The following is a 109,980-nucleotide window of genomic DNA, read 5'->3' as shown; positions in this document are numbered from 1 at the left end:
AATGTCATTGCTTGCTTTACATTTCATAAATAATATGCCTGTTGTCCATCTTAATAGGCAAAGTAATTATACATCATTAGCTTAATAGAATAGTTAGTTGAGTTATATTTAATCATTTTGTGAAACGAGGAATAAACACATTATTATGATTATTTTAGCAAGTACAAGTGGTAGTTTTATTAGATTTGGTAACAGCAAGTAAAACTTGACTTTGGCAATTATGCTGTTACGCTAACGACTTTCTATATTTTATTATAGATAAATAATATGCAATGAAGAAACATTTTAACAAGCCAGCATGTAATTCAAATGCCAAAGGAATAACTACCAGTATGTTATTATAAGGAGGCTTGGTTCTTTTTCAGCTCTTGTCTTTAATTGAGATTAAGTGTCGTGGGTTTTATTATGTGCGCAGGCCCTTGACACTCGTGACACAGGCCAGATGCAGACCACTGTGTTTAATAACACAGAAAAATAGCAAATAGCAAGAGGTAAGGGGAAAATAAAATGTGCTTGTCGAGGTGAAGGCAAAGCAGCTGTTTCAACACTGCTCAATATCTAGACTTTGCCAAGTAAAATTAATCTATCCAAGTAAAAACAACAAACCTCCATCCTCTTGTTACATGTAGTGTGTTATTAACACGAAGCACATTGTCAAACACTTAAACGTTCTGGGCCATAACCTTGAGAATGGTATTCACTAATCAAATATCGTGGCAATCAACTGGAGTTAATTTCCTTTATAAAAGGCCAACAGAATGTCAGTAAGTCGCCTTCTCTAGAATAAAAACTCCCGATAACCATGCATCTTCATTCTCTGCCTTGTTTGCAGTACATGGCGTGTCTGCACTGTTAGCGCGTTTTGGGACAGTCACAGTGGAACAATTCTGAGCTGCGCTGTCTGTGAGGTCAACATCAGTAGGACAAATTCGTAAAGCTTTGAAAATACAACAGCCAAGCTCTTACTGGATAGGATTGTCTCCATGTAATGCACTTTAACACCTTTCTTTTCAAATGTAAGAGAGAGCCTTGACTCTGATCTAATTGAAACAATAAAACTCAAGGATGAACGTAATACATTGTAAGTATTTTTAACTATATTTAAATTGTACATATTCTGGAAAAATTGACTGCGTTTATATAAATAGTCGGGTGTCTGGAATGCCCATACATCCATCAACAGAGAAATAACGCAACCAAGTAAATGTTTTGTCAGCTGCTTTATTTCCAAGTGCGTCAGATTGCCTCCCCCACAAAGTTTTTCCACCCATGACAAGATCCATTATTTTCAAACTGCCACACTGCATAGAAGCACGTGAAAGCCAAAAGATAAGCAGAATTGCAGTGCTATCATGGATTAGCATCAGTAATCTGCGTAATTGGGTGTGTTGGCAATGAAGTGCTGCTTCCACACGAGGGGAGAATGGAATCCATCCTTGAATCTTCACTAGCTCTGCTCATTGGTGGGTTTTAATTTACACGCCAGCCAAATGTCTAGATGCATCTATACTAGCTGGTGTTAACGTAGCATTTACTAAACTTCAAATGTTCGACACCCATCGTGTGTTACAGTAATTTAAAGTAATAAATTGGTGAGGCCTCGTCTTCCGGTTTGGGGAAGTGTGTGGCAATTCCGCTGAAATGGATAAAGCAGACATTAACATTTTACGCAAACTCTTGAATGCTTTTCATATGATCTCATTTACATGTTACATTTTGGAAAATCTCCATATTGTTTGTCAAGCAGCTGACAAATGGCGCTCATTAGACAGACAGGGATCAGCTGCGCTACTCATCAGTCCAAAAAAAGCCGCAGAGCAGCTCATCACTCCAAATGCGTGCACCTGCTTCAACCAAAACCTGTTAAATAACATGTTAATGAACCTGCGTGTTTTACAGGTGGAAATGTATGGAGAAGTACATAATAATTGCCGTGTTCTCTACGAGATGCCGTTGGCATTTTTGCTTTCTTCCTGTACAACCAGCAGAAGTATTTTCTGTTGACACTAAAAATATTCGAGTAATAAAAAGTTTTAGCCTGAAGTGACGCAACTCACTTTTACATTCCTTGTCAATAAAATTCCGTTTTATTGCTCAGTTCCTCGGCCTCCACAGAGACTCAGTCATCGACCTGTGACCAATCAATTCTCATACCTCGCACATCCCTTCTGTTAGAGCAGCTGTTGTATTTAGCACCTGCTCAGTGCAGGTTGGCCACAATGTTTTGTCAAACAGCAAAAGCTCTGACCCAGGTGGAGAGGCAACACATGGCAATGTGAGGCACTCATTTATTTCATGTATTATTGTGTGGTTCTTTCCCTTCTTTGGGAGTTTTGTGGGTGTAAAGGAGCAGAGTCCATGACTGGAGTCAACATTCAGTTATAGCATGAAAACAAACTGATAAGACTGCAGGGAGCAGCTTACTCGAGGCCTTTCTTTGCTTGACACCCAATTGTAAAGAGCCAACTTTTTGTTGTAAAATGCCACAGGCTTGAAGATGTGTCTGCTCCTTGGTGTGCATTTTTAAGGCTTGCAAAAGTTTTTTTTGGTCTTGATCCTGAACAAAAAAAAAAGTTAAGTGAAGTCAAAAGTCATATATATTTGGTAGGGTAACAGTAATCAAAATGCAGTGGCAGAGAATTAACTTTTGTTTACCAGCAGGAAGGTGTTTTTTTTTGTTGTTGTTGCTTTACTATGTTTGAGGACTAAACAAAAATGTGTGCACAACACAAAGGAAATTAAAACCCATTCGTAATAAAGCTATTACGACTAAAAGATTTTTTTTCCCCTTACTTTTTGAGTGCAAATTACAGTCCTCTGTTGTATTTAAAATAGGTGCAATATGAAGAAGAGCGCTCGCTATTTCCAAATGCCAAGAGGATTAATGGCACTTTTGAGTGGGGTTGGTATATTAAACTAAGTCCTCAGAGTTCCCATTTGTATTCCAGCCATCAATTCGTGGATTGTGGATTTTAAAGCTGAGGTAAAAAAAAAAAAAAAGCGAGACAATGTGGGTGAAAAGAGGCAGATAAGGGAGTGAAGTGGAGATTTGCCTTCCACAGTATCAAGGCAGTGTCAAGAGTCAGATAAATGCCCTAGCAGCGCTGTCTTACTGTCTTTGGATTCCAGTGAAGTATAAAGTAGATTATATGTTAAATAGTACAATATGAACAAAGAAAGATGCTACTTTTTATTTACTGCTGCAGGCACATGACTGCAGGCCATATGACATAATATTCCCGAAGATGTGAAGAGCTCATAACGTAACACAGTGCCAATGCAAAAGCATGAGATTTTATTTTGAAGTTGGCACAGTCGTCATCATTCAAACCTTTGAAAATTTTGCCTCTCAGATGAAGGGTAGGCCTACATGGAATGATGTCGCCATCTAGTGTTCAAGCAAGCTCACAAAGACAAACAACCAGACTCATACCTAGGAGTAATTCAGGGTGTCCAATCAACCTGCTATGCATGTTTTTGGAATGTGGGAGGAAACCGGAGTACCCGGAGAAAACCCACATAGGCACGGGGAGAACATGCAAACCCTACACAGGAAGGCCTGGAGCCGGAATTGAACCCACGACCTCAGCACTGTGAGGCTATCGTGACGCCCAATTGATATATATTTTTTTTAATTATTCACAAACAATTCATCATGGATGTACAATTATAAAACATTTATAAAAAGAGAAACTATTCAATAGTAAAAAAGAGAAGCAAGTACCAGGTTACTTTGATGATGTCCTCGTCAGGCTCCACATGCGAGACGCTGGTGGAGGGCAAGGATGTCTCGGCCAATTCCATCGGCGCCTCGAAGTGGGTGGAGACCAGGTCCCACTCGACTTCTCCATACGGTTCGTATATGCACGGAATGTGGGCCTGCAAGAGGGCCTGGTCATTGCTCACAAAAAACATTACACACATTGTCCTATATTCTACTCGATCCTAAGTGACTACGGGACTCACATGGTTATCCCTGCAGGAGCAGTTGGGATACATGCTGGCGCGAATTTGATTGAGCCGCTCAGATTCCTAAAAATAATTCTCCCGCTCTTCCAGTGTCAATGACTTCCACTGTGGATGTAATCAAAAGTTTCAGCACACACATGCATGACACCATACGTGCTACAAGGATGTGTGTGTCTCAACACTCACCATCTTCCCCGGGATCTGATTTATTGTCGCGCTGTCTTTACGCAATGCACTTTCCTTCATGATTTGGGCCTGGAGAAAAGGCCGCTGCGCTTTCAAAAATAGCATAAATGTATTTGGTGGCTTTTTAATATATGATCTGTCCGACTTAGGGGCCCTGTAGTCTCCTTGCTTCTGTTGGGAAAACATTAGCAAATGTGTGTCACCTGTGTGTGGCCGTTCAAGAAAATACATTTTGCAGAGCAAACGTACCTTGATTTTTGTGGTGGAGGTAGAAGAGGGAGAACTTACGTGCTGGGCGGCAATTTATAGGAAATATGTCCGAGCCTGCACGTCAAGACACTCACACGTTATAGCAAAAGGAAACGTAAAGATGCACATATGATGAATACATTTTTGTCTTACTCACAGAAATGTATGTAGTGGCACAGCTTTTTGATGAGTTGGCACCAGACTCCTATTTTCTTCCTCCTCCGTCTCCTCTACGGCCGCCGCCGCCTCCTCCAAAAGTGACAACCTCCGCTTCACCGTAAGGAAACTCTGCAAAATCTTCTGCCGGTGGCGGCATTTGTTTGCGTCAGTTTATGTTTTCCCAACAGGAGAAAGAGGAATACAGTGCCTCAGGATTCCACCTGGCCTTGTATTAAGAAGCCTCCAAATGCCGTCATGCTCTTCATGAAGGAGCAGCGGCCTTTGGTCAAGACGCAATTCAATAATAAAGACAGCGCCAATAAGATTCTGTGGCAGATGGTGAGAGCGTTTGTGACACTCGCGTCATTACACGTGCGTGCGGAATCTGAGCAGCTCAACCTGATCCACGCCAGCACCACTACGTGAGGCCTCGGTTATTCATTTTCACAAAATGTAACACATTTGTCGAATGTTGTTTTGTGCGTGATGCAAAATGGTTTATTTGTGTGTTGATCCAGGGCAAAAAGAAAAAGAGAGCGTGGGGCAGTGCAGCCAGCAGGTTAAAAAATCCGACAGGTAAGTATGTCTTCTCAAATATTTTGTGTTCGACTCATAGCCCACCCACTTCATTAGCTACACCTTTAGCTCCAAAATTTCTGCTTTTGGGTTAATTTCAGTACATTAGTTCCGCTATTTCATTTCAGTAGTTCAATTCAAATATTGTTTTGAATGAATCAAAGAATATCTTGCCTGGATTACTTTCTGTCTTAGAAATGAACAGCACTTTGGAACCACATTTTCTCCACTTGCTCCTTTCCCATCTCAAAGAACTTATGTAAAATTGGAATGCCTTTCTTGGATGAAATCATCAGATACTCTTCATTTTCAGGTTGCAAAGTCACCGAAAAACGAGCCATCACTAATGACTGGCACAGGCGTGACAGGACCAACCGGAAGAGGCAGTCTCTCTCTGCCGCGTTGAGGGGAAAAACACTTTCCCAGCCGGCGAGGATAAGTCCACCCACTTCAATGGGGTTGGGGTGTTCCAGCATCATGTACGTGATGGTGATGGCGAGCTCATAGACGTAGCAACCAAAGTTCATATCCCCAAAGTCAATGATACCAGAAATCGCGTAGCCATTGCTTTCATTAGCTTTCACCAGCACATTGAGATCATTGAAGTCTCCGTGAATGAGGCCTGAGGAAAGACAAAATCACACGGGAACCGTAGAACCATAAAAACAACGATTCATCTATCTATACAAGACTACATGCAGCTTTTGCTAAGAGTTGTCAAACAAATACACCAGACAGAACAACACTTACACTTGCGAAAACTGGAGGATTTGGGGGCAACAGCGGTTTTGTACTGATGGACGACCGACTTGACAACCTCCAGAAGAGGATCACCCTCCAGCACGTTCATGTATTTCTCCAGAAGGGGAATATTTGACAGACTCCATATGAACCCGTCCCTCTGGAGCACGCTAAGTTGAGGATGTTCCATCTGGTGGGGGAGAGCAACAAAAATAGGATGTTTGGAAATACAAAATGGGCTGAGGCTGTATTCCAAAAGATTTATTCCAAAGAGCTCCTAACTTCGCTTTGAAACTCACACTCCTGTTCAGTTATATATGAAGCACGACTATTTTATTAACTGTTAATTTATACTTAGATGGTACAGCTTCTCTCAACGACACTGATGACTGGCACGCTAGCGGGAGATATGCATTAAATTTGAAAACATCTGAAGTACTCCAAGTACATTTAAAGGCCGTTTTCGTGTCCAGCTCAAGTCTAGTGCAAAGTGCACTAACTGTGCACATGGGTAGAGTTTTCTTTCTTTTGATAATCTTTGGTGACGACCAATAATTGTGCCTTTGCTGACTGATCGGAAGAGCGGTACAATTCTCAAATTATGTCCGATTGTCAAGTTTGCGTTTATTCCACTTCAAAAGTCCACACTCTGCGTTCGGAACAAATTCCATAATTATGGGTTAAAATCCCCTCATCACGAAGCGAAAATCTAGAAAACCAATCAAAGGCTACCAAATGCTTTACTTTAGAATTGCGTTCACCTCATTGAGGGCGTTGTCCATTCTGGCTGCTGTCCGGCCGACTTCATAAAGCAGCTGTGGCGAGAAAGGGACCTCGGAAATAGGGATTCCTGGCAAATAAGTCAGCAGGCGCACCAGGTACTTCTGTATGCCATTGCCACAATCTGCCAAATATAACAACCCAACATTAGTTTTAAAGCTTTTAGCAGCTGGTTCTGTTAATAATGTGTGGGGTACCTTAAAAAGGCGCTTGATTGACATTGACATTGGCGCTTATATAAGAGGTTTGCAGGTAAAAAAGACATCATTACTCAAATGTCCCCAAAAGATTGATTTATGGCCTTTTTTTTTGTGATGAGATTCACGACACATTTGCTCGCTCAGGTGGAATATTTGTACAAACATTACAAGCATAATTACAACTGAAGTTACCACTTACCAACATTTTAATCTTTTTTTAATGTTTACATTGAATTTATTGCCCTCCTCCCTCCTTAATGCTGCTCTTTGCTTTTGTTTTTAGTTTGCTGGTTGCACTAAAGCAGGGGTGGGCAAACTTTTTGATTGGTGGGCCATAATGGGTTCTAAAATTTGACAGAGGGGCCGGACCAGTAGCAGATGGAGGGAGTGTTTTGGTAACCGCACCTCATTGGAGAAAATAAATACATTTAATTTTCAATGAAAGTGAACAAAAGCATCACAGCAACACATGTCTTTGAAAAACCACAGTATTTAGAAAATAAAACATTAACAAGGTTTATTCATTTGATTTTTTTCAAGCTCGGCGGGCCGATTAAAACGTTTAACGGGCCGCATGTGGCCCCGGGCCGTAGTTTGCCCACGCCTGCACTAAAGGTTGGATAACTTAATTGAAGTGTTTAGAGGCAAATAATACTGCTGCATTAATTGAATTTCCCTATCTGTGTATCTAGCTACCAATCTATGCGAAAAAAACTTGCAAAGTGGCTTATACTCTAATAACAAATGCCTCTGAAACTCTGTTATGCAGGTGTAGTGTGATGCAATACATGCAACCAGAACGTGAGGGCTGACTATCAGCAAGGCGGGTAGACCATTAACTGGACAGCAGAGATTTTATAGCATTGCAGTATACACTTCATCACAGCAAAACATAAATGTAATCATAATAATATCTATCAATCAGTCAATAGTGGGTCATACCAATGCCTTCGAGAAACATGACCTCTCCCATGGTTGTTTTGAAGGCTGTTTGGGTAGGAAGTCCATTTTCGTGCAGGAAGTTCATTGCATGAGTTTGCAGTTCTATCAGCGTGGGGTCCTTCGTGTGAACTGAGTTCATAATCTTCAGCATATACTCGCCACCTTCGACAGTCGTGACACAGAAGTTCTGGTCATCATAGCTGGGCAAAGCGCGGAGTTGAGAGGGAGTCAGCTTGTAGTGTTTCTTCACAATGTCTGCAGCCTGAGATTGGCTCAGGTTGGGCTTGGCGTGGTTCGCTGACATCTTCCTGCGCACAACACAAACTTGTTTCAGTTATCTACAATACAACAGTGCCATGGTGTATTCATGCATTTCCAAAACTGGTCGTGCTTATCGGGGTCACGAGTTAATGGAGCTATACCCGAGCTAACTTTGGGCGAGGGGCAAGGCTGAACTGAGCTCGGACTTCTTTCTTTGCACTTGTGCATAATACAGCCTCCGATTTGCCTGTATCCTTTATTATCAGACTAAATTATATGAATGAATAAAGATTCAAAACATATCAATAAAGTGTAACTGCTATTGAAATCAGCTTAAAAACTAACTTCTGTACCCATGCTTATGATTCAGTGCTTTCATTGTATTTTTAAAATCACGTTTTTGATCATCTTGTTTCGGCACTGTACGCACTTTGAGTCATTTGAGTCAGCTATTTTATTTTGCCTTTGCTTTACTTTGCTTTTCAATCTCTTCGACGCTGTACCTGCATTTAATTGTACTTTTAATTGTAGTATGCAAAGCATATTGAGTTACGCTGTGTATGGAATGAGCTATAATTAAATGCGCTATAAATCAATGAGAGATTTGTTTGGAATGAGTTACATAACTGAGGGAAAATAGTAGATCTTCTCTTGCCCTATACTTTGGGAGTAGTAGGCCGAATATTTTTTTCATTGATTTGGAATTATATGTAGAACAAACAAACTACCTAATAGTAAACTTTTGAGTCAGTTGATTTTTGTGAAAAAGTGTGCAAAATGAGTTCTTGCAAAGGCTGCTGTTCTTGTGGTATTTCATTTTTATGTGTTTTATTTTGTGTTCAAATTTCCCGTAAATTTATGTTACACCATATGGAAAGTGCTTTGTTATCGCTCTAGCTGTTGTGAAATGTGCTATCAATAAAGTCATTGTATTGTATTGTATTAATGTCGGTGACTTTTTCAGCAGTTTTGTGCCATCCTTGAATTGTCATTTTTATGCAAGTGAGCATTGGGGAAAAATGCATTATGTGGTTATTTTGTTGTCTGCTTCAGACCCTTTATTGTTGTTTTCAGAAACATCTTTTATACATGTATTGAAAAATATATCATCAAAAATGAAATATATTAAGAGCATGCGTTTTGACAATATTTACAGTTACCTGCAGCCCGTTTTCTCCCTCCAATCCTTTATGTCTTGTCCAGGTGTTGTTTTCTCATCAATTTGTTTGCATTTAGTTCCCTGGTTCTTTTCAGTCCTTATCGGTGCATTTTCGAGTGCATATTGTCCTATTTCTACTGACAGTTCTCCAAGTCAAATCGAGCCCCAATTGTTACTTTGATCCCTGCAATTTTAAACTTCAGTATTGTTGACTTTCCTAGAAGCTTATTTTCTTTTTTGTTCCATTAAATTAAATACCCCTTTAAGTTACTCCTGCCTCACTTCTCTGCATTTGGGTCCACAGCCCATATCGCTCAAACCTGACAATGGTACTGATTTACGATTATGACCCCATGAAAGTGAATCAGGTGCTTATTACGCATCAATGACACAATTACACAAATGGGAGCATGTCACATATCTTATGCAGCCCCATTAAGCCAAGAGATTCAACTATCTCATCGTGTAGTCGCAAGCAGTGCAATATTAGCGCGATTCGTGGTGGGAGAAAAAAAAATTCGTTCATTGAAAAAAAAAACCCACCATCACAGAAAAGCTTTACGAGGCAGTGAGAATACCAAGGACACTTGAGAAACTTTGAGTATTCAAGTAACCCGTGGTGTGGTGGTGCAAAATCTACTTTTGATTGCGGCTCCGTTACAATGCAAAATGCATGCCAAAGCATTTTCTTTCCAAAGAGAATTTCCCAACTGGTAACGGAACACGAACGACCAGGATAACGGAAAATGTCACAAGCAAAACGTGACTTCAGTGTTTAAAAACACTTTTCAACTTACCTCGTAAAGCGTCGCGACGTACTGTTTCCAGTTTTACTCCAAGATGTTATTAGTTGATCTGCACTAGAACGTGAATTAAAAAAATAAAATAAAGGCCCATCGGGATTTCTGTATCCGGGAGGACTTTTCAAAATAAAACAATTCTTTGGCGGTCACTGGCGCAATATTGTATACTAATGACATTTAGAACATAAGCGGTTGCTACGGAATGTTGAATAACAGTAAAACGTTAAAAGAAAATGGAGTTTACGTTCTGTTCGTTCCAAATCAGACAGGCTTGGAAAATGTTTTCCGCTTGTATGAATTCCAAGCAGGCGACTCACATTTTGACAGTTATTTTTGTAACCAAACGTCAACAAAACCCATACAGCAAGGAAAACGTATGTTATTTTGTGCACCGTTAACCGTTAATTGCAGTTGTAACCCTGAATTGTGCTGCTGAACCTTCTAATGGGAACAGTTCTTTTTTTTTTTTTAACGATGCTCACCACGTGTTTTCTTCCATACTACTGAAACAACAAATATGAACGAGAATTACACTATGGGAAGTATCATGATTGGCCACAGGGTGACGCCATAGAGTTAATAATACCAACTTTCAGAGTGGATGAAATCAGGGGCATTTAAATGTTCACATTAAAACAATCAGTCTAACTTAACATTCTTCAAAAAGTTTACCTCCATAGAGAAAATATTGCATGTGTTGTGTGAAATATTCTGTAAATGTATGCGTCTTACATGATCTTTAATTCGTTATAGGCCTCTTAGAATGTCATTTGAGTAACATATGGCTGGTAGGATCTCAATTTTAGGACGGAATAGATAGTATGAGTATCAAATTAACATCTCTTAATCATGAAAAGACAAGTATTTATGAATTCAGCAAAGGTACACTTTGTTTCCCGTCACTCTTTGCAGATCTCACAAACACTTTGCAGTAAATCTTCACTCATGTGAACGCAATCACAGTTTCAAGAAGTGTTCACAAAAAATGCAGCATTTTTAATCACCGAGCTACCAAATTACTCTGTTTAATACAGTGTGCCGATCTATGCGTAAGGCGCGTAAAGCAAACACATTGCCAAACAAAAATAGGCAAGGTAATGTAATAATTGTGTCATACCAATCACATACACAAATGTTTAATGGCTTGTTCACAGACAGGCTTTTGGGAAAGGGTTTGATTTACAGCTCATAAAGGGTTTGATTTCATTTTACACTCGAATGGTGTGGAAGCCCTCCTGGGGCAAGCACATTTTCCATCTACTCTCTATGTAATTCTGATGTAAAAGGTGTTTTAAATCAATCAAAATCAAAAATGGATTTTTCCAAAAATGAAAAACTCAGAAAGTCACGTTTAATGGACAGATAAAAGATCCGCTTCTGGAGCCAATCCCAGCTGACTTTGGGCAGTAGGGGGACACCCTATATATATAATATATATATATATATATATATTTATATATATATATATATATATATGTATATATATATATATATATATATATATATATATATATATAATATATATATATATATATATATAATATATATATATATAACAAATGTATGTACCTCTACTCACCATACTAAAATAAAATGTCTTGAGCCTCTGTCTTCTCTCCTTTTTGATTTGATGTTATGATGTTGCCCTCATCTCCTCTTCACTGAAGTCGTTTGCATCTTATGTGACAGCTGTGAAACAGATGTCATTAAAAACAATCTTGGCTCAGCCTGCATGAATATTTTCCAGCTCCAAGGATCATGTTGCATGGCTGCAAGGGATATGAGTTGGAACCTCTGTTTCAAAAATTAACAAACATTTTCACCAAACTCCCCATGTTACCATTGGCTGACCATCGCTCACAACAGCGGATGTGACATTTCAAAAGTCCATGGAGTTTCTTGGACACCAGAATGTTGGCTTATAAATGATAGTAGTAAATATTTGTGAGTATGAATGTTTGTTGGTATCAGCTATCTTAGGCTGTGAATAATTAGCCTTGTGTGAAAAGCATCTGAATGTCACCCAACTTACACACATTTACGAGTGGAAAAGCTATTAATCATCCACCCAATCCATTATCTAAGACGCTTCTCCTCACAAGGGTCACGGGGGGCGCTGGAGGCTCTCCCTGCTGTCTTTGGGCAGTGGGTGCACCTTGAACTGGTTGCCAGCCAAACTATTGCTCAAAGTGACTCTGCAAAAAATCTCAGTGTTATATTTGACACAGTCCTCTCTTTTAAAAGGCAAATTAGGAATATTACTTGAGAGGGATGAGAAAGTTCGAACACAGAAGTTGCTTATTTGTATTTTCTTTCTTTCATTTATTGTAAATAATATACATTACGAATAAAAACGGCTTGTTTTTTCTTTTATTTTTTCTTTACCAACACTTGGGCCTACAACCCTGGTGTATTTTAATGGTGGTCATGATGGTGGTCGTCAGGGGTGGTACTTGGTGTAAAAAGTTTGAAATCTCATGGTCTAAACAATCAAACTGTTAGTTTAATACATTGGCAGAGAAGTACGGATGTAACAGAAATAATTGCTTTCCTTATTTTTCCGAGTCACATGGACCTGTAATTAGGCAAATTAGGGATTGAAGATGACCCACTCTTGAGTTACTCCAAAGATAAAATAATAAGGATTATGACACAAGTGTGTTGATACACGTTCATTTTGTAGTTTAGTCACTGCTCCGTGTCAAGGGGGAAAAAAAAAAGAAAAGAGTTTGATGGCTTAATGATGACATCGCTTATTCTAACTCCGCATTAAAGCCTACTGACACATCAGTAGGCTTCATTATTTCAAAACATGGTCTGGAAAATTGTTTGGAACTTGGAGAAAAATATTTCACTGCAGTACTTAGAGTAGACGTCTCAGCATCTTACAATCTCAAAGCAAAGAGCAAAAAAAAAAAAGCACCTGCTGATTATCAACCAAAGTCAGTTTTTCAGATTGCTCCAATTTTTGCTTTGCAGGCAATCTTCACTGTGGGCAGTGTGAGTTTTCCAGCCGCCCATCCTAATGTGATCAAAAACGATTTCCCGCAATTCTCTGCGGCCCCATTTAACATGTTTAATTTTTTTCCCTGGAGTAGTGGGAGGACTCTTGTGCTAAAACGGCAGAGATTTGCATATGAATGCAACACCAGGTCCAAGATGACTTTAGATAGGTTGGCTACAGGTACATCCGAGCTTATTTGCCATATGACTGCAGGAATGTGAGAGGGACTGCAACTTCCCTTCCAGGAACGGACATGGCATTTTTCACAGGCAGCATCCCTTTATATGCTAATATCCAAGAATCATAATCCCACAGTAGTGGATGATCAGATCAAAAAAAATGAGCACATGGTTGCCAAGCTGGTGTCAGAAACACACAGCTCCCGCAATTAGCATTGCAGTAATGATGCAATTACACTGGACACAATTCTGAATTTGAAAGCCTGTGTGGCGTGTGTGTGTATATTAATACGTAGAGGGTGGAGGTTGACAACAAAGGGTGGCATGAGGCGATGGCGAGGGAGGCTTGAGGAGAGAGCCACAGATCAGGCGCAGAAGCGAGAGACGGGAGAGCAGCACATTGTTCACACTCCAATTCAAGCCACAAATTGCAATCAAACTCGGGAGAAGGTAAGACACTTATTCCTCTTTGAAGTTTCTCTGGTTAGTTTTAGTGTATAGGTTAAATGATAAACCACTTGATCCCAATAGGGAGGCCTAATGCATTTGTTTTAGCTCTATGTTGCCCGTTAATTTGTGGGGAAAGTAAACATAATTATTTATTATCGTGAATGTGCATTATTCCGTTGCAGTGATCAAGGCAATGAAGGAAAAGGAAATAAAGCATATTAAATCCATTTAGCAACAGTATAGTGAAATTTGCTCACAATCAGTTCTTGGCAAACATGTCTGGTTTAAAGAATACAAGCGGATGTCAGTTGCAAGCTGCTGTCTCCAGATTTGTTCAGAAGCAATTCTATCACAAGAGAAAATAGAAATCATAAACGTTTTGATTAAAAAACCTTTCAGTAAAAATTGAACCATTTTAACATCTGTACAAGTGTAAGAAGAAGTTAACCTCTATTATTGGTTGAAGCACGAATACAAAAAAATGTGTCGTTAATTTTAAGAGCTAGTCAACTCAATTGGGCAATATTGAACAGCACAGACTGGGACGCATGTGCTGCAAGTTACATTTCGGATTCTATGGTTATCACCACATTTCTTGTTAGCCAACATTCGTCCACAACTGTGAAGATATAAAAAAAAAAACACACACAAAAAATCTGATTAAAAAAATCAAGCAATGCTAGAATGAAAAATCACTTATTCCACAAATTTTCATAATGCATCATTTAAAAAAGTGTAAAACATGCTTATGGCTAAAAAATAGCCAATTAAATAAGTTTCCCACCACTTTCACTGTATTGCATTTATTGCATTGTATAACATTGACATTTAGAGGATCCTTTGCACATTCCTTTGTACAATTTCTCCACGTGAGGATAACCAAAGCAGACAATTTTTCATTTGCATTCTGTGCAATGAAACATTGCCACAAAGGAGAAGTTAATGGTTATATCTAAAATTCAAAGTACTTTTTGACTGCTATGTTCTATAAACAAAACAGTTTTGGCGTGCTTTTCAAAGGAGCATAAGTGGTTGTTGCTTGGTGCTCATTATTTCCCGACCTCACTGGCAGTGGCAATTCTAGAATTCATTACTATTAATTACTGTGTTATTAATAGATATAGCCTAGTGACTCCATCGATTAAAATATACATAATTATGCCTCACCAAATCAATACAATTAAAATAGAAAGACTTCATATTTTCTCATCCGTCCAAATGGCATGCGTGTGTTGGTCTGTTAGTTGCAACTGCTGTATATATGCAACTCGATTAGCAGGCATCCTTGTTATTTTGGTGTTTGTGCCACCGCTTACCCCCACTAGCTTAATATCGCCATAGCTCATATCATATCTATGGCACCGGCCCACCTTGGAGAAAAAAAATGTTCTGTCATTGGGTAGTGTTTGGAACAGGAGCAGATGCCAATTAAAGAAGCACACCGCTCGCTTCCACCTTGCACCTCAAGCGCCGGTCACACCTCTACTCCTTGGTAAGAAAATGTGCAGGGGCGCACCAGCATCTGTTGCATATTTAACATTTTCCGCACCACTTGATGTATGTGCTCCCCTGCCGATATAACTTCCTTCCTCTCTTTATTCATAACTGCTTGCAGATTTAAATTACTTTAGTCTGTCATGAACACTAATGTATCATTTCAACAGTTATAAATGATCTTTGCCTGCCAGACGCCGTAATTTACACATAGGTCTGAATTTGTATTCAAGCAATAAATGAGATTTTAGGGAGTAGAGATAATAAAAAAATTAATAAATAATGAAAATGAATTACAGTGCAGACTCGGCATATGGAAATATAAAAAGCATAAATTATAAATGTTCCATATAACACTAATCCTATCTATTTGCATTTTAAATTTGTCTCATTGCGAGGAAGTAAAAAGTAAAAGATGCAGCCAAAGCATGATTTGTCTGTGTTAAACATTTGTTCAAAAGCCACATGTATAAATGTAATCACAATGGTGATATACATTAGGTGAATGCTTTGGTTGCCGTGACTTCAGAGGGCACCACAAAATTGGGGAAAAGAACACTTTTAGTATACTGTAATTATATGAAAACAACGTATTACTATTAACTTTTAAAAATGGAAATGCTAATTCACAATTAATATTACTACGGATGAAAACAGACAATTATTTATTCACGAGAGTGTGACCTTTGATTTCTAAAGAATAGTTGTTGTTTTTTTGTTTTTTTCATGCGTGCATGCTCACCAGGCAACCCACCACTACGCTACGACACAGAGTGGAGAGGCCACCTCGTGAAAAACTATCAGAAAGAGATTCTAAAATGACTGTATTCCAATTGAATTGAAGAGAATTGATTTGAATTGTTTTTGATCAAATTGACAAGGATAATAAGCCAACTCAAAAAACGGCCATGAGGCAGGAGGATTATGAAATTACTGAAAATGTAGTCTAAGTACAACACTAAAAGACAAAAATATCCCAAATGGATAAACAGATTTCACTTGTCTCACACTAACCTGGCAACGGTGCTAAAAAAAAAGGTTCTCTTCCCAAACTCACACTTAAATTAAATGTAAAAATAGACTAATCAACACCTCCCAAAGGATGTTACTGCGTTCATCCCATGCATTAACACCACAAAATGATCTCGAAAAAGCAAGAGTTTAAGACACTAGAAAGCACCTCATCTGAGTCACTGCAAAGTAGCCAGGGCAGTAACCATGCTCATAAACTTCTCAGTGTCCAAACCGATCCAATTGGTATCAACCTCAGCTGTACCTTGAAGCAAGCTGACTCCACCAAATCCAAACTGCTTCATCGCAGGGATCAATTGTTGAGCATTGTCAGCGTCCTTGGCTACCCGTCTACCCTACCTCCAAACGGTTGCTTCCACTTCTTTTCTGAGACCAGCCGTCACCGCGCTCTCTTGCCAAGAGGCTTATCACATATCAATTTCCAATTGTGTGAGCAGGGTGTTACCTATGTCAAATGCACCAAGGTAATTACCATTGCATGTGACACACAGGCAGCAACAAACAGATACGGCCTCACAGGAAATAATAAACCAAATGATATGAAATCATTTTGTCCAGTTATAGCAAATCAAACAGATGTCATCTCATACATTGCTGTGCTTGCAAAAAAAAAAAAAAAAGAAAAGCTTTAGCTTTTCACATACAGTATACTATTTATAGCCAAGGTTCTGTGAGTGCAGCATTTAGGAGCAACAGAACTACTGCAGCGGGAAAAAGAAAAGACAGAGATGCAAAAGCCACCATCAACAACTAGACTGCAAAATATTTGTGGAATTTGTAGCAATAAGCTAAGTGGTATTAGTCATATTAGGAAAACCTGAACTTGTATTTCCAACTGCGACTGTGTAAAATGTGTTATGCTTGCTTATTCCATCATCTGAAAAAGTTCAGGTGAATAGCGATAGTCTGCATCAAAAGTGTTTCATGTGGCATCGCTAAGGAGATCAATGGAGATTGATTGCCAGAAGATAGATACAATTATTTTACATTCCCTTTAAAAAATGTAAATACAATGCATCTAAAAGATGAAATTCCAATTCACCAGCTACCCTTCATACAAAATTGGCAGAGAACAGTTTGTATTACTTGCAGTATGCCTCATTTAGAAAACAAAATCAATAATCCCCCCCCCCCCAAAAAAAAACCTCGAACATTTGCTTGAAATTATGTTCATTGAATCGGAATTATTGACTTAATAGCCCAAATGCTTATGAAAAATTAATACGTAATCATTAGGCGGCTCGAATGACCACAATAATTCCAATGACCAAATTACTTTGCCCTGAACCAGGACCTCTGAAATATACATGGCTTTCCTCTTTGTGCGCCTTGGAAAGTCATATGAGGCATCGCTGAAGGAACTCATTCTGCTGGTGATGAGCTGCAGATGAAGTTGAGTACCTTCAAGATAAAGCAAAGGCCACTGGTGTGAGACGAAATAAATGAGCATGAGACATCATTAGAATCACGGCTACCCTTGAGCAAAGCACAGTGGAGCTGCATGGTACAGAGCAATAAGATTAAAAAACACTTTGCGAAAATGATTAATATTGCCTGAAACGTTGTGCCCAAGGTACACTCAAATTGCCAATCATGGACTACTTAGACTTTAAATATATATTTATATGTTCAGGAAGCAAACTGGCTGATTGAATCGCCCAAATGGAACAGGCCGCACGATTAGACTGACAATGTTGAGTCACATCCTGAATGCAAGCTCCCATCATGGCCCGATCATTGGGGAACTATGAATGGGAATAACAAGAAAAAACATTTTATTTTTCATCTTGGAAGCATACTCTAAGATGTCCCCAAAACACATTTAAAGATGTATCCTAATTAATAATACACCCAAACACATTTGCATACTTAATTAACTAAGAAAACAGGCGAACAGGTGAAAAATCTATGAATACATTTTCAAAGGTTTTATTGTAGAAGTGGTTGTCTTGTCGCCATTCAAAAAAAAGAAAGTTGTTATATTGGTCAAACCACAATGAAGACAATCAAGTCACATGATTTGGAGCGCTTGAAGTACAATGGCAAGGAGCAGATGGCAATTTGGTCTCATTCATTCAATCTGCTCTTCATTGTCATCCTTGAGATAAGATTTCAATAAGAAAAGCAGAAAATTTAATTGGGAGTATTGGAGATTGCTTGAAAAATGGTGCAGAGGGATGAACATCAGCATTTCATCAACAAGGGGGAGGTCGACTTGCAGAATGTGGGCCATGAGAGCTGAGAATGCACTGTTTTATCTTTCTTTTAAAACAGCTCTTAGCTGATTAAAGCAAAATGATACACTTTGAAAAGTCACCCATCAATCGTGCTTTCCCAGCTACGTGGGAACTATCGAGGGGGATGCTAAGCGAACCAGTTCTGCACCAACTATGAGCTTTGGCTGGCTAGCTGGTGCAGCTAAATACGGTACCGTTGTTCCAAGGTCCACAAATCTGAGTCAGTAATCCTCACCTTGATGGCAGCAAAAAAAGATATTCATCTGAAGAGTATCATTATTAGGAGCGGCTAGGCATTGAGCAAACAAAAAAAAAAAAGAGAAAGAAGAGGAAAAGATGGAGAAACCATGTTAACGACAAAGTACAAGTGAAATGGAGACTGGCAAAACACGAGAATTAGGCTTGGGTGGTGCAATACACTTAACGGAATTCTGACTACAAACAGCCAATAAGAATTATAACATATTCATAGTTGGAGAGACAGAAAATAATATTCCAGCTACAAAATGAGCGCAACTTGCGCAAGTGTCCAAAACTGGAAATTAATCACTACATTAATTAATGTAATTATTACTCAACATTATAGCACCTGTGTCAAACTCAAGGCCCGGGGGCCACATAAGGCCCGCGTCCTCATATTATGTGGCCCGTGAAGGACAAATCATGTGCATCAACGTCCTGTTGCTAGCACATTTTCTTCACTTTTAACAACATTGCGATATGAGATATTGCCATTTATTTGTTACCAATCCTCCCCTCTTAAAATAAATTGTTGACAATTATTGACTAGCTTCTGATTTCAAAAGTGGCTTTCCATCAATTCGTTGTGTGTATGTGATGATATGGGTTCAAAATTCATAACGGTCTCCGAGGGAAACCATAACTACGATGTGGCCCGTCCACAAAAATGACTTTGACACCCCTAATTTATAATATCAGCAATGTTTATTTAGTATATATTCATTATGTTCCATCATAAAGTCAGTGTGAATTTTGAAATCTGCTTTTGGATGAAAATTTGCTCAAAATTATTATAATAATTGTACTTATTTTTGTTTGTTTATTTAGTGTAGGTAGGTGTTTTTATTTTAAATCAGTTGAACTTTGAAAAGGGACTCTACAACCCATTAAGAAATACTTTTGATTATAAATTCTCAAGTCTATATTTTGATATATACCGAGAAGGGATTTTATAGTGTAATATGAATTTTAGTAATTAAGTATTTGCAAATACTTCCCACCTATGCTGACCAATAACATGTTCCTGAATGCTCATAATTCTGTCTTCTGTCTGTAACAATGGACTGTATTTTTGTCTATATTCATTTAATACAGATGGATGTTTCATGTCATTCTTCACAGGTCGTCTCAACACTCGAACACGATGACCCCTGACACGAATGGCAGTTTCATGCATGTGGAGAACACGAGTGTGACATGGGACAAGTTTCTGGAGAAACATTTGGGACCCCGTCGCTCACCCATGTTGCTTCCTATCTTCATCAATTACTTGATCATATTTTTGTGCGGCGTTTTTGGCAATGTGCTGACTTGCACAGTCATCGCACGCAACAAAGTGATGTGGACGCCAACAAACTACTACTTGTTCAGCCTGGCCGTGTCAGACCTGCTGGTGCTACTGCTGGGCATGCCGCTGGAGCTGTACGAGCTGTGGCAGAACTACCCGTTCCTGTTCGGGAAGGGAGGCTGCTACTTTAAGATTTTCCTATTCGAGACGGTCTGCTTGGCATCCATCCTCAATGTAACAGCCTTGAGCGTTGAACGCTACATCGCTGTGGTGCACCCGCTACGTGCAAAATACGTAGTGACGCGCACCCATGCTAGGCGGGTCATCCTCACCGTGTGGGGTGTGTCTGTGTTGTGTGCTCTTCCTAACACAAGTCTGCATGGGATTTCCTACCTGACCAGTAACTCCACCACCCCGGACGGACCACACAACGTGGAGATCCCTGACTCGGCCATGTGTACGCTCGTGAAGCCTCAGTGGATTTATAAACTGATCATCCAAGTGACCACCTTGCTATTTTTCTTCCTGCCCATGCTCACCATTAGTGTTTTATACACGCTTATTGGGTTGCAGCTCAAACAGGAGAAGATGCACCAAGCGATGGAAGCAAAGTCAGGTGCTGTTCAGGACAGTTTCTGCAGCGTCCGCACTCAACAACAAAAGGCCAGACGACGGCAGGTCACCAAAATGTTGTGTATGTTTCATCAGATTTGTTACATTTTCTAAAGAAAGGTTTGAACATTCACCCTTTTTTCAAATGGTTTTATGCTTAGGATGTGATTTAAGAAAGGCTTGCACATGCAAAAAGAGCTGCAAACATGAATGCTCACATGAATTGATGTGCAAGCTGATATCATATCGGATACACCAAAGATTGCATCTGCCAAATTTTAATTTTGATACACATTGTCTACGCAGCAATTCCATTTTGGAGCTTCAACCTTAGAGTTAACATGGAGCTTGTCATGAGAAGGGGTCATGCTATTTTTTTGCGTCGTGATCATTTAAGTGCACTGTGACAATTGGTGCTGGCCTCCGCAGAGCAGTTTTGTGGGTCTGCTGTTCCAAGTTGTAAACACAATGGGCCACTCATGCATGAATTGTGTGTATTCTGCCAAAAATGTAGACCATAAGTACACAAAAATTATGATGGATCCATCATTTGAAAAACCATCAAACACTTATCTTTTACACGTGATGCAAAATGTATTGAAACGACAGTAACGGTAATTACTTAAACCGAGAATTTGCTAATAAGTTGACTAATATACTAAATAATCAAGGAAGACAATTCGCATCACATTTTCTTTCCACAAATGACTGCACCGCACGCACATGCTGTCATTTAGAATTCATTCAGCACATCAAAACATCCACAGCGGTGTGAATAAAATGGGCCGGTATGCGTATGAACATTCCTCCGTATTTATTAGTGAATGAGGCCCAATCTTATGCAGGCTGTGCAAATGGATCAATTTCCTATGCACTTGGCACAAGGTAAATCAAAGAAAACATGGCTTTTATGTGGTGGCTGGCGTCCCCAAATTGATCAAAGGGATATATTTTCATCTATAACTCAGTTATGTTTGTTTGCCTCTTCCACTAACACTTCCAATTCCATCACTCCAAATTTATTTGTACCCATGCGGCGCTCTCCCACTTTTAAATAAAATGGCTTTAACAATGTGCAAAAGTGATCGAGTGCGTGCCAATCTTCGTCGAGACGTCAGTATTTTATGCAATCTGTTAGAGTCAATTTACAATATAGGACCTCCTATTTGGGAGTTTAGTAAAGCAGGCATTTAGTAGGTTACCTGGATTACACACAGACAAAAAATGGAATTTTAAAAAGTATTTTACATAAGTTTCCCTGCAAATAAATTAATCTTCGGTGTAATGATTCATAGGTAATATACCACAATGTAGAAGTGCTACAATTGAATTCATATTTCAATGGTGAAATATTGTTCTTGTTCACAAGATATTTTCTAATCTTCAGTTTTACAAGCATTAAGAAAGACTGAAGTGTGTTATTATTCTTTCTTTGCTACAAAAGAAAATGTGATTCCTGGTTTCTCAGAATTGCCCGATATTATAACCATCGATTTTTGGTCATTCTGGTCGTGGTGAAAACTGTGTGTGCCTCATCAATTGTGTCATATTACATATTGAACATTCTAATTCTTTCATTTGTTTGCAGTCGTTTTAGTGGTGGTTTTTGGGATCTGCTGGGCTCCATTCCACACCGACCGCCTCGTGTGGAGTTTCATCACTGTGTGGACCGACAGCCGTCGTCAAATCTTCGAGTATGTGCACATCCTCTCTGGAGTGTTCTTCTACCTCAGCTCAGCAGTCAACCCAATCTTGTACAACCTTATGTCCACACGCTTTCGAGAAATGTTCAAGGATGTCATGTGCCATCGGCACAACGCCATGCCTCGAAATTATTCTTTAAGTGTCACTCGGGTGACGCTCCGCAGTACCCTGAATGAAGTGCCACTCAGTAGTGGAGCCAACGCTGTGGAAGGGGAGGCAGAGGATGGAGAGCAGCCGCTGAAAGAAGAGACCACTTTCACATGTTAAGCTTTGTGATTTTGAACTACACTTGTTTTGTTTTCTGCCCTTCACAATGAGCCTAATTCAGCTTAATGTCTTAAATTACTACGGCTACTGCATCAGTTGTTCAAAGGCCAAAATATGAGGACAGAAATGGCAGGAAAGATCGAACTTTATTTCGTGTGGTTGTGCTTGTCCTATCCTTGTAATATTTTAGATTGTCTAGTTTAAGCAACACTTGTATCTGTCCTCAATTTATTTGTCAGAAAGCCACAAAGTCCGGTGGACTCTCGATATTCAAGCTGGAGCACGAAGTTTGAATGTCTGCATATAATTGACACCCCATTAAATTGATTTAATTTGTGATAGAGTGATAATTGACTCTATTATTAGTGTGACGTGCTGAGCCACACTTCGGCGTGCTCCCCACATGCTCGAAATTAGGCACCAGCAGATTAGCAGATATTTTTTTTTCTACATTTTTAAAAATATTCTTTGCGATTTGTTTTGTTTTTAGGGTTTCCCCTTAATTTTACCCATAGTTTTCATGGAAAATACATATTGATCGCTGTATTTTCGTACACACGCGCAAGCGAGCGTGTCGTAAAAACTGTCGCATCTTCATTTTCCTGCCGGTCAAGTTTACTGTGATTGGGAATTTGGCTGACCACACATTGCCTTTCTGGGCAGTCTGGCGCACCAAGGGCTTTTTGTATAATTGCCCCTGGTGCACCAATGTCACAAATTTGGTGACAGAAAGTGGATTAGAGATTGGACCTAAATTGTGGCGCTGGAGATGGAATGTGATTTTGGTAGATTTGATAGAGGCACGGGCAGAGAGAATCTGAGTTCAGTGGACACGGTATGTGTGTGGCGGATGTCATTGACAACAGCGAGCATCAATTATATGTGAGTTTATTATAGAAATTAATTAATTGGACAAATTATTATTATCATATTTCATACATTTTTTAAAGCACCCCCCTGATAGCGGCACAGCTATGGGTGGGGACGGTGGGTGTTGTCACACACAGATGCACGATCACCAGTGGAAGATGCTAAGTTCCAACCTCACAACGACCAACTTTACATCATACCCACGTGACTTGTGTGCGGGTCCTGCTCAGTGACGGAGTTTGTGTGTCCCCAGCAACTAGCTGGCAACCAGTTCAGGGTGTAGTGTGCCTTTCGCCCGAACTCAGCTGGGATAGGCTCCACCACCACCGCGACCCTGTAAAGAATAAGCGCTTTGATGATGACACAACACAAAAAATTCCGCAAAGGATAAACTGACAATTGCCAAAGCACTATTGTGCGGGGGTTGACAATCGCAGTCATATCTATTATTAAAGTAAAATCAAACAACTGTGAAAGTCTTTGTTTTGTTTTTGTTCAGGAGAAAAAAAAGGATTTTACATTAATACATATAAGACACAGCACCAAAAATACAGTCCAAATGGTTTTCACATGTGACAAAATAATGTTTTTTTTTTACCTGGACACATCAACCATATTCAGTTCAGTGGTCAGACATCTGCTCAAAAAATTCCGCTCAAGATTCAACGTTCATACTGTTTTGAAAGATGGTTCTCCGTCTTTCTTGCTATATAGCCATAATGTTCTATAATATGTGACCATTGTGAGTTTTTTTTTTTTTTGTTGCGACAAACAGTTAACAGGACTTGTAGAACAACAACAAATCTTATGTCAAAATCAAAGTAGAGGTACAAGTTTGCCATTGGCCAGTGACAAGTTACAAGTTACAGACGTAAACAATGCAAATGGTTGTGTATGTTTGTCTTCAACTGCATTGAATAAATGTATTTAGTCAAATGTAATGTGTTTTTATGTATTTTATTTGTGTATGACTGATTGATGCAAATAAGTAAATAAGTAGAAACATTGCGCAGTAATGCCGATGCCTCGCTGCCTTAAACATTTGATGAGCAGGTCCACCCCTGTGAGGTTTTCTTGCATTTCATTTTGTTTTGTTTGTCAGTCTAAAAATCCTGAAGCCATCCATGCCTGTCCTAGTAGCAAAATCTGCCTTTCGTGTCATTTTGTTTTGTTTGTCAGTCTAAAAATCCTGAAGCCATCCATGCCTGTCCTAGTAGCAAAATCTGCCTTTCGTGACATGCGTTATCCAGAGTGTATGCTGCCTTTTATTTACAAATACAAGGATATAAAATACATACAGCATTTTAATTTGATTTTAAAATTTGACATTTAAATTTCAGTCAGGGTCATTGTGAGCGTGTGATATAGAGCACAATAGCAGCTTCAAGTTCAGATCCAAACGAATGGAACCCAATCTGGCATTGATGACTGGTCATGAATGATGCATATAAACACACTACTTACTGATAATGACAGTGAAGCTGGCTGATAATGGAATTTGAATATGTTGATGGAAGTTGGGTAATGAGGATTGAAAGTCATAGAGCAGCTGTGGGCACTAAGAATGATGCCTGTGGGTGGAGTTCTCAGTGATAACGGAGATATAAAATGAGAGTATGTGAGTTTACCAGCTAGTGATTAAACTAGCCATCCAAGGGGGAAAAAAAACATCCTCGTAAATACAAAAGAACATGTAGTTAAGCGGTAGTTCTCACCCTTCTCTCACTGACGTATCCGCTCTGAATAATTTTTTCCAGCCAAGTACCCCCGAACCAGCGTAAAGCATTTTCGAATGATAATAGGAAACAATAGTTTTATAAATTCCTAGACCGAAAAGTTCAGTCAGTCCACTGAAAATGATTGAGGTGCACTCAAAACAAAAAAAATCCAACAAGGTGGATGAAATTAACTAGACTTCTCTATGAATTTCTATTTGATAAACTTTTTATGAATTATACTATGAATTTCTCACAGCGCTCAATTTAAAAAGTAGGCTATTATCAAAACGGACTCAAATGTGCCTAGTGGTGCGTACCGCCACTCCCCCAAAATCAGCTGGAATAGGTTCCAGCTCATAATTTCTGACAATGTCTCATCTCCCAAGGCACTTTGAAGGGTTCTGAATTAAAGTCTTGGCTTACATGCTGCCAGATGCTTGAAGCCCTTCAACCAAATGGCGAAAAAGATTAAGCAATGCGGACTTGACATATGAATTGACAACCACTCTCGTTAACAACTGCTCGTAATCAACATGTTGCTCAGACATCAGGAGTGGAAAATCTGTCCCCATCAATGCACGGTCACAACCGAGGCCTGGAGAGGAGAGCCTTCAGCTGGCCCCTTCTGGAACAACATGTCAACCTTTGGGGTTAAAGGGGAAGTCAACCCAAATTTTTCTTTAAAGGAATAAGTTTTAAGCAAGTCAATCGAACCACGTTTGAGGAATATGAGTGAAGTAGTAAAATCCACACGTTTTTGTCCATCACGGAGGACGGCCATTTTGTCATTTTTGACGGCTGAAATTCAATCACAGTTTCTCAGGGCTCGACAGGTGAGCCGTGATTTGTTGTTACCTGAGCCCTGAGCAAATGTGATGTCATTTTCAGTCGACAAAAGTGACAAAATGGCCGCCCCCTGTGATGGACGACAATGGGTGGCTTTTGCTCCTTAACTCATATTCCACAAACACAATATGAATCAGAATACCTTGTTTAGACTCGTGAAGGCACATAGAACATTTTATTTCAAGGAATCTTTTGGGATTGACCTCCCCTTAAGTCATTTAAAACGCCTCTGGTTGTCTTAGCAAACGTTTCGTCTCTCATCCAAGAAGGTTTCATCAGTTCTTGCATCAAGGCGTCGCAAGGACAGACCAGCCTAATCGGATGAGAGCCAAAACATCTTCTAAGACAACCAGAGCCGTGTACTCGCGATCGATTTGCAAGAAAGTGGTCGAGATTACAAATGTGAGCACATCGAGCTCCGACTACTTTGCATAAATGACTGTTGTGCATTTGGACTGTCAAGTAGTTCATTTGCAACACCTGAAGTACCCAAAAATAGCGTGAGAAAGACGGCATTGCCATGTTTATGTAATCAGAAATTTATGTATGAGTCATTTCAGTAATTGATCCATTTTTGTAGCCGAGCATATTCACTGGATTGCTTACTTCTGCCTCGTGCGAAGTCCTCAGCGGTGCAGTGGTACGCTTGCACCTGCAGGCAGAATGAGTTCAGTTTCCACTCAGTGACAGATGTGAATGTGAGTGTGAGTTGTATTTCTGCGTATGTCAATCACATAATTGACGGGCAACAAGTCCGGGGTGCAGTCTGCCTTTGGCTCAAACTCAGTGACGATAGGCTACAGCTCCCCGCAGTTCTGGACAGGATAAGTGGCAGACTACGTGGATTGATGGATGGATGCCTCATTAGTGTGTGGGAAGTAGAACTTTTCCCAACTGGTGAAGACACTCCAAAGAAAACATCCTGAAGGTCACATTTGTACTGACAAGTTACTCTTATCTCAAAATATACTAAATTAATCAATAATTGTTCAAGAGGAGGCCGGCGATTTAATGATTAGATTTGAATGTAATTGCATATTTGGCAAGACAGCAGAAACGCGCACCTGTGAATTTGGAAAGTACCTTGTGCACTTGTGTAATGATATTCCTCAAGACTAAGTAACTGCTTCTGTACAAGAAAGTAACAGTCATCACAAGCACCAAACAGCAAAGCAAACATTTGCATTTTGCATCTGCAAAAGTTGGCATTTCCAGTTTACTTTAAAAAACAAAAAATTCTTTGCAAACTTTAATCAATACAAATTAATTTTTGAACAAGGGTAGCATGTTGCTGGATTAGCCTGAGACCGCTACTTGTGTATGCATAAATAGAAATGAGATCAGGCAGCCCGAAGTGTGAATGCTTTTAAAACCAGGGCAGGTTCAAATCAATGCTTTTTTCACATACCTATGAATGAGACATTTTTCGCCATTATAAAATAAATGTTCTAAAATATTTTATCCTGCTCTCCTTGCCAGATCCTAAGATGAGGTTTTGTAAAGTAATACAGACTCGTGAAACATGATGCATAATTATTAAGCACTGATAGATTAAAATGTATCAAATTACTAATATTTTTTGGAGATAGATCACCTAAATAACAATTATCCTTTGAAAAATATGGAACAATTCACACACCCATAAGTGAATACGGTGTGTGGCGAGACGAGGTGGTGGCAGACATTTTTTATCATGGTGAGTTGTGGGTGGAATGAAGTGTGTGTATGCGGGTGGGGGGACTATAAAAAGGGGGGGCTATCCCAAAAAATTAAAAATGAAATACACATGCTTATGTCATGTTAATAAATCAAGTCAACTGCTAGTCCAGAGAAAATCACCGCCTCAAAACATATCTAACCTGAAAAACAATCACTGAGAGCTTATTGATTCAATTAAATATTAAATATATCATCACTCAGTATGTTTCATTGCGCAACAACACTATAGCATCCATCTATCTGCATGCGTACAAAGACAAGACGAAAATTACATAAATAAAGTGTATTTATTTAATTGTATGATACATGCTGAAATTGTGATGAGTTCAGTATACAAGAGGCCAGTGCTCAGTGCTACTGGTTGGCCTACCGCTAATCAAGACAATATGTCTGCTCCCGGACAAAACTAAAGTTGTGACCATTTTAGAGGACCTCTTCAAACAGAGAGACACTCAGAAAATAAATTACTTTTTCGCATTTTCAATGACTTCTGACTTCATATTCATGCAAGACACAGTAACTACAATCTTGTGAGTGCTGAAAGACACACTCAATTGATACACAACAACACAAATAATGAAGTCCAATGAAGAGCTGTAGCAAAGGTAAGAATAACCACTGTTGAACGACACTGTTGGAGATGTATTAATCCACCAATATGGTTATTTAATCCAAGGGTTACCCACTTTTTTTTTCTAAATGAAGCACTACTTTTTGGGTACTGATTAATACAAAGGGATATCATGGCGGGAGAGACGGATTTTTCAAGGAGTAGTCAACCCAAGAATTCTCTTGGCAATATATTATATATGCCTCCACTAGGTTAAACACGGCATTCTAATAAATATAGCATTTGTGGAATATGAATTAAGCAACGGAAACCACACATTTTTATCCATTTCAGGAGGCAATTTTGCCGCTTGCTGTCGGCTTAAAATGGTATCACAGTGTCGAACCTGTTTTCTGGTTTGGCTCTCCTCGCAAAATGTAAATTTATTCAAATTCTCATCATAACATACATAATATTGCTATTTCACTGTCATCTAATTATCTGTCTTTCATTACATTTGAATACTTTTTCTCTCAATATCTTTATATTTCCTTTCTCAGAGGGTTCTATTGGCTCAGTAAGGAGTGACCATTGCAAATTTTGCATCGATCATGAAAGCCGTATCTCAGTGAGCAGCGAAGGTTTGTGAGTGTTGGTGAAGGGCCCGAATGAAAAAACAACATTCGCTACGTTCAATAACAGTCGCAAACCTTTACCACTCAATGAGAGACCGCCTTAAAGGGCAACAAACAGTCACAACAAGTCATGGGGATAAAACTCAGAATGGTGTGTCACCAAATGATTCTGTCACTTTTTTTTTTGCCTCAGCAGCTGCCATCCTCCTCCACACTCCTACTCGTGGCTGCTTAGTAGAAATAGCTTCCAAACACGGCCACCGCACAGAACAAGCTGTCCTGTGAATGTCACACAAACTATTCTGAAATAAACACACAACAACACAAAGCCACTCCAAAAATCACTCAGCGGCCTGAAACGAATAAAAATACTTGCATTCATGAAAACATCTTCTGCATAGTTGTCCGTATCAGCATCCCATAAACATCTTGACGACATCCTGTCAAATCAAACAAGTTTTATACAAATGTTGAAATAATCATTTGAATCAATATGTCACTCACTTGACACCTTGTCCACGTTGTTCTCCGATGGTCACCTGCACTACAAACTTGTACCTGTCAAATCCTAACTCTGTGTTGGAAGAAAAATATACACCAGTCAGTGATCAGTAATACAAACATTTTCGGTACATTTTTCCCCACTGTTAGATTAGAAGCAGGCATGCGTGTGTGTGTTTGTGTTGCAGACTTGCATCACTCACTCTTTACTTTATTCTTCACAGAGTCAGCCAGTGTCCGGGTAAGCTCTGAGACCTCATCTGGGTCGTATTGTACTTCAGACAGGCTCGCTTTTACTGTCTCACGAATGCACTCCTTTACAACTGCAGGTTTGAATCTAGAGTGATACATAAAGGCCACAAAATAATACAAAATTTGCCTCATTCCAACATGCAATCATTTCACATTACCTGCCCTCTGAAATTGTACATGAAAATTAAATTGTTATCTTTTGTTTCTAACCCAAACCTCAGAAATATTGACTGACCACTAAGCGAGAGTGCTGCCCTGTGTGAGTGTATGGATGTAAATAGTCAAATAATGTAGCCAATAAATTAACCATAATAGTAAGTACTATTACACTAGTAAACTAATTTATATATTTGTCTGTATTATTGTTGTATTGCACTGGAGAGGGGAGCTCTCTAATCTCGTTGCACTCTTGAGTACAATGACAATAAAGGGATTTCTAATTCTAATTCTAATTCTAATACAACATTTATACTGTGTATTAATTGTTGCATATTTTGGTTTTAGGTTACTGTGATGGAAAAACTTCCAGCTTCTTATTCGTCACCTTCCCGAAATAATGGTGTCAATCATTTCTTCTGTGTTTTTAGAAAATATGAAAAATCCAACAAAATCATAAAATTGTTTTATATTCATTCATGATTACATTTCATGGGGTAGAATTATGTTAAGAGGTGTAGCCGGAGGAGGTGAGCACACTAAGGCGATGGCAAAAAAATTAAAATAAAACGTTTCGTCAAAATATAACTGAAGCCATTATTTTAAGATGGTAACGATATGTCGTTGGCGACCAGAGTTCATTGCATGAGAGAAAGTAATAATAACCAGAGGACCGTATTTTAGCGTTGTTTAAAGTCTTTCATCGAGAAGGTCGGATGGAGAGATTGTTTTTAATATTTCGCAATGATCAATAACACTCATCAGTATATACACAAAGCATAGGGGAGGAAACCCTCGGTTTACGGTCGCTAGGCAACGCAAGCGTCGGCGAGGCTACTGCTACATGCTAACCTCACAAGACACCGATTTGGGTTTAAAACAACTCACTTGTGCTGATAGTTGGGTCGTATGAGATATGAATCAGAGCCTTCCATGGCATGTGAGTGATAGAATAACTCAACAAGGAGGTGTGCCACACAAACGAAAAACGAGCAATCTTCGCTCGGAAAGTTTAAGCGGAGACTTCCGGAAGTTTATCCTTGTGCTACACAGCATTCACCGGAAGTGATTGACTGGATTCTAATTTTCAAAATAAAAAAAATGAGATAAAATAAAGACTGTTAAGGAAGTCGTCCGTTTACGACGGCATTCCGTTCTCATGATGGAGTTGCCACTTTTACTTGAAATAATGGCATCAAGCGACTCTGCATTCTTCATTTGTGTTCAACATTCATGCACTAAAATATCAATAATGGACAATAGTGGATTTACCATTACAGTGTGGTGTTGGTCATCTTGAGTATACTGACTTTAAAAGCGGTATACACGCATTTACCTTTCTTTATTATTATTATTTACCTCATCATGTGTGGGGTCGCATATATCAGTGTTTCCCAGTTTCCCAAACAGGTGTAAGTGAACACATTGCAGGGGAATGTGGAAACATTTATTTCCACACCAATAAACTGCGGCGCAAAAATCACATCAGCCGTGTGTCAACTCAACTGCCTCGCTCAGTCCACACAACACCAAGGACTTTTTTCCTTGTCTGGTCCATGTATAGGATATCTCACACAAAATGACAGTCAGCACTGTTCTCAGTCTCTGATTCGAGAAACGGCACAAGTTAATACCTCTTAAAATGCAGTATGCTATTAAAGAGACTACAAATTGAGCTCCTGAATAATGTTGTGATAATCAAAACACCCTTGGAATAAACATGTTTATTTCACAGTTGAATTGCTCATTATTTCAAAGACTGCATGACTGCAGGAAGAAGAAGACATTCTGCGCCCCAAACAACTCCCTTCCAAATCTGCGCCATGACTAGTAGTAGTTGGCTATCATTGAGATATTATTTTTTTATAACTGCAGCGCTGAATAACACTGTATTCTTAAGTATTAACATCAAATAAAACCCCCCAAAAGCATGTGGTTAACATGTTCAAAATTTAATGGTGATTTTAACATAGTCAAAATTTGTTTTTTGCGCACTTTAAAACGGTTAATGAACTCCTTTGCAACTGCTACCTGCTCAAACACTCGCAAACTTTCGCTGCTCAATGAGATACAAGCTTTTAGGTTGTACATTCTTAAGGCAACATGCACGTTTATTTTGCAACTAAATTGTGCAGGATATAGTTCACATTTTTATTATATTTTGAAACTCTTTTTCATGGTCGACCATCTCACACCAATTTATGTGATAATTTACCTGGGGTGTGTTCACCCCCTACATGCATCATAAGTGGTGAAAATTACAAACTGCAGCATGACACTTTCCTGCCTGAGCATGTGAGTTGGCAGAAGCAGTTTTAGCAACAATGTACCATATAAAATAAAATACACTGAATTGTAAAAATACAAGTGCTTACTGAAAAGCAGCTATCAATAAAAATTCAACTTTGTATTTTAGCTATTTCGTTTTCACCATTATTCAATATTCCCACTTTTGTTTATTGGTCGCTTGGTGATCTAGTCCACATATTATATTAGTTACACAACCTATTTGTTTTAAGCATAAACATGGTGAGGAAGAAAATGTGAAGAAAAAGTGCGGCGGTAGGCAAGGATGCCTCTTGTTTTCAGGCATCAACACTTGATATGTTTGTGGCCACCAAGTGTGACAATCGATGTCATACACACGGACGCATGCGTGTGTGCACTGAAGCTGTGGTTTATTTTGATTTTGGATACATTCCTATGTGAATCAAGTGGCTGCCCGGGAGTTTTACTTAATCCACATTGTTTGCATGTTTTAAACTCTCAACTTCAAGCTTCAGGTGCAGCACCACTATATATACAGTACTGTATGTACAAGGTGGACTCGAAGCTTCTCGGGACTGATAGGTAAGTTATTTTTAATCTGTCAGAATTGACAGCTACAGTACATTTTAATAAAGAATACTTCACTACTATTTCTGCACACATAGGAAAAAGATTTGACATTATGACCTTCAAGAAGTTGTCACCTACGGTAGAGTGTCCTTTCCGTTTGTACATCTGTATGCTTTGATCAACTTGTAACCGATAGCACTTGAATCGAATTCTAGTGGGTCCTTCTCTCAATGAATCCCATGCTGATTATGCTGGTGGTTTTTATTCAAGGTAAGTTTGTTTGTCAACACTCGAAAGAACAGGACAAATCAGACAGATAAAGTAGTGGGGCTGGGCGATATGGCTGAAGAGTATATCGCAATAAAAGTATTTCATATTGGTCGATATCGATACACATTTATTTTTTTTATTTTTTACGATCGAACCCTGAATTTAGGTAATTTTAACATAATACATTAAGACTTAAAGAAGTCAACACAGCTATGAAAAAGTCCAATAAACTGGTCAAAATAAACATTAAATAAACTCCTTTTTAAACATACTCTGCTTAGTAGGACTGGGTGATGTGGCTGAAAAATGTTTTCATAGTATTTCATATCAACGTTGATAATTATTGCTTAACCTACTTAAAAAAAACAATTACCGTAACAGTTTTTTTTTCCCAGTACAATATTATGTAGTGTACTAATACTCTCTTAGCCTGCATGCATTAGCGTTGACCAACCGCCTTAGGACTTATCTTTTTAGCGGGCTCATTATTGCCAGAGTCCAGTCCAGATTGCGATGTCAAGGGTTGGGCATGGCTCAGACCGGTGCTGGCACGAGTGCCGAGGACTAAGCGCAGCATCAGGGGGGATTGCGCCTTTTCTGTTGCCGGTCCTTCCCGACAGAATGAGCTTCCATTAAATGTTAGGCAAGCCCCCTCTCTGTCCACTTTTAAAACCCGTTTGAAGACACATTTTTATTCTTTAGCTTTCGACTCAACATGAGACTGTCGCTGTTCTGCTGTTCTTCGGGTGTTGTACTGCGTCGACTGATCATTTGATTTATTTGAACAGAGTTATGCCACTCTCTCGTTCTGCGTGATTATGCCACGCGCATGTGTCGTTGGTTTAATTGCATCTTCTTCGTTGGTTTAAATGCTTCTTTGTGTTTGGAGGTGACTGTGCACTGCCTACAAAACAATGCAATGGTTGGGGTTTGATTTTATATTTTTTTTTCTTTTATCAAGAGCATTTTCTAATATCGATTATGTGACTATCCCGATACATACGATGGATATTGAAATATCGCCCAGCCCAATTTAGTAGATTAGAATCTGTGAAAAGGTGATTGTGTGGTGAGCTGAATTTGAAGTAAAATACATGCAACGAAATAATTCAAGACGTGTTGTTTCTGACCTATCAGCTCCATGCAACGCCATCAAGGTCAACTGCTCTGAACCGAACCAACTGGCACTGCTGGAGGCCCTGAAGCCGATTTTTAAAATGGGTGCCATTCGGCCTGTCACAAACATGTCAACCCCCACCAACGTCAGTTTACACTTCTTCCTCTATGGAATATTGGGAGTGGTGAGTTCAATTCAATATTAATTGAGCAGTTATGTTTCCAAACCATTCATGCACCAGTTTTAAGGTTTAATCTCCCGGCGAATTCACTTTTCTCCTGGCCAATGTTCACCAGGCAGTCGTCTGAGAAATGATGATCACAGACAAACAGCTCCTGCTGTCGCATGTTTCCAACCATATCTGGCTCATAGTTTCTTGTTTAGGAAGACAAACGAACTCCAAAACATCTCGCAGGCCGTTTGTGTCACTAAGAAGATTATCAAAAACAACCACTTCTCCCCAACTCCGGCGCCTCATCGAAAGTGGGCTTGTGTTTTTAGTCTGCTGGGGCGTTACAGGGGTGGCTCCTCAATCGTAAACGTATAAGATTGAGAACCCAATTGTTTTCCTGAATTGGGCGCCAGAGGTGCTTTGAGAGCAAGAAATTGCAACAATGCTCAGAGATAGATAAATCGAGGAAATCACCACTTTGGGGACGTTTTTGGTGAGAAATTAGAATTTTGACATAGCTAAAAGAAAAAAAAATATATAAAATTGAATAAAAGTCTTAAAGATTTATTTGGTTTCATTCCGCAGTCCAAGAACAAGAATGGGAGGTTCATTGAGGACTCAAAATTGTTCTTGGGTGTGAGTGGTTAGTTGTGTGAATGGCTGGTGACCAGCCCATGGTGCAGCATTACCCGGACGGATGGATACAAACAATGGGTGACATCAAATTTTTAAAGTGGGGCGTTGTATTTGTTGCTGTATTAATATAAAATGAATGTAACTCTGACATAATTGATACGTCTGTTCTTCAGAACGAGAAGGCTCAACTCCTGACGACTTATCTTTGGCAACATTTTGTAAGTAATGCGCCCTTGTTGTTTTTGGGTTGGAATGACAATGATGTGTGATGTCATCACTTTACCACTTCCGTTCATGTCGACGTCATGTCAGAGGTGGCAGAATGAGTTTGTCAGTTGGGATCCTGTCCAGTGTGGCAGCGACAAGATTACCCTTCCCAGAAATAAGTTTTGGGTTCCAGATCTTGTCATCCGCGAATTGTGAGTTTCAAAGCTTAATCTGTTTATCTCTTTGCTTCACAGGCAGGTCTGTGTAGGAAACCTTTCTTGTTAGACATGTTGTTTAAGAGATGCTTTAATTCCCAAATGTAAGTGTTCCTCACCATCTTAACTACAAAATTAAAAGCACAGTAAACATGAACAAACAATAGCGCTATTATGGAGAAAAAAAAAAGCAATAGTACAAGACTGATGCTAATCTTTTAACGGGAATAACATCATTAAATTAGGAGAATTAATGGCTACGTTAACACTGTAAAATTATTATTATTATTATTAATAATAATAATAATAATGATGATATTATTATTATTATTATTATTATTATTATTACTGATTTTTTTGTGACCAAATGAAAACTGTGAAAATGTATTTTAAAGAAAATAAATTGCACAACTCTGTATGATACAAACATCTCCCCTAGTTTTGTACATTTTTAAATGTGTATCTGTGTGTTGCAGTATGGATGAAGACAAAGCTCCATTTGTTCCTTATGTGGATCTGTACAGCAATGGCAAAATGCGCGACGCAAAACCGGCCAGAGTTGTCAGTTCGTGTAACCTCGACATCTACACCTTCCCCTTTGACATACAGGACTGCACTCTTACTTACGGTTCCTACGTTAACTTGGGTAACGGATTTTACGTGATAAATTGTGGAACTTTGAACTGTTGAACGAAGGGAGTCATTTAGATGTGATTTGTGTTCACTGCTGAACGTGACAATTGAAGTGGAGACTACAAGTCAATTCACAAAAAGATACATCGATTTTGTTCTTCTTACTATCCTCGAGAAGGTTATTTCTCCTGGAAATGAAAAGATAGATTCATGTTGGATGGTGGATGTCATTAACTAGATTTACTGCAAATATTACTAACAACTAATCAAAGAGAAACAAGTTCACGGCATGCGGAAAATGTCACGAATATAGAGTGTGTTACAGTGACTAATTCTATCCAAATTAATTATTATTAATAATTATTTCAAGTCAAAAGGCAAGAGGAGTAAATTTAAATTAATATAAACAAATTAATTGATTTACAATAAGAGTTACTCTTATGTTATGTAGTCATGGAAAAGTTTGGCATGTAATACAGTATTTGAGTATATAACTATAGTCTATAAAAAGCTAATATAATTAAAAATGAGGAAAGACTGCAATTTATGTGCCAATCCGAAAGGTGTTGAGCGGAACAAACTATTACTCCTCCAAAAAAACAAAATGTTGCCCTTTCTGCCGCCGTTACTAAACATGCATCTTTTTGTTCAGCAATTGAAATGAAGGTGTCCCTATCGATGCCTGACCATGACATCGCAGCGAGATCCAAGAATGTGATGACCACTCTAGGAGAGTGGGAGCTGCTGAACATCACTGCCATAAAGCTTAATCAGCAACATGACAGTGAGGAAAGCTACGTGGACGAGCTTCAATTTCACGTATGTCTGATTATATTGCATGCAAATCGACATTACAATACTTAGAACATCCGAGTCCGAAGGAAGCGAAACACTATGGGATGTTTTTGATTGTTTTGCTAGATCCGGCTGCGACGCAGGTCCACACTGTACGTGGTGAACCTGCTGCTCCCCAGCAGTTTCCTTATCACCGTTGACTTTTTTAGTTTCCTATTACCTCCGCAAAGCGTGGACCGCTCCTCTTTTAAGATGACCCTCATCCTGGGCTACACCGTCTTCCTGCTCATCATGAACGACCTGCTGCCCATCACAGGAAACACCATCCCTATCATCAGTAAGTGCCTCATTCACGATCAGTTTCCCTTTGTGTATACAGTGAGGACCTACTCAACATAGTAGGTCACCGTGTATCAAATATCATACATGGAAGATAAATGTGATTTGTCAGTCTTTATGTTATATTTTTACACAACACAGTACTATTTTTATTTATTGAAAACAAGCCAAGTCAAATTCTATTAAAATGTTAATGGATTTTTTTTTCAAATGTATATTTATGATCAGTCTCTGAATTTTTTTTGTGTTATTTCTTTACGTGAATAAAAAAGTTTATTGATTTTAGGGGGCGCCATTGTCTGTTGCCACTCCAGCCTATAGAGGTGATAATGCTTCGGTCACGAGCTGATTGCTACATCCTTTTCTGCACCTGCTGTCTCCATGCGTGATTTGAGTGTACCACATTTAAAGGGAATGGGAGAAGCTGCTTTGATTTACCGCAAATGCACTTGGCTGTGTTCACACCCACAACGGCGCAAACCACACAGATTTTTTGGGGAATAGGCTGGCCGGAAATACAAGCATCTGGTCTATTGCACCTTCACACAGTTTTACTCCACATGCTGCGCTGGATTTGTGCCAGACACAAAAATAGAGCCTCTCGTATCAAGAGTGTTATCCTCTTTAATGCCTCTCCCCCAATAGAAGTTACCGTTTTATGCTCAGGGAAGAAAATGAACAGGTGATGACACCAGATAATGGTCATTACTGTCATTACTATCATCACCTTCCTTCAAGGCCGTATATTTCCACCAAGTGTAAAAAGATTGTTCTGGGTTTCTTGGAAAATATTTGACCTCTAATTCGAGATGGCTTCATCAGTTCATAGGCGAAATAGCACAGCTCGACCATGAGTCTTTGTTAAATCACTAAATGATATAATCTATAGACACTCAAAACCATCATCTGAGATCCAGCACACCCATCACCCTAATGAGGGGCAAGGAAGATAAAGAAATTGGATCGATGGACTTTTGTCATGGCTTTGCAATTTTAAACAATTCTGGTCAAATGAATGCATGCTCATGTTGCTTTCAAGTCGTCTGTGACAGTGCATCAATAATAGAATACACAAACACACACACGCACACGCACGCACACGCTCACTGATTTTATAAACAAATGCCCGAGGTGCAGCAAAAGTGATGAAGTGCAACATTGACAGCATTGATCGTTTGCATGAGCTATAAACAGCGCGGATAAACACGTACGGATTTCCATGTCGTCGCAATTCAAATGTCAAGCAAACACGTTTTACCGCAAGAAACAGCTTGTATAGATTGATTTGCTGGAGTTACAGTTGTTTATTTAATTCTTGAAGTGAATGTGTGCGTGACTTAGCCCCTGTCTGTCATGCCAGATGTATTCTTCTCTTTGTGCCTGGCTCTGATGGTGGCAAGTCTCCTGGAGACAATTCTCATCACCAACTTGCTGCTCAGCTCCAAAAATGTCAATCCCGTTCCTCGCTGGATCCGCATGCTTGTTCTGCACTTTCTGGGTCGTCTTGTTGGTCTGCCTTGGAAAGAAGACAAAGATGCAGGTATACAGAGAGCGGTGCTGATTAATACATTAGCTTTAAAATATCACAAAGTTTTCCATCTGATGTGTGAGGCGTGGCTGTAAGTTTTCAAGACTGGTGTCACAATAGCTATATTTCATATTCAAGATACAAACTGTATACATTTTCCCAGCAAAGTTATCCCTCCGCATTTTACCAATAGTCTCAGCCACAACTTCCAGCACAGCGAGTTTCTCCTTTGCCTGGAACTGTCAAAGGCTTATGGTATTGTGAGCGGGCACGTTGTCGGGGTGACGCAACAATGCGTTGTCCTGCCACAACGCTCGCCTCTTCTCACGCACTGAACAAAGTGTGCCGGTTGATCAGCAAAGTTTGGGTGAAAAAAAGTGTCTTTTGTGACACAAGTCCTGGGACTTTTCTTTGGCACCCGGGAAATTGAATCTCTCTTAACTAACAGAAACAAGAACAAGAGGCAGCAGTGTGTCGGCACCGAATGAACGTGATGACGCGCCTCATGACGAGAAAGGAGTAGAGGTTGAGAACAGTGCCCTGCAGGAGCTGAGGAGTCTTGGTGAAGACTTGAAGGTCCTCCGCCTGCAGGTGGAGCAGGAGTTGGGGAGCACCCAGAGCTCAAAGGAGTGGATCCAGGTGGGTTTCATCCTAGACCGACTGCTGTTTGGCGTCTACTTCATCTTCATAACTGTCAGCTTCATCACCATCAATATTATCTGGTTCAAATCCTATAGCCAGTAGATGACATCTTTTTTTTTTATAATTGAATGGAATTGAGATGCTTAATTTAGTAATTGTATTACTTTGAAGAGTGATTCTTAAATAAATTATGCCTCATATACAATTAGTACTGATTAGATATGTGAAAATATACAATGTTAAAAATAAAATTATATGGCGAATTACCTGATAGTTTGACTGAGCTTCATTTCAATCTTCAGTCTTTGTTTTACTGAAGTCACTCTGACGTTGGTTCTCTATTAAGCATTTCCTTTCAAACACAAGGACGAGAAAACCTAAGCCAAGAAACATCATTAACTGAATACGAAGTAATGAAGATCAAAAGTCCGTAAAATTACCAGTCGGTGGGTTTATTTCCAATCCGAGGTGTAGCTGCCTCTCACCCAAGCAACTGGGATAAGGTCCATTTTACTCGTGACCCTAATGAGGACAAGTACAATCGAAAATGGTTGGATGAATGGATGCCATTTCTCGGTCAAATGTTTTCAAAGTGGAAGGTTATCTTTCAAAACACCTGGATAAAAAAATATGATTTTTTTTTTATACTTGGTTATCTGACTGATGTTGAGTTCCAGATTTTACAAAACCTACCTTCAAACCTAAATCTTGGCTTTTTTTTTTAACCTGTTTGGAGTCTTTTCATTCACCATGATGATGAAATGTATTCTGGAACTATATCAGTTTGTTGTCGCTGTATTTGCTTTTATTTCGCATTTATTTCGCTTTCATTTACTCGGCTGTCTGCTGCCTGGTCGGCATTGCAAATGACAATCTGTTCTCCATTACCTTACCTGGACGAATTAAGGTTTAAGTAAAAAAATTAATGAAAAAAAATGTTCAAGGCAAAATAGCCCTAATAAATTTCAAATATGTGCCTTGAAAATTAAAAAAAAATGTTAAACAATTGACTTTATACTGTTTTAGAAATTACATTTTGATGTATTTTTAGGTGAAATATGTACAATTGTGGAGCATAACTGGAAAATGTTGTATTGAGTGCCATATAGCTTTTTTCCAAATTTTGCTTTTGTAAAATAAAAACTACAACAAAATAACCCCAATGATCATTATAAAATAGTAGTAGTACATTTCAGGAAAGGCCCCTACACTTACAGTACACCGCACATTCTCTGAGAGGAGTCTCAGTCCAACACTTTGTATCTAACCACCGTCCTTAAATTGATATTTGCATAGAAAAGATCAGTATGTGAAATGCTGACTAAAAGGCTTCAATGTCCATTTAGCATTTATAATTACCCCCATGTGTCCTCTTTCCATTTTTTAATTCTGATTAGATAGGAAATGAAAAAAAAACCAATTGAAGATTGCATATGTGTTGGTAATTCACTTAAATGGGAACAATTCACACAATCCCAGACCACCACTATTACTCAACCTAACAACCGCTTTTGACCCACTGTTAATGTTTTTAGTGCTGCCCGCAGAAAGTCAAGCCTTCTGTGGTTCTATTCATCGTCATCTCTCTCTTCACGCAAGGTAAGAATACGCAGATCACATCCATTTTTCAAACCGACCCGTATGTCACTTTTTGACTCATGCTTCCTCGTGAAATGACCATTTGAAATTAGTATGCAAACAATGGTCAAGCTGAAATGATTTGTAATCACCAATACTGGATGTGATTGAAGTAGTGTGCCTGACTAGGATTTCGGCAAATTTGAGGAGATTCTCTAGGTGCTCCTTCTCCCTGAAAACATTTTAAGTAACACTCTTCTAGAGAGCCGTTGTTTTTGCCCGCTCACGTAATTGTGATGGTCTTTGGCTTTTGTTCAGCATCATGCACCTCCATCATGCCGAACTGCTCTCGCCCGGATGGCCCCGCCCTGCTTGAGGCTCTTAGGCCTGTCTTTGACCTAAGCACCATTCGACCCGTCATGAACATTTCAACCACCACGCATGTCAATGTTTCCTTTTTCCTCGTTGGCATTCTTGGGGTGGTAAGACAAACTGGCATTGATTGCAAACAAGGTCACAAGGACTGTCATTTTAAAGTATCCTCAACTGAAATGAAGCATCTTGATTTTTTTTTCTTTCAGGATGAAAAAAGTCAGATCGTGACAACATATATCATGCAAATGTTGGTGAGTCATTGCTTTCTATTTCTGTTCAAAGTGAATGAGCTGCTGCCAGTATGGTGGACTCTTGATTCGCACTGTGGTTCCCAAACATTTCTGCAGCGCCCCCTTTTGGGGATTAAATAAATGACCCCAAACAAGGCAAAACACACGCAAACACTCACCCTCACACACACACACACGCTTTCCTTACCAACAATGGACTATCAGCCTCGACTGATCAAGAGGGAACACGTATTTCTGGTTATTTTAATGAAACAAAAATTTACCAGAAAACATTCTTTTAAGGTCTCTAACCAAAATGTTACTTGAAGTGAGACTTTTTTTTTTTTTAAATAAATTGCCAATAGGGTACCTGGATCCTGTCTAACAGGGGACCAGCTTCCTGTACTCATTCACACTGCTGATGAGTGCTTGTTTACCACAATGATTTTCTTTGTTTCTTTCAAGAATGGCTGATTATACCTTAATGTGATTATTATTTATTAAATTATCTGTGAGACAAATATTTTGAAAATAATTATATTAATATATTATTATTATTATATTATTATAACAAATTTGGAAACAATTGCAAATACTGCGAGATGGTAATTTACTGTATGACAGTTAGGCGTAATCCACAGACAATTTCAGTCACTAATTCATTAAGATTGTTATCAATTATTGTTGCACGATTTCTGGTTATGCTTTTGTAGGGAATAAACCCAGGCTGTACATTGTATTGTATTAATAGAATTCACATTGCCTTTCAGTTCATTTGCTTTCAACAAATGTACACCGAAGTCTTCACAAATAAGAATCCCTTTCATGGAATTAATTTGCTCATACTTAAGCGGTGCTGACACCGGTGTCGGTACTAGATATGGTCGGATTGCTATATGTGGATGGGGTCCTTCACTCGCCTTTGCGCCTGCTGATGACGTCACGTGTTATAATAGCTTTTTGTCATATATTTCTTTGACTCCATGTTTGTCACCCCGGTTGTTGTGTTTGTATGTTCAGAGTTACTTAATAATAATAATTTTTTTTTTAAAAAAGTACATTTACTACTTTTGCAAGGATCATCCATATTTTTTTGTGTCCTCTGCGTGCGTGTTGAAGACGTCACATCAATGTTCTGTTTTCAGGAATTAGAAAACATGTCATTGTTTTCTAAGAAATATTTTGACAGGGCGGCACAGTGGTAGACTGGTTAGCACGATGGATTCACGGCACGATGGTGCAGGGTTTGATTCCGGCTCTGGCCTCTCTGCGTGGAGTTCACATGTTCTCCGCGTACCTGTGTGAGTTTCCTTACACATTCGTTTTATTTTTTTTATTTAGCAAATCAAAATATGCAAATAAAGCAGCCCGGGGTAAAAAACAAACAAAAACAAAACAGTGGCAAAGAAATATATTTGAGAAATACGCGATTATAACATGACGTCATTCGCAAGCGCGCAGCCACCGAAGGACCCCGACCACATCTAGCAACCCGTCCACATCTGGTACCGACACCGGCCCTGTATGTCAACGACATATAGTGACAGGCAGAACAATTATCTCTACCACTAGACGGTTGACTTCCTTTTGTGACATTTTGGTTTGGTGGTGTGCTGTGCATTGTTTTCCTATTGTAAAATATGCGTCTTAAATCAATACTGCTCTAGTGGCATTCCATTTTATCTCGAACTGTGCGTTACAATGTGACTCTTCATTAGTAATTCTGTGTTGCAGAAGTGGAGAAATGAGTTTATAAGATGGGACCCAAACAACTGCGGTGTCTATTGGATTACAGTACTGAGGAAAGTGCTGTGGGTTCCTGATATGGTCATCAATGAATTGTAAGTCACTGCGCAAAAAAAAGTTACAGTTCAGCATTGTTGCAATTCAATTCACATTTTGGGAAATGTCGACTTCTTGCAGTATGGAGAGGAACTCAGCTCAGTTTACACCGTATACATACGTGGATTACGAGGGCTACGTGTTTGATTTAAAGCCAGTAAGGGTGGTGAGCTCCTGCAGGCTTGACATCTACATGTTTCCATTTGACGTCCAGAACTGCACTTTAACCTTTAACACCTACCTGCAGTATTGTAAGTACTAACTGATCCATACACTTTTCAAATACATAAATAAATAATGGGTAAATACATTCTGATATCATTTCCAACCCAAATTATCTTGTAAAGACATCAAAGATTCTTTAAAATAAAAATAAATTGTGGCAGGGAACGAACAGATCACTACAGACATGTTTTGCTTGTCAAAGTGGGCTGCAACAAGTTTGCGATGACAAACCAATCAGAGGACTGAATAGATTAACATAATTTCATGGAAGAAATATTAGAATTTGGGTTTTAAATGTAGCTCAGTGCTCCTGATGGTGTTTAGGCCATAGCAACCAATCATCGTTTGGAAATTTGGGGCTTTTCTTGCAAGAGCAAAAACGAGACAGGAAAGCAAGATTGTGACAATTATGTCGCAGCATTGCCAGGAGGTCATATCACTTGTTGTTCACTGTCAAGGGTACTGCTCTGGTATGTGAGGAATTAGCCATCCTCAAAAAAGTAATGTTTGCCATTTCAATAAGGTGCCAGCAGTCTGTCATTGAAATTAAAGTTATCTTTTTTTTTTTCTTTCAGTGCCTGAAATACAGATTGGCCAGTTAACACCAACAGAGACTATATTGAAATCTTCCAAACTATTGATGGCGACTATGGGAGAATGGGAGCTCATTGGAATCAAATCATTACATCAGCAGTTGCAAACTTGGAATAACTTAACTTATGAACACCTTCGCTTCTTTGTAAGGACCAACTTTGTCCACTTACATATTGTTTATGTCCAAAAGGTTGGTGGGCAGGCTTTTGTGCTCAAGAGTCACATTTTCATTTCAAATTGGCCTGAAAAGTCATTTGCTGATGAGGAAGAAGTAAAACACAAAGTTACATACAAGCTATTTTTAATTAATTGAATTATAATGACTCAAATAATTTAATTAAAAAAGGTCAAATATTGATTTTTATTAACTTTTTCTGAAATAGCTTATTTGAAAAATAAAATAATTCATGCACATTTGTATTTTTAGCACATTAATTTAAAGGTGGGTGCGATGCTATGATTTTATTTACCCACCATTTTATGCAGAAACTTAGATCAATGTCATCCTGTTTTAAGATGATGCAACAGCCGATAAAAGGCAAAAGGCTCGCAAAAAATTCTGATTTGAATTCGGCTTTCGTGACTCATTTTTCAATAAACTGCTATCACTTATAATAAAATAGATAAAAGGAGACCTTTAACAGATTTATAATTAATAAAGCCATTATTTGATACACATATTTTAATTTATTTTATTACAATGTTATCATTTATTTTAATTATACAATTATAAATCCAAATACAATAAATCCATTTTGCACATATTTGAAGGGGAAGTCAACCAAAACCTTTTTAACAATAACGTGCATACGCTTCCACTAGTCTAAATACGGCATTCCGATTAATGTTACATTTGTAGAATACGAGTTTAGCAGCAAAATCCACCCATTTTTTATCCACCTTTGGAGGCGGCCATTTTGCCTCTTTTTATTTTCATTGTTTTATTAAATTACATCAGAGCTGCTCACTGCTACCAATCACGGCTCAGCTTCAGAAAACTGATGAGCTGTTATTCGTCGTTACCTAAGCCTTGAGCAACTTTGATATCATTTTCAGTCGACAGCAAATGGCAAAATGGCCACCCGAGATGGATTTTGCTGCATAATTCACATTCCAAAAAACGCAATGTTAACCAGACGGCCGTGTTCAAACTAGTGGGGGCACGTACAACATATTATTGTGAAGAAACATTTTGGTTGACTTCCCCTTTAACGAGACAAATGAATAATAAATAAATGCCCTTTAAATTACCAAGTCAAGGAAAACCCAACATTTGTGCAAAAAAATATTATAGGACCTTCAATTAAGTAACTGCTGCTCGATGTACCGTAATGTACCAAGACTCCATGCAATATCGACACAATGATTGTCACTATTAAATCCGTGTTAAAAGTAGAAGTTGCTGAAACTCTGCTCATCATAGACTTCAGAAGATATTGCATTTTGTCTCCAGAAAAGTATAAGCCTTTAGTGAAAAAGTGACAAAATGTCATTTTGATTCTTTATCCCACAACAGATTTCAGTGCGGCGCAGGTCCACGCTGTATGTGGTCAACCTGCTGATCCCCTCCTGCTTCCTCATCACGGTGGACCTCTTCAGTTTTCTGCTGCCTCTTCAGAAGGTGGACCGCTCCTTGTTCAAGATGACCCTCATCTTGGGCTTCACTGTCTTCCTGCTCCTCATGAACAACCTGCTGCCCACCACCGGAAACACCTTACCGCTCATAAGTAGGTTTTCTGCTATCCCAGATGCAGTGATGTGCATTTGGTAGCTGGTGAGGCGCCGACATTCGAATCAGACTTTCAACTTGTGAGCCAGACGGAGTGATGTAAAATGAAAAATGGACTTGCCCAACACGTTACATATCATCTGTTGCCATGCCAGATGTGTTCCTGTCCCTTTGCCTGGCCCTGATGGTAGTGAGTCTTCTGGAGACCATTCTCATTACCAACCTGCTGCACAGTTCTGCTCACTACTCAGAGGTTCCTCGCTGGATTCGACTGCTGGTCATCCATATAATGGGCCGCCTGGTTCTGCTTCCTCCAAAGCCCAGACAAGTGGGCCGTATCATCCGAAATCCCATCACACTAGGTAAGATGCAACCTGAAGACACAACAGAAATAAAGCAACAAAGATGCATTCTTATCTGCCTCCTGTGCAACAGAAATGAAGACTTCCACTCAGAGAGCAGGTGAGGAGGAGAGCCACGGACCAGAGGGGCCACTGGACAAGGATAAGGCCCTGGAGGAGCTGAGGAGCCTGGGAAGAGACCTCCGAGTCATCCGGCTACAAGTTGAAGAGGAGCTGAACGTCAGTCAGAGCGCAGAGGAGTGGATCCAAGTGGGTTGTATCATTGACCGCCTGTTGTTCGCCATCTACATTCTCTTCTTATCCGTCAGCTTCGTTACCATCGTCGGCATGTGGGTCAACTCAAACAACGCTCATAATAGCACTTAGAACCTGACATGTTGCGCCTTCATTTTGTGTTGAAATGTATTGTCCTGTTTGTATGTTATTAAACACAAAATAGCAGCATTATTTCTTCTTTTTCAATTTATTACACATACGCAAGCTCCGCGTCGTTGAGTACGTTCGCGTCTGCTAATCCTTGCAACCGTCAGCATCGAGGTGAGAACGGGCGTCGATTTTGACAAACCCGGTTGTCGTGCCTTGGTGAAAAGTTGGAATTTAAAAAAAAATCCAGCAACCCTGTGTACGACCCGAGCGAGGTTATGCAGGGCAGAAAATGGATGGATGGTCAGACTTTGAAAGATTCTGAGCACCAAAGCTGCAGCGAGGAGGCCAGCTCCACAGCCGAGTGTGGCCGCACTGGATGTGTCATGTTTGGATGAGTGGTGTAGGCGTTGCCCTGAGAGAAAAAAAAGTAAGTCAAGCTGGCGCTTATGAATGTATTTGAAATATATAACAAACAAGAAACAAAAAAATGTGCGTAAATCCTCTCAGGAGGCATTGTGTTTGTTTTCAGAGGTCGAAGTGGGCCTAAGTATTGAGGTCCACATACATTTTGGGGCTAGTTGCTCCCGTTCTCTTCACGTTAGTAGCGACATAGTTATAATGACTTTGAATGGACAAATCGTGATCCGTACCTGATGTGACATGGAGGGAGAGGGGGGCGTGGTCATGATGCTCATTGGCAGGAGGCAGAGTTTTGTATTGATCTCCCCAAAACACATTGATAACATTGAAATTGCAAGATATAATTCTCCTGGTTAACTGATTAAAAAATAATAAATTAATAAATAAATTCTAATATTTTTTTTTTTTTTTTTTTTGCTCATCAACACTTAAAGTTGGTGTAATTTTAGGTTGTTTTTTTTAGTTAAAGTTTCAGTCAGTTTTATTCCATGGTCTTCATACAAGTTTCGGTAAAAAGCTAAATAAAAAAAAAAAACACAAGTTCATGGTTCAACAGCATCCTAACGTGCAAGAGTGTAGAGTTTACCATCCAGAAAGTCCCTCAAGTGAAGGTGTAAAAAAAATAAAATGGTTGAATGATTACTGAAGGTGTTAACAAGGTCAAGGTGTGGTTGGTTGTTGTTTAAAGTGCCATCTCCATAACTACTGTCCTGTAAATACCAAAGTTGACATGTTTTTTTTTAAAGACTGAAGTCAATAAAACTCTATATTAGTAGATTGCAGTCTAGTAACATTAAGGTTAAGTCTTTGGTGTTATTGTGTTACTAAGCATTGGAGGTTATTATTTGTAAGCTCAATTCATTTATGATGATAAGGAAACTCATAGACACTCATTTTTGTGCTACCAAATGACAAACTATACTTTCTAGTCAAAATTTTCCTCCCATTACGGATTATAATTAAGATTAATTAAAATTTGGCATTTGGACATTACGATTGCAGTAATCTCCAGGGGATTTCAGTATCAGGCAATGTGGTGCCACTGTAATTATAAAAGTGGGTGCGCCAATTTGCTGGCAATCAGTGTTGTATTAACAGTCACCTCAGCTTCATGCTCGGAGCTTTCATTAAATTCTATTCAAAGAAAATCTGAGAAAGCACAAACTTCTAAAATGCGTTGGTTGGTTCGGAAAATTCACCTCATGACAACTCTCCTGTTAATTACAGGTAAGAACTTGCATTTACTTCTTTGCTTGTTTTAACTGAAGCATTTTTATTATGTGCGCTTTAGAGATATTTCTTTATCGTTTAGTAAATGATACTAGAACTTAGTTATCTGGATATAACCAACACTGGATATATTTCAATGCAATTTGTCACCAGTAGTTATTTTGCTGCTTTTCTGTTCGTGACCCAAGTTGCATTTAGTCTGAACCACGCTTGTCCATAGACTTTTAAAGTGCCATTCCAGTCTTGTCCGCCCCCCCTTGCTTGCCACTCATGCATTGTAGTTTTAGCCTCACAGTGTCACGGTAAACTGTCGTGTAAAGAAGGCGAGAGCGGACCATCCCATGAGTCCATGCAAGCTGTTTTTAACTTACAAGCTTTCCGACCGGTGGTCAACCTCAGCAATCCCACGGTGACCAACATCTCCTTCACATTGTACGCCGTACTCGGGGTGGTGAGTTGACACGTTAACTAGTTTTGAAAACAGAAGATAGTAAATAATTGGTTGTACATTAATTTTTCCGTTTATTTTAAAGGAGGTATTGGTAACAAGTTAACAACAAATGTGTGCAATATCTCATATCACAGAGTTACAAGTGAAGACATTTATGCACGGAACATTTTGTTCATGCACATGATTTGCCTTTGCAGGCCACATAAAAAAATGTTGTGGCCCGGATATGGTGCACGGATCTTGAGTTTGACACCTACGAGTTAACTTAGCAGTCAAGAAGACCCTAACTGTCTTACATATTATATCATATTGTAATCATCGCCATCATTTTCCAAATTACATTTTGAATCAGCCTCAAACATGACTGAAGAAGATGCCATCATACCTACAGGATATTCATATTTGTCTTGCTGTTTTTAAGAATGAGAAGACCCAAATTCTTACGACATTCCTGTGGCTGAGACTGGTATGTAATCGCCTTAGTTTTGCTGAAATAATCTGATCTATTATTGTATTTTAGTTTTCAAATCATGATGTAGGATATTTATTTTATTTAGTTTATTTAAAAATGTAAAAATCATAACATATTAATAACCCGAATAAAAATAACAAAAAAATATAAATTGTGTGTTTTATTAAAGGCTAAAATACTGTTGTAGTCTATATAGTATTTATAATTATTCACTGATTCTTTAAGCCAACACTTATTGTTGATTTAAGCGATAAAAGTGAAGTCATCACACGTTGCTTTCTTTATTGCAGTACTGGCATCATGAATTTCTAGTCTGGGATCCGGACAAGTGTGATGGGGTCTCCAGGATATCGCTCCCTGTGAACAAACTCTGGACTCCAGATATCATCATCTATGAGTTGTATGTTTTCTTTAGCATGAGTGCCTGCAGTGTACTTACGTAACATAATAATAAATAACATTTTCAAAAAACACACTTTTAGGTACACATGCACAATACAGTGTGCTCCAGCAGCAATATCAAAACTTTTTGTTGTCGTAGCTATTTGTGTGCATTATTCCACACACGCACACATACAATAATTATTACAATTATTTTGAATATGCTGCACCTCCTAGATAAAGAAAGGACAATGTAAATACCTAAATGTTGAACCTAAAAAAAAAACTGCTCCCACAATGATAAAGATTGATCATCATTTTTTTTGATCTGCTGCTGTACCTAATGAAGTGGCCTATGAACGTATATTGTTCTCATATACCGAAATGGATCTACATATCAACTCTTTGTGCTTTTCCCTGCCCACATACCCTCCAACTTCCCGCCATCCAGTGTGGACGATGACGTCTCCCAAGCTTGTCCATACGTCTACGTCAACCACACAGGTCACATTCGCTGGGACAGGATGCTGCGTCTCGTCTCAGCCTGCAACCTGGAGATCTTCAGTTTTCCCTTCGACGTGCAGAATTGCACTTTTACCTTTGGCTCCTACATGCACACCAGTAAGAAAATACAGAATGCCGTTGTAGGCTTTCAAACCATTCAAAATGAATTCTTCCCCAGTACGTGATGTGAGGGTAAGCCCAGCACTGACCTTTCAAGAGATGTCTGGCAACTCGAAGCGTTATCTGGAAGCCAGTGGAGAGTGGGAGCTAGTGGACATACTGGGAGAGACCTCCATCCTGCAGTTTGGCATTGACGAATGGGACATCATTACTTTTTGGGTGAGTGACACTGGTACCCTATCTCAAGATGAAAACATTTTTGGGATCATTTTCCCAATCAAAACTTGTCCTCCTTGTCCTTGTTCAGGTGGTAATAAAGCGACGGCCAGTGCTCTATGTGGTCAACCTACTCATCCCCAGCTCCTTCCTCATGCTTATTGACATCCTGTCATTCTACCTGCCCCCCCACAGCGTGGACCGGGCTTCCTTCAAGATGACCCTCATCCTGGGCTACACCGTCTTCCTGCTCATCATGAATGATCTGCTGCCCAGCACGGCCAATGGAACACCCATCATAGGTGAGAGTCTGCGACACGCTCTTTGAGTAAAACCGTCATGACCAGCACTAAAATACAATAGCCTAATAGGTCCCTAAGTGTTCTGAAAATAGAAACAGGTTTTATTCTTAAAAAGCATCCATTATCTGTACCGCTTCTCCTCATAAGGGTCGCGGGGGGTGTTGGAGCCTATCCAGGCTATTTTCGGGGAGGAGGCAAGGTACATCCTGAACTGGCTTCAAGGCAATCGCAGGGCACACATAGACGAACAACCATCCAAGCTCACACTCATAGGGGCAATTTAGAATGTTCAATCCACCTGCCATGTATGTTTTTTTTTTTTGGAATGTGGGAGGAAACCCGAGTACCCGGAGGAAACCCACACAGTCACGGGGAGAACATGCGAACTCCACAAAGGAAGGTCGAACCCACAACATCTGCATTGTGAAGCCATTGTGCTAACCAGTCTGCCGCCCCCTAAAAAGTATATTTAACATTTTTGTAAGTGATTTAAACTATTTTTCAAATTTAAAACTTTGCTTATAGGGGAAAAAATGTACTAAAATAATGATGCAATTTCAATGTATGGCACATAATGTGGCCCAAAAAATGTTTACCTAAATAAGAAACCCTAATTCCAATGAAGCAAACATTATATTCAGTTTTTATTTACATTTTACACAATGATAAGCAAATATTTTTGAACCAACAATTCAATTGAATGCACTACAAAGAAAAGATGAATGTTCAAATTGAGGAACTGATTTAATTTTTTTTTAACCTCAATAATTCTTGCAAGTCAATGTGTATTCCTCAATGCAGGCATCTACTTCTCAGTGTGTCTTGCCCTAATGGTGATCAGTCTGCTGGAGACGGTCGTCATTACGAACGTTCTCCACAACAACTCCATGAAATACCAGCAAGTCCCCCGTTGGGTGAGCGTGGTGGTCCTTAAACACATTGCCAACCTCATCTGTTACCGCTGGCCAGAGGAGCCACAGAATCCCTCTGTGACTCAGGAAAAACCTTCGCAAGCGCCAGGTCCGCTTGCCCAATCAGAAAGCAAGACATCAGTTGAAAACCCAATCAGCAATGAAGGTGAACACATTTCATGTGTTTTATTTTGTTGCCAAACTGGAGGTACGTCATATAAACTAAACTATAAAATGAGCCAAACATCTACTTACCAGGGACTGCCGCGATGGCCGAGCTCCAGCAGATCTGTCAGCACCTGAGCGAGCTCCGTGCTCACCTGACTTGCATGCAGAAAGAGAATGAGCTGCAGGAGCAATGGTGCCACGTAGGATATGTCCTTGACTTCCTTCTCTTCCGCATTTATCTGCTGCTCATCTCCTGCTATGCCCTGGTCATCATCTCCATGTGGTGCATCTGGATCAACCCCGCTTAGCACCCCTGATGTTAATACTTTGCAGAAAGGGGGATCCTCAATGTTTTTTTTTTTTTTGTTTTTTTTTTATACAGTCTCTCTACATCATCCACGTTTGTCCTCTGCTCTGCACGCTCATAGAGTTGAGCAAAGTCAATGCAGTGGTTCCTAAAAAGCATATTTCATATTATTGAATTCCATTATGCAGTGTTAATGCACACATTAACGCTTTGCTCAAAAATAGAAAAAAAACTAATTATAATGTGAGGAAAAGAATAGGGAATCACTTTTCAGGCACATGTTCTTCTTTGCCATAGCCTCAATATAACCACACAGTTTTATCAATTGTTGCCTTTTTCTTTACTTTGTTGCGACCTGCTTATTCCATAACAATAACGCCAAGATTTGATGCTGTTCAATAAAATAAATAAATAAATAAAATGGCAAAATACAATACATGTTTTTCCATTGCTTGAAGTGCATCAGCAGATGTGTGATTCTTCTTATTTTGTGTGCAGGGAAGAGTTGCCAACTGTAATTTTGTCAACTGTGGGCCACTTCTGTCTCTTTTGGCCACGATTGTGGATGGCATTATTCAATCAATTCATAGGTGTCAAGCTGCATATAATCGGGGGTCTTCTAGTAATTTTCAGCAGTAATCAGAGTTAATAGTCTATCATGAATGTGATACCTTAATTATTTTTCACGTACAATTAACAAAAATGCAGTTGGTCTCTTGCTGTTGACTGAAATTCACGTCTTGAGGACTCAGGTAACAATCAATCAAACAACAGATGTCATTTTCAGTTAAAAGCAAGTGGCAAAATGCATTTTTAAAGGTATTGATTATATTCTCAAATTTAATATAGGCAAACTTATAACCTTTTATTGCTGAAAATTGCAAAATTAGGAAAGTATCCCTTTAATCAACACACCACTCAAGAGTGTGATCGCAAGCTGCCAGTTGCTCATCCCTGACCTGAATAAGTATAAGTAAGTATAAAAGCTTGGTACAAAGTTATAAGAATAGGTTGAGTACATGTTAGGCTTAGCATCATTGCCTCATTTGTGACATATGACTTGATTTGGTGGATGAGTGCAGCAAACAAGCACCACCATCCCGCAACAACAGTCAAGCCATTATTTTATTGTCAATAAAATTCTGTAACAATGATAACACATGAATTTTAACAATTTACATTTCAATATTAGAAAATAATTTCATCTGTAGTACACGTTCAATCCCACATAGAGTAGTGGGTGCTGAACCTCCATTATAAGCAGATGAGATTTCATTCAGGACGCAAGTGCTTTGGTCTCCTGCAGGTGGGCCTACAAATAGGACCAAACCAGTCAAATGACATCATTTGAAATGGTTAGGAAAAGGATTGAAAACAGAAATTTGACTCGTTGGGGTTTTTTGAATATATTCCGTTGTTAACTGTCTTGATTTATGGGCTAATCAGATAATTTGAAGAAAAATCCATTAAATAAAAAGGCCAGATCGGCTTGGATTTGGATTCAATTCATAATGTGCATTTGAGATGGACAGCATCTATGCTGTTGTGCACACCAGTGATGGAGAGTGTAAAATAATGTTCTTATAAAACATCAGAAACTGTTCGCACATGTGACATATCCAGCCCCACACCGCCACCTCCCCCCCTCCTCAAAAAAAGAAAAAAAAGAAAAGAAAAAGAAACATACATCAGTGCAATAAATCGCAATTTCTCCGGGAGAAAAAGTTAAGTGCTGATTAGGCTTGTGTAAACCTTTGTGCATTAAATACAGCAAGTAGACACACACTAAATCAAGTCAGTCTAATGACAGAACACACAATGCGAAGTGGAATAAAAAAAAAAAAAGAGCCAATTAAGAATGTTTTCATCACCCTGAAATCTCACGACTGGAACAACTCAATCTTAAGGTCGACTGCTGGCTTTCTCAGTTTTTCAGTTCTGGTTTAAGGTACACGGCTAAATCTAATCATATCTTGAACGGTGCTGCTAGCATTAGTTTGAACCTAGTTTTAGCTCATGGCCCGTCATTGGATAATAATGTTATATTCCCAGAAATTGCAAATAATACATTATGTATCCTCTGTTATTTAAATAAAAAAAAAAAAAAAAAAAAAGCTTGTCAGCATGCCAACGACCCTTCAGCAAATCCATTTTAAATGAACCATGGTGCTCATCAAAAGGTTTACTGAGGTAGTCAGACATGTTTTCTGCTTACTGTATTGTATTGTCCTGTCAACAGGAAAAATGCGGCAAAGTTCTGGTCCAAATGTTATCATATCTACATGTTTTATTAGGGTTGTACCATTGCTGCTTGCCCTTACCCTTTCTTCAGAGGCAAGACCTACAGTTTGGCAAAACTAGCTTGCAAGGCTAGCTTTGGGGTCTCGAGGACAGGCGTCTATGGCTTTAAAAAAAACAAAAAACATAGTAGCCATTAAAACTAAATTGTGGGAGGAATGTACATCGAAAATCAATCTGAATTTTTTTTTCCACTTGATTTTTTTTTTAAAAAAACAATTCATTTTAAAATAACTTCCTACGTGTAAGCATGTAAAATCAATTGTTGCCAAAAAAAAAAGAGAAACGTCAACCCTGGGTTATCAGCTGTGTGCATGTTTTACTGCAGAAGAAAACAAATAAGTGCTGATGAAAATGAACAATTTTGGCTCAGTGGCATGGCGCTGCACCACAGCTTGCCTTTCTTGTAGAGGAATTGCAACATCTCACCTGGCATGGCGACACTCACTTCTCACAAAAGCTGCACAAATCTTTTTTTCCACAACGCTTTCGCCAGTGTCAAGTGCGAAGAGTGAAAGGTGCTTGTGACAATAAATAGCAGTTAGTTTGACAAAACACATGGCCGGGTTGAATGGGACAATCAGTCACATTGTGCTCTTCTGCTACTTCTCATCTCCGCGTTCCGCCGCCCTCGTCCTCTTGCTGCTCCATGTTCCTGCGCGCCATCCTCTCGCGCCGCTCGGCCAGCCTCTGACAACGAGGGCAGTCCTTGGTGACCCTGAAGCAGACGTGGTGGTAGCAAGCATTGCAGTCTGGGTGGAGAAACAAGAGAAAAACAAGTTAGCGTCAATATCTTCAGGTGACACACTAAGCAAGGCGTGAAAGACGGCAAACATGGTTCACACAAAATAACCAGTCCAACCAGTTTTGCCTTCGGGGAACGGTGCCAGCCAATCAGAATGAGAGGCAGACTATAAAAAGGTGCAAAAGGTGAGAAGGAGAGAGGCAGGAGGGAATTGCGAGCAGAAAGTTGACATTGTCAACTGCGCTTTTAACCAGTTCAGACACATCCGGTCCGTCAACCACTACACATCATAAACAACTTCCACACGCACGACCAACTATGAGAGACTGAGACAAAACCATGAGTAAAACATTCCAAAAGGTGTTTATTTCATGTTCATGTGGAATAAAACTCAAATAACAGCATGGGAATGTCAAAATGTTGACAAAATTAACACATTAAAACTAAAATGAACATAAAATGGCTTCAATTTGCACGATGGGGACACAAGCAGACAAGGGAATGGAATGAAAGTGCAACATGCTGAGAAATGTTCCAAATGAAATGCAGAAGGGTAAATATAAGGCCCCTTTCACACCGCCTGACATTTTTCCACCACTTTTCTGTGTCACCGTTCTGGTCTTTCGACGCAGTCAGCAGTAACAGGGGGAGTGTCTGTTGTTGATGGGATTTGAATAAGTTGAACATCTGACTCACTGCTCCCGCCCTGTTCTGTTGATAGTTCTGTTTAAAAGTAGGATGTCCGCAGAGCCTGAAATAGCCTTGATTGTGATTTTTGGAATATATTTTTAAATAGTATGCAGTGCAAGCTGCAATCACTGCCGAAATGTTTCATACGTATTTTGCATAGAATATCCAAAATATATTGGACAATTTATTTCTCAAAGAATACATTGTTGTCTTTTTTTTTCCTTGACACATTTATAAATAAAGGAGCGGTCTTACGTTGGTTTTAAAATCTTGCCGTCCTTAAACATGCAGCTACCCTGAAAAGGAAAAGGCTGAAGGCGGGCAAAGTAGAGCAAAGCAAGGAAGAGGAGACTGCCGATTTAGTAATCCCAACATCTTCACCTCAAGTCACCCACCACCACACTGGTGACAACAAATAATAGCAATCCATAATCTGTGCATTCACAAACCACATGACCGACGACATTTAGAATTTTCCCAAAACACCAACGTACTGAGAGTTGGCAGGAAGAAATAGGAAACCACCACACAGCCGAAGGGCTGAGGAAAGCTCAAAAGAAAGAAGAGCGACTCAAAGACATCTAAAAGAGTGCAACTGACCTTCACCTACAAAATTAAGATTTTTCATGAAAATCTAATTGCGGCTTTGCAGTCAATCCAATTTGGTGTTGAAGACTTTCAGAAAAAAGGGGGAAAATTTCAGCTCCAATGCTTCCCACACAGAAAAAGCAAAGACAATAAATAAGAGAAAACGCAACTTTTTATCAAATGTGACTTTGTTGTCATAAAATAGAAAAATGCATGTGACAAAATACCCATTCAACACTTCAAATTTGGCCAGGCTATAAATCATTTGGTGCTGAACTCTACATAGCCGCTCGAGTCCGTTCTTTGTCATCCATGAACGTCGTCTTCATTGGTCGCCATTGCCCTCCCTCTTTTCACATGTCTGTCTGCCTCTCGTGACTCGGCGGGCACGACGAGTCTTCCGGGCTCGCCAGTTTGTTTGGATGGGAGCCGAAGCCACTTGCCCGCCGTCATCCGTGCCGCCGCTGTCCTCGTTTGTCACGCTTGGCTCTTGGGAGCACACGGCCGACTGTTTCCGCACCTCGGAGACTGCCAATTTCTCTGCTTTGCCCTCTCTGTCCTCCGCCTCTTTAATCGCTTTCCCCTCTCCCACTTCCGTAGTGCCGCCTCCTGGCTCAGGCAACCTCTCAAGCTCTTCATCATGTCTTTCTTCCTCTTTTGCTTCTGTTTTGCTGTCGTCGGGTTCTCCTTTAGAGAAGGTCCGGCCTAGATGACCAAACCACCTCTGCTGCCTGCCTGGAGCGCTTCCCACTTCCTCTAAACTTTCTTGGCTGCTACACGTCTCGCTATTACTGTTCTTCCTGTCACGCTTAGAGAGGCTCCGCTTTAGTCGATCCAAGTGGAGAATTTTAAGTAAACTGATTTTTTTTGCATGACCCTGCTCGCCTTCCTCACTCTTAGGCCCGTCGTCTTTGCTGAAAACATCATCTCTCTCCTCGCCTTCCTTCTCAGACTCACTCCCACCTGTCACCTCTTGCTCCTCTTCAGTTCCGTGGTGCCAGGTAAACGCTTTGGTTAATTTCCCAGGAGAGAAGTGCTGAAATAATCCAATTTTTCCCTTTCCCTCTGCTATATTGTCTGTTGACTGCTCTTGCTCCCCGCAGTCCACCCCATCAGCTAACTCCAAATCCTCCTCCCCGCCCTCGCCCTCCCTCCGGTCCTTGGAGAGGGCCCTTGCCAGCCTACGAGGTTTGGCCATCTTCCAGTCTATCCAGATAACGGGAGACGAGCTCCGGCGAGGGGGCACTCGTAGGCCGCCCAGGCCTGCGACCAGCAGAGAGGGCTCACCTTCGCAGCGCTGGCACTTGCTCAGTTGAAAGGGGAAGATGATGTCTTTGTCGTTGCCACAGAACTCGCACACAAAGCCCTTTGCCTGGCACAACTGGAAAAGATCAACACAGAGATGAGCAAGAGCATGCAGACTGGACACAGATGACCAAAATGAAGCACTTCCTATTGCTTTGTGACAAATTTCATCTATACAGGTGGGGGGGGGGGGGTCCTTGATTTAAATTGGTCTTAACTCAGTTTCATGACTCAATAAACTAGTTTGCATTGCAATCTAAGAACACATTGTGACGTGACGAGAAGGCACACTAAGTTATGTCCAATACTTTTTACGTTTTTCTTACAAAATACAAAATTTGTCTTACTGTAATTATGTCTTTAGTACGGCATTAGTAAAGTTCAGTAATTTCTCAGCCACTACGTCGTGGCACAATATTGTGTGATGAGGTGCATTGCTGGAAATATATCCAATTTCAGTTTATTGGTACAATAATATGTATTTACTAAAAAAAAAAAGATTTTCCATCTATATATACACTCACGTTGTACTAGTAACTTCGAGTGAAAGGCAGAGCAATGAAAAGCTCTTCCACTAGATGGCAGAAAAGTACAATTAAACTATTTTCCCCACATGTTGGCATTCATAGAATAGAATAGTTTAGTGTTGAATTTAACAGGCCAAGATAGGAATCATAACGGTGCATAAATTGAAACAAGACCATCAATATTTCAATATGCAGATTTGTTTTTCCCACATTGTTGTATGGTCATGTGCGTAATCAATGTGTGTTATGTCCTCGCTGTAAACCAAGAACCATTTCTAATTTGTTTCACGTCATAACAATAACTGGCTCTAGTCTCCACAGAGAACTGACCAAAAAATAAGAGCTTGGATCAGCTATCACAACCAATAATTTTAGAATCAATTAATTTGATTTTTTTTCCATTAGATGTTGCATTAAAGTGTTGTTACAAAAACATCATTGTACAAGGTACTGCTCATTCACAAGTTATTTAAAAAAAAAAAACGAAGATCAAGCAATAGCCCATGAGAGGCCTTGATGTTGCTCTCACCAAACTTTTACAATCTGATTCAGTTACTGGTTCGGCCAATGTTTTCAAATGTCGAATTTAATTAAACACAAAAGATAAATCAGTCTGCTTTTCAGAGTAGTTACTGTTGAATTGGATTTGGACCATTACAATTTAAACAATGGTTCTAAATGATTGCCGATTGTTAAAATGTGTTGATTTATTTGATAATCCATTGAGTATGATACTTCTACATCCAACCCTTACATTAACATCTACTTTTTGTGTTTGAACCATCTGTGCAAACTTGTCTTGAATAACATTTCTTTTTGTTTTGTTAAAATTCAACAAAACCATTATAAAAAAAAAAAAATATGCCACAATAAATAACTCAAAACATTGGAGTTTGATGGCGCCATGCACAGACGTCACACAAGCATAAAGGGATTAACTCTGCTTGCATTTTGTTCCTGCTTTGGCGTTGCACGACTTATTTGCAGTGCTAATTCTTAAGGAAATATCAGTTTCAACAGGAGTTTTTATTGAGAACAGTGACGTCACACAGCACATTAAATCTTTGTGTGTTTTCTTGTATTGCTAATCATTGGGGTTAACTTTTTCCATTGTGTGAATATTAAAAGGATGTTGAATGTGAGTTTAATATTTTTTTCCAGTTAATAAATGTTTGACAGAGTCGATATTTGCATTATTATTCAATATAACCTCATACAGTGGCATTATAATACCTAAAAGATTTACAAATATAAACTCCAAAAGGAATTTGGAAGACACGGAGGCTGAATGAATAAACCCCAAAAATGAGTTACAGTGACAGGTTAAAAGACAACAAACACTTAAAGTCAAATAAACAGTCCATATTCTGAATTAAAAAAACAAAACAAAAATAAATTAAGAAAAAAAGAAAAAAAAAAACAAAAAAAAAAAGAAAGGTTCTCTTACCACGCAGCCTGCTACGTGCACAGTGCCGAGTTTCAGCAACTCCTTCATTCGGGGGGCCAATTCTCCATGGCGCACAGACAAAAGGTCATTTAGGGAAAAAAGGTGCAGGTCCTCAGTCAGGTGACAGGGGAGCGTGTCAAACTGCTCAAGAACCCTGAGAGATGACAAGCATGCACACATTATTAGCGGTTTCAAACAAGAGGTGACATTTTGTACACATTGGCCCAAATGATGTGACGTGAGGGTGAATGGCAAAACAACACAAGGCTTACTCCTTTGAAAAGCGACATGTCTTGAAGAGGGTTTTCATATGAAGCAGCTGCATTCTTAAAATCTGAACGAAAGAAAAAAGGACGAGAATTAAAAAAAAAATGAACAAAGCAGGGATGAACAAAGTATAACGCTTTGAATTACGTTTTAACAATGAGTTGTCATGTTGCATTTAGAGGAAATGTGAATTTTATCAATTTTGGAAGAATGTTATAACATAACAAAATGTGAAAAAGGAGACTGCCAAAGATGACAATATCCCATGTTTAGGCTTTCATTCATGTTTACATCTACAACATCTTGTCCGAAGGTAGCAGTCATAAAAGAAACAAAATTTCAACAAGTTCGCCGTCAAACCATCATGTATGTCATCTGCGTAACATACACAGGAAACCCTCTAACTTGTTTTCCGTGTTTCAGCATGTGACGTTCCGCATATCGTGGATACCTTCCAACGTACAGTATACGGAGGTGTAAAACAATATCGCCATATCCCATTTTATTCAATTACCTTACTCATACTACAGAAACTATTTTGTACATCATGTTACCTCCTACTGTTCACCACTTGGTTGCAACACCGCAGCAATGATAGGCATATTGCATTTTCAGCATCATCCTGATAACCGGCGTGAATTGCATGAATGGTTTCATTCATTTTGCTTTCCTAACCTAGTAATCATGAGCCACACACCTCCCATTATGCAATCAGGATATTGCTCACTCACCAGATATAGTTTGTCCACAGATACTGCTTGCGCTACGTTTTGCCATCCTTTTAGACCGAATACAACATTAGAATGGCTCACCCTGACAGACTCCAGAGCTTTCACTTTCTTGTAGAGGCCACTGTTGATGTCATTTGGGTTGAAGAGCGGGTCTCCTGCAATCTTGCTCAGCAAGTCACGGGCAAAGTTGCTCACGTAGTATTTGCTGAAGTCCCACTTCATCAGAATTCGACCGGGAACAACGACTTGCGCGTTCTCGTGGCAGCACTGGCAGAAGTAACGACCAAGGTACTCGCAGTAACGTAGTCTCTTAATATAGTCTGCGCCACAAAGGATGAAAAGGTTGTGAGAGAAATGTGGAAGATGGCCTTTGTTCCAAGAATAAAAAGGTACAAATCAGTGTTGAAACCGCTGTAGTCGCGTATTGTACCTGGGTCGATGCGAGTACCACAGCCAGCACAGCGGTAATTCTGTTTCGCCACAATGATTTTCCTCCTGATTGAAGAACATGAAATGAGTTAATTTTCCGAAGCCGAAAATATGAAACTGCTTTCGGGCTAGAAACAAAACAACACGAGAAAATGCTGATGCTCACGTACTTGGGTGGAGGGTGAATGTTGAAAATGATTTGTGGTCGAGGCGGCGCCCACTCCAGGTTCCCTCGTACCCGAATCCTTAGCTTATAGATGTCGGCATGCTCTCCGTCATCAGGAGAGATGGGAAGGGAGTCCGGGATGGGCAGCAGCTGAGAAACAGCCGATAAACCGCATTATGAATTTTGTTGTAGCATCACTGTGCTCAGTGCGAGCAGAAAGACATACTTTCTGTGGCGCGTCATGTTCTGGAACCAGCCAGTCAAGCTCAGAGGCAGCAGGGAGTTGCATGCCCTCAAACTGTCTGAGCAAACCCATGGCGACCGACTCCGCTGAGTTGGATTGGAGGAAGGAGGTGGAACTGAAGGAGAATCACAGAGTTAATCCAGGAACAAAAGGATAAATTACAACACACTAGGAGTGTACCGATACTTACACTAGCTCACAGAAATTTTGCAATAGCACATCACAAGGCTACCCTTCTGGTCGGAGGCATGTCAGCCATGTGCGTGCGGAGTTGGGGTTGGAACGATAATCCTTTTATCAATGCATCGATCGTCATAAAAAGATTACTATTCTAAAAATGTTTTTGTAAATATTTTGTTATAGTAAAAGTTACAGACATTTGTTACAGCAAATGCTGCCATTGGCACGTTTTGAAAATTGTGTTGACACACGAGTGTAAAACAGATTTTTTTTGATCAGTCATCCAAAATAGTTGATAATTAGGTTTTCATATTCTGTTTTGGTGTATTGTATTTTACAGTGTAATGTGCTCATAATGGCTTTCATTAATTATTTTGATTCAGGAGTTATTTGAGTGCTGTACAGATGTAACCGTGTTAGTTTTTGTAATAAATCCTTGCTCGTAGTTTGACGCAGCTCCCGTTCATGTTTGACACCTTATGAATAAAAGTCAATGTGTTCATTACTTTCTGGATAGTATTTAATACTATTATGGTTGAGTTGACACACATGATCATACAGTTGTAAAGATTTGTTTCGTTCATTTTAATATTGGATTTAATCGGGTAATGTAGGCAGAGAGCGAGGCAAGGAATGCACAGTGATAACCTAGTCGGCAACTAATGATTATTTTTAATAAATGAATAATCGGTCAATTGTATTTTTTTTCCACTAATCAGTGATTATGATAAAATTGACAACTGATGAAATCCGCTGCCAAGACTTTTAATAAACGATTTTTATTGATTTGTCAGAGATTAACCTTTTACGTAGTGTTCGCTAGTGCTCAGACTGAGACAAAACGTAACCCAAAACATAGCCCTGTGTTACAGTCTACATTCGAAGAACATGCAGTTGGATGTAAAAAAAAATGTCAGCAATGACTAATTGTTATTCTAAAGTGTTACATTTGAGTGAAATGCACCATGTTAAAGAGCTGACCAATATTGGATTTAAATAAAACACACTTACTTTCATCACAGTTGAAAGACATAATGGCATTACCAATGCTTAGTAGGTAAAAGTAAAAACCCGTACTCATGCTCTTGTCGCCCAGAGTGTTAAGCAATGGTTTAGAGCTCCACCACGTTACGGCATTCATAATATTTGGTTACCTTCCGGATTTTATTAAATTGTGCAGCTGCACCTAAATGTTGGATGAGCTCCAAGAAAGTGCACGACAACATGTTTTACTTACATGGACTCTGAGCTCATAAAAGACTTGTTACTGGAGCTTACGCTGCGCTTTATGTCTGCTTCTGGAACATACCACAACATAAAAATGAGAAGTGAACTCATCGGGGCACATCATGTCAGCAGGACATACCTTCCGATACTACTACTGGGGGAAAAAACAGAGGACCATGTTTTATTGGGCCAATAATATTATAAATGATGCAATAGTTAGTTACTTCAACGAAGACATAATTTACAGATCAATTAGTATTCAGATATACAGGACAGGGAGTCCTCAGTTTGCACAGGGTTGAAAGAGTACACAGTCAAGTGGCACACACGCTGAGTTACAGCTGGACTGGATATATTTTGCAATAGATACGACCAGTTTTACTATTAGAAAGACTTTAATGTTGCGTTAGCGTAGTTAAGTGATTCTGATTTCGTTCAAATTTCGTGCCACAGGAACGGAACTCCATCGCAAACCGAGGACCCCTTGTACTTGTTTGTTTTTCTAAGGTGATGTTAAAAAGGGTCACTAAAATGGCCATTTCACTGTCACAACTCAAAGCAAAAAGCAGTTAGAATTGCGCTGGATAAAAGGAAGTGATGGTAATGTGTGTGAGTCAAAGTATGACACTACTTGGCCTCCAGTAGGAAATGAGGACACACAAGAGGATGGATGGGAGCTATACAGATGATCGGACTAACCAGTCCCCCCGACAAGCATTAGCCCCCTCCAAAAACACCAGAGCACTGAGCAACAAATACCTGCACAAACCCTTGCCAGCTTGACTCCAAATTGAAAATAAACATCTCCGCACATTCTTCTGTAGTACAAAACAAGTAACATGACCACCAAACAGATTTGACATTTTTATCACCTAATCGTTATTATCTTTGAAGTAAGCGGTAGGAACGAATTCATCAGGACAGCCTATGAGACAGAATTTGTCAGTTTGGAGTCAAGAAGCGTGTTTCCTTCACGAGGAACCCCGCCCCTCTGAACAGCCAGCAGATACCTGAGAAGAGGGAGGCAAGTGACAAGGAGAGGCCGTTCTGAGACACCGCCAGCAGGGACTGACCCTCACAGCCATCTGAGAGACAAAAACTAACACTCAGCACAGCCGTCACCACACAGCACCGACATTTCAAACACCAAAATATTTTGCTTGCGTTGCATGCAAACACATGCACACATATTGTCACCCAAGCCCCAAGACGCACAATATTTGAAGCACATCTCACAGGGCTATAACGACATGTACATGCACACAATAAGTCACCCGTGAGTGATGTTTATAATCAAAACAAAACAAGTCCACACATTTCCAATGAGACTAGGAACACCAAACCAAATCATTTGCAATCCCACCACCACATATGAGAATCCAAAATGGGCTTCTTATTCAGAGCAAAATACTCAGCACAAAATGTGTTTTTTTTTTTTTTTTGCATCATTATGAACCAATTATTTCTAAATAGGGACTGGTAAAACATTACAAAGACGCTTAACACTGCAACCCAACTAGTCTGCAACCTTCACATTTATATGTGGTAAATGATTAACGGTGACATGTTTAGTTAGTGGTATGAAGACAATGTGATGATGGGGTTATGAATGTGGACCCATAGTTTCCGCTTCATCAAGTCAATTTAATTCCGTCCATCCTCGTACCTCTTAATTCGCACTCCTCCACCTCCTCTGCAGAGTCAGAATCGGATAGGCCGTGATGGGAATCCTGGGAGCTCCTCCTTGAACCGCTGCTATCAGTTGAATGGAAAACTACAAACCAACAAAAGCAGATTGATATATAGTACATGCATACAATTTTTTTTCCAATATATTTTTTTTTTCAGGGAAAGAAATGCCACTATATCCCTGCTTATTTAAAAAAAAGGTTTAAAATAATAATAATGATAATGATGATATGGTAATTCCCAAAGAAATTGTAATTAGTGTCACTTATTCACGATTTTTTTTTACAGAGCAGAGCGGTCCAATATAAATAAATATGGATTAATTAATCAATCAGGCTTTGGATTAGACACCTCAATTGTGAAACATTATAGATGAACTACATCTACATTGACAGTTCTGACAGGATGAAAACAAATTCCCAGATGCATTCTCTGTGACTGTCCGAGTAATGGCTATACATTAGTCTATATTCATTTTGTACGGATGGGTGTAATTTAACTGCAGCTCACTGTGCTGGGGGGTCGTGCAGAGTGGCAGGCGGTTGCGACGGATCTGCTGCCTGCGCAAGCGGATCTTCTGCTTGAGCTGCTGAATCTCAGCGTCACTGTCTCCTTCCTCATCACCCTCCTCCTGCTGACGCCGAAGGTTGTACTTCATCAGCTCGATGGCTGCGATAAGCGACTCTGAGATGCTGAAGTGAGCGTTCTCCTGCATCATGAAAAAAGAAACAATAGCTCGTTTTAAGAGGTGAATATTTTTGTTATCTGGTCTACAGTAAGTGACAACTCCAACATTTGAGTGTTCAGCATCAAGTGCAATTAATGGAGCACCTTTTCAAGGTCAGCACAGCTGCCAAAGTCCTGCTCTGACAGGTAGCTGATGAGGCTCTGGCCTTTTGATGGTTTCCTGAACAAACCATCTGGGTTCCTGCTGTACTGAGACCCATCTGAAGCAAACAAAAACAGTATGCCATCAAACCATAAGACAAAAACACACTACAATAAAGCCCTGTTTATCGCAGGGAATACTCTCCACACCCACACGCAACAGATCAAAATCAGCAATAAAGAGAGGCCCTGTAAGAAAGACTTAGGGGTGGGTGGAGGCAAATATACTCATTAAGTTTTACTCCTTTCACTCACCGAAACAACATGAACTCATTATGAAACATTTCTACCACATCAGCCCCCCCAAGGGAAAGAAAATACATATAAATGACAAATGTAAATAAAATGAAGTATTATTTGTAGTGTCTGATTTACATAACATGCATGTGCCTTGCAGTCCCAGATGATAAACCGCCTTAGGTATGCATGGCTAACGATCCGTCATTGGTGCAAAGCATTTCAACACAGTTTGACCATCAGCTCATTTTCTGGCACTGACTGAAGGACAGCCGTGCATCTGCTGCCGCTGCCTTGGAAGAATAAGGAGCTGGTTGGGCTTCACGCCAGTCGACAAAGATCAAGTAAAAATCATATGCAAAGTGGGAAGGAGAGTGTGAAGAACATTACAAACTAGTTCAGTCATCTAAAACAACAGCATCCCAAACAGTACAACAAGAGCCAAATGGTGGAAGCTAAAAACTCAAAAGCAGCGACAACAGCTCATGCTCCTCCAAGTATTTTGCTGATTTATAATTTGTTACCGTATTTATTAGTGTTCATTTTCACAAAATAGTAAGTGTATTTATTCAATATATTTCATTCGTAATTAGCGGTAATTTGGATTTCTTATTAGTAATAAAAAAAAAAAAATTAATTTAAAAAAGGAATCAAAATTATGACATAAATGAAAAATCTTGATATTCAATATTTGCAATAGCGTCTACCTCTACTAGAAAATGCATCAGCAACTGTGGCTGGCTGCTCTGGTATGTAAGCAGGAATGCATTTGAAAAAAAATAAATAAATGAAAATAAAAACAACTATAAAAACTATTGCTTAAAATTGCACGAAATAGCAAGGGCAAGAACAATAAACACCAATTCAAAAGACGTGTTGTTCAGTTTGCCTGTCAGCAAAGTCTGATATTGACTGTACAGTAGCGCTATTAAAAACACACATCCCATTTCTTTTATAAAAACTGAGCAAGATATGCAGCGTCAGGACATCTCAACTTACGGGACTCCATGTAAAGGGAAGTGGGCGTGCTGGTGTCACTGCGCTGAGATGAGAAAGGATTGTACTCCTTAATGCAGCTGTCTTCACTGCCCGTTTCTGAGGGATCAAACATTCATATTTAGTGCTTCAGACTTTCACTATCATTTAAGCTACAACATCCATAAAAAAATAAATCAATAAATGAATAATTAAAAAATGGCTTGGAATGATTTTTTTAAACAAAATGAAAGCATTTTTTGTTGGCATGCATAGAAAAAAATATGGCTACTGCCATTAAATACACTGTAGTACAGATCACAAGAGCTGAAAAAAATGACTTCTGCTTTGCAGCTTTACTTTGAATGAGAACAGATAATGTGACTTCCAAGGATGTACGACAGGTGCAAATGATGGTCTCAAAATGAACAGTCTTGAAACACAAATGAAATGTGATATAAAGGGATGAGGAATGTTCATCCACATGCGGCGGAAAAGAAAAAGGGGTGTAAGTGTTCAAGTGATGGGGTGCAGTGGGACTGCACTGACAACCTGCTACCGGATCCTCTATTATTATGGTGATTTTCCGGTGGGCCCCTCCTTCTCGCAAACGGTTGAAAAAGAAGTAGAAAGAAAGAGAGTATGTTACTTCAACCAAGATGGGAAACCAGTGGGAGAAAAGAAAATCCTAGGAGGAAGTTGTAGGTTAGAGAAAAGAGTAATAATCCTATGCTATCTCAAAACAAATAGGAGCTTTCTTTTGGCTGAATTTGACAGTTTCTAAATGGACTCAAACGTAAATTACATCACGTCAAATGAAAAAGTCAGTCTACAATATAGTATGTGTTTTAGTGATGTAATGCATCACTAATAGCAATGAGTCGAATATTTGCTTCATTAAATAGTACAAAGTTAGACAATTGTGTGGAATCAACAACTGATTAATCAAGTCTTGAATCAATCGCAGTATTTTGTTGGTAATGCAGCAGGAGCACAAAACTTGCACCCCATTAAAAATGAAGAAGAAAATTGGATGATTAAGCCCCAATTAATCTATTAGTCAACAAAGGAAATGTAATGAAATGCTAATCTCATGTTTGTAGTAGGAATATTGATTGATTCAGCTAATACAAACAGCAATTCAGTTCCAATCGAGCCAATTGTGCCATAATACAAGATTCCACAAAGCAAGCGAGTATGATGAAACCATCAAGAATCACATTTTATTTATTTATTTTTTATTTTTGGTAATCAAATCGGTTGGTAGCACACTAGTTCAGATGCGCTCACCTTTCCTGAGTTTTTGGGCAATCCCTGTGTCAGAGAACGAGCGGGTGTGTCCTCGAGACCCTCTGCCAAGCTCTCTCTGGCCCTCTGAAAAAGACGAGCGCCTGAGTGGAGGTAGAGCCAGAGAACTTGGCTGCAGGGACTGGGCCTTGCTCTCGCTGGGCTCGCTGCTGTGTGTGGAGCTTTGGGTGCTGCGGCGACTTCGTTGACCCAGGTTGCCGATGGCCAGGTACTCCGGACCGTCGTCATATTCGCCGTCACCTGAATCTCCCGTGTCAGGCTGTGGAGACGTGGGCGAGGGAGACTGTGAAAGAGAGATGGAAGCTATGGACGCATGTCCAGGAGGGGTTGTCACACCCCGCTCGCTCTCTTCCGGCCTGGTCAAACACACCCAAGGAGGACCTTGGCTGCTGGCTCGTGAGGTAGTATCTACAACAAAACACAGCAGATGCAGGGGTGAAGTCACAAGACAAATTAGTGAAGGGGGGAAAAAAAAAAAAAGTACAGTATTTTTTGCAATGCATTCGCTTTGGAACTTTTCTTGTTATTCACAGTAAAACTCTGATATTTGTCACTTTTGTGTTCATGTCAAAGTCATGTCATATATCTTGTGGCATCTTGGTGCCAAGGATCTATGTTGAAGTAAGGAGAGGAGCTTCATCAGACTTTAGCCGAGTCTCTCAGTCTAGATGCATCACTTTCAATATACTTCCATAGATCAAGCAGCTTTGGTCACCAAAGTTTTGGTGTCAGAGTTTTTCAGTGCATCTTTCATAAATAATTGAGGGATTATTATATCCACCTTTTGCTGATGTCGACATCCCATAACATCCATTTATTCATTCAGATTCTACAGTATTTGTCCACATTAGCATCCCAAGAGGGCCTGAGGCTATTGGAGCTGACTTTAGGTGATGAGTCACTCGTCAATTGCAAGGAACAAAAAAAAAAAAAAAAAGCAACCATTCACACCCATATTCATCCGTATAGACATTTTCGAGTTTTCAAGTAAGCTAACGTGCATGTTTTAAAATGGTGGAGGGAATGGGAGAATCCAAATCTCTGAGCTGTGAGGCAGATGTGCTAACCATCCCGTGGTGCCGCTCGCTATAACAACAGTCATGTTGAAAAACATTTTCGCAGAAATTGAATCTTTGTGAATTAGCTTTGGCAGACTTTAATTGGTGTGTACTTGTTTTTTGCTCTAAAAATTACATTGCATGGACATTAACAAATCTCATTTGCAATCACGGTCGTTGTTTTGTTTTAGTATTGCATTCGTAGAAAAATCTTGATTCTGAAAGGAAACTCACATATTCCGAAATAAATCCATTGCTTATTATTGGATTATGATTTAGCAATATTTCCTCACTTGCGCTGTTGCTGTCTCCTATCACGTTGCCGCTGGTGTTCGTGGCAGCCACATCTCTGAGCGAGCAGTTAGATGTGGTGAGCCTTCGGTTTAAAGCCTCTCTTGTGGGTGCCGAGTCGGCGCTTCTCCAGGTCCCGCCAGCCCCGGGCAACGCACAAAGGCTCTGACTCTTCAACAGGCCGAGGCATGGCGGATTCTTTAGGGGGGATAGCTGCAGGTTGGAAATATGAACAGGTCAGAACTCGGATCAATGAAACGTATAAGTAAAAGCACCAGCACTCCGAACCCATCCAAATTGAAATCAGACCCACCCCCACTGTGTCTATTTGGGCCAACAGTTTGGGGTTATTTTGTTCCACGGCTTCAAGACACTGGAACATGGCGGTGACATGTGGCTCACTGAGCAGGAAGGCATCTTCTAAATAAAAAAATAAATAATAACTAAATTAATAAACAAATGATAACATAGTGATAAAAGGAAATATGCAACGATAGTATATCATTAAGGCAATTTCATGAACGAAGGTCTTTACCATTGTAGTATTTTCTTATATGTCCCTGATGCCCGAGTAGAGGTTTGAGCTGAGCCGACAGCATGTGGACCTGCAAGCTGTAAAGCAACCAGCGCTCGGCCTTGTAGCTTTCGCCGGCACTCTGCACCCTGCTACTCAGTACCGGCTCCAGCTGACTGAACTATGGTCAGATGACAAGGAGGGACAGCAAGATAACTACAGACTACTGAGAGGATCATATCATGATAATAAACCAAACATCAAGGTTTACTGTCCATAGCTTATTTAGCTTTAGAGCATGGCGAAGTAAAATGTTAGTAGCTACAATACACGCGTGCTCTACTTCCGTAGGGGTTACATAGCATTTTTTAGTTAAAATTGACATTGAGAAGTATAACAATTTCATGTAAAAGTACATAATTCGTCTATTGCTTTTAACTTTATTAACTTAATTCCTGCATTTGATAATGTGCCCTATGAGTGCATGCATCATAATGTACCTGTTCAACATGTGAGGTAAGGTGAGGGCTGATATAACGAACACACCAGACAAACGGCCAGTAGTCTCTCTGCTTGTAATACACCTGAAATCCCCACCAAAAAAAAAAACTTAGTATAAGTTATTTATACATAAATGCAACTGATGATGTAGTCCACTTGTATTAAAAAAAAAAAAAAACGTACACTCAAAACAGGAAGGGGCAAAACTGTGTTAGAATAGAATAGAATAGTGTTCAGTTTGCTCTCATGAAAATCATCACATTATTCATCTTCTTGAAAGCCTGATGCGATGTTATAATGTCACAGGTTGAACTGGTTTCAATGGCAAATATTGACATTCATTACAGTTTGGAAGAGCAAGTACCGTACAATTCATGATACCACAACAATTTCCTGAGAAATGTAGCATGAATGTCAGTCATTTCATTGCCCCCCCAAAAATTTGGGGCTGAATAAAACATAACATGCTTTTTCTTTGCCTTTTTTAATGATGTCAAAGAAAGGTTGCAGTGACGGCAAAGGGGGAAAATCTGATGACCGTAGAGCCAGAAATGAATATTTAAGTCACATGCATCTCTTTCCAGTATTCTCAGTACAATGTAGCTAAAGCGACAATAATAAAAGAAGAATGGAATGCACGCCGCAAATCTGACTTTTTAATCTTTTATTGAAAAATGTCACTTGCCAGGAAAAATTACATTAAATCAGGGGTCTCAAACTAAATTTACCTGGGGGCCACTAGAGGCAGATTCTGGGTGAGGCTGGGCCGCATGAGGTTTTCCCCAAGAAAAAAAAAAATAAAAAATCTAATCTTCACAAATGTCTTTATTTTTATTTTTTAACACAAAATAAGATTTAAAAATAAATAAGGAATTAATAAGAAAATAAATAAGGAATTAATAAGAAAATTAATCAGTAATAAATAAATAAATATTATTATTATTATTATTATTGAGTCAAATGTCTGCATTAACAGTTCTTTAATCTTCTTCTGAACATGAATTGTCCTGAACATGAGTGGAACATTCATCAATCAAACCCCTACTAAAACATCGAAAAAAAAATTACAATCCTACCCTCGTTTTAAAGCTGAAGATGTGCCCAACAATAATCCGCGGTTCAATTTTATCCACTGTGACCAGGTAATCCTACATTTTATAATTAGTCCCGTCTGTGCTAGTGCTGATGCAAAGCTCTGTCAGACTGCACATCCTGTTCGTGCATGGGTCTCCTGTCAATCAAATCAAAATCTTGTCAAATAGCAGAGATCCTAAGCATAAACCATAGTTCTGGGATGAGTAGGCCTACTTCTGTAGTTATAAAGCTTTAATTACAGTGTAATTTACAGTGTAAAGTACCAGTCATATCAAATTCGCGGGCCGCACGAACATTAAACTTTCATAATAAGGCGGGGGCCGCAAAGGCCGCGAGTTTGAGACCCCTGCATTAAATTATATTGCGTAATATTTAATTTATTTCTACACTTGTATAACAGTCTGACAATGGCCTCTCCTCACTTCCTCGTGAACTCACTTCACAGTAACAGTATGATGTGTCAACTAAGACTCACTAATGTTATTTTGGATTATTTTACAGTGACAAACGTATTATATTTTATCCTTAACTCATTCACTACCAGCCGACTAAAAAAAAAAAAATGCATCGTTGACGTCTTTATCCGTCAACGGTAGTTTAAATACAATTAAATATATTAAAATGTTATTTAAAACATGCGCTGTGCTGTTAATTATTGGACCAGTTTCACAGAATAGGTGGTGTTGGAAATGAGAATACATCTAAGAAGACCAACATATTCTCAGCAGCCACAAAAAAAAAAAGAAAAAAAGGTGTAACATTGAACTGGCCTGAGTGTCTGACCTGCTCATTCTTCAGTCCATGACTGAGAATGTTGTTCATGTCCTTGTGCAGGCGCTGCAGGCCGCCGTAACGGGACCAAACATTGGGGTTGTTTGTGGACAGAAGGCCCTCCACTGTGGTCTTCAGGCTGGACAACAATTTCCAGAGCTCCCGCCTGGCAGAAAAGTCACGCGGAGCAGAGTGAAAACATGAGGGGAGGAAGTTTAGGAATGAGGAAGGACGTAGAAGAAGTGCTGGCATTTGCAGTGTTGTGACTGACTTCATTATTCAAGTCAACCAAGATATATTTGCAGGGATTAAGCGCTCAGTTCCAGTAAATTTATGTCAGCAACTGAGTCAAAGCGCTGACAGCTAATAAATGACAGACAAATCATCCCTCGTTTATCATGTAATCGATTAACCCCTTTAAAACACAGCATCCTCAAAAGTTGAGTTTTTACTTAAAGTCAAATGCCACAAATGTTGTCAGGCTTATATGATCAGTTTGATTAATATAAGTGCCATGGACGAAGTAATTTTACCAAAAAAAAAAACACATTGCTGAATGCATCGTGTTTTAGTTAATAAAACAACTCGACTTTCTTGAAGCTTTTCAGCACAGGCTCCCATCTACATAGGACATCGTCCTTTGTGCTTCAAGTCAGCAGAAAGGAAGGCGACTGAGAAGCTGCCACTAAATCATAGAAGCAATTAAATGTCTTATCAATGGGGACGAGCAACCGATAAAGAATTCCTTGAGGATCAGGTCATAAACACTGGTCATGTGGCTTCAGCTGAAATGTGATGTGTTCATCAACAGTCAGTCATGAAATATGCTACAGGGAGGAAGATTGTTAACAATTACTGTTTATTGTGTGCATGTGCAAGTGTTCATTATTTACAATCTTGTGTATGTTCCTTGTTTACAATATTGTGCATGTTCTGTTTCCTTTGAAGTGCAACCGACAAGTACACTGAAAGATGGCATTTAAAAAAATATAAATAAAAAAAAAAAAACAACAGTTACAGTGAATCCCTGCATGTTTGCTGTCCTGCATTCACACCTATTAGGACTGAACCATTTTGAAAAATAACTTAATTGCATTCTCTCTTCCTCAATATTGCAAATGCCATTTATTATGCGTCCAAGATTCCCAAACATTTTTAGAAAACAAGCAATAAATTAATCTGTATTACAATAAACAATAACAGAATTATTATACATAACTGTTTTAGTTAATTGTATTAGACAATTTGATCTTTGTTAGGCTTACACCAAAATAAAGACTAATGAACCATATAATTGATATAAAAGATATTCAATAATATTTATCTACTTAGAGTCGATAACTTAATAAACGCTTGACTTATTTGTATTATTATTATACTTAACCAGTATGTTAAGCACTCGCTCTGACAACCACACAATTCTACTAAACAAGTGTGTAAACATAACTCAACAAAAAAACAACAACAAAAAAAACACCATGAAGCACAGTGTTTACAGAAGCAAATATAGTCCTGCGTGTCGGGGCTCATTTTATCATATCATATCGACAGAGGAGAAATGCGGGAGGAGGTGGAAATATTTTGGTGAGATGAGGCGAGGCTTTTCTGACTCCACTCTTCATTCCATGGAGACGTCTAGCAAATATGAGATCACATCATTGACGCGCATAATAAATGAACTGTCTGCATGGCCATGGCTGCATTACTATCACCACATATGTCAACTTTATGCTTCATGTTTAAAGTTGGATTAAATTCAAGCCAAAGAGAAAGACACCAACTGCTAGTTGAAAATCCTTTGCAGATTCACAGACGATTGTCAGTAGTCTCCCTCCCTAGCACTCTCCCCGCCTGCGCGGAATGCGCTTTTGATGGTGTATAGGTCAGACGTGTCTAGATGAGCGTTCACAATGGCACGACGCATCTGATACATACTCGATTTCTATCCAAATACTAAAGAGACCTAGGTCCCAAAAAAATATATAATCCCAAATAAATAATCCCAATGTAACTGTTCACACTGCATGAAAAAAAATGGGCAAGAAAGTTTATAAAAATCATATTCGAGCGGCAGTGTGAACATAATATCACACAAGTAGAATTGGAATAACTGTTGTTTAGTTGTAGTTTTTTCATCACTGAACAATACCAAATAAATAACATAATTAGTTAATAAACAGTAGTGGGGAGGGGGGAAAAAGGACTAAACCCACCAGCAGATCGAAATGAAGGGTTTTTCTCTCCCCAAAAAAATTAAAATTAAAAACAACAGCAATGTCAACTATAATTCAATTCATTTTACAGCCCAAGAACCATAATTCCCTGAAAATCATTATTCACAGTTTCTGTGCACCGGTTAAAGTAAAATCAAGTATCAGTTGGGCACTATTTGGCTGAACTTTGTGTTATTTCTTTCTTTATTTTTTTCTGCACATGAGATCCTGTGTTTTTTGGTTGATCTTCAATGGACTTCGTTCACTTTATATATTACTGTGAGTAATATAAAACCAAGCATCACCAGTATTATAATGTAATTACATTTTCATGTTTGATTTTGTAATATTTATGACATAATAGTGCTTTTCAGAAAAACAATTACTTTAATTTTAACTTTACCGAAGGCTAGGCGCTTTTGTTGATAAGTACAACGTTTCAGACCAAAGCAACAGCACCAGAAAAGTACTCCTCTGTGACCTGTGCGTTTATGTGAGCTCTCACCACCAGACAGGCCTGACTAGTTAAATTCCAAAAGACTGCATACAAGAGTTTCTGATAAAACACAAGGTAAAAGTTCTTCTTGCAGGGCACACACTACCCCCACCACACATAGACGCAAACGCTCCAACGCATTCGCGTCGTTTCTTTATGTCAACTTGAGAACTGTCCAAATTATTGACAGCTCGTTAGCCTAGCAGCTTAGCAAGGCGTTAGCTTTAACAGTTTTGCCGGCTACAACCGTCTATGTGAAAGCTTACTTTTGGAGAGCGTTGCCACGTCGCGAATATGTCCCTCGTGGAAAACATTTTTATTAGTTATGCGTTTAAAACGTCACCCCACAACCCGTCCGCAGACACATTCCCGACTGTCACTCACCTGCGTTCCGCCGCCTCTCCGTCAGACGTTATCTCCATTTCCTGACTGGAAGCGAGTGCAGAAAATGACTGGAATTGCTGAATATTACATCAGCAGCATGTTTGTTTCTCAAAGAATCTACACAGGTTTGCAAGTGTCCGCCATCTCGACCCCGCCTGCCCGAGCCCTGAATCGAAACTGTGGAGGAGGCCACGTGACCTGCTAGCATCAGCTAGTGGGCGGAGGAGCCTTTATAACGCTGCACCCTTTGACCATAATCTTACTTTTACCTGTGCGTAAATTAATGCCATCCCTCTTTGTGACTATTCTACAGGCTGGCATGCCAACATTGCCCTATGGTGTCGAGAATAAACCAGGGGTGAAATATATTGCGAGATTAGTATTACGCCCTTGATTGATTTGCATCAGCCAACAGTGCCCCCTGCTGTTCATTTCCGATGGCACAATGTAAATATTCGTCCAAGATGGCGGCAACAAGTACGCATGCGTGCTAATGATTTGCTGCCAACCTATTCAAAGAATGACAACCTCTCGTCGTTGACCACAAGATGGCGCTATATACGGTCTGTTGCGTTGCTTTCACTTGCTTGCCCAATCATTAATAAATCTCTCATATCCCCAGAGTATGATGTTTAAATTACTGCATTAATTTTGTAGTCATTATTTGTCATTTCTATATAGTAAATTACTCTTATTTGAACCTGATTATTTCAATACTGACAAAACTATAATGATTATACAATTTATACATATTATTAAATACAATGTAATGAACTAAATAACACTAATATCAATACAATGCAATACAACTGCTATAATGAGTGTACCTGGTTCTATTAGCGTCACTGCAATTCACTGCTGCTTGTTTGTGGCCTGCAAAAACATCAGTCATATCATCATTGGACTAGATTAGTGATTAAGGGCTCAAATCGAGGTCCTGTATGTTCTCACTGGCTTGTTCTTCGGGTCCTCTAGTTTCCTTTAACAATGCAAATACATGCATGTTTGACTAATTGAAGACTCTAAATCACGTGTCTCAAACTCCGGGCCTCAAGGGTCACTTTCCTGCATTTAAAAAAAAAACTTTTTTTTAGGTTTCCTGCTGCAACACACCTGATTCAAATGATTGGGGTCGTCCCTCGAGAGCCGCAGTTATAAACCCCTGTCCTAAATTGTCCATAGGTGTAAATGTGTGTGTGAATGGTTTTCTTTCCTTGGCTGGCGACGAGTCAGGGTGTGCCTCTTCATCTGGAATAGGTTCCAGCTCCCCCGTGACTGTCATGAGGACAAGCGCTATAGAAAATGCGAGACACATGTCCTTTACAGTAAGAAATACTATATAAAAATACTACTAATACTTGAAAATTCTGGTAAAGACTGTAATTTCCATTTTTTTCTTTCTTTTTTTCCTTTTTCTCTCACTGTCATTTTAGTAAGCAAACCTTGTATGACGTACTTTGCTTTTAAATGTCTTTATTTCTTTTGTTTGTAAATGCTCTTAAAAATTTTATTTTTAAATATGTGAGGCAAATTGAGTTACCTTGTGTTTACCATGTAGTATATAAAAAAGCTACTTTGCCTAAAAATAATAATACAATAAATTACAGTGCTGCCTTGAATTAAAAGTTTAATCTGCACCATGTGACACTCATAACTAAAAACACCTGAATCTTAATTAATATTTTCCCTTTGAAATGAATGGAAATGCCATTAATTTCTGCTAGATGCACATTAAGCTTGCCCAAGGGGCAATATAAATGGCAGAGGATAAAGAATATATGCCTGTCCTTTGCTGAAAAGGTTCTAATAATATAGTGACATAGATGCTATTTGTTAGCAGTTAGCATTAAGCTAACAGAAGATTCATGTTTGCCATTAGAGCCAAAGTCGACTGCGATAGGTTGGCGTTGGCCGATGTCTTTCAGGTATTTTGTGATCAGTGTTGACTAAATTTAAAAAAAATCCATTATAACATCAATATGATATAGAATATGGAATATAGAAATGGCCTGAAAAAGTTGTTTTCAGTACTAGTTTATTTTTTGAACATCCTCCATTTTATGAAACTGTTTATCCATTTCTGCTTTTTGCATTTGAGACAAACATTCTCCACGCAAGATGTTTCTAGAAGTTGGTGACATATGTTTCATCAAGTCATCATCGGATGTGAACTCCCCTGTAGGCTACGTGGCTGCAGTGGGGTGCACCACACGAACTGTGACAGTAAGTCTTCTTCGCGGTAATTACGAGGTGTGGTTTTAGATGACTAAAGGGTGAGTAATCATTTCATAACATGCGGGTAGCTCTACAAAAAGCATTGAAGGGAAAAAATGGATTGCGCAAGATCTCGGTTGTGCGGTGCCGTGTGACGTTGAGATACTTCACATTCTGTATTGCTTTAATATGATGCTTGTGATTTTCTGTCACTGTCATGGTGCAATAGCAGGCGGAAATTTGATTATAATCACTTAACGTCTTAAAATGACCCAAATGGATTGCTTTCAGACAGGAGCTATGACATAAGATGTCTGAATTCGGAGTTTCAACTGGTAAACAAACTTTCGAATTATAATCGAGTCTTATTTGAGGAAGCCTGAAAACAATTTTCAGATTTAGTATCATGCAGTTATGTAAGGGATTTAAGTTCACATAGAATCTGTTTTCATCGATGTGTTGGGAAAACTGTACATGTCATTCCAAATCAAAACATGATGAAAAGTAATCATATTTTACTATGATTTCAATGGCGGTTAAGAGAGAAAAACATTTCGTCTGCATTTTTCTTTCCAAAGTCAAACATCCGTCTATCCATCCCACCATCCATTTCCTCATCATGAGTGAGCTGGAGCCTATCCTAGCCAAAGACATCATCTGAGTACTGGTATATCATTTCAGTTACATGAATCGTAGCAAACAAGACATTGGGTTTTCAATTCTCACTGATTTTTTATTTTTCGTTCTCTGAAGAGAACATAAAAATGCTGCAGCGAAATCATCAGTGTTCTCAGCAAATGGCATGTTGGCAACGTAAGATGGCAGCCTGTGGCAAGAAAATAAAAATTCAAAATCCAACATCTACTCCAACTCAAGCATAATTAGATTTACGGTGATAATGCTCGTTTCTGAAAGCTTCTTTACAACGACTGGATATCACGCCAATAGGAAAATGTTTGATGAAGTTGAAGGCAGATCAGTTTTGTTCTTCAATGCCAGTCACCCACTCAGTGACTGTTAAGGGGTACGATTAGACAGTGGAAATATGTGCCCTGTAATCAGCTGGCAACCAGAACCGGATATACCTCACCTCTCGCCCCAAGTCAGCTGGGATAGCCTCCAACTCACCTGTAACCCTTGATTGATAAATAATCACATTTTAGGGGAGGGTCAATACTTTTCTCAACCTATCAAATGATATTCTGGCCTGAAATTGCATGTCAGCTTTTTTCTTAAAAAAGTGTGGCAAGTCCCAAATACATGATAAGGAGAGGACAAGTTTGAGCAAGTTGCTGAGGAGGTAAATGTTGCACCAAAGGTTTGTGTGACTCACCACGGGAAATGGAGGAGCCGTGTTTGAATGCATGCAAGTGGGAGATCTGTGACAGTAACGCAAATTTGCCCTTTGAAGTCTCAAAAGTGCAAAAAGTGAGCACATCAGTCAAGGTCACAGTCTTTTTTTTTTTTTTTTTCATTACATGTTTGTTGAAAAATTGAATAAGGAAAATAAGTTTCTGCATTCTGACTTTGTTATTTAGTTTCTGTTATCAGGAAAAGTCTTTAAAGGAAACTTATTTTTAATGTTTCTATACAAATATTTGATTCTCTGGTGTGCCTGTCCAGCCATTTTAGTGTGAAATTAAAAACCAAATAAATCTTTTGTTATCTGCCCTTTTCTGAAAATGTGTCTCCTCAGTTCCGCCCCACTGTTTGGTAAGAGTGTGGCTAATTTAGACTGAAAACACCTCCCACACCGAGTTTGTCTGTCAAAATTTGGAAGCCTGTAATGAATCATACAGAAACATAAAGCAGTAACACCAACATCCCTTTGTGGTGCTGTTTTGATGCGAAAGTCCAAAGGTAGGCAGAGCTGCATTGTTTTCTCGCAGGAACAGATTAGCACAAGCTAACAGTGTTAGCTCCTGATAAACGGCACTTGATTACTTGGTGAAGTTGTCGACGCAGTGACGGCGGGGACTATTTGCGCTCGGTGATGTGTTCATGCGCCACATACATGCATTGTACTGTCTGGAATGTCGCCTCCACAAGTAAAAATACTTTTATTATCTTTATGACCGCTTGATTTATGGCCACTCTGGGTTCTGCTTTTGCAAGTGGAAAAGCAAGCAGAGGACCATCACGCGCACACTTGCTGGCGAGATGACCGAAGCCAGCTTGCTGAATGCTGGACTAAGAGCCTGGATGAGCACACCTGCCAGTGAGATATTCTTCCGCAGATGCACTAACGGCTGTTATGCATACACTTGCCGGCGAGAGGAAGCCTGCGAAGGCTCACTCGTCGCAAAGCTCAGGTTCCGTCCCCAGTCATCATGGTAACCAAATCAGACTCGCCATTGGTCCAGCAGGATATTATATAACTCACAAAATCAAATAATGGTCATGTTCTTATTGCACCTGGGAGCTGTTATTAATTTTGAAGAAAAAAACTAATGTCTAAAGTTTAAAGCAGCTGCTGAGTTTCTGAGTTGTTTATATTGTATGATGCAACAGTGTTGTGCTTTGCGGCGGAAATTCAAAATTTATATGGCTACATCATATCAATTAGATTAATAGAAATGAATGGTCATCCAAATCCCATTAGAGATTCTTTTGGGGACTTAACTGATCATAGATCAGATTACATTAACTTGATTCTGCAAGGTAAAGTGGATTCACATGGAGGTGCTTCTCCACCCAGATTCGTTGAAACTGCTCTTTATTGGAACACTACTTCCATGTTCCCTTGACCCTGTTTTGAAAGTTGACATCAGGTAGATGCGCCAACAAATCTGCAGAGGAAGTTTTTCAAACACGTAACTTGCCTTTTGACTCACTGTCTGGAATTTTGGATAAGGCTTTTTGAGTTTTGGTGCAGAACTCCCCACCCACAGGATATGCATCAGTCGTATCACAAGCAGTCAACCACAGTATAGAGTGATCATTTGAGGACGATATCTGAATCTATTTATATTTTTCGTCATTAGGTATATATTTGACAACAAAAATTCATTGTGACTTTATACTCCTGTAATTAAAATACCGGTGCTCTTCAGGCAGTATCTTTTTTGACATGAGTAAAGGCGTTGGAGCAGTACCTCCTTTTTTTTTGCATGCGCTTTTATTTAAATAAGTATAGAATGTGAGAACATTGGTCACCTGATCTTAACAAGATGTCAAATCAGCATTAATAGACAAATGGCTGCCACAATCACAATGAGTCAGCGCTAGCAGCTTTGACAGCTATCTGGCAGGCAGGTAGATAAAGATGACTTCATTTAAACATGCTTCTGCCACAGCTGTCTTTCCTTTCTGCCTGTGTCAGACTGAAACTTTCTGCGTACGTCATCACCCTCTAAATTACATATCAAATTCTCAACTGAAAACTAAGCGATGACGGACGAATGAGGGTGGTTATAAATAACATTCTTGATCTGTTTGAAATCCACCAGTGTCAGGCACACACAGTTCTCAATATAAATCCTTGATAAGTTAGCCTTTTATTCACTTCTCAGTGAACGCAAACAATTCCCAGAAATTTGATGATGATCTGTGGTTGAATTCTTTGTATTTTCAAAATAACATTTTGCTGTCGGCACTCATTTTTGCGACATTCAATTACTATTTTGTGGTATAGTGTGAAACTATTCATTATGAAAGGCGCAATGCTTTGAACAAATGTGTTTGTGATTTCTTGTCTTTGAATTATATAACAAAATTGTCCTTACAGTATTTAATATGGCAAATGTGACAACCCTAAGCTGTTTTTGGATGGGAAATTTATTTAAATCATCATCATACAATCCTTACTTACAAACATCATCATCGATGCAGGATTGTTATTTGCACCTCATTGAATAACCTCAAATCAAATTTGAGACTCTATAATGGAGAACTCCAGTTTTGAGTTGTATAAACTGTGAATGTGAATGTTTCACTATGTGCTCTAAGATCGAAAGTAATCAGTAATGGGTGTAGCCCACCTTACCTGGGACCCTGAGAATAAACTGTTAAAAAAAAGGATGGTTTAAAGACTATTGGCAAAACATGGCAGTTCCAGCACACTTGATCAAATCTCTTGGAATTGAAGGGCTGTTCACTTCAAGGAACACAACAAAGCAAAAAAAACATTTAGTCAGCGTGGTGATCCAGTATTAGGTAATGCGATTTGTGGGTGGCCCGATGCCAGTTGAAGCTACTCTTCAATGGGAAAAGCATCAAAGCATCAATATGCTCTCAACATGTCTTTACAGAAGAATTCCGGTTTTGTTTTTTTATTTATTTTTTAAAATCAAAAGCTTATTTAGCTAAATGCGCACAGACCAAAATCAGGCTGAATTTGAGCATTTTCCCTCTTTTTCAAAGTAAGTCCATCGGCAAAGGGGCTGCAGTTGCTTATACTTTGTATATGTATCAATCATAAAAAAAAGGATAAATATTTTTGCTGGCTTTGACTCTGTGGACAAACGTGCAACAAGGTCTTGTATTAAAACACGTTTTGGTTTTCTTTTCATGACTTCATTTATGTTGAAATTGGTTTTGTCAAAAAAGGGGTATAGGCTTGATAAACTGCAGCTTCACCCTATGCCTTTCTGTTGTCCGTCTTTCTGCACAATTCGATGAATGACGACTTGAGTGAATCGAACAAAAGTCCATGAACACCCACAGCGTTGTTAAAGTGGTGAACCGATTAACAAAAAATAAATAAATAAAAATACTAAATTAGTTAATTGTTACAAAATAGATAATTACTTTATTCAGATTAGACGAAGCATTTCGGAGCCCCAGAAGCTGATGTTTTTAGGCTCATATGCCACAAACTATTCAATCAAACAATTGCCTTAACTGAATGAGGCAATGATGGGGAATTAATAATTTGTTTCTTCGAATCTATGACATCACTGTCATCACCTTACATTAACAATAGAGTATTTGTATTTGCTTACTTCCTACCAGCGGCTGTTCTGTGTGGTTTGTTGCGTTGGTCACATCGAGTACACCACACAAGAGTTGCATGCACACATTAGTCGATTTTTTTCCTTGTCAGATGTGGCATCTCTCATTTAAAAAATGTGTCAAGTTAAAAGTTGGCATGAGCGTACCCTGCTGAAGTTACATAAGTGTCATTATGCTAATCTAATAAAGTGTAATGTGTGGCTAGGTCAATAAATACATGCACATGTTCTTAATAAAACAGTCATTTATTATTGTCTGAAAACTAAAATTGTCTGAACAGCACATTACAAGGGCATCGTTAAGATTTATCTCCAAGGCTCAGTGATCACTTCCATACAGTACACTTGGCATGTACGCGGCATCTCCTTCAAATTAAACGCAAGGAAAACAAAGAGAGGAATAAACCCATTTGTGTGTAAAAAAAAAAAAAAAAAAAAAAGTCAGGAGTCCATCCTGTAGCACGATAACTGGTACAATCACCAAGTATTTTGGTTTGATTCTAAGCCACATCGACCGCATCGGAATCACCTGACGACTGCAGGTGACGCAAAGGAGGCACAACAGACAAGACTGAACACGGACATCCTAATAGGTAGATTCTCTCTGACGACAGACTGGGTTCCAGCTTCAAGTTGAGCAATGTTTCATAGTTTCCTTGTGGTCTGTAATTGGGAAACCGTTGCGTATTTGTAAGGGTGTGTTGGAACGCTACAATCAAAATTTAAATGCTCAGTTGTTTTTTTTTTAAATACATTAAAATCTGTCATGTAACAAAAATGGCTCCTTTTCATACTTCTCCGCCCACCTTGCTGAATTTGTTCCCTTTCATCACAACTATAGCCGCGGACAGACACTTTGACAGAATACAAACCGAGTTCTGGATTAAAAACATGACTTTAAGAAAATGGTTTGAGTATAGGGCATGCAGGTCATGCAAAGAGCCAAAAAATAATAAAGGGACGTGTGCATTTAAAAAAATAATAATAATAAAAAGGAGGGGGGTGAGAACAGAAAAAGACTTACACAGCTTTGCGTCTTTGGTAATAAAGTAGGTCCAACAATTTCACAGCTTTTCATCCCCCAACCAAGCCCCCCCCCCCCCTTTTTTTTTAAACCTATTTAAACAAAGAACCTCACGAGAATTAATAGTTTGCTTTATCAAAACCTCCCGGCACATATTTCATTTTATAGCAGGTTCTCTCATGTACTGTACATACCTTGTTCACTCTGAATACTTTACAAAATATACATTCAACCTGGATTTCAACTCATCTAAATTCTGCTTTAGTGTTTCCTTCCTACCGTCTGCTCTACTTACTGACACTTGCTTGATTGTGAGAGACTACTGAGAAAAGACCTGACAGATTCTAAAAAGACTTTTTTGTCTTTTGTGACATTGATCGTGACATTATGAAAATAGCAGCCCTGAAATAAATAAATGCAAATACTAAACGTGAACTAATAATGAAAATGATACATGTCAAAGGATGGTGGCTCTGAGGAAAACAACAACTAACGTAAGCTTTTTGTTGCAGCATATTATGAACGAGGCACTCGACTTGCTCCGCTGGACGCCTCTGCTGATGATGACTCATCCCTTGGTCGCTTTCGGCCCCCGTGTATGATGTGGCGTGTGGATGCTGACATTGTGGGAGCTTTATTTGCCACTGGGGCTTTCCCACGTCTTGCACTGCCCATTTGGACCACTTGTTGCCCCCCAAACCCATGCTCCTGCTCCCTTGTCCCGCCATCTATTTCAGCTTGTACCCACAATAAGACGTCCCAAGGGGTGACGACGGCTCTCTTTCGAGATGATGTCATCATTTTCCTTAAATGGAGCACATATAATGCAGCACTGTGGGGACGGTATGCGTTTGTCTCTGCTCGAGAGAGGTGTGGAATTGAGCGTGTGGACTGGTGGATGCGCTTGGTTGCGGGTCAGGGGATCACGCCGAGGTGATGTTGGGTTGGTGGGGGAGGCTCTGACCCCCTTCATGGTGCGACAAGGGGGCACCGCTGTTTGTAATGGCTGCATGTTGCTGCTGCTGCTGCGGGGGCGACGTGCTGCCGTGGCTGGAAAGGTGGTTGAGCTGATCCGAGTTGGCCAATGACTTGAGCACGGCGTTCTCGCGCTCCAGCATGGAGTTGCGCTCATACAGCTCCTTGATCTGCTCCTTCAGCACCTCCACCTCTTCGCGGACGGCGTACATCAGGTGACTCTTCACCAAATCCTGAAGAAACAAACATCATTATTATTATTAGCATCATCATGATCATTCATTCATCATCATACTTGAGCCGGTACACATAAAAACAATCTGTTTTTTTTTTTCCGCCCCTTTCCAACCAAGGATGTCAAATGGTCTGACAAGATTGTCCTATCAGATTAGAGAGTGGATTTGTCACGATAATAGGGTCCAAAACGGGTCGGCCTAACAACCTTAAATATTTAACGTGTTTACCAAAAATCTTCATGTGCGTGGAGAAAGCTGACTTACTCTCGTGTTATTTGACTCCATGAACTGTAATGTGAATAGAATGCCGCCAATCAAACGAGCGCCCAAAACTGACAAAGGAAGCGGCAGCAAAATCACAAAAACAAGAAGTATTTTCCAAAGGTAGTCTTTTCTTGGCAACATTGCTATCTTACAATGCTCCCACCTCCAGGCCTCTTCAGAACCATACACATGTTTTTGTGAGATTCCTGCCGCGGAGGACTTCGTTTCTAGATCAATGTTGGGAAAGGATTTTTATGTGAGTGGGGCTCTTTGTTGAGATTATTGGAGCAGAGCACACTCACAATACAACCAGAACTGCTAAAATGCCTGGTTATCTCTATTTTATGCGTGAGGTCTGTCAAGTGTTGCCTCTCTCACATGTCACTTTTGGTACTACAACTGACATTCGGTTCGGGGACTTGAGTTGGTGATGTGCTGAAAATCCAAATGTGCGCAATCTGCTTACACTGGAAAAACTCACCATAGCTTGTTCAATCTTGTTGTCAATGGCAACTACGCTGGCACCAGATGCACTGTGGAGAGAAAAAACAAACAAACACATGACCACCATACGTTGCACCACACGCTTTGCATTCATACTGCATAGAATTTACATTCACTTCATCGCTTGCACGGAGCACCTACTGCCGACTAAAGAGTGACACAAAGCAATTTATTGTGCATTTTGCTAGGACACGCCAAACAAAACAAGCATTTTCCAAATGAAGTCATGAATAAGGACATAATTCATTGTGTCATGCACAATCACCCACTATGTCTTAAACATGGCAATGTAAAAAACAAAATCAGTAATAAACTAAGATACATTTTGAAATAACCACTGCTGGCCATTAAAACTAACGAGTGTTTATAGAATTTTTGCATTAACTTTTAACACCTGTTTTATCAAGGTTTGTGTCACCAGAAACATGGGGCTACACATTAAATGAATATGTCTCAACACTACTATTTCACTGCAGTTGCTTTACATGTAGTGTGGTTTTCCTTCGAGATAATTCAGTAGCCACCAGGCAGTTGTCAACTACAACATCAAGCCAGTCTCTGGGAGGCATCTTATGCACAACGTATCCCGTCTGACTTTAGGCGAGATGTGGGGGCAACCTGGACAGGTTGCCAGTCAATGCCAGGGAGTAAATATACTGAAGTATTGCCACTAATGAGAGGAGTGGATACAATAAAAAAAATACATCAAGGCCAAAGCAGAAGAGACCCAGTTAGTTAATCATATCATTACTACATACATCATTAGTGTCGCGGGCACGTATCCCAGCTGACTTTGGGGGAGAGGTGGGGTACACCCTGTACTGGCTGCCAGCAAATCGCAGGGCAAATATCAATAAATAACCATTTACACTCAAAATCACACCTATGGACAATTTAGAGACATCAATAAATTAACATGCATGATGTGAAAGAAAGGAAAAAGCTGGAGAAATCCATAAGAACCCATACTTAATTACATTCACTAAAAATGTATAAATATTATTGACTGCAAATAGACTAACAATAATTAAAGCTCTACGCAGCAAGTCCAATTAAATTACGCCTTTTTACATTCAAATAACAGAATAAGTCAAGGCTTCCTCAAGGTATAGCTGTGTTGCGTGTTCAACTAAACCTCCGACACACACAAAGTGTATTTGTAAGTAAATTCAGAGACTGTATGATCATCAACTTACTACGTGTTCGTGCGTGCGTGCGTGCGCGCGCGCGCAGGCGCTCACGACCACCACGTAACACACGTAGACGACCCTCTCTCCCACTTACATAAAAGCGCGAACATACACACAGGGCGATTCAGATACTATGCCACAAGGAACATATAGGGAATAGGCGCACACACACTCGGATGAAGAAGATAAAAATCTCAAAAGTGTAAAGTATTTTTTTTTACCTGCCGCATCTCGCCCGATAGGACATCAAGCGTCCCGAATAAGTGGGAGAAGACCTCGGCGAACACGACAGACTGTAGCTCATTGTGCAGCGCATCTTAGCAGCCAAAAGAACAACAAAAAAAACAACTTTCGGCACGTTTCCAGGTAGTTTTCAGCTTCTACTGTCGCTACTTCTGGGTCGCAGTCGCTTGAGTATCCAACAGAAGCACACACCGCGAGGGCTGTCTTTAAAAAGCAGCTCGCGTGGTCACATGGCGAGTAAACACCGGGGAGGAGTTCAGCAAGCAGCACGCCCACTCGTACAACGAAACGGATTTCTTTTTAAACAGGTTATATTTTTATTTAGCAGCCTGACAGAAATAGTCCAGTGTGACTCCCGAGGCCTATGGTGAATTATCACTCTTTGATGTGGTGTACAAATGTTCTTTCCATTCAAAACGGCGGCTTTATTTTATTGCCGTGCCACAAACAACAAAACGAGCATTCACTTTACTTTTAAATGACGCTCTGTGTGTGCTTTTTTTTTTTTTTTAATCAAAAGTTAGACTAATTTATAGATGAAGCATATTCAGAAGTGATATTCAAAGCATGAATACAAATAATGTGATACAGCATGTTGGTGCATCTAATGAAATTTCAGTCGCGATGCAAAATGAGTCATGTTCAGTCACACACAACAGTTATATTTAAAATTACTTTATATTATTACAATGATTATGAAAATGCACAATTCAGTACCTCTAGAAATTGCACAATATCGCCAAGAGCTATATGTAATATTCAAACTTTGAGTTTTGATTGACATGGTTAGAAAGTTATTAGTTTAATAATGTTTATTGTTGGGGTCCGTAGCAGATAGATGCAGTGGTGAACAGAACAATATTACCATCACGAGTTGAATGAGAGTCAAGAACATTTGGAAACACTCTTAAAGGAGGACAAGACACAAGATGGCCAATTTTTCACGAAAGAGCTCAGTTTATGATTTTTTTTTTAATTAGGAAACTGAAATAAGTTATCGTTGTCTTTTTTATCTATTAATTTGGGAGAAATTCGGAAATAAGTGACGACTTGAAAAAACGTCTACTTTTAATGAGGAATATGGCCACGCCCCTCTCCGCTCTCTCCATGTTTTGGCGAGTCATTAAAGGGACTGATTACAAACTCTCCATTGGAAATCATTGTGCTTTCATTGCTTATAATGTCTAAAAACGGTGATCAATTGGCACCAAAATTCATGTGGATATCCCTACCTATGACCACTTCAACATATCAAAAGGATTAACCCCTCAGTGGCTGATTTATTGGAGAATGAGGAACTGTGGAAGTGAGAAGTAAATGTGCATTTGCATTTTGGTGGCGAATGGTTGCCGTTTTAGACAACAGAACTGACAATTCCAGTAATATTACCTCGCTGTGACGTAGACGGTGAAACCGGGAAAAAAATAAGCCGAGCTTCAAAAGGGGGCGTGCCAATTTGTCGTAAATCTCTTCACAAAAAAAAAAAACTGCTTCTTATATCATCATAACATCTAATCATTGCCACAAACAAAGTCAGCATCTTTCCGAGGCCTAAGCTGCCCAGCAAGGTGCTTGATGTAAAGTACACAAAGCAAAAACAGCAATAATCGTGAATTAATTACTCTGTCAGCAGTTTACTGCCTGGCATACTTCTATCTGATACCTTCATCACGAACAGCCTTTGATGTAAAAAGAAAACAATAACTGCCACAAATCAAGTCCACACATCTTTGGAGCACCAATAAAACATTGCAGAAAAAAACATCTCAAGCTGCCCAACAGAGTGCCAAGCATAAAATACTTGAAGCACAAACACAGCAATAAAAGAGAATGACTCGCTCTGTCTGCAGTTTACTTGTACTGCAGACTTTCTGTCTGATGTCTTCATCACAAACTCAAGATAGGCTGTGGCGTAAAAAGAAAATAATTGCAGGCAAGTCCACACTTCGGGTCCATCTTCGTGAGATGCCCAACAAGGTGCCTGATATAAAATGCATACAATTAAGCACAGAAAAGTGCAACCAAAAACACAGCAACAAATAGCTTTTCCAAAGAATCAATTTTGTATAAAATGCATTGGGTGACTTCAAGTTAAAGCAACAGTGTTGATTTGATGTTGTAATTCAAAATTCTGTTACATAGTAAAGCATTATATGAATAATACAATGGGAGTATTGATGTATGCATGTGTCTATTTATGTATGGACCCTGTTGTGAAAATGAAGGATTTGGCAAATTCATTCATACTATGTGGAAAATGTCAGGAAAACAGAATGGAACAGTGACAGCTGGTTCACTTTCGGTGGGCAGTAATCGTAGTAGTAGTAAATTTTAAGTGCGCCCTAATAATTGCAGTATATGAGCTCCTTTTACGCTGCCTGTAAAAGCTGCCATTTCCCCGTGTTGCTATTGTGTATAAACAGCACCAACAGAGAATGGGTGGGACATTGTCGACAAGGAATTTGAACACCAAACACATCCATGACCTCTCTTTGAGATGTCAGTGTTCAAATGGGAACAAAAACAAACCCTTTTTGACCACTCAAACGTTGTGACCCATTTGTCAGATTCAACTATACCCCTGTCATACAAAAAAAAAACACTTAAATAAAAAAAGTTATACTGAATTCATACAGTATATTTGTATGAAGACAGAAAAACTTGAGGCCGTTGAATCATGAATGACAAATGGTGTCTCGTTTTCCTCCCACCTGCGGATTTCCCCCAAAAAGAACCCAAGAATGCTGATAACCATTTGCATGTATGGCATTCCAGTGGCTGTATGATTTGGGGCCCTGATAACCAAGTCAAACACACTCCACCCTTAAAAGAGAGAATAAAAAGAGAGAACCATGTCAATGGGAGAGCGGATGTTTAAAAACATCCAAGTTTGCATGAAATGAGTTTTGTTTTGTAACAGCGACAGACAACGCCAGTTGGATTCAAATTAGATTAGCGACTGAGATTCTTCTTGCCTGAAGGCAGACAAAATCCCCTCATCTAATTTGTTGCCATTCAGTTTCCAACAAAAACAAAGCACCCGGTACATTTTATTCAAGCTGGAAGACATGTGGTGGTTTATATAAGGACCTCTTGCGGCGCGAACCTCCACATGGGCCTGCCCTGCAAACTGCGACGACATCCACAAACGCATCCTCCGACGAGACCTAAAGCACATTCCATCCATGGACACCTCCGGCCTCGAGGCCGGTGCCTCTAGAGCCAGACATCTGTGTCCGAGCCAACATCATGCTGTGACATGACACGGGAAAGATTAGAGGGTGTCCAGGCAATTTGTTTCTACAAGCTTGAGGTTCACTTCCAACTTTTCTGGGGAACATCTATTCGGGGGGCGTGAAATGCAGGCACACTACAAGTTCACCACCCTAAATAGACTTCACATAAAGATGGCATGAGACAACAAGCACATGTCACCACATCACATGACTCACCATAGCGTCACATAAATCAATGAGCTCTCCACTCGGGCACAGATGGAGCGGCACACGTCCCTGTCCCAAAGTATATAAATACTACCAGTGGGGGGCGGGCAGCTGGATAAATGAGACCACAGTTTTTGAGCGATAACAGCGCCCCGCAATGAGTTGATTTCAAAACAATAGTGGGATGGTGGGGACTACAACAACAGAGGAGCACGCGCACTGATGACTCATTGTTGCTCTTCAAGTTTTCCCTTAAATGTGCAGTTTGGCTGTATGACCAGATGATGTCAGCAAAGTATCCAATTACGCAACTCAAATAATGTCTTCCTGTAGTGATCGCATTTATTTTTTTTCCTGGGCCACTTTGAGAAGACAAATTCATTACGGAGTTTAAGATGTGTTGGGTGTTTTCACGAGAACTCAATAACAGGCAATTATAAATATTTCTATTTTGTGTTGATTATGTTTAGCCTCAAAAGTTATGCAAATATAATGAATGACAAAGGATTTCATGAACCAACCAAGCTAAACATAATGACATATGTTAGCTTATTAACGGTCTGTTTTAAAAGCCCAGTTAAGCTATATGAAGATTCCCATACATCATGAATAAAACAACTAAAGACCTTTTAATTACCATCAATCAAAATATTTCAACACCACTGGCAGAAAAAGAAGCACGTAAAAACAAGACAAGTTTGATTTAATTTTATTTCAAATCTGCTGTAAAACACCTTTATACTGAAAATATACTTGAACCTTACAGACGATATTAAACATTCCAAATCACCCGTTAACAAACATTTGTTAAATAAACAGCGCAGACAAATGGCTGTTGTCTTCATTGTATCATGAGGGTGATAAGGACAATTGCAGGATGCTGAAAATGTTTCATTGATCCCTATGTACAGAAGCTTGTTGCCCATCAATGAGGAGGTCCGAGTCCAGACAACGGAGACTAAACAAAATCTGACTTAGATGGGGGATACCTTGGATGAATGTTTTCCTTTCTTAGCATGAAATCAAGAGTCACTAATAGCTGTGTCTACAGCCCCCAAAGCTTCCTCGAAAACATACAAGAAGGAACGGTCCCACTCGCTTCCATGCTCATTACATAATCTCCAGACTTGTACATAAACAACTTCTCAGTGTTACATGCGTCTCAAAGCCCACCAGCGAACCTCCCAAAGGACACCAGGACTGGATGATGGAGGGCATGAGAAGTAATCAAAGCCCTAAAGTAGTCAATGAATTGATAAAAGTCATTCATTTTTGAAAATATGCATGATCTGGAGCCACCAAGTTGATTGGCTGTTGAAAGGGCTTGTTATTTTAAACCCCTTGCATTGGTACAGGAATGTTTGCAGTTAGCTCTCCACCACTTGGCTCCTGATAACATGTGGGAGGAGTTGTGGGACCAAGCTCAATTTGCAAAAACAGCAGAGGTCCGTGTTTATGGTTGCGCATTCTAAAGTCATCAGTGTCAAAATGCTTTTCGACCAAAACCAGCTCTTAATGTGTATCCCTGCATCACTTCTCCACTCTACTCTGAAAAAATCATTTGGGGAGATTTGGATATGCCCCACTTATTGCCCTAATGTGATTAAAGCCCAACTGGAATGTGTTAGCTCATACACCAAAGGTTCGATAGGCAAAATCCAGATTTCAGTGTAAAGGAGCATCACAAGATCAAGGACATTCTCGTTGGGTATCGCCTCTGAAGAAGATGCTTTGTGTCCATTTAATATCATTAGACACAGCGCCTTAAAAGCTAATACCAACATGCCAGCTGGGATATTGCTTAATAAGTCACATTTTGAAATGAAATTTGGCTTGTGACTCAATGTTTTGCTTAAATTGCTGAAATCTTCGGATTTAGTGAGTTCTTTGTCAATTTCTAGCTGCCCTAAACGGGAGTTTGCTTAAGGCGGAATAGGAACATCTATGCTTGTAAAAGGTATTTCCTGAGCATGACAAACTTTTAACTGACCAAGTGTGAAGCAATAGGACACTGTTAGGTAGATGTATGCTCAGTAAACGTTTATGGTATAAATACAGGTCAAATGTCATCCAGGTTTCCAAAGATAAACTTGACATGATGCAAATGGTACCTCCAAAACAGTAGCAACTTTAAGACCTGTGGTCAGTTACATAAGATGATCACTTTGAGGAGATGGTTAAGATACCCGCCCATCAATTCCACACTGCAACATAAAAGTCTTGCTAAGTTTAAAATCTGAGTTTGGCACATTATACAAAGCGGTGTAACTGAAATCCAGTTATTCTTTCAAAATTATGTACTCAAGGTCTTTGAAGAACGATTAAGTTGAATTGGGTTGGGTTCAGTACCTAAAGTATGCCCCGCAGCCTGTTAGTAAATGTGCTTTCAATTTTTAGACAAGAATGAGATTCCAATTTAGTCTTTGCCAGTGAAAGTATTTTGGAACAACAACAAAAAAAAAGCGTCTTAGGCTGTTACGTAACCTGTAGATACTGTTTGAAATATTTAATTGAATATTATTTAGTCCGGTCACATTATAAGTGATGCTGCTGATTCCCAGAAACCTCATTCTGTACGTTTAAATGTTTGTTACCTCAACTCATCTCGGTAAAGGGACATTTTGTGACTTTCTCATTCTATAAAACTTTGTATTACGTTAATACACATTGGCAACGTCAAATTCAAACCCTTTTAGGTAATTTTAAGCACCCTAAATTAGCCCTAAGTCACATTTACAAATCACAAATTCAACTTGAGAGATGTTAAATTAATGTCATGTAATAATCGACAAGCTCGAATAGAAATTTAAAAAGAGCTGGCCGGGAAAAAAAATATAGATCTTCAGGAATGCTCCGGTTTGCCCTCAAACTATTCCACTGCACCTCTCACATGTCTAACCTTGCAAGTCCAACCTTGCAGATGACTTAACTCCAGACAAAAGGACATTTCGGGAAGCAGCACTCTTTAAGTGCACTTAGGTGAAAGGCTTGAATAAAGTCCAACTGTTAGTCAGCGAGCCCAAAGACCACCAAGCTCTGTGGGGAAAAATAAACTGAACCACTAATTTGCAAACTAAAATGTCAGTCATCAATTCATGGTCAGACCTCCAAGCAGTCATGAGACTGGACTTGACCATAGACACAGACCAGATCAAAAGATGAATAAGAATATGTATCTACTAGTGTTTAAGGTAGTTAAGAGTTAAATTTATTAAAGTTATATATATATATATATATATATATATATATATATATATATATACATCTTTTTTGAATATATATTGTAATTATTTTTTGAGATATTAAAATCTGTGCGACCCCTTTCTTTGCAAATATTCCTTGCAATAACATCAAGACCCACAGCTAATAAAGCAAAGAGGCCAATAAATATACAAATTTGTTTTATGGCTAAATTTAGCTGTTGCAGATTTTAATGAGGTGTGCTTTGTAGTATGGAAATTATGGTATTTTAATTTTTAAAAAGACGGTAAAGAAAACGAAAAATTACAACAACAACAAATTGGACCCTTTATTAAATATACTTTAGTTGTTCTCGCTATCATATCATTGAGGAGAGTGGAAGCATAATTAAAAGTTTTGAAAACAAATTTTTCAATGAAGGTCAAACTGGTAGTCTTAGCTTTTATTTTGGGTTCACATTTTCATACCTGACTACAAAGGAGTCAATGCCTCACCGGTCATGAACCTCAACAAGCCTCAAACTCAGCGGTTTCGGATTGCAGGTTGTGAGACAAAATTCACACTCCTCACACGCCTCATTAAAACACTTTGAGAAACAAACTGAAAAATCACAGATTTCTATCTTCTACAGACGATCCCGGGAAGTAGGAAGCTGAGGCAAACTCGTTACTTACGCCACACCAGCACGCTAACAATGGGCTTTGGTTGGCTTGCAGAGTCACTCCTGAGTCAGAAATCCTCGCCTCTATGATGACGAAGCTACACTTCAGCCTAGTATCGTTCTCACAAAAGGGATGATGAGGCACTCTGAAGAAGCCATGCAATTTACTAAACGTTGCCATAATCGTGAAACATCAAAATCAATTCTTCGGGTGACCGAGTACATTTTTCACAAGTCTGGCTGGATCCATGCTAAGGCAGAGCATATCCAACTTTGGGCTCAGGGGGACGCCACACAGAACAAATAAATTACGTTACGGCGTGCGTTAGCCGTGAAAAGTGGCGTACAAAGTCAAAAATACATTAATGCAGTATAATGACTAAGTACAATGACACTAAATGTTTGTTCCCACAGTGCAGCCCTGAGTTTTGATATTGATTTTTCAGATCAACATCCAAAAGTAAATTTTTTTATTTTTTTATAATTAATTTAGCTTTTGTTCGCAAACTGAAATGTATGTGATTGAAATTGCCCCACTGAGACCGTTTCCAAAATTTTTAATTTAGTTGGCTACTATTCAGTTTTTTGTAAATAAGAAAAAACGTTGATTACATGGATGAAAAGGAGCCAATTGTTCATTGGTTATATTTTCATATTTTTATAGTTTAATAAAAGCCTTAAGGCCCTGGGATTAACCTGCAAGAAAACTGCTCCACAAAATTAAAAAAGTTGCTGCTGAAATTAAGTTTAGCAAAATCTAATCAAAAGCTCCCGAAATAAAAAAAGTAATTGCGTACATCAGTGAGGTTGGATCAACAATGCCCTTGATGAACAAAGCTTGTCTGTAAAAGAAGACATACTTTATGAATATTTACTAGATGAGTCGTTAGGGTTGTGTTTCTGCTAAAGTGAGCACTAGTCAACACACCCAGTTCCACAGGGGACGCCACAATGTGTTTCAAATTTCCAAGAGGCATCGCTCCATTCTTGTCCTTTATAAACATGTGCCATGTTTATTTCTGAAGGCAGCCATGCCAAAGCAGGAAGTCAATCACAGCAATGGCATATGGCACAACTGTGTAAACATCTCCGGCTGGCAGCAGTCCAAAAGTTGACTGATCAGAGAATTTTTTTTTTCTTATCAACACACCAGCAAATATTTGATGTATTTGACTGTCATTCATTCATAACACAAGCTGAGTGCGTACAAGTCTCCTGCAGGCCGCACCCCCCAACAACCCTCACTGCCCTCAAAAGCCTCACAGTGAGGCCCGAGCTACTTGTATTACAGGAGAACCACAGTATACTGGTAGGTATAAGGCTGGCTGACTCAACAGGTTAAGAATCCAATAATCAGCTTCACATCGGAGAATATAAGTGACAGACTACAGAGGAAAATACATCATCTACCGTCGCCTTGGTTGTGTTATTTTAATATGATCTGCTCTTAGCAGTGCTACAAGCTCTTGACTCAAGGAATTCCCGGCCACCAGTGGCTCATGACTGACAAAACGTTATCACTGATGGCTTACAAGCTGCCAGGAGTGTCACCAAATGCATTGACATTTACGAAAGTGCTATTTATCTCCATGCATTATAACAATTCAGTGACTGAAATACCCACCCATGACGAGTCATTTGATTTGGCAACTAGCCTTCAATAATCCTGAAAGTCTATTAAGGGAGTGAACTTTTGCTCAGTTTCTAACAGTAGCTGAGTCCCCAAAATTATAAATGCAAATTCTAAAAAAAAAAAAATTGTCTGTACATTCGTTAGTTAACAAAAATAGATATATTTCCGTTTTGCTTTAAAACAAAACTAGAGAATGATGTGTAAAACCTATTAACATGTTTGGTAGCGATACAAGTAAATCTAATGCATGCATATACCGTTCTGCATTGTTAAAACGGTATTGCATTATGATACTCCCAATTAAACAATTGCTTACTGTCAACAAACGTTATATAATCAAGATTTGTGTCATAATATTGTGATCTGTTCTCACATCAATAAACGAACTGATGCACGTTAGTAAATTACACCTGTGGATCACATAAATGTCAATGTAATAAAACAGGACCGGTGGATTAATTTTAGTACGTTGCTTGGGTGCAATGACTGGGTAGCGCAGCACCCACTCCAGGCCACACAAACAAACATGTAAACACACCCAAGCTCACACCGATTGTCTTTGAGCCTCATAATCACACTAGGCCGGAAGGTCTGATAGAAGGTTCCTGTATTTTTTTTTTTAGGAAGTGAAAAAAAAGGAGGAGCAACATGAATAAAGTAAGCGAGCTATTATTTGAGTCTGAAGGCAAGAAAGCGAATGAATGAGGGTGTGAGAAGAGGTGGAACAGAGAAAATGATCAAGCAGTGGAGACTGCTTTCAAAAATTGCATTATGTAAATCCAAATCCATCTTCCACTGCAACTAATGAATTATCATTGCATTCATTCAGACACACTACTGAGTTAAAAATGTTCCAATAACTACAGATTAAAACAACCGAGTCACCATTTTTAAGAAGTGTTTTAACCATCTGTTTATGTACCTTTATGTGCATTCACAGTACAAAATCGTTCTGGACATGCAGTCAACAACTAAAGAGTGGCTGCGCCGTATATACAGCTGCGGCTTATAGTCCGGAAAATACGGTCGTTACAAAGAAGAAGGGGGAAAAAAAGCATGAAAAGGGAAATGTTAACTTTGTCTGAATTGCTGGGTGATTTCCAGCTCACATTGCATATTAGAGGCAATGCAAGTTTTATCTCTGCTTGAACAATCGCACCGTGACAAGACCCAAGGAGTTGTCCTCATGCATTGGTGAGGTAAGGCAAAGCTATAAGTTTTAAGACCTCACTAACCGCATACTTCAACACAACAGCTGCGAGCTCAGCCCTCTTAACAAGCCAAATACCTGGTTTTATAGGTACAGTGAAGGAAGTTTGAAAGCGCTATGACTGCAGCTGCCAAAGAGACAGGTCCATATATCAGAGGTGTTGAGTGGAAAGGTTTCAAATGCAGTCAGGTGTATAAGTGAGGTAAACACTGAGATGGGTCTTGTCACGGAAAGCACAATTATTATATAATGCTGTACTAAATGAAGTCCTGATCCAACTATTCATCCGGACGCTTAACAGCCAATCTGTGACATAATGACAGCCGAGAATTTGAGATGCTTGTAGTGTAGAAGCCTGTAAAGAAGGATAATTGTAATCACATAACTCTCACAAGCTGAAGCTTGGTATTTATTCTACATTTTGCATTTTTAATGTTAAATTTGTTGTGTAACAAGGATTTGCAAGGTTGAGAACCATGTTGGGGGAGTTGCAATGACGTGATAGGGGCGTAAATCCCCCATCAAAATAAAAAATATCAACAAAGCCTTTCTCTATTTCAATTTCTGTTGTTTCTAGACCCGAATATAAGGGGACTTGGAGCCAAACGTTTGCATCAACAAGATCCCAAGTTACAATAAGACCAAAATCCGCTATGGATTATGGCAAATCTACCATTCTTGTGTGATTTTATGTTTAAGATCACATAAAATATGTTTGGCATTTGAGTGCTAATGCCATTTAAATTGTCGAAACAAATGTATGAATGTGAATATGATATGTGGCTTTGAGGATAGAATCCAGGACTAACCATTAACTGGTAATATACAAGGATATAGTTTCATCAATGAAAATGGAAATCAATAGGGAAAGTTTGACAACAAGAACCAGTTAAAAAAAAATCTGAGCCTCAGTTGAACTGATCATGTAATTTTGCATGCACGCAATTAAAGAAATGAAATAGAATACAGTATAATACATACTGGGTTTGTTTTTGCGAATGTTTCTGCTTTCTGGAAAAGTGACTTTGGCGGTGTTATCACAATGACATGGCACGTTTCCATTGTTGGGTCGCGTTATCTTTGAAACGTAAGCTTCTGTATGTAATATACGCGACGCATGGAGCAAGGGACGTTCACGCTCAATTGAGCAGAAAACACAACTGAATGCTATGACTGTTCACAAACTGAAGCAAAGCTGTGTCACCAAAGGAATATTTGTCTGGAGACCAACGTAGCACTGAATCTGTCATTCATTTGTCTGGTCATTTTCTTCATAACATTTTATTTTAAGAAAAATAGCCGTGGGGTTAGAGTGAGAAACTTTGACTTAAATCCATTTAACAATATGCTCTGAATACAAGCTCAGTTGCCATGTTGCAACAGGATGCCAAGAATGGGTATCTTGTGAGACGCCAGAGGCAAAGTTGCACCAAACTCTCACATCTGAAGGACAGATCTGCGGTCTAACAATGTGTGCTTGACAAGGGATTTAGAAATTAAAACTTCTGCCAATCAAAAAGCTTTGTTTGTTTTCTAAACCTATTGCAAAAAATCGTTATCATGCAAGCAGCACCAAAGTTTGGGGTGTAAATTACAGCTTGGAAATCTCTCGATCCAGCTTCCCTTCCACATGCACCGTCATCTGTTGTTGACAACATCCAATGAAAGTCCAACAACAATTAGTATTTCTTTACTAGTATTAAAAAAAATTGCATATGCCAAAGACCAAAGTGCAGTTAGAATAAAATGATAACGCAACCCTTGCATGTGTTTATCTTATTAAATATCTTTTTGTTATACTACTTTCAAAAAGAAGGATCAGTGCCAAAAAGGGATGTTAGAAGGAAAATCACGAGAAAGAATGTGCACCACAAATTGCAAGAGTAACATTTAAAGACTTGAGCGCCACTGCATGCATCAAAACTTGAACGATTTTGTTTTAAAACTAACGAAGGCCAGCTTATTTTTTCTACGGCTGAAGAGTGACAACGGACTTTTAACACGGGAACAATTTCCATTATCTCCTGTGGAAATAAATTGTTTTTAAAATCAGAAATTGGTTGTCTTTTATATGGGACAGCCTGTGTTTTAGTATTTGCTATCAAAACATGTATATGATGCTATGTTTGGAGGCATTCTCATCCTGTTGTGATAATGAGTCAATGCCATGGGATGGGACAGAAAGAAAAAACACCACCCACACCCCATAAGAAAACCAAAACAACACAAAAAAAAAAAAGAAAAAGAGGGACGTGACCCTCTGTATGAGACCAAGCCTGCAGCCGGTACCTGATTAAGTCTAAATCCTTGCTACGCAACTACGGACTGAAAACTCAATCGCTTCCATTCTCCTAGATTGCAGCGCAATGTGTGTCTTCATAAAGTGGCTTTGTTTTGTACCTCATCATAAAAAAATGAAGGAAAAAAAAAGGAAAAAAAGAACAGAAAGTTACAATGTTGGACAGTAGGTGACTGGTTTTATAATGTTAATTACCGCCACTTAGAGATTATCCTGTGAACTGTTTGGCCTTTTAAATTGAAACCTAACACTGAGTAGAATAAAATAAAATAACAGCTTAGGTTGGCAGGAATGAGTGACACACTGGATGTCATATAAATCTGAGCACTCATTTAAAAAAAAAAAAAAAAGGCTTTCATCAGAGATTTCACATAATTCTTAATGTGACTTATGATGAGTCAGTATATTACTAACACGGGTGGATCATTGCGCAGGAGGCCAGCTGGTAAAATCTTCAGCCTGAGGCAGCAAAGTCACTCGGTATCCTTAACGTTGCTTACCGAGATTCAAGTTGATTCATTTACTCAATGATGGCCCAGTGAAATTGCTCATATTTCTGCCTCTGCTTGTTGTACTCATATGGTACTCTCACAATTTCAACTCAACTGCATCTACAAGACAATGACTAATCGAAACACAATCTCAACATTTTCTAACTAATAATTAATGGCTTGATTATAGAATTATCTTTAAAAAGAGCAGATTTGCATTATGTCCATGCTCAGCTATGAAATCAATTTGTATATAATTGTGATTTGAGTTTGTCCGTTTTTCATTGGAGTAGGACTTTGTGGACTTTTTATAATTACTCATGAATCCATCTACTATTTCTGAATAGGATTTACCAGCAGTTTTTGTAATTTATAGATTTAGAATATTTTCCAATGCTCTGAATTATTTTTACTTGGAAACATTCAAAACATTTCACATAGGATTCTTGATAACACGGTTTCCTGTTTATAGATAAAGACTAGGGGTGCAATATAAAACGTTTTTAATCGGAAAATCGGTTTGGATTTACATAACGCACCAGTGCAACGGTACACAAACTAATTTAACTGGCTGACGATCCAATCAAAAAGTTTGAAATCAGTACAAATTAGTTTGATGTTGATGATTATTTGGTGCTTCTTTGAATTTCATTAACATTAATAGTTGGGACTTGGGAGAGCCATCAGATGTTACATGTTAATAAACATTAAAAAAGTACAACTGCACTTCTGCTCAAAAATGATAAATCTCTGAAGGAAATGCCTCATTTACAGGACTGAAAATTTCATTAATAAAAAAAACTCACTGCATCATACCCTCCTTAACTGAGCTTTGCCAAATCAAACCGAATTGTAACCCCATTGAATCGAATCATCTTGTACTTTAAAGTGAATTGAATTAACTGTTGATTACGTTTTCTTTCAGTCAATGAAAAAAAAAAAGCCATAACTCCAACCTTGTAATGACTAATCCTATATTCTGGCTTTGATCCATTGTCCGCCAGACAAGCTTTTGTCTTACTGGTTGCGTTCATACTTCAGGTCACGTCGAAGACTAGCAGCTTCCTGTGACAAATCGCAGCCAACTCCTTTGACATACCGTACACTGGGTGTGTCCTATGGGCATTGCGTTAATGACCGAAAGTTAACTGTTTAAAATAAGGCTAAAGCTTATTTGACACTCCACTGTCTACTGGTGGTGTAGTGTCTTTGGCACCATTGCAAGGCCATGAAATAAACGAGTCATAATATTGGAATCGGATACTTGGAGTAGTCCTGATGCCCGCCAATAGATAGTCTTCCTGCTTTCAGATTATTTGATGAAACGTCCTCTTCAGCATGCGAGAAAGCAGAAGTTGAATATGCTGATATAAGTCGTAAAATTAAAATGTGTGTTTTCACAAACTTTTAACTTCAGGAGAAACCACGTTGCATCAACACAAATTGCAAAGGACGGTGGCTGACAAGTTAGAAATAAGCATTCTTGGTCTGATTATGAGGGAAGTAAATGTATTATCAGAGCTAGACTTTTCAGATGTGAATTTAAAAGTAAGCAGTTCATCCAACCACAATAAGTGGCATCCACTTACTCAAACTTACATTCAAAGAACTAAGGAGAACAAGTAAAAAAACGAACAAAATGTAAAACGCAGATGATTGGGCGGGGAGGAGGGGGAGAAGAGGTTACGGTAAGAATCAGTTGAATGGAAATGAAACGGCTGAATTCAAATATTTCTTTGATCGCTAAAGAGCTTGACTTTGCAGAGGGTGCAACATGTTCTTCAAACTTCTTTGTGGCAAATCCCACACTATTCTACACTCAAGGCAAACAGTCAGAGGCACCAGTGAATCAGATCAGTCGATGACACCCATTGAAAGCAAGAGAGCGCACAGAGTGAAGAATGGATGACTCAACTGCAGCTGGCTGCCATGCTTTCTTCACATCCTCATTAGGAACGATTCAGACATCTCTAGCTCCAGGGCTCAAAGACACTGAAACATCCTTGTTCCAGTCTTGAGTCCCAACTCTCTGAGAATGCATGGCTACGAGTACTACATATTTTACAGAGAAATGGGTTAACTACATTCTCCATGATATTTGAGCCAATGAGACCCAAGTTCAGATGTGTGGCCATCCTTGAGAAGTCGTCAAACCATCATAAACAGGAAACAAGGACAACTGTGGCATTTTTAGATTCTATCCTTAATGAGTACTGGAAATAATGGTATACAAAATCTAGCATTTAGCTTTCTAAGGTCCACATGCCTCTCGATGGAGCATGCAGGTGAGGCACAACAGGAGTAGCCATATGTGAGTGACAGAAAAAAAAACAAAGAGAATGGAGGTGAGTGTCTGGCTGCGTACATGAATTTCCATCAAGATAAGCATTGGCATATTTTAACTTGTTGGGGCTGTTGAAGAATGACTTGCATCCAAGATATTTCACTGAGTCCCGACTTGGTCAAAATGTATTTTGCTCAAATGTAGGGTTGGAAAAATGTAATATTGTTACAGTTTGTTACCGGCTTAAATAAAAAGAGTTTTCCTTCAACAATTTTTTCCAACTAGTGGACCCCAAGAATCGTCCATCAAACGTACTTACAAAGGGATCATGCACGGCACCCAGTCTTTATGAAGCAATCACTGACATGAGTTGATAGCCTTTCTCAGAGCGACAGACAGCGCAAACGTGAGAAAGGTTTGGTCATATTTTCCAGTTTAACTCCTTTGGAGTAGGCACTCGACAGATCTATCCGGCTATCTGTCGAATGTCATATGTCCCTAGGTTAATAAAGACTTTTAGGACATAACTATAAAATAATTAAAGCAACATTAAATGCTTCAAGACACAATTAAGTCACCAACAACCCCAACTACCTTAAACAAATGTAATTTAATTAAGTATTGTTTTATATTATAACAAATCACAGGACCAGTAAAGTAGGCTTTCTTTCTGTTACACAAAAAACACTTTTTTTTTTATTTATTTTTTTTTTTTATTAGAGATGATCGAGAATTGATACCAGATATCAGTCCGATACCAGCCTTATTTCACGTATCGAGTCCTCATGAAGGCTGGTGATACCAGTCAAAGACACAGGTCTCTAAGTAAAAATAAATGGAAAATATTTATCAATATAGACTGACATAAAATATTTTCATCATGATACATCTTTTCCAACTTCATTGCGTCATACTGAAACAAATGTTGAACGATGAACCTGTATTATTAACCTGTATTAGTTTTGCACTTGGATTTATATTGAACAAAGACTAAAACACTTGTTCGTTTGATTTTGCACTTTTCTTTTTATAATTTATTACAAAAGAATCATATTCAGCGCCAGTTGTTTGTGTTTTAGTTTTAGCTTAAATTCTGCATTGCAGAGTGACATTTCACACTAACCACATTCAGCCAGTGGTCCAGTGGCCTAAAAATCAAGCTGGCAGTGAACCACGTGCTCAAGCTAACAATCCAAGCCATTCAGGATTACAGGAATGTGTCCCTTGGAAGTTAAGACAGCCCAGCTATCAGTGGAAAATAAGCTATTCCCTTGTGTCCAGGCCATAGCAGCAACCCATTTAGCACCCGCAACACATGTGCCCATCCCTGGTTTGAGTCTCCATTGCACCCCATCCACACACCCTCCCCCTTAGACTGCCAAACTCCCAAGAGGGAGAATGGAGGGAGGGGCAGGCACGATACTATAAATACATAACATGTGCACATCCTGATATCTCACCATTGTGGGAGCGTTTCTTTCTGAAAAAATATGGGGAAAAAATTCTGGAGTCTACTGGGAGTCTTATGTATTTCTAGCAGTGTTAAACACCGAGAAGATATCTTGCAGGCGGATCACAACCGCAAAAGAATTTTAATACGCTATAAGAAACAAGAGCCAGATGGTGAACAGAGTTAATACTAGTATATGACATCAATCAAAAGAAAAATTGAATGACACAATCCCACTTTTTACTTAGCGACTGACTGACTGACTGGAATGGCTAATATAATGAGGGGAATATACAGAGGAAATAGTTTTCATCATCAAATTTTGCATATGTGCAAAATAAACGTTTTTAGCAAGGTGGAGTCACTGCACCGCAGAAACAAATGAAAACGATTGCACTGACAGTGGATCGTTGAGGCCATATTAGGCGGATGCTGTTTTAAGTACAGCCGTAATAAAAGATCCCAATGTTTCCTCATTTAACAGCTCACAACGATGGCAAGATCACACCTTGCACTGTGATGGAGCCCATTTTGCACCTTGACATTTCAAAAACACTCCTTATCCGACTGAAACTTCCACTGACATTCAGTACATGTGCATGTGCAAGGTTTCACGATGACAATACACGTCAGCTATCACACATGTCTAGGCCCAAGTTCATTGCCTTGTTTGCTTTAAGAGGTGACGGATGTTTAACTTCATCTCAATCCTGTAAATGTAATTGAGCTAGAGGTAAATTCCATTCCATCTCACCCTGTAAGGAAATGGAAAACGTTTACACACACATTGATATGATAGCTCTTGATAATAATTATTGGCATAACTCTGTGGCTTTGCAAAACTAATTATGCATATTCAAGTTCATAGATTTATTTTATTGTAGTTCGCACGATTTCCAAATGTCACTCTAAATTGGAAGATTACGATCATCTTGTTTTTGTCTATGTTGTCTCTATTAAAAACAATATCAATTACTGTACATGGCTATACAAATGAGAGCCACAATTTATAGCCCTGATGTGCCGAGTCTGTGAGCTGAGGTTCAGGAGCAAAAATCACATTAACCAGGTAAAATAAATGCTACGATTGTGCACTAAGTAAAATAGTCCATTTATGACAGGTTCACATCTGACTACATGCTCAGTGAATGATAAAACAATGATGTAACACAAAAACAGATACCAAAAAATGCAAAACATAATTGCTTCGCTGCAGGTGGACATTTTGGTTTTAGTTTCATGAAAATGAGTCAGACTCATATAAACAAACGATTTTATTTGAAAGTAAACTTCAAACAAGTGTCTTTTTTCAGAGTTATTTGCACAAATGCGGAAACAATTGCCAGATTTCAGTTGCTGTAGCGGTAATTGATGTTATAAATGCCAAACATTATAATTTTTCTACATGCATGTGAAAAAAAATAAATTAATTTAAAAAAAAATTAAAAAAGCATTTAAGGCTGCCGCGGCCTGGTCTAGGTTGAACAGTATTCCCAGCAAGATATTATTACAAGATTGTCTTTGTTCATGTTTTTCTTCTGTCCAGACTGTCGTAAAGGTATATTTTAAACTCTGCTATACTTTACTGTAATATGTTTTTAACCTTCTAAATGTACCACTTTTGAGATTTCCCTGTAATGTAAATTCTATTAGAAATTAAATGTATTGTTAGATGTATTATTATTATTATCATTGAGAAGAAATGGAAAGGCATGGTAACCCATTTGTTATCTAGTCAATTACTATTTTGTATGTGTCGAACAGATTTTTAAATTATACTGCATTTCCTGCCTGTAGTTTTGTTTTGATTTTATTTATTCATTTGAGGTAGGTGTTATTTTTTTTTTCAATCTTAATGTGAAATAAAATATTTTAATTATGAATCTAATATGAATATTAAAAACACCATACTTGCATTCGACTAGTGGATTATTTAAAAATAATTTATCTGTTTAGTCAGTCAGGATGTTTTGTCAAATGACAACACCTAATTGGACAAGTAATTTCTTAAAAGAACCTTAAAAATACTACTTGATAATACTTGACAAGACAAGTGACTGTGCCAACACTCAGAAAAGGTGACACCTAACTAAATACTAAAACTTTGACAAGACTGACAAATTACAAAGGTGAGACTTATTTAAAAAAAAAAAAAAAAAAAAGTCTTAGTCAAGAAACAAGTCAGCACCTGGCTATGCTGATATGTACCAACAAAGACACTGAAGACTTGATTTGAGCACCAGACCAGAGCACAGAGCACACATCATCATGCCTTGTCATCCTACACACACGCGCGCGCATGCACGCACGCACGTACGCACACACCTTAGACGCTCACTGAGGTCCTCATAGGTGTGAGCGTGTGTGTGAGTAATGCAAAAGTGACCTCCTCTCGAGACCCATTAAATGTCCTGTCCTGCTTGCCAACATCGTCATAACTACACAGGCGTGCAGTGATGTCAGTCATCTTTCCATCACTCTCGTTTCTGCCTTCCCGACTAAGAAACGGGTAACGGCAGCTCCTTTCATGATTGCCTGGGACAACACACACATGCTCAATTCCTGACTTGAGCACATTATTATCAACCCAGTTGCAGTGATGTTGTAAGGATAGGGTATCTTAATCAACAATTATAAGCTCCAGCTTTATCTAGACAGAGGACAATATAGAGCAGACCTGCACCTCTGAAATCCCACAGCGCATCTCCCTCCACTGGCTGAACCATTTGATTAGGCACCAAAGAACAGATCAATGGCTAACAGAGGTAGATACAGATCGCAAATACTTAAAATTCGCCAACTTGGTCATCTTTGGTATCGGCATTTTTTTCTTTACTTTCAAATAACGTGTGACAACATTTTAGTTCAAGCAGCATGACAACCCTCTGACAGTCCCTAAAAATAGCTGCTGTGCTAATGTGACGAGGAACTGTGAGCAAGTGAAGGCTCAACCTTCACATGGTTTTAACGTTGAAAAAAGAAATTAACCATACAGTGCTTTAAATCCTTTATTTTTTCCATGACAGTCTGATAATTCCTCTGTTTCTAAACTTTCACTCGAACATCAACCTACTGTGACCTCGTTCATTACAGGAGCAGAAAAATACACATTTTGTTTAATTGCTCCCTTGTAGAATAAACGCAATTGGCTTCTTTCAGTGTGCCCAAAGTATTCTACACACCAATCTGACGTTGACCGCAGTGGCCAACGTGAAGTTAGCACGTCGGACCCGAAAATGACAGAAGAACACACGGCAAAAAAGACGGAGACGCCAACTACTCCGGACCATCTGCACATGCATGAGAAATAGTACCCCTAACATGCCACGGGCGGAGATAGACAATGCGTAGCCTTTCACAGTGATGTCCAATAACGACGGTCTTTCTTGAACGAGAGTGACTAATTTGTCTTCGCGCTCTTCTGTTCAGCCAGTCGTTATGTCTTATAAAGATGTGAAAAAATTTGCAAAATTGATTCAGTTCTTGAGGAATAGGTTCAATATTCACTGTTCGCCCGCTTTCGTCACTTCCCCTACTTGTCCAATGCACTAGTTTGCCATCTGACAGCCAGTCAGAGTGATCATTTCTCCCAACAACCTGACCCAATTGCAAATGTTGAATGGGCCGAACACGCCCCAACAAAGGCTCTGCCTTTCCGACGTTGCTTGCTACACCAAACGACGGATTGGTGTGTAGTGGCTTTAAAAGAGAAGCATGCTAATGTCATGCCCACACTGCTGTATAAAGAAATTACAGCATTTTCAAATAGATACACAGATGTATATTATAGGGGGAAAAATTTATTAAAACTCCAAAAAATTATGTATCCATCCATATCCTATAATTACTTTCCCTGTTCAGAGGCGCTGGTAACTGAAGGCAAGCCAAAGGCAGCCTGGACTGATCACCAGTCAATCATAGGGCACACAACAAAATGACAACCATTCACACTCACATTCTCACCATTCCTATGAGGTAACTGAAAGCATGCTGCCTTCATAAGAAAACAATCCTTCTTTGAATTAGTATTGATTAGAAAGCACCCTCTTACCTGTCCTCATCGCCATCCATGGTAATATGGATGCCAAAGAGGCTGTTGACAGTAGGACTGGGAAGGCTGAGACCCTCTGTGATGAAAGGCTTCATACTGTCTTTCACGGGCACCATACTGCCACTAGGCTGAGGTAGGACTTCAGATTTAGGGCGACCATCTTCTGCCTGCTTACTGAATCCGGTGAGAAGAGCTGGCGTGATTCCTCCGGTGCCAGGGGCCTGACTCGCCCCACCCGTAGGGGTACTAGTGGTAGTGGGCACTGTGATGGGCACATTCAGAACACCACTGGCAACAGAGGACGTGGGGGCGAGACTTAATCCTCCTGAGGGCTGTGTAGGATTGACCAACTGCTGCTGACCACCGCCTGGAGCCATATGGAGCAGGAGGCCTTGGGCGGTGGGTGCATCAACACCTAGCCCCGGGGCTACTGAACCAGCTGGTATGATAAGAGATGAGGGGGCCACAGAGTGAGGAGTTTGGGGAAGAGTGCTTGAACCCAAGTGCTGCGGCCGGTAATCTGGCTGGCCTGCAGGATGGTTTGAATAAGGAAATTGCTGAACTTGTGCAGCAGGAGGCATGATGGGAGACTTCTGCTGCAGGGAAACTTGGTGCACACCCTTAAGGTTATTCGAAAGGAAGGTTTGGGGAGCAGCAGGTTGTATATTGACCTGAGCATTTTGCGTTTGTTTTGATGTTGTCGCTGTTGAGTACCCTGTGGGCTGGAAGGCACTTGCGCCACCCCCAATCTGAGGGACCAAGCCAAAGCCTTGCTGCACAGTCTCTGAAGAATGGGTAGGATGTGTAGCCACGTGGCCACTGTCCACAACATTCTCCAAAGCCTGTGAGGAGGAAGCGTTGTTAGACACCACGGTGTTACTGGTGGTGGTCCCTATTCCACTGTCCCGTTCTATACTGTGATCGAGAGTTACGTTTGGCTTGATGCTATCCACAGTCCGATTTCCATTTGAATCAGAGTCTCTGTCATGGAACTCAGTGCAAGTCCATCTCCCTCTTCTGAAGGGCTCCCCAGTACCATGGTCTAGTTTAATGACCCTGAAGCGAGAGGTGCAGGTATTCGCAGGCGCAACAGTGGTGGAGACAGTGGCAGCAGGGGCCGGCACAATGGGCACACTTGTTCCCGAATGCTGCGCGGTCACACGACCGCCGCATGCACTTTTATTATTGGCGAGAGACCCATTGACAGGAGCTGTCAAAGAGGCCTGACCCTCCTGCGTGTCTCCCACGTTGTTTAAGGTTTCCTCAGACGAGCTCCGATCACACGCAGCAAGGTCAGCACGTGAAACATCGAATATTTCCGACGACACGTCCTCCGTTCGGGACTCGTCCGGGTCGTCCAGACTCTCGGTGTCGTCTGCAGTGTTGTTGGCCGCCACCTGAGCCTGCGTAACACTCGTGATCTGGAAACAGCTCTTCTTTTTCGCTGGCATTTTCGACATGTTGGCTAGCTCTGTCGAGTCAGTGTATTCCCACATGAAACGAATCGCCGCACGCCCCGTCTTGCCAATAAATTCACAGGAAGAGGACAAAACACGGAGACGTACCCCCGCAGCACTTTTCCATAGCGTTTCCCTCGCGCTCAGTCCACACTGAAGTCACAAGCGCGGTCCAAGACTCTCCCAAACTCCCGAGACGTAGCGCGGTCCCCGGTCACTGCACGCCTCCCCAGCCTCTCTCTGACTCCGGGTCAGCCGTCCTTGTGTCCCAGTGAGCCCGCAACAAGCAGGCCACCGTCTGAGTTGTTCAGCGGCTGTCCCCGGGACTTCTGTCGGAGGCAGGCCCGAGTTTGTGAGTCCACTTCTCTCTCTATTTCTAAATGCCGACTAGCCGAGTTAGCTCAAGAGAGCTAGTTTCGCCTACCCCAATACCAACAGGTGTGGAATCATAATGTAAACATTCCTCTCGGTCTCTTGGAGTAGAAAGTATAATCCAGCGGCGAAGAGAAAGAGAAACCCATCAAAAGTCGTTGAAGTTGGGCCTCTTGGTGGCGTAAGTTACTTGTGGCTGTTAGCTGACAGATAGCCACAAGAGCACCGCAACTGGAAGCTCACGGTGCTGGCTGCTGGCTGCCTGCTAGCTGCTGCTGCTACTGCCTGCCTGCCTGTCTGCCTCTCTTCCACCAGACAAGATGGCAAGAGCCAAGTGCATCCTGGGTAAAGAGGTCAAATACAAGTTACTCCACGCGTAAGAAATATTTTTAAATAATAGAACTAAAAAAAAACTAACGTCTTACTTTTACTCAGAATAAATTCCTTTTACGGCGATTTTCACAACAACACGAATCGGCATTACTATTACATTTTTTAATGCTTTATTGAATCTTTTAAACACACACTATACCAGTGTCACAAATTCAGTTAAAAAATTAAACCATTACAGATAAATTGTAAAATAGTCATAACAAAAGACAGACAAA

At 39.5% G+C, this 109,980-nt stretch overlaps 8 protein-coding genes across 15 annotated transcripts; 4 read left to right on the top strand and 4 right to left on the bottom strand.

The window, feature by feature from the left end:
* Positions 1 to 1,243: 1,243 nt before the first annotated feature.
* On the bottom strand, positions 1,244 to 10,100 carry hykk.2 (hydroxylysine kinase, tandem duplicate 2). Of its 2 annotated transcripts, none has more exons than XM_088313361.1 (7): positions 10,020 to 10,100; positions 7,803 to 8,110; positions 6,642 to 6,784; positions 5,890 to 6,070; positions 5,515 to 5,761; positions 3,725 to 3,879; positions 1,244 to 1,636 (listed from the first exon to the last, which is right to left on the bottom strand). In XM_088313361.1, exons 2-6 carry the CDS (start codon positions 8,104 to 8,106, stop codon positions 3,729 to 3,731), a joined length of 1,026 nt encoding a protein of 341 aa, XP_088169487.1. In that variant the 5' UTR covers positions 8,107 to 8,110; positions 10,020 to 10,100; the 3' UTR covers positions 1,244 to 1,636; positions 3,725 to 3,728. The 2 variants fall into 2 exon arrangements, 1 of the variants encoding a protein (XP_088169487.1); XR_015846330.1 differs by lacking the exon at positions 1,244 to 1,636 and adding an exon at positions 3,967 to 4,074 and having other exon boundaries at positions 3,793 to 3,879; positions 4,156 to 5,761.
* Positions 10,101 to 13,547: 3,447 nt separating this feature from the next.
* On the top strand, positions 13,548 to 23,401 carry nmur1a (neuromedin U receptor 1a). The gene is made up of 3 exons (XM_088313370.1): positions 13,548 to 13,658; positions 19,784 to 20,643; positions 22,150 to 23,401. The coding sequence occupies exons 2-3, from the start codon at positions 19,806 to 19,808 to the stop codon at positions 22,530 to 22,532; spliced, it is 1,221 nt and encodes a 406-aa protein (XP_088169496.1). The 5' UTR covers positions 13,548 to 13,658; positions 19,784 to 19,805; the 3' UTR covers positions 22,533 to 23,401.
* Positions 23,402 to 27,953: 4,552 nt separating this feature from the next.
* dynlt2b (dynein light chain Tctex-type 2B) lies at positions 27,954 to 30,827 on the bottom strand. Its single transcript, XM_088313359.1, has 5 exons — positions 30,668 to 30,827; positions 29,575 to 29,708; positions 29,375 to 29,444; positions 29,247 to 29,310; positions 27,954 to 29,149 (listed from the first exon to the last, which is right to left on the bottom strand). Exons 1-5 carry the CDS (start codon positions 30,712 to 30,714, stop codon positions 29,102 to 29,104), a joined length of 363 nt encoding a protein of 120 aa, XP_088169485.1. The 5' UTR covers positions 30,715 to 30,827; the 3' UTR covers positions 27,954 to 29,101.
* Positions 30,828 to 32,847: 2,020 nt separating this feature from the next.
* LOC148324207 (5-hydroxytryptamine receptor 3C-like) lies at positions 32,848 to 39,273 on the top strand. The gene is made up of 9 exons (XM_088313538.1): positions 32,848 to 32,887; positions 34,025 to 34,188; positions 34,986 to 35,030; positions 35,125 to 35,231; positions 35,711 to 35,880; positions 36,520 to 36,686; positions 36,789 to 36,999; positions 38,362 to 38,541; positions 38,978 to 39,273. Exons 1-9 carry the CDS (start codon positions 32,848 to 32,850, stop codon positions 39,271 to 39,273), a joined length of 1,380 nt encoding a protein of 459 aa, XP_088169664.1.
* A 1,811-nt stretch (positions 39,274 to 41,084) lies between these two features.
* On the top strand, positions 41,085 to 46,472 carry LOC148324206 (5-hydroxytryptamine receptor 3C-like). Its single transcript, XM_088313537.1, has 8 exons — positions 41,085 to 41,231; positions 41,331 to 41,375; positions 43,089 to 43,195; positions 43,278 to 43,447; positions 43,997 to 44,160; positions 45,532 to 45,742; positions 45,900 to 46,106; positions 46,180 to 46,472. Exons 1-8 carry the CDS (start codon positions 41,085 to 41,087, stop codon positions 46,470 to 46,472), a joined length of 1,344 nt encoding a protein of 447 aa, XP_088169663.1.
* Positions 46,473 to 47,998: 1,526 nt separating this feature from the next.
* Positions 47,999 to 52,015, top strand: LOC148324205 (5-hydroxytryptamine receptor 3A). Of its 2 annotated transcripts, none has more exons than XM_088312984.1 (9): positions 47,999 to 48,119; positions 48,404 to 48,573; positions 48,995 to 49,039; positions 49,336 to 49,445; positions 49,878 to 50,047; positions 50,109 to 50,269; positions 50,358 to 50,568; positions 51,370 to 51,645; positions 51,738 to 52,015. In XM_088312984.1, exons 1-9 carry the CDS (start codon positions 48,065 to 48,067, stop codon positions 51,953 to 51,955), a joined length of 1,416 nt encoding a protein of 471 aa, XP_088169110.1. In that variant the 5' UTR covers positions 47,999 to 48,064; the 3' UTR covers positions 51,956 to 52,015. The 2 variants fall into 2 exon arrangements, with proteins under 2 accessions (XP_088169110.1, XP_088169111.1); XM_088312985.1 differs by having other exon boundaries at positions 48,013 to 48,119; positions 48,410 to 48,573.
* A 1,046-nt stretch (positions 52,016 to 53,061) lies between these two features.
* rubcn (rubicon autophagy regulator) lies at positions 53,062 to 75,616 on the bottom strand. Of its 6 annotated transcripts, XM_088312981.1 has the most exons (22): positions 75,219 to 75,610; positions 72,138 to 72,291; positions 70,259 to 70,342; positions 69,780 to 69,939; positions 69,558 to 69,664; positions 69,247 to 69,457; positions 67,878 to 68,303; positions 67,140 to 67,187; positions 66,612 to 66,707; positions 65,319 to 65,434; positions 64,998 to 65,196; positions 64,465 to 64,572; positions 63,809 to 63,883; positions 62,809 to 62,869; positions 61,374 to 61,506; positions 61,152 to 61,297; positions 60,983 to 61,047; positions 60,634 to 60,872; positions 59,827 to 59,888; positions 59,555 to 59,708; positions 57,563 to 57,656; positions 53,062 to 55,004 (listed from the first exon to the last, which is right to left on the bottom strand). In XM_088312981.1, the coding sequence occupies exons 1-22, from the start codon at positions 75,254 to 75,256 to the stop codon at positions 54,862 to 54,864; spliced, it is 2,919 nt and encodes a 972-aa protein (XP_088169107.1). In that variant the 5' UTR covers positions 75,257 to 75,610; the 3' UTR covers positions 53,062 to 54,861. The 6 variants fall into 6 exon arrangements, with proteins under 6 accessions (XP_088169107.1, XP_088169109.1, XP_088169108.1 ...); XM_088312983.1 differs by lacking the exon at positions 63,809 to 63,883; XM_088312982.1 differs by lacking the exon at positions 67,140 to 67,187 and having other exon boundaries at positions 75,219 to 75,609.
* A 6,995-nt stretch (positions 75,617 to 82,611) lies between these two features.
* On the bottom strand, positions 82,612 to 109,715 carry tsc22d2 (TSC22 domain family 2). Its single transcript, XM_088313524.1, has 3 exons — positions 107,544 to 109,715; positions 85,365 to 85,416; positions 82,612 to 84,616 (listed from the first exon to the last, which is right to left on the bottom strand). Exons 1-3 carry the CDS (start codon positions 109,037 to 109,039, stop codon positions 84,332 to 84,334), a joined length of 1,833 nt encoding a protein of 610 aa, XP_088169650.1. The 5' UTR covers positions 109,040 to 109,715; the 3' UTR covers positions 82,612 to 84,331.
* Positions 109,716 to 109,980: the final 265 nt, after the last annotated feature.

This window comes from Idiotropiscis lumnitzeri, chromosome 13, assembly GCF_059441095.1.
Source record: "Idiotropiscis lumnitzeri isolate Australia: NSW breed Sydney's pygmy pipehorse chromosome 13, RoL_Ilum_1.0, whole genome shotgun sequence".
Taxonomy (NCBI): Eukaryota; Metazoa; Chordata; class Actinopteri; order Syngnathiformes; family Syngnathidae; genus Idiotropiscis; species Idiotropiscis lumnitzeri.
The sequence above is the reverse complement of the archived record's forward strand: the minus strand, read 5'-3'. Positions and strand labels throughout refer to the sequence as shown.

What these genes read in the sequence shown, in the direction of transcription:
- hykk.2 (XM_088313361.1), bottom strand. Translation starts at nt 8,106, where the DNA reads ATGTCAGCGAACCACGCCAAGCCCAACCTGAGCCAATCTCAGGCTGCA. An exon ending in CATGTTTCTCGAAGGCATTG is followed by an intron (nt 6,785 to 7,802) that starts GTATGACCCACT and finishes TATATTTGGCAG; the next exon opens with ATTGTGGCAATGGCATACAG. An exon ending in GAGAGAGACTGCCTCTTCCG is followed by an intron (nt 3,880 to 5,514) that starts GTTGGTCCTGTC and finishes GCCCTCTTGCAG; the next exon opens with GCCCACATTCCGTGCATATA.
- nmur1a (XM_088313370.1), top strand. Translation starts at nt 19,806, where the DNA reads ATGACCCCTGACACGAATGGCAGTTTCATGCATGTGGAGAACACGAGT. An exon ending in GCAGGTCACCAAAATGTTGT is followed by an intron (nt 20,644 to 22,149) that starts GTATGTTTCATC and finishes ATTTGTTTGCAG; the next exon opens with TCGTTTTAGTGGTGGTTTTT.
- dynlt2b (XM_088313359.1), bottom strand. Translation starts at nt 30,714, where the DNA reads ATGGAAGGCTCTGATTCATATCTCATACGACCCAACTATCAGCACAA. An exon ending in TGTGAAGAATAAAGTAAAGA is followed by an intron (nt 29,445 to 29,574) that starts GTGAGTGATGCA and finishes CTTCCAACACAG; the next exon opens with AGTTAGGATTTGACAGGTAC. An exon ending in CAGAAGATGTTTTCATGAAT is followed by an intron (nt 29,150 to 29,246) that starts GCAAGTATTTTT and finishes TGACATTCACAG; the next exon opens with GACAGCTTGTTCTGTGCGGT.
- LOC148324207 (XM_088313538.1), top strand. Translation starts at nt 32,848, where the DNA reads ATGAATCCCATGCTGATTATGCTGGTGGTTTTTATTCAAG. An exon ending in TGGACGAGCTTCAATTTCAC is followed by an intron (nt 36,687 to 36,788) that starts GTATGTCTGATT and finishes TTGTTTTGCTAG; the next exon opens with ATCCGGCTGCGACGCAGGTC. An exon ending in AAACACCATCCCTATCATCA is followed by an intron (nt 37,000 to 38,361) that starts GTAAGTGCCTCA and finishes CTGTCATGCCAG; the next exon opens with ATGTATTCTTCTCTTTGTGC.
- LOC148324206 (XM_088313537.1), top strand. Translation starts at nt 41,085, where the DNA reads ATGCCGAACTGCTCTCGCCCGGATGGCCCCGCCCTGCTTGAGGCTCTT. An exon ending in TCGTTGGCATTCTTGGGGTG is followed by an intron (nt 41,232 to 41,330) that starts GTAAGACAAACT and finishes TTTTTCTTTCAG; the next exon opens with GATGAAAAAAGTCAGATCGT. An exon ending in TAACACCTACCTGCAGTATT is followed by an intron (nt 43,448 to 43,996) that starts GTAAGTACTAAC and finishes TTTTTCTTTCAG; the next exon opens with TGCCTGAAATACAGATTGGC.
- LOC148324205 (XM_088312984.1), top strand. Translation starts at nt 48,065, where the DNA reads ATGCGTTGGTTGGTTCGGAAAATTCACCTCATGACAACTCTCCTGTTA. An exon ending in TGGCTCCTACATGCACACCA is followed by an intron (nt 50,048 to 50,108) that starts GTAAGAAAATAC and finishes ATTCTTCCCCAG; the next exon opens with TACGTGATGTGAGGGTAAGC. An exon ending in GGGACATCATTACTTTTTGG is followed by an intron (nt 50,270 to 50,357) that starts GTGAGTGACACT and finishes GTCCTTGTTCAG; the next exon opens with GTGGTAATAAAGCGACGGCC.
- rubcn (XM_088312978.1), bottom strand. Translation starts at nt 75,256, where the DNA reads ATGGAGATAACGTCTGACGGAGAGGCGGCGGAACGCAG. An exon ending in TATAAGAAAATACTACAATG is followed by an intron (nt 69,665 to 69,779) that starts GTAAAGACCTTC and finishes TTTTTTATTTAG; the next exon opens with AAGATGCCTTCCTGCTCAGT. An exon ending in TGCACGTAGCAGGCTGCGTG is followed by an intron (nt 57,657 to 59,554) that starts GTAAGAGAACCT and finishes GATCTTTTCCAG; the next exon opens with TTGTGCCAGGCAAAGGGCTT.
- tsc22d2 (XM_088313524.1), bottom strand. Translation starts at nt 109,039, where the DNA reads ATGTGGGAATACACTGACTCGACAGAGCTAGCCAACATGTCGAAAATG. An exon ending in ATGGATGGCGATGAGGACAG is followed by an intron (nt 85,417 to 107,543) that starts GTAAGAGGGTGC and finishes TTCTCTCCACAG; the next exon opens with TGCATCTGGTGCCAGCGTAG. An exon ending in ACAAGATTGAACAAGCTATG is followed by an intron (nt 84,617 to 85,364) that starts GTGAGTTTTTCC and finishes TTGTTTCTTCAG; the next exon opens with GATTTGGTGAAGAGTCACCT.